Here is a 144179-nt window from a genome sequence, read left to right on the forward strand (position 1 = left end):
TGAATATAATTTGATAAGCGTTGACTTGTGAAACCATCACTGCAATCAAGGGAGTGAACAATACCTGTCACCCCCAGAAGTTCTTTGGTGTCCCCTCCTTTGTAATCCTTCCCTCATTACTACCTCCCTTCTCTCAGCACTCCCCCCCTCTTTTTGGTATGAAATGTAATTAATGAGCAAAATTCTTATGGTAATGGGTTTAAAATAGTATTTCAAAAATTGTATCTTATTTGCTTTATATTAAGGATTAGAATTATTTATATTTCCATAAATCTATTTCTATTAAAGTTGAAATAAATGTAGAAGTGTTAACCTAAAAATAAATCAGATTGAATCAATCAGATTTATATTAACTATTAAAAATTAGTGTCTTGAAGGGCCTGGTTCCTATAAACAAATACTTTAAATTCCTTTTGCTAATGTTTATTATGTACTGTTAGAATATGGTTATATGAACATACTTTAAACTTAGGAATATGTCATAAACGACTTGTTTTTGACTCAAAAAAAACTGTCGTTAACTTGACATCACATTCTACTTGGATACTCCATAATCTCCTACTCATAACTTTATAAAAGATGTTTTATTAAGTGCTTTTATTTGAATCTAAGTACCTGGATTTGGAAAAGGCACACCCTTTCGAAGTTTCAAGTGGGATTTTAATTTTTATTTTTCAGTTACATGATAAACTTAGGGATACATTGCTAGGGCTTTTAAGTAATAGGATATCACTAATTGAGAGCTAGATATTATGACTGTCTTTTGAACAGTTATGTTTCTGGAGGTTATAATGGCCACCTGGCCATGGTGGGGTTAGGGGGGCAGAAATAGAAAAATCCCCCAGAGCCTTCCAAAGTACTGCTTTGCTACTTAATGTTATTTCCTTGCTAAGGGCTGCATGCTAGAACTTAAAAAGGTTTGGTGCTCCAACAAAAGATATAGAATATGGACACTTTGGGACACATGGACCTGAAAAGTTTGTAGTTAAGAGTTTGGAAATGTGTAAATCAGTAATTACCTACTTTAAAAGGTTTTGTAATTGAGTTTTTCTTGTTGAGACAAATTGTGCAGTTAATCCTGTAAGTTCACTCCACCTACCCTTAATGTAGTATTTGTTTTGTAGAAACTTAATCTGGGACAGTGATTGAAGTTTATAGTATGTTAAATCACAAGGTCTTCTGGAAGAACACTTCTGCTTCATGTTCAGTGCAACAGTGTCCTAACTCTTGGTGTGCGTAAGAACCCATAGAGTAGTGGTTCCCAAACTTGTCTGCACATTGGTGTCACCGGAAAGCTTCAAAAAATCCAAAAAAAAAAAAAAAGTGATTTGAGAACTGGCTTTGCCTCTTATGAGCTGTGACCTTAATCCGGATACTTAACACTGCTAGATGTTCATATCCTAAAGAGTTTGAGGATGAAAATCATTAAGAGCACCTGGTGTAAATCTTGGGCACACAGTAGCAGCTGCTGCATAAATTTTAGCTGTTTTTTCACTGCTTAACACCATGTTACTCAAGAAAGCTTCAAGGAGCATGTAGTGCTGTTTTTATTTTTATTTTTTTTTTTAAGTATTTATTTGAGAGAGCGCATGAGAGGGAGGAGGGTGAGAGGGAGAAGCAGACTCTGCTGAGCAGGGAGCCCGATGTGGGACTCGATCCCGGGACTCCAGGATCATGACCTGAGCCGAAGGCAGTCGCTTAACCAACTGAGCCACCCAGGTGCCCCTGTAGTGCTGTTTTTAAAATTACATGTTAGATTAAACAGGTGGATCCTATTGCAAATGGTTGTATATGATGAGAAGCATCTGGTTGAGTTCTCCATGAATTAAGACTAAGCTGTTTGCTTCATTTTTTTGGTGTTATGTTGAGCTATGAACTAAGCTTGATAATTTGATTTAATCTTTAGAGGTTTACCAGTTTTCTGAAATGTAATCATTGCACTTTAATGGTAAATCATGTCCTTGTGAACTAATTACAAAGATGGCCTTCAGTGCTTTCAAATCTTTAGAGTTGCCTCCAACAGTTCCATCATTTCATGCTATTCAACAGTCCTAAGCTGGAGTTTGACTCCATTGCTTTCAATGTGTTTTTCATTTTTCTGGGATGCTAAAGATGACCAGATAATGGGCTGCTGAATTGTGATGAGAGGGAAATAACCTTTCTTTGGCTTCTTACCCTTAAATGGGCACTATCATGAGAACAAGCTCAGTGAGTCTAGAGGACATTGATTTGAGGCTTATAGGTGTCAGCTTTAGCATAAGAAGTTTATGATCCTGTAATGGCATTTTTATTTAGATATGAGTGCTTTTTTCAGTAGGGAATATACTTTGCTGTCATAGCCTTAATTCCATTTTAATATGGCTTTCTTTAACGACTGAGAGAAGGGCAAACTAGCAATTGATTAACTCAGTGAAATTTCCCTTCAGTTAGTCTGAATACTGTTAAGTAGATGTTGCTTTACAAGGAGTTCATTTGGTTAGGTGAAATTTTTAATTTTAATTAGAACATGGTTAACATACAGTGTTACATTAGTTTAAGGTGTACAATATAGTGATTCAACAATTCTGTACATTACTCAGTGCTCCTCACAACAATGCACTCCTTAATCCCCAGAGGTGAAAAATTTATTTGGAGTTTTTTCCCCTTAAATCTGGATGTAATGTCCTGACATTGCTAAGCAATTTTTACTATTTTGGTGAAATGAGTTGTAGAGTTAGTCATTTTGCAGAATAGATAAAACCTATGTGTTGAGAAGTAAGGAGAATAGAGACCATGTCTCATGCCCAAATAGAGGCATAGAAGTTTCATGGCACCTATTAAGATGTGTGGCGTTTCATTTTGGGAGGTTTTTTCTGAGTTGGGTGTTGGCAAGGGTAAAGGGTAGATACTAAATATTTTAGTAAAGGGTATCTGTAAATCTGTAAAGGGTAGATAAATATTTTAGACCATATAATCTCATGCAACCACTCTGTAGCATGAAACCTGCTATAGACAATACATAAATGGATGGATTATGTCTTCTGCAATAAACTGGCCAGCTCGGGGCGGTAGTTTGCTAATGATTCTAAATATTATGGACCGATTCTTTCTTTGTAAACTTTTTAAAGTGAAAGAGCTGTGGTATTTAATCTTTACACCATTACCAGGATGATCTTTCAGTCTTAGAAATTGCCTAGCTTTTAAAAGATTAATTTTGCCCCTTTTGGTAAACATGGTTGTAGTATTGTGTCCACACAGGATCATATATATTGCATCCTGAATCACACTGGAAAGTGCACATTTATCGGTGCAATACAATAGTATTTTAGGGAGAAAATGGGAAAACCTTAGTAAATCATGGGGACGCTTTTGAAAGGGCAGCCCTGGTTTCCCTTTCTCCTCTAAAAGTAATTTCTTTCCTGACTTGTTACTCTGCCAGCGTTCTCTACTTTGCATTTTTATAAAGTTAGAAGTTTTGACTTTTTCTCATTTGGCTTGTGCCAACAAGAATAGGGGCCATTTATTCTAAAGAAAGAGACTGTGGTCAAAAGTAGAGCTTTTCTCTGAAGTGATGGAGAGGTATTTGGAAAGAGTATGTCATCTCTGCTCTGAACATGAATTCAGTGAGAACCAAAAGCATCTCTTAATAGGACATAAAATGGAACAAAAGCTTTGAAATAAGTGCGGGTCCAAGGTTTGGTATTGCAAGTTGCTATTCCAAGGCATCAGGTTCCCGTCCGAGTTTTGGTCCTTGCATTTGAAGTCCGGCGGGTGCCAGTGAGACAATACCCAGATGATAGCTCAGGTGACCGAAAGTGACAAGTGGTGAAGTTAAGTCTCTCAGTAGTGCGTGCATCAGGCTAACAACTAGGCACAGAGAAGAGGCCAGTGCTGAAATTCTGGAGTGGAGGTGAGGGAAAGGTCGCATGTCTGAATAGGGGAAAGAGGTAGAATCAGTGTATTGAATCTGAACCCAGGAGCTAGATCTCAGAAACCCCTTCCTCAGCTAGTGAGGCTGCAAGGTGATAATGCAGTTAAGCCATGCCAGAGGTGCCACATAGGCTGCAAATCCACAGAATAAGGAACAAGTTGCTGCAGTTTAAGGACTGAACGTGACCATAACTAATGAGGGCTAAACAGCTGCTAACTGGATCTGAAGTTCAAATCGCCTGCTTTAGCCAACCTGGGTAAGAAGGCATCTGATTGAAGATGGAGAGTAAGTATACATATGAAGCCTACACTAGTTGACATTTTAAATATGATCAATGACTAATAGTGAATATTTCTTGAATCTGCAAATTCTCAAGTTAAATCATAAATTGACTAAAATGAGGGCCTGCTAGGCCAGGCTCTCTGCTGAAAGTACAAAGAATAAAGATAACCCCTGTGCTGCAGATCTGTACTTCTGAAACAAATAACACAACATATGTTAAGAAAAAAGAAAAAGAAGAAGATAGCAGGAGAGGAAGAATGAAGGGGAGTAAGTCAGAGGGGGAGACGAACCAGGAGAGATGATGGACTCTGAAAAACAAACAGGTTTCTGGAGGGGAGGAGGGTGGGGGGATGGGTTAGCCTGGTGATGGGTATTGAGGAGGGCACGTTCTGCATGGAGCACTGGGTGTTATGAACAAACAATGAATCATGGAACAGTATACCAAAACAAATTATGTAATATATGGTGATTAACATAACAATAAAAAAATTAAAAAAAAAAAGATAACCCCTGTGCTGAAATTGATCACAGCCTGGTAGGAAAAACATTGCAAATGAGTTTTCAAGTATGTGTAGTGTATAGGGTTAGCATAGGGCAGGGTCAGAGGGTTCAGGGAAGGCTTTCCAGAGGATATCATAGCTTGGTTTTAATGAATAACAATTTACTAAGGCACAGAGGGCAGAAGGAAATTTTAGGCGAAGGAATTGGCCTGTGCAAGGGCATGCTACAGCCATAGAGGTTCAGGAAAGCTTACGGAGTTCAGTATAAGTATAGGAGCAGGAGATGGAGGTGAGGCTGCAGGGACCAGATCACCAGGTCAACCATGTTGACCAAACTTTGATTTTACTCTGCAAGCAGTGGGGAACTATCAAAGACATTAAAATTGGACCGCCAGACTCAGTGTTCCTTCTGTTTAGCTTTAAAAATCCATTAACATAATTGCTTAAAACTGCAGGGACATGGGGGCATCTGGCTGGCTCAGTTGGAGGAGCATGCAACTCTTGATCTTGGGGTCATGAGTTTGAGCTCCACACTGGGTATAGAGATTACTAAAAAAAGAAAAAAAAAAAACCCAACAAAACAAAAAACAAAGCCAAAAAACCCCTGCAGGGACAGGTGGAAGGGTTAACTTAATGCCTCATTCCAGGTGTGACTTTAGGTGAAGAATTGTCTGTGTAGAGGCGTGTGTGTTAGCAATGAAAGAGGCAAACGATTCCTGGCATGTTGGGGGAAAGTTGAACAAGGATCTGGCCTGCATTAGAGATTCCCCAAGGCAGTCCATCAGTAATACCTTCTATAATGACTTAAGAAAAATGAGGTTCTAAGATACTTCTTAGAAGATACTTTTTCTCTCTTAATAAGTAAGCCTTTTCTCTCTTCTTTGTCCAAAGTAAATCTGAAAGTTTACTAAAAAACAATAATTGAATAATTTTGGGGAATTACCATAAATATAATGTAGTGTTAGTGAATGAGGAAACCCTAAAATAAAAAGGTGTGGCCCTGCCTCAAGAAACATGATTATTTAACCCATATATGTGTATCCATACAACTAAGTCTAGGGAAGCTAAGTCTTGGATTCTTTGTATAGATAGCTAGGCACATTTCAGAATACCTGAAAAACATTTATTTTTCAAAAACTTCTCTTTGAATAGGTACTTCTAAAATACACTGAATTTACATTTAAAATGTATTCAAATTCTTCATGGTTTATGCACTTTTCTATGGTTTATCTCACAATTGAGAGGACGAAGGAATTCTACAATTTGTCAAACAGTGACCTCTAAGGCTAAGAAGAGCTACTGTCAAAGATAATTAAATTAAACATATGTCTTGACTTTGGAGAACTTAACCAAAAGTATTCTAAAAATGCTTTAAGCAATGGCAGCATCACCAAAATCATTCACACATTGAGCGCCTGCCTTCTCAGTGCCTAGCACTGTCCCGTATGTTTGTGAGTGCAGAGCCTACCAATGTCACTGCTCTGAAGGGAACATTAGTTTTTTGGATGGTCCAGTTTAAATGTGTCTGTCTGCTAAAAAATAAAAATCACATTTATTTATTTTCTAAGATGTGACTTTAGTGAAAAAATTTGAGAGTAATATTGGTTGTTTGCCTTGAGTTCTAGCTGTTGATTTGGTTAGACAAGAGTTCTACTGAAATTGCAGTTGCTAACAAATTTTCAAGCTGTTCTTTTTGACTTGGAGGTAATTATGAAGAGAGGTTAGATTCTTCTGGAATGTCTCTCATTGCTGGCTGGGTGGCTGCTCAGGGGTATTTGTCTTGCTGTACCTGATTAGCATAGGCATTCTTGGGTCTCAGAAGGTCCACTGATCAATTGCTTTGACTCCAGGATTCTGGGCCAGCTTTCTGGCCAGGCTGTTCTGAGCAAGAGATTTTTTTTTTTTTTTTTTTTTTTGCAAGAGGTAAGTAGAGAGCAGGTAAGAAAGCTGTCTTCAAGTATTTAAAGTGTTAGGAAAAGAGATTAATTGGGTAGTTTTTGTGTGATGTTGGTTGAATTACCTAACTTGTATGTGCTTCAATTTCCTTAAGTGTAAAATGGGATAGTATTTGGAGCGATCTCAAAAAAAATACATGTAAAGCCTTTATGGGAGTTTGGCACACAGTCCACTCAGCAATATTAGCTTTTGTTATTTTTATTTTTTTTCTGTGTATCTCAATGGAAAGAACTCTAGCAAGATAATTTTCTAAATGTGTATTTCATGGATAAACATGTGTTTACCAAGAAGTTTTAAACATGTTTTTATAGAACCTTAGACCATTTGCTGGAGTGAAGTGGAAAGCATGAGTACTCCCATTTGTACAAGCTGAAACTCAAGAAGGTTAGTAATCTGCCCAAAGTCTTCCTGTGAGTATGTGAATGCACTGGTACTTGAATGAGGTCTTCTAACTTCCTAAGTCAATGTGCTTTATACTCTATCAGGCTACCTTAATAAAGAAACTAGGGCCAATCCAAGGATGTTGGAGGATGCAGAGTCCAGTCACTGAATGAAAAATCTTTTACTAGAGTTCTTACAAAATTGTTTGTAAGTGGGAGTGAGCAGTAGCAGTATTCAAACAAGAGCTTGGTGACCAGTTTTCATAGATACTCTGAAGGACTTCTTGCATTTGGGAAAATCTTGCCCTAGATGACTGTAATGGTCCTTTTTGACTTAGAATGTGTGGTCTTAAATTTGTTAGGTTGTACTTTTAAAATTTTCATTATTTTTCGTTGTGACTCATCTCAAAGTCATAAATAATGTAAGCTGCTCTTAGATGTTTTGTGTAATTTATTTGCCTTATACTTTCTTTTTCTTTCTTTTTTTATTAGATTTTTTTATTGTTATGTTAATCACCATATATTACATAATTTGTTTTGGTGTACTGTTCCATGATTCATTGTTTGTTCATAACACCCAGTGCTCCATGCAGAACGTGCCCTCCTCAATACCCATCACCAGGCTAACCCATCCCCCCACCCTCCTCCCCTCCAGAAACCTCAGTTTGTTTTTCAGAGTCCATCATCTCTCCTGGTTCGTCTCCCCCTCTGACTTACTCCCCTTCATTCTTCCTCTCCTGCTATCTTCTTCTTTTACTTTTTTCTTAAAATATGTTGTGTTATTTGTTTCAGAAGTACAGATCTGTGATTCAACAGTCTTACACAATTCACAGCGCTCACCGTAGCACATATCTTCCCCAATGTCCATCACCCAGCCACCCCATCCCTCCCACCCCCGACCACTCCAGCAACCCTCAGTTTGTTCCTGAGATTAAGAATTCCTCATATCAGTGAGGTCATATGATACATGTCTTTCTCTGATTGACTTATTTCACTCAGCATAACACCCTCCAGTTCCATCCACGTCGTTGCAAATGGCAAGATCTCATTCCTTTTGATGGCTGCATAATATTCCATTGTGTATATATACCACCTCTTCTTTATCCATTCATCTGTCGATGGACATCTTGGCTCTTTCCACAGTTTGGCTATTGTGGACATTGCTGCTATAAACATTGGGGTGCACGTACCCCTTCGGGTCCCTACATTTGTATCTTTGGGGTAAATACCCAGAAGTGCAATTGCTGGATCGAATGGTAGCTCTAATTTCAACTGTTTGAGGAACCTCCATACTGTTTTCCAGAGGGGTTGCACCAGCTTGCATTCCCACCAACAGTGTAGGAGGGTTCCCCTTTCTCCACATCCCCGCCAACATCTGTCGTTCCCTGACTTGTTAATTTTAGCCATTCTGACGGGTGTGAGGTGGTATCTCATTGAGGTTTTGATTTGGATTTCCCTGATGCCGAGCGATGTTGAGCACTTTTTCATGTGCCTGTTGGCCATTTGGATGTCTTCTTTGGAAAAATGTCTGTTCATGTCTTCTGCCCATTTCTTGATTGGATTATTTGTTCTTTGGGTGTTGAGTTTGATAAGTTCTTTATAGATTTTGGATACTAGCCCTTTATCTGATATGTCATTTGCAAATATTTTCTCCCATTCTGTCGGTTGTCTTTTGGTTTTGTGGACTGTTTCTTTTGCTGTGCAAAAGCTTTTTATCTTGATGAAATCTCAATAGTTCATTTTTGCCCTGGCTTCCTGTGCCTTTGGCAATGTTTCTAGGAAGAAGTTGCTGCGGCTGAGGTCGAAGAGGTTGCTACCTGTGTTCTCCTTTAGGATTTGGATGGACTCCTGTCTCACGTTTAGGTCTTTCAACCATTTGGAGTCTATTTTTGTGTGTGGTGTAAGGAAATGGTCCAGTTTCATTCTTCTGCATGTGGCTGTCCAATTTTCCCAACACCATTTGTTGAAGAGACTGTCTTTTTTCCACTGGACATTCTTTCCTGCTTTGTCAAAGATAAGTTGACCATAGAGTTGAGGGTCCATTTCTGGGCTCTCGATTCTGTTCCATTGATCTATGTGTCTGTTTTTGTGCCAGTACCATACTGTCTTGATGATGACAGCTTTGTAATAGAGCTGGAAGTCCAGAATTGTGATGCCGCCAGCTTTGCTTTTCTTTTTCAATATTCCTCTGGCTATTCGGGGTCTCTTCTGGTTCCATACAAATTTTAGGATTATTTGTTCCATTTCTTTGAAAAAGGTAGATGGTATTTTGATGGGGATTGCATTGCATGTGTAGATTGCTCTAGGTAGCATTGACATCTTCACAATGTTGGTTCTTCCAATCCATGAGCATGGAACGTTTTTCCATTTCTTTGTGTCTTCTTCAATTTCTTTTCTGAGTATTTTATAGTTTTCTGAGTATGGATCCTTTGCCTCTTTGGATAAATTTATTCCTAGGTATCTTATGGTTTTGGGTGCAATTGTGAATGGGATCGACTCCTTGATTTGTCTCTCTTCTGTCTTGTTGTTGGTGTATAGGAATGCCACTGATTTCTGTGCATTGATTTTATAGCCTGCTACTTGACTGAATTCCTGTATGAGCTCTAGCAGTTTTGGGGTGGAGTCTTTTGGGTTTTCCACATAAAGTATCATATCGTCTGCAAAGAGTGAGAGTTTGACTTCCTCTTTGCCGATTTGGATGCCTTTGATTTCTTTTTGTTGTCTGATTGCTGTGGCTAGGACTTCTAATACTATGTTGAATAGCAGTGGTGAGAGTGGACATCCCTGCCTCGTTCCTGACCTTAGGGGAAAAGCTCTCAGCTTTTCCCCATTGAGAATGATATTCGCTGTAGGTTTTTCATAGATGGCTTTTATGATATTGAGGTATGTACCCTCTATCCCTATACTCTGAAGAGTTTTGATCAAGAAAGGATGCTGTACTTTGTCAAATGCTTTTTCTGCATCTATTGAGAGGATCATATGATTCTTGTTCTTTCTTTTGTTAATGTATTATATCACGTTGATTGATTTGCGGATGTTGAACCAGCCTTGCAGCCCAGGGATAAATCCCACTTGGTCGTGGTGAATAATCCTTTTAATGTACTGTTGGATCCTATTGGCTAGTATTTTAGTGAGAATTTTTGCATCCATGTTCATCAAGGATATTGGTCTGTAATTCTCCTTTTTGATGGGATCTTTGTCTGGTTTTGGGATCAAGGTAATGGTGGCCTCATAAAATGAATTTGGAAGTTTTCCTTCCATTTCTATTTTTTGGAACAGTTTCAGGAGAATAGGTACTAATTCTTCTTTAAATGTCTGATAGAATTCCCCTGGGAAGCCATCTTGCCCTGGGCTTTTGTTTGTTGGGAGATTTTTGATGACTGCTTCAATTTCCTTCGTGGTTATAGGTCTGTTCAGGTTTTCTATTTCTTCCTGGTTCAGTTTTGGTAGTTGATACATCTCTAGGAATGCACCCATTTCTTCCAGGTTATCTAATTTGCTGGCATAGAGTTGCTCATAATATGTTCTTATAATTGTTTGTATCTCTTTGGTGTTGGTTGTGATCTCTCCTCTTTCATTCATGATTTTGTTGATTTGGGTCATTTCTCTTTTCTTTTTGATCAGTCTGGCCAGGGGTTTATCAATCTTGTTAATTCTTTCAAAGAACCAGCTCCTAGTTTCGTTGATCTGTTCTACTGTTCTTTTGGTTTCTATTTCATTGATTTCTGCTCTGATCTTTATTATTTCTCTTCTCCTGCTGGGTTTAGGCTTTATTTGCTGTTCTTTCTCCAGCTCCTTTAGGTGTAGGGTTAGATTGTGTATTTGAGACCTTTCTTGTTTCTTGAGAAAGGCTTGTGTTGCTATATACTTTCCTCTCAGGACTGCCTTTGCTGTATCCCAAAGATTTTGGACAGTTGTGTTTTCATTTTCATTTGTTTCCATGAATTTTTTTAATTCTTCTTTAATTTCCTGGTTGACCCATTCATTCTTTAGTAGGATGCTCTTTAGCCTCCATGTATTTGAGTTCTTTCCGACTTTCCTCTTGTGATTGAGTTCTAGTTTCAAAGCATTGTGGTCTGAAAATATGCAGGGAATGATCCCAATCTTTTGGTACTGGTTGAGACCTGATTTGTGACCTAGGATGTGATCAATTCTGGAGAATGTTCCATGGGCACTAGAGAAGAATGTGTATTCCGTTGCTTTGGGATGGAATGTTCTGAATATGTCTGTGAAGTCCATTTGGTCCAGTGTGTCATTTAAAGTCTTTATTTCCTTGTTGATCTTTTGCTTAGATGATCCGTCCATTTCAGTCAGGGGGGTGTTAAAGTCCCCCACTATTATTGTATTGTTGTCAATGTGTTTCTTTGCTTTTGTTATTAATTGCCTTATATAATTGGCTGCTCCCATGTTTGGGGCATAGATATTTACAATTGTTAGATCTTCTTGTTGGATAGAACCTTTAAGTAGGATATAGTGTCCTTCCTCATCTCTTATTACAGTCTTTGTTTTAAAATCTAGTTTGTCTGATATAAGGATTGCCACCCCAGCTTTCTTTTGGTGTCCATTAGCATGATAAATGGTTTTCCACCCCCTCACTTTCAATCTGGGGGTGTCTTTGGGTCTAAAATGAGTCTCTTGCAGACAGCATATGGATGGGTCTTGTTTTTTAATCCAATCTGATAGCCTGTGTCTTTTGATTGGGGCATTGAGCCCATTTACATTCAGGGTAACTATTGAAAGTTATGAATTTAGTGCCATTGTATTGCCTGTAAGGTGACTGTTACTGTATGTTGTCTGTGTTCCTTTCTGATCTTTTCTGCTTTTAGGCTCTCTCTTTGCTTAGAGGACCCCTTTCAATATTTCTTGGAGGGCTGGTTTCATGTTTGCAAATTCCTTTAGTTTTTGTTTGTTCTGGAAGCTTTTTATCTCTCCTTCTATTTTCAATGACAGCCTAGCTGGATATAGTATTCTTGGCTGCATATTTTTCTCGTTTAGTGCTCTGAAGATATCTTGGCAGTCCTTTCTGGCCTGCCAGGTCTCTGTGGATAGGTCTGTTGCCAATCTAATATTTTTACCATTGTAGGTTACATATCTCTTCTCCCGAGCTGCTTTCAGGATTTTCTCTTTGTCTCTGAGACTCGTAAGTTTTACTATTAGATGTCGGGGTGTTGACCTATTTTTATTGATTTTGAGAGGGGTTCTCTGTGCCTCCTGGATTTTGATGCCTGTTTCCTTCCTCACATTAGGGAAGTTCTCTGCTATTATTTGCTCCAATATACCTTCTGCCCCTCTCTCTCTTTCTTCTTCTTCTGGGATCCCAATTATTCTAATGTTGTTTCGTCTTATCGAATCACTTATCTCTCGAATTCTGCCCTCGTGATCCTGTAGTTGTTTCTCCCTCTTTTTCTCAGCCTCTTTACTTTCCATCATTTGGTCTTCTATATCACTGATTCTCTCTTCTGCCTCATTTATCCTAGCAGTTAGTGCCCCCATTTTTGATTGCACCTCATCAATAGCCTTTTTGATTTTGACTTGGTTAGATTTTAGTTCTTTTATTTCTCCAGAAAGGGTTTCTCTAATAACTTCCACGCTTTTTTCAAGCCCAGCTAGTATCTTTAAAGTCATGATTCTGAACTCTAGGTCCGACATCGTACTAATGTCCGTATTGAGTAGGTCCCTGGCTGATGGTACTACCTCTTGTTCTTTTTGCTGAGGTGATTTTTTTCGTCTTGTCATTTTGTCCAGAGGAGAATAGATGAATGAGAGAACAAAATGCTAACAGGTTTACAACGTCCCCAGCAAATATACTGTATACCAATCCGAAAAGACCTGAAACCAGGGGAAAAGAGAGGGAAAGAAAGAAACAAGAAAGAGAAAAGAAAAAAAAAAAGAAATAAAAAGATAAAAACAAAAACAGAACAATACAAAAAAAGCAGAATGTGATCAAATATGATCAGGCTAGTGCATAGATCAGTGCCACACACTAGATTTTGGGCGTATTTTGGTCTGTTAGAAAAAAGTGCCTCCTAAAATTTTAAAGGAAGAAAGACATATATGTACAAAATAAGGGTTGATACAATGAAGGGATAGAAGATGACTGTAAAGATGAAAATTATAAAAGATTTTATAAAAGGACTTGATAAGATAAGAAGTTGTTTGAAAAAAGAAAGAAGATTTAAAAAAAAAAAAGAAAGAAAAAAGGGAGAGAATGTGATCAGGCAGGAGACTAGAACAGAGCCATACACTAGTGATTTAGGGTATATTTTTAACTGTTAGAAGAAACTGTATCTCAAAATTTTAAAGAGAGAACAACTTATATATATATGCCAAAAATAAGGGTAACTACTATGAAGGGATAAAATATGACTCTAAAAATGAAAAAAAAAATGTTTTTTTTTTTTAAAAAGAGATTGATAAGATGTTGGTTGTAAAAGGGAAAAAGAAAAAGAAAAAAAAACAGTTAACAAAAATTAACTTTGATGAACTAATGAATCATGGTAAAAAAAAGCCATGAATTCTATGTGCAGTATTCCCCTAGCGCTGGAGTTCTCCCGTTCTCCTTGATCGGTAAACTTGGTCTTGGCTTGCTGGCTGTTCGTGCTGATCTTCTGGGGGAGGGGCCTGTTGCTGTGGTTTCCAAATGTCTTTGCTGGAGGCTGAATTGCCCCGCCCTTGTCGGTCCGGGCTAAGCAAGTTGCTCCGGCTTGATCTCAGGAGCTTTTGTTCCCTGCAAGCTCTCCGTACAGCCTTGGAGTACCAGGGCAAAAATGGTGTCCTCCCATTCTCCACCCGGAGGAGCTGAGAACTCGGGGCCCTGCTCCTCAGTGCGCCCCCAGAGAAAAGCAGTCACTCCCTTGTCCCTGGTCTCCGGCCGCACTCCGTGCTCACCCGGGCTGTGACCGAGTGTTTGTATCTGTGGCACCCGACCCCGTGTGGAGTCTCCAAACCCAGCAGATCCCTGCGGTGCGCTCCCGCGCCGCTCCTCCCCGGGAAGGAAGGGGAGTCTCCCCGGATCTGCCGCTTGTTGGGTCCCTGCTGGAGGAGCAGTGGCCCGACTGGGCCGTGGATCACAGTTTATGGCAACCCCAAGCTGAGATCCCGCGCCTCAGCTCCATCTCTGCAGCTGGCTTCCCTGCTCCGATACCTGGGAGCTCTGGCGCACTCAGGCTCCCCCGGTCTTTCTGTGACCCCGAGGGTCCTGAGACCCCACTGTCCAGCGAGGGTTCCACCCCCGCTTAGCCACTGGAGCGACGTCCCTCAGCGGAGCCGACTTCTAAAAGGTCCGATTTTGTGCTCCGCGGCTCTAGCACTTGCCAGAAGCGGCCGGCGGAGGCCCCTCCCCCGCCGTCTATCCTCCCGAATATCGCCTCGGATTCACTTCTCCGCACGTCCTACCTTCCAGAACGTGGTCGCTTCTCTGTTCAGATAGTTGTTGCTACTCTCCTCTTTGATCTCCTGTTGAGTTCGTAGGTGTTCAGAATAGTTTGATCCCTATTCAGCTGAATTCCTGAGACCAGACGAAATCTAGGTCTCCTACTCCTCCGCCATCTTGCTCCGCCCCCCTGCCTTATACTTTCTGATGGCAAAATGTGAGTAACATGACCTGGTATATTTAGCCTTAGATATGTGCATCACAGACATTGCATATCTATTAAAAAGACATGTACTCAAGGGTTGAAATCTAGTAGAATCAGTAACTTTTACTGTTTTAGCAGAACATTCTTTTTTTTTCCAAGATTTTATTTATTTATTTGACAGAGAGAGAGAGAGCACAAGTAGGCAGAGAGGCAGGCAGAGGGAGAGGGAGAAGCAGGCTCCCCACTGAGCAGGGAGCCCAACGTGGGGCTCGATCCCAGGACCCTGGGATCATGACTTGAGCCGAAGGCAGCCACTTAACCAACTGAGCCACCCAGGCACCCCTTTAGTGGAACATTCTTTTTTTTTTTAAAGATTTTATTTATTTATTTGAGAGAAAGAATGAGAGAGAGAGAGCACATGAGAGGGGAGAGGGTCAGAGGGAGAAGCAGACTCCCTGCCGAGCAGGGAGCCCGATGCGGGACTCGATCCCGGGACTCCAGGATCATGACCTGAGCCGAAGGCAGTGGCTTAACCAACTGAGCCACCCAGGCGCCCTTAGTGGAACATTCTTAAGTGAATCTTATACCCCCCCCTTACTGTTACGTACCTGGGAGTTAAAAAATAGAATAATTACTAATACTGTTTGGTGTCACCACCTTGGTTCATAGTGAAGTACCAGCAGTTTACCCACTTCTTTTGTACCATCAGTGCAAATGTTCAACAAATTGTTGCCGTATAAACTCTGTGATTCAAAAAGTTATTCAGTACTTTGCTTCAGCATCACTTGTGTTTGTTGGCAAGTATTCACATAAAAGAAGATATTCTTTGATAATTAATTGGTGCTAGTTACCAGATGAATATAAGCAAAACAGTAAGTTCAGCACATCTATAGATTCATCCATTTGTAAGGCAAGTACAGTTTTTTTTTTCTAAAGATTTTATTTATGAGAGAGAGAGAGCAGGAGCAGGGGGAGGGTCAGAGGGAGAAGCAGACTCCCCACTGAGCAGGGAGCTTGATGCAGGGCTCCATCCCAGGATCCTGGGATCATGGGATCATGACCTGAGCCGAAGGCAGACGCTTAACCAACTGAGCCACCCAGGCGCCCCAGGCAAGTACAGTTTGGAAGATGAGCTATTAACTCAGTCTTCATGTTACAATTAAATTTTTAACTTGAGGGGAGTCTTTAACTTGAGCAGGCTCAGCAGGGAGCCTGCTTCTTCCTCTCCCTCTGCCTGCCTCTGTCAAATGAATAAATAAAATCTTAAAAATTTTTTTTAACTTGATGAATTACTATATCATTGGAAAATGGCACTCCTGTGACTTCTATACTGAATTTTCAGGTATTCGGCAATGTCCATTGTACCAGGGCTTTAAGTTAGCCTCTCAGCCAGTCAGTGGTATTCTCCAGGCAGTGCAATATGAAAGATCTGTATGATGCTTCAGTGGCTTCTATATTTCTGGTTTGGGAAAGCCGGGTACAAACAAATTTTGGCTTTTAAAGAGCTCATGACTTCTATGTTTAAAATATGTGTATGAGTTTCATAGGGCTGCCTAACAAAATACCACAAACTATGCTTTAAACAACAGAAATTTTGTTATCTCACAGTTCTGGAGCCTACTAGGAGTGTGAAATCAATGGGATGGCAGGGCCATGCCCTCTCTGAAGTCTCTAGGGGAGGATCCTTCCTTCATTTTTCCTATATTTGGGTGGTTTCTAACAATCCTTAGCATCCCTTGGTTTGTGGCAACAAAACTCTAATTCCTGCCTCAATCTTCACATGGCTCCTTTCCCTGTGTGTGTCTGTATGTCTTTGCTTTCTCTTCTGAGGATACTAGTCATTGGGTTAGGACCAGATCTGGTATGACCCATTTTAGCTGATTGCGTTTGCAAAGACTCTGTTTCCATAAAGTGACATCCTCAGGTTCAGGATGATCATAAATTCTTTTTTTTTTTTTTAAAGATTTTTATTTATTTGACAGAGAGACACAGCGAGAAAGGGAACACAAGCAGGGGGAGCGGGAGAGGGAGAAGCAGGTTTCCCAGTGAGCAGGGAGCCCAATGCGGGGCTCAATCCCAGGACCGTGGGAATCATGACCTGAGCTGAAGGCAGATGCTTAACAACTGAGCCACCCAGGCACCCCTGGTCATGAATTCTTGGGCATACAATTCAACCCAGTACAGTATTCCATTCCTTTTTCTTTAAACTCTTTCTTTAAACTTGGGTCTCAAACTGATGCTGCCATTTAAGTAACACCATAAAACTATTTGAAAGTGTTCTGCTGCATAAGGCACAATAAGTTAAAAATATCCTTAAAGCAAAGGTGAGGATGTTTTCATCATACTTTCAACATCTTTATGTGTAGATGGTGCAGCTGTGGACTGTGAAAACCAGTCTTTTAATCTCCCTATATTAAGCCAATTATCCTTAAACATAAGAAAAATACACAGTTAATTTTAGGATGAAATATTAAGTTACAAAATGATATTTTAGATATAAAAAGTCTAGGAAAAGTCTTCAAGAATTTAAAAATATTGTGAAATAAGGGGCGCCTGGGTGTCTCAGTTGGCTAGGTGACTGCCTTCGGCTCGGGTCATGATCCTGGAGTCCCTGGATTGAGTCCTGCGTCGGGCTCCCTGCTCAGCGGGGAGTCTGCTTCTCCCTCTGACCCTCCCCCCTCTCATGCTCCCATTCTCTCTCTCAAATAAATAAATAAAATCTTTAAAAAAATATTGTGAAATAAGATATCAGAGTATATTTAGTAGTGTTGTTTCCACAGAGGTGTAAGAAAACCTTGTGGGCTCCAAAATCGTGATTTACTGCATACTGAGCAGAGACCATAGCAAGTATAACTGAAGATAGCCAGAAAGAGCCCAGTAAGAGTACAGAGAACAGAGTTAATCTCTGAAAATGCACAAACATAGTCTAAAGCAGCTACCTTAGAGTTTTTTTTTTGACCAAAGGACTAATTTGTTCATTATCATATATGTTCTAACAATCTATTTATTTATCCCTCCACAGAACCACAACCTGGGGCCTAGAATCTGAAATCTGAGGCTCCCTCCTCCGTAATTTTGTGGCTTAACTGGGTTCCTAGTCCAGGCAGAACAGGTGTCTCCTTTTGGATACTGAAGAAGGAAGGTGGGGAAGGGGACATAGGCACACCCATACATAAAGATGGCCACAGCAGGAGGCAGATCGGAAGACAGAGTCTCACAATAAAGGCACTTTTACTTCAATAAGGGGCTGGGAGTTGACTGGGAGTGTTGTAGGGGCGGGAAGGAGTTTTTTGCAGGCTACAGAGAGAAATGAAGGGAGCTCACCTACACTGGGCCATCTGCGGCATCAGTGGGGGCTGCTGTACACCTTTACTGCCTCTAGGGGAAGGTGATGTATGGGCATCATAGCCAAAGAGGCACGCAGCAATGAAGCCCAGTACCCCTGCGATTTTGGAGTGGTTTCCTCTCTCAGCAAGGACAACAGAGGAAGTGATCAGATGAGGATGGCCACTATGAGGGTTCAGAAGAAATCACTCCAAGGCCAGTTGGTGAGCTGTATCTTGGTATGCAGGTCACACATGTAGATGGCAAAAAAGATAGCAGCAAGGATCATCTCAACCACTGGCAGGGAGGAAGATCCTGGTGTGGAGGTACGGGAGCAGATCAGAATCACCAGCCAAGATGTAATCTTAGCAAACAGGAGAATTCCCTTTCGGGTGCATGAAAAGCTGGTGCAGGAGGAGGGGGTAGCTGGGGGGTAGCTGTGGGAGCCGAGAGGCACTCAGAAGGCACCATGGGGTGAGCAGAGGTCCCTAGGGATGCAGAGAATCTTCTCGCTTGCACATGGGTTCAGGGATGCTGCAGATCCTAAGTTCGAATCACCTCGCTACCTTAGAAATTTCTTAAAAAACAAGATCTACAAATACATTTCATTAGTCAGCAGAGCAATAACATTATCACGTCATGAAGTCTGGAAAACACTACAGATGCATGAGAAAATGAAAGCGACAAAAGCAAAAACATGTTGGTATTATAATGAAAATAGTGTGAACTGAACAAACCCTGAAAGAGTCTCAGAGACTCTCAGGAATCTGGGCCCTAGTTAGAGAAGCAATGTCAAGGATAGACTGAATACGCTTATACCAAATGACAATAATTATGGGCCCAGCACGCCAAATGACAGTAATTAATGTGAAACATGACATTCTCCTCTGCAGCCAGCTCTAAGGCCACTCCCACTCATTCACCAAGGCTACTGATCATATTTGATTTGTATTTGGGTCCTTCTTACGTCTCTTCTTAAAAAATGAACAATGCTCAATGAATGTTCATTGAAAAAATTTGAGGAACTTTTTATTTCAGCAAACAACATGGTGAAAATATTTTTAAGTCTTTGGTGCCCTCAGGTGGTACAATATTGCAAAGCAATTTAGAAAAATAACTGCATGTATTATTATTATTAGCAGTGGTAGTAGTATTTTTTAATCTTGAGCCCAGTTTGAGTTTAGGTTGCTACTTCTATGTATTAATAAGTCTTTTCTTGCATTCCAAATTATCTTGCATAAGTCAAATAATTATTTGGATATATTCCATCCACACCTCCCATTTCATGTTGATACAGTTTGAAATGTCAATATTCATTACTGAATAGTTTCTCACTAGCTATCCAGCTGACAAATCTACCATACCCCATCACTTTTTACTCTCCTGTGGCCAAGAAAAATTGAGTGGTTCACATTGTTGCAGTTAGTTGTTTGATGAGGGGTGAGTTGCATATTTATTTATTTATATATTTATTTAAATGTTATTGTTATGTTAATCACCACACATTACATCATTAGTTTTTGATGTAGTGTTCCATGATTCATTGTTTGTGTATAACACCCAGTGCTCCATGCAGAACATGGCCTCTTTAATACCCATCACCAGGCTAACCCATCCTCCCAACCCCCTCCCCTCTAGAACCCTCAGTTTGTTTTTCAGAGTCCATCGTCTCTCATGGTTTGTCTCCCCCTCCGATTTCCCCCCCTTCCTTCTTCCCCTCCTATCTTCTTTTTTTTTATTTAACATATATTGTATTATTTGTTTCGGAGGTACAGATCTGTGATTCAACAGTCTTGCACAATTCACAGCACTCACCATAGCACATACCCTCCCCAATGTCTATCACCCAGCCACCCCATCCCTCCCACCCCCCCACCACTCCAGCAACCCTCAGTTTGTTTCCTGAGATTAGGAATTCCTCATATCAGTGAGGTCATATGATACATGTCTTTCTCTGACTGATTTATTTCGCTCAGCATAATACCCTCCAGTTCCATTCACGTTGTTGCAGATGGCAAGATCTCATTCCTTTTGATGGCTGCATAATATTCCATAGTGTGTGTGTGTGTGTGTGTGTGTGTGTGTGTGTGTGTGTGTGTGTGTGTGTGTGTGTGTATACCACCTCTTCTTTATCCATTCATCTGTCAATGGACATCTTAGCTCTTTCCACAGTTTAGCTATTGTGGACATTGCTGCTATAAACATTGGGGTGCATGTACCCCTTTGGATCCCTACATTTGTATTGTTGAGGTAAATAGTAGTGCAATTACTGGATCGTATGGTAGCTCTATTTTCAGCTGTTTGAGGAACCTCCATACTGTTTTCCAGAGTGGCTGCACCAGCTTGCATTCCCACCCACAGTGTAAGAGGGTTCCCCTTTCTCCGCATGCCCGCCAACATCTGTCGTTTCCCGACTTGTTAATTTTAGCCATTCTGACTGGTGTGAGGTGATATCTCATTGAGGTTTTGATTTGGATTTCCCTAATGCTGAGCGATCTTGAACACTTTTTCATGCGTCTGTTGGCCATTTGGATGTCCTCTTTGGAAAAATGTCTGCTCATGTCTTCTGCCCATTTCTTGATTGGATCATTTGTTCTTTGGGTGTTGAGTTAAAGAAGTTCTTTATAGATTTTGGATACTAGCCCTTTATCTGATATGTCATTTGCAAATATCTTCTCCCATTCTGTCGGTTGTCTTTTGGTTTTGTGGACTGTTTCTTTTGCTGTGCAAAAGCTTTTTATCTTGATGAAGTCCCAAAAGTTCATTTTTGCCCTTGCTTCCCTTGCCTTTGGCGATGTTTCTAGGAAGAAATTGCTGCGGCTGAGGTCGAAGAGGTTGCTGCCTGTGTTCTCCTTTAGGATTTTGATGGACTCCTGTCTCACATTTAGGTCTTTCAACCATTTGGAGTCTATTTTTGTGTGTGGTGTAAAGAAATGGTCCAGTTTCATTCTTCTGCATGTGGCTATCCAATTTTCCCAACACCATTTGTTGAAGAGACTTTTTCCATTGGACATTCTTTCCTGCTTTGTTGAAGATTAGTTGACCAAAGAGTTGAGGGTCCATTTCTGGGCTCTCTATTCAGTCCCATTGATCTATGTGTCTGTTTTTGTGCCAGTACCATACTGTCTTGATGATGACAGCTTTGTAATAGAGCTTGAAGTCTGGCATTGTGATGTGGCCAGCTTTGCTTTTCTTTTTCAACATTCCTCTGGCTATTCGAGGTCTCCTCTGGTTCCATACAAATTTTAGGATTATTTGTTCCATTTCTTTGAAAAAAGCGGATGGTATTTTGATGGGGATTGCATTGAATGTGTAGACTGCCCTAGGTAGCATTGACATCTTCACAATATTTGTTCTTGCAATCCATGAGCATGGAACATTTTTCCATTTCTTTGTGTCTTCCTCAATTTCTTTCATGAATATTTTATAGTTTTCTGAGTACAGATCCTTTGCCTCTTTGGTTAGATTCATTCCTAGGTATCTTATGGTTTGGGGTGCAATTGTAAATGGAATTGACTCCTTAATTTCTCTCTCTTCTGTCTTATTGTTGGTGTATAGGAATGCCACTGATTTCTGTGCATTGATTTTATATCCTGCCAATTTACTGAATTCCTGTATGAATTCTAGCAGATTTGGGGTGGAGTCTTTTGGGTTTTCCACATAAAGTATCATATCATCTGCAAAGAGTGAGAGTTTCACTTCTTCTTTGCCAATTTGGATGCCTTTTATTTCTTTTTGTTGTCTGATTGCTATGGCTAGGACTTCTAACACTGTGTTGAATAGCAGTGGTGATAGTGGACATTCCTGCCGCATTCCTGACCTTAGGGCGAAAGCTCTCAGTTTTTCTCCATTGAGAATGATATTCGCTGTGGGTTTTTCATAGATGGCTTTTATGATATTGAGGTATGTACCCTCTATCCCTACACTCTGAAGAGTTTTGATCAAGAAAGGATGCTGTACTTTGTCAAATGCTTTTTCTGCATCTATTGAGAGGATCATATGATTCTTGTTCTTTCTTTTGTTAATGTATTGTATCACATTGATTGATTTGTGGATGTTGAACCAACCTTGCAACCCAAGGATAAATCCCACTTGGTCGTGGTGAATAATCCTTTGAATGTACTCTGGGATCCTATTGCCTAGTATTTTGGTGACAATTTTTACATCCATGTTCATCAAGGATATTGGTCTGTAATTCTCCTTTTTGATGGGGTCTTTGGTTTTGGGATCAAGGTAATGGTGTCCTCATAAAACGAGTTTGGAAGTTTTCCTTCCATTTCTACTTTTTGGAACAGTTTCAGAAGAATAGGTACTAATTCTTCTTTAAATGTTGGTAGACTTCCCCTGGGAAGCCATCCGGCCCTGGGTTTTTTTTTGTTGGGAGATTTTTGATGACTGTTTCAATTTCTTTAGTAGTTATAGGTCTGTTCAGGTTTTCTATTTCTTCCTTGTTCAGTTTTGGTAGTTGATACATCTCTAGGAATGCATCCATTTCTTCCACATTATCTAATTTGCTGGCATACAGTTGCTTATAATATGTTCTTATAATTGTTTGTATCTCTTTGGTGTTGGTTGTGATCTCTCCTCTTTCATTCATGATTTTGTTGATTTGGGTCATTTCTCTTTTCTTTTTGATAAGTCTGGCCAGGGGTTTATTAATCTTGTTAATTCTTTCAAAGAAACAGCTCCTAGTTTCGTTGATCTGTTCTACTGGTCTTTTGGTTTCTGTTTCATTGATTTCTGCTCTGATCTTTATTATTTCTCTTCTCCTGCTGGGTTTAGGCTTTATTTGCTGTTCTTTCTCCAGCTCCATTAGGTGTAGGGTTAAGTTGTGTATCTCTTGTTTCTTGAGAAAGGCTTGTGTTGCTATATACTTTCCTCTTAGGACTGCCTTTGCTGTATCCCAAAGACTTTGAACAGTTGTGTTTTCATTTTCATTTGTTTCCATGAATTTTTTAAATTCTTCTTTAATTTCCTGGTTGACCGATTCATTCTTTAGTAGGATGCTCTTTAGCCTCCATGTATTTGAGTTCTTTCTGACTCTCCTCTTGTGATTGAGTTCTAGTTTCAAAGCATTGTGGTCTGAAAATATGCAGGGAATGTTCCCTATCTTTTGGTACCGGTTGAGACCTCGGATGTGATCTATTCTGGAGAATGTTCCATGGGCACTAGAGAAGAATGTGTATTCTGTTGCTTTGGGATGGAATGTTCTGAATATTTCTGTGAAGCCCATTTGGTCCAGTGTGTCATTTAAAGTCTTTATTTCCTTGTTGATCGTTTGCTTAGATGATCTGTCCGTTTCAGTGAGGGGGGGTGTTAAAGTTCCCCACTATTATTGTATTGTTGTCGATGTGTTTCTTTGCTTTTGTTATTAATTGGCTTATATAATTGGCTGCTCCCATGTTAGGGGCATAGATATTTACAATTTTTAGATCTTGTTGGATATACTCCTTAAGTAGGATATAGTGTCCTTCCTCATCTCTTATTATAGTCTTTGGTTAAAATCTAATTTATCTGATATAAGGATTGCCACCCCAGCTTTCTTTTGGTGTCCATTAGCATGGTAAATGGTTTTCCACCCCCTCACTTTCAATCTGGGAGTGTCTAAAATGAGTCTTTTACAGACAACATATTGATGGGTCTTGTTTTTTTACCCAGTCTGATAGCCTGTGTCTTTTGATTGGGGCATTTAGCCCATTTACATTCAGGATAACTATTGAAAAATATGAATTTAATGCCATTGTATTGCCTGTAAGATTACTCTTACTGTATATTGTCTGTGTTCCTTTCTGGGCTATGTTGCTTTTATGCTCTCTCATTGCTTAACCCCTTTCAATATTTCTCATAGGGCTGGTTTCGTGTTTGCAAAGTCCTTTAGTTTTTGTTTGTCCTGGAAGCTTTTTATCTCTCCTTTTATTTTCAGTGACAGCCTAGCTGGATATAGTATTCTTGGCTGCATATTTTTCTCGTTTAGTGCTCTGAATATATCATGCCAGTCCTTTCTGGCTTGCCAGGTCTCTGTGGAGAGGTCTGTTGCCAGTCTAATGTTTCTACCATTATAGGTTACATATCTCTTTTCCGAGCTGCTTTCAGGATTTTCTCTTTGTCTCTGAGGCTCGTAAGTTTTACTATTAGATGTCGGGGTGTTGGCCTATTTTTACTGATTTTGAGAGGGATTCTCTGTGCGTCCTGGAATTTGATGCCTGTTTCCTTCCCCAAATTAGGGAATTTCTCTGCTATAGTTTGCTCCAATATACCTTCTGTCCCTCTCTCTCTTTCTTCTTCTTCTGGGATCCCAATTATTCTAATGTTGTTTCGTCTCATGGTGTCACTTATCTCTCAAATTCTGCCCTTGTGATCCACTAGTTGTTTATCTCTCTTTTTCTCTGCTTCTTTATTTTATATCATTTGGTCTTCTATATCACTCATTCTCTCTTCTGCCTCATTTATCCTAGCAGTTAGAGCCTCCATTTTTGATTGCACCTCATTAATAGCCTTTTTGATTTCAACTTGGTTAGATTTTAGTTCTTTTATTTCTCCAGAAAGGGTTTCTCTAATAACTTCCATGCTTTTTTCAAGCCCAGCTAGTATCTTTAAAATCATCCTTCTGAACTCTAGGTCCGACATCGTACTAATGTCTGTATTGATTAGGTCCCTGGCAGTTGGTACTGCCTCTTGTTCTTTTTTTTTAGGTGATTTTTTCCATCTTGTCATTTTGTCCAGAAGAGAATAGATGAATGAGAGAACAGAATGCTAACAGGGTAACAATATCCGAAGAAAATATACTCTAAACAAATCAGAAAAGACCTGAAACTGGGGGAAGAAAAAGGGAAAGAAAAAAGAAAAAAAAAAAAAGATAAAAACAAACAAAAACAAAACAAAACAAAAAAACAGAATATGATCAAATATGATCAAGCTGGTGCATAGATTGGTGCCACACATTAGATTTTGGGTGTATTTCTGTCTGTTAGAAGAAAGTGCCTCCCAAAATTCTAAAGAAAGGAAGCTTACATATTTACAAAAATAAGGGTTAATACGATGAAGGGATGGAATATGATTGTAAAGATGAAAGTTATTAAAAATTTTATAAAAGGAATTCATAAGAAGTTGGTTGGAAAAAGAAAGAAGAGGAGTTAAAAAAAAAGAAAAAAAAGAGAGAGAATGTGATCAGGCAGGAGACTAGAACAAAGCCATACAGGAGAGATTTAGGGTATATTTTGGTCTGTTAGAAGAAACTGTATCTCAAAATTTTAAAGAGATAACAACTTATATATATATATACCAAAAATAAGGGTAACTACTATGAAGGGATAGAATATGACTCTAAAAATGAAAAATAAAAATGTTTTTTTTAAAAAAGGGATTGATAAGATGTTGGTTGAAAAAGGGAAAAAGAAAAATTAAAAAAAAAGACAGCTAAAAAAATTAACTTTGAATGACTAAAGAATCATGGTAAAAAAAAGCCATGAATTCTATGTGCAGTATTCTCCTAGCTCTGGAGTTCTCCTGTTCTCATTGATCGGTAAACTTGGTGTTGGATGGCTGCAATTGCTGATCTTCTGGGGGAGGGGCCTGTTGCCGTGGTTCCCAAATGTCTTTGCCGGAGGCGGAATTGCCCCGCCCTTGCCGGGTCCAGGCTAAATAATCTGCTCGGGTTTGCTTTTGGGAGTTTTTGTTCCCTGCAAGCTTTCTGTACAGCGTTGGAGGACGACAGTGAAAATCGTGGCCTCCCAATCTCTGCCCGGGAGGATCCAAGAACTCGGGGCCCCGCTCCTCAGTGCGCCCCCAGAGAAAAGCAGTCAGTCACTCCCGTCTCCCAGGTCTCCGGCGGCACTCCGTGCTCACCCGGCCTGTGACTAAGTGTTTCTATCTCTGGCACACGACCCCGGGTGGCATCTGCAAAGGAAGGGGAGTCTCCCCAGATCTGCCGCTTGTTGGGTCCCTGCTGGGGGATCAGTGGCCTGACTGTGCTGCGGATCACGGTCTATGGCAACCCCGAGCTGAGAGCCCGCGCCTCGGCTCCGTCTCTGCAGTCGGCTTCCCGCTCCGATACCTGGGAGCTCTGCCGCACTCAGGCACCCCCGGTCTTTCTGTGACCCCGAGGGTCCTGAGACCATACTGTCCCGCGAGGGTTCCACCCCCCCGCTTAGCCACTGGAGCGACGTCCCTATGTGGAGCCGGCTTCTAAAAGTTCTGATTTTGTGCTCCGCGGCTCTATCACTTGCCAGAAGCGGCTGACGGAGGCCCCCTCCCCCGCCGTCTATCTTCCTGAATATCGCCTCGGATTCACTTCTCCTCACGTCCTACCTTCCAGAAAGTGGTGGGAAAGCCCCCGAGTGGGGGCTTGATCCCAGGACCCTGAGAGCACAACCTGAGCCAAAACCAAGAGTAGGAAGCTTAGCCAAATGAGCCACCCAGGCTCTTCATTTTTAAAATGCAAAAACTAATATTTTGCAGCATTGTTATGAGGAATAGAAAAATGCAAGTGTTTCACACGGTGCCTTGCCATACAGTAGACTCTCAATAAATGGTTGTTTCATTAATCAGGATTCTGCTAGTGGCAAGTGACAGAAACTGAACTCAAGCTTGTCAAGCAGAAAAGGAATGTGATCAGTAGGAAGAACCGGAGTAGTCAGTAGTAACTCATTGTCATCAGGACAATGACATCTCTCTCTTCCCCTACCTCCCCTCCTTCCCTTTCTCTCCCATACACACGCTGCCTTATCTACTGAGGTTTACCCTTATTGTCCTGTTTGTTTATAACTTCCTCCTTTGGAAGTGGGTGTGGGTACGGATGTGGTGAAGCCTGGTGCAGGCTGGTCCAGGCTTACACCCTCTGTGGTAGCAGCAGAAGAGCTTCCAAAGATGTCCACGTCCTAATCCCACTAAGCTGTGACTGTGTTACCTCACATAGCAAAACAGAATTAAGACTGCAATTGGGGGGCATTTGAATTGCACTTTTCTTTTTTAAAGATTTTATTTATTTGTCAGAGAGAGAGAGAGAGAGAGAGATCACAAGCAGGGGGAGGGGCAGGCAGAGGGAGAAGCAAGGAGCCCGATGCGGGGCTCCATCCCAGGACTCTGTGATCATGACCTGAGCTGAAGTCAGACGCTTAACCAACTGAGCCACCCAGGCGCCCCTTATCTTTGAAATATTATTAAGTGAAAAAAGGAAATTATAGAATATTATGTGTAGCCTGATCCTATTTTGGAAAATTAAAAAAAGAAGATGCATGTGTCTGCCTATTTGTATATTTCTGTATGAACACAGGGAACGTTATGGAAGGATTCTTAAGGTTGATTACTTCTGAGGAGGTGGGATTGGATGCAGAGAAGATTACCTTTGCATCAATTTTTAATTACTCAAGTAATTAACGAATCCTTATGTTTGTAAACTGGTGCCTTTGAATTCCACTCTTGGTTCTCACCCCTTCCCTCTCCCTTGTTATCTGTTTAGTATGTGGCCTTCCCGGTACTTTCTGTGTATTTACATGGTTATATATGTACATGGAGAGAATTTATAGTATTTGAAAAAACACGTGACACCATGCCCTTTGGATCATTCTGCAATATACTTTTTTCCCTTCACTATTTTTGGATATATATACCCACACGTTAGCACGTGTAAACTACCTTATTCTTTTAAAATGCTGAGTAGCTTAAGGAATCAACCATAGTGCAGATAATCAACCATCTACTTAGCTATTCCCCTGCTGATGGGTAGTTAGATTGTTCTCCTTTTTTAGATATTACAGACAGTGCCACAGTCCCCACTCTTGTGGCCTTGTATACACGTTCCTGTTTTTCTGGGAGAGTCACTAAGTAGTGAAATTGCTGGGTCACAGGGTATGCAATTAAAAAAAAGTTTCAAAATAGATTTGTGGAATTTCCTTTAAAAGATGCTGTGACAATTAAAAAAAAGGCCTAATTTTTAAAGCCAGCATATATTACTTAGGTAATCAAAAATAAAGAAAATCCATAAAAGTATTTGCTAACTCTCTCTTGATATACGGATGAGGTTAGGTGGACTTTTACATGTCTGGGCTCTCTCCAGGGATTCCTCCCATCTGAGGCAGGAGGAGGAGGAAGTCCCCTCAGACAGCAAAGACTAATGAGTCTTTAGAGAACTTGTTTCTGTCCATATGGCATCTGGAACTTAGCTGCAAGGATGAAAAAAATCTTTAAATTTATGATTTGGTCTTCTCTTGCAGATCTAGCATGAGAAAAAAGCATCTTTGAGCACGAGAAAAGATTTTATTTATTTTAAATTTTTTTAAGTAAATTCTACCCCTAACGTGGGACTCAAACTCATGATCCTGAGATCAAGAGTCATATGCTCTACTAACTGAGCAGCCAGGCACCCCGAGATTTTATGTGAGTATGTGAAAATAATGGCTGAGGGAAAAAAGTTCTTTGGAATTCACAGAAAAGTGTGAAATGGGAATGTTTCCTTCTGTGACATCACCAGTGAATGTAGAACATACTTGGATAATTTAATGGGATTTTTAATAGAAATGAAACTACTCAGCTAATGAATTCGTTAGCTTATAGGAGGTTCTCAGAAAAGACATGCAAGTACTTTCATACTCGTTGACAAGGGTATCACTTACCAGCAGAGGGGGCCAAAGAACTTTCCATGATTGGGAAACTCCCTGGCTACAGAATGCCGGTCAGGATCACCTTCGCCTGCCTAATGGAGCAGCCTATATAGTGTTTTTAAACTTTGGTGTCCAAGAAGCAACACCACAGCTTTCATTAACGTTATTAAAAATTTATACATAGAATAACATATGCATATTGTTAAAAATGTAACACTAAAACATTAACACAAGAAATCTTTTTGTATATAAAAATAGAAAATGATACAAAATATCCCTGCTCTCTCCACCCCTTCATTGTTGCCAATTCTACTGCCCAGGGACAACCATTTTCAATTCCTGTTTCTTTTGCCTTGGAAAAAAATCATGTATCTTTTTAATAATACAACCTCAAAGTAAAAAAGTACAGAAGGGTGCTTAGTGAAAAATATTTTTATTTCCCTCTTGCTTCCCCAGATCCCAATTTCCCTTCACTAGTGGCAACCACCGTGAGCAGTTCATTGACTATCCTTCCAGAAGAAATCCATTTGATGCGTCTTTAACAGATAGAATAATTCCAGAGAAGCAATATATCCATATGGCTCAAAATTTAAAAGCTTCTAACAGGAATTCAGAGAACAGTCTCCCTCTCACCTCTGTCTCTCAGAGGCAATAAATTAAGTCATATTTCTGAATTCATCAATCTGAGACATTAGCTACTGGCTTTATATTACAGTAGATGGTTTGTTGCTTGTACTCCCTATTTCCATCTTCAACCTCCCGATGTGAACAAAACAATGGGCATTTTGTAGACCATATCCTTCATTGCTGAGCTTAATATTGGAGTAATTTTTCCTTTCTTATGTAATATTTGGCCAATTAGCCTGGCTTTAATTGTCTTACTTTTTCATTGGTTTAGCTTTTTTATGCTTTTGGTACTGATTTTGCATGCATGTCATCAGATTTGTCAAATGCCAATGATATTTTCCCAATTACCAAACATTATCTTTTCTCCATTCTCTGTCTTCTTGCTCTTCTGAGCTGAACTGCTTGTGCTCTGAGCCTGTGCAGAACTCCCGTCCTCCAACTTGCCTTTACCCCTTAACTCTGTTGGAGCTCCTTTTGCCTGGGTCCCATGTGTTAAATTCATTAAACAGGAAGTCCTCTAGACTGATGAGGTTCTAATGCTGTGGTGGCCTATGCAAGCAAACCGAAATCTAAGCCTGGAAATGCCTCAAGCTTAAAAATGGAAACACTAGAGACAACCACTCATGGATAGCCAACTAGCCTTTAAGCTATAGCTGGTTATATAATTTCCTTTCTTTGCTTCCACACCATCTCTAAGTCTTTCTCTTGCTCCTGTTGGGTGAGCACTTCTAACCACCTCTGGTTTGACGCTGACTGATCAGATTAATTTTGGCTCTAGCTCTCAAAAATTTTCATGTGCCTCAGTTTATCGTTTAACACATTCCCCTTTTCTGGGTTTATTCCCTCATTTTCTGGAACACATCTTCCAGAACCTTCTTCCCAAGAGAGGGTACACATTTAATATTTTGAATTCCTGGGGCGCCTGGGTGGCTCAGTCGGTTAAGCGACTGCCTTCAGCTCAGGTCATGATCCTGGAGTCCCGGGATTGAGTCACACATCGGGCTCCCTGCTCAGAGGGGAGTCTGCTTCTCCCTCTGACCCTTCCCCCTCTCATGTGCTCTCTCTCTCTTTCTCATTCTCGCTCTCTCAAATAAGTAAGTAAATAAATAAAATCTTTAAAAAAATATTTTGAATTCCTTGCAAGTCTGAACATATCTTACTTCTTGATCTATACTTTGGCCCAATATGTATTTCCAGGTTAGTGATCTTTTCCTTGCAGAATTTCTCCATTGCTTTTCAGTGTCTCTGGTTGAGAAGTCTGAAGTCATTCCGATTCCTGATTCTTTGTATGTGATCTGCTTTTATCTTTGTTTATTTCTAGGTTCATGGCATTTTGTGAAGATACTAGTTTGTGTAGGTCTTCCTTCATTTATTCTTCTAGGCATTGAGGAGGCCTTTTCAATTCTTGGAACTTTTCCTATATCTCTTTACTTTCTTCCTTCCAACAGGCCATCTGCTGTTGTATCTACCCCTGTAAATTTGTTCCTGTGGTCTTACAGGTCTCATATGCATTTCCTATTAGTTTAGTGAAGTTCCGAAAAGATTGAGGAGATAACACGGGTGCTAAGTTGGTCACAGTAAACCAAGTGTTTCTGTCCCTTTACTTTTTAGAGGATTCCTGAAAGAGGGGCCTGGTGTGAGGGGTCCGGTGTGAATCTGTGGAAAGCATCCCAGGAAACACGAAACACAGAACCAGCAGGATATCTTTAAGTAAATGGTTTTATAAGGGGAATGTTTTAGAAAAGGCCCCCTTCTCTTTTGCCCTTGCCCCTTCCTTGTTACCAGAATTAAAGTGGGAACTGTAGACAGGGAAGGGTGCATTTTGGAGAGCTTAGCAAGGAAGAAGGAGCGGGACGTGCAGCCTGCCTGACCGTGGAGCAGAAGAACACAGAGGGAATGGGGTGGACGAGTAATGGGGCTCCTTTCACCTCGGGTGCCCGTTCCCAGATCCCAGTATCACCCTGGTGGGGCCCCTTCTTGGCCCCAGACAAACTCCTAAACTCCCGTGTGTGTCCTTGCACACACCTTCTCTGCTAGCGAAGAAAACCTTTTTTTTTTTTTTTTTTAAAAAACCCTGTCCTTTAGGTCTTTATACACGTCGGTCCTCGCTCATGTAGCAGTTCAGTGGTTCTCAAATCTGAAAGCATAGTGGAATTAGTTGGGGGAGCTTTCAAAAAACCCAACGTCCCATCTCTACTTACTCAGAAGTCCGGGGGATGAGGCCCAAGAGTCTAAACACTGCTCCGCAGACGCTCGGCCTGATTTGGGAAGTGCTGGGGTAGCTCATGGCTTTTCTCAGGCAGAGAATTAACCTCTCCTTAAAGAGACGATGTGGATGGAACATGGTGGTGACTTTTGTGGCTCTAGCTTTGGCATGTGGTCCTTTGGAGTCCTTCCTAACCTGTTGACGGCACTGGTTGGTGAGTGACAACGGGAGGAGAAGCAGAAATCAGGTTTCTGTTCTAAGCAACTGTCATGTATGTGGTAAGAATACCCTTTTCTTTAATTTAACTTAGTTTTGATTTAATTTGGCTATTTCAGTGACATTCAAGGGATAATTTTCTTTGGAAAGACTGGGAAGGAAAGGAAAATGAAAAGTTAATAAGGATTATTATAAGGATTTGTTCAACATTTTTAATAAAAGAAAATGAACACGAGGGGGCAGCAAACCACCGTTCGGAGGAGGGTCTGCAAAAAAGATTGTTTTCTTAGAAATGTGATGTGTTTGTTAAATATCTTCTAAAAAAGGTGGCCCTGATGTCAGAACCACTCTTCCCTGAATGATAGTTTCAATCTTTTCAATGTTTCCCTCCGCATTATCCCACTAACCCCATATGCTTTCCACAAGCACGGTCCCACATGATAGTTGACACCTGTAGTGTTTCCACACACTGGGGCCCTCCCAGGGAACCCGCCTAGTTCCTTTCCCAGAGGCTCCTCACACTGACCCTCCAAGGACACACCACTTCTCCCAGAGAGAAGCTGTTGGAGTCGTTCATTGCCTGCCTCGTGAGGAATGAGGAAGTGGAGGCCTCTCAGTACAGAGTCAACTTAGGCCCTCACACAGGACTCGGGGAGATCAGGTCAGGTGTGCCCATGCTCAGGGATGACCCTGACAGCTTGCACCATGCTGAGGGACATTCTGTAGAGCCAAAAGCTAAATGGTATATGGCTAGGTATTTTATTCTGTATCATCTAAGTCTGTTTCCTCTGCTAACTCTGGGAGTTGTTACCCAGGTTATCTTCTTAACTAGAACTCTCCATAGTCCATCCAAGCAGGAGAAAAAAAGATGTGCTACATTTTGATTGTTTAAGTGGCCTTAATTTGGTTATTTTTGGTGAAAGGGTGGAGGTTTTCTGTTAGCACTCATAGGGGCCTGGGTACCATATGATGTTTTCTGATAAGTACTCCTAGTGGAGGCTCCACCAGAGCCAGGAGTGTTGGGTTATGATGTTCTGTTCCATGAGCTGTGTGACCTTGAACAGGTCACATAACCTCGATTTCCTCATTTGTAAAGGAAGGAGTTAGCCTAGAAGGTGTTTCTTCATCAGGAGCGTGCACTTCTGGGTCTGGTTTGAAGCATGTAGATCCTCAGGCCACATCCTCTCCCACAGAATCACAGTCTCCAGAGGTAGGCCCCTGGCATGTGTGTGGCTGGCAGGGACAGGGAGAGCGGGAATTCAATCTACTCCAAGTGGTTCTGGTTAGCTCCCCAGGGGAGAAACATTGGCTAGAACGTTGCAAGTATTCCTTCTAACTGACTGTCATTCATTCACTCATTCATTTATTCACCAAAACTTCAGCACAAATATGCTGATGTAAAGGTCTTCATGAGTCTATCTGGAATTCAGATCCACTAAAAAATTGCCAGGAAGATTATATGCCACACACACACACGCACACGCACTGTTCCAGTAAGTATAGTAATGGGCACTTGGTTAGGTAACATTAATATCATTATTTGTTGTCTAAATCTCCGTGACCTGATAGTAGCTGATAAAATGAAACCCCCTAGGACATATGAACCAAGAAATGAGTGGCACGGTATTAAGTAGCTGATGCATGGTGGTGTGATCTGGGCAAAATATCTTGAATTGCTTCATCTTTATTAATTATTACTTTCCAAAGGGGATTATAAAAACTACTGTTTAATACCTGGGATAAGGACCAGGATTAAATGAAATCACATGTGCGAACATACTTTGTAAACCATAAAAGCCCTAAGCCTTAATGATAATATTGCCATCGCCTCTTCTATCAAGCAGGAGTGGTGGGAATTTTCCTCTCAACCCACATCTCTTAAAGACAGCAGTAGACTCAGTGAGTTTTTAGTTTGTACATGGTGAGCGACCTCCCTGGGTTTTCTCTCTTTTGCTTTCCGTGAACCACAACAACCCACTTCTTCACGTACTCGGCCTCAGGCAACTCCTCCCCAAAACTCCCTTCACACAGCATCCATCTCCTCCACCAGAAAGATGTGCCCTGTGGTCCAGAGTAGTTCAGCTGAAGCCTCCTCCACTGTATCATTTAGTTTCTTTGTAAATGTTAGGTTTTGTGGTCAACTGTGGCTTCGGAGATACAAAAGCTCCATTTTAGTTTGTTTGGGATAGGCTTTCCAAGAAATCGGAGCTTTCTTTTCTTTTCTTTTTTTTTTTTTAAGATTTTATTTATTTGACAGAGAGAGACACAGCGAGAGCGGGAACACAAGCAGGGGGAGTGGGGGAGGGAAAGCAGGCTTCCCGCCGAGCAGGGAGCCTGATGCGGGGCTCGATCCCAGGACCCTGGGATCATGACCTAAGCCGAAGGCAGACGCTTAACAACTGAGCCACTCAGGCGCCCCAAAGAAATCGGAGCGGAGTGACCTGTGAAGAGCTGACCAGCATGTCCTGCCCTGTCTTCTTCATCCCTCCCTTGAGGGGCATGGGCCTTTCCCACCCCCATCTTGGGCTTCAAGTTAAGCCTGTCTTGCTTCAGATATTGAGGGTCCTTTCCCATGCTTCTTCTTTATTTCTAGAGTGAGGAGAGGGGTTGGTGCATTTGTGTCCTGTTTTACAAGGGGGAAGGAGTACACAGTTTACTGGGAGAGGGGTTTTGGGATCAGATGGACCAAAGAAACGGGTGTGGAGGTGCCACAGCGTTATTGTTCCTAGGGAACATGGTACCCTGTCCCCTTATAGTTCTTTCCCCAAGAGAAAGGGGAGGCATTAGATGACTTTATTCAGGATCACTCGTAATGCTACATTTCTAATGAAGTCTCTGCAAGGTCCTGAAGGCAGCACAGTTTCTTGCTAATTTTACACGCTGCAGGGGGAAAGGTCTGGGCTCACCAAAGAGAACTCCGGAGATGGCCAGCTCGGTACCCATGCACTCCCAGCTCCCCTGGCCCTGTCTTCTCTGTGGTCACTCTCAGCGGGCAGGTGGCTCCTTCCCAGGACACCTGCTGTGTCACTAACAGTGATGATTCCCAGAGGAAGACAGATGGGGAGTTGGGCTCCTTCTCATCAGCACTGGACTTGGGGTGCCTTCTGAGCTACAGATCAGTATTCCTCATACCCTCTGGAGTGGGGGGAGGACCAGCTTTTAAAAAAATTCCTAGTCCCTCACAATTTTAACAGATATGACATTACTCTGTCAAATTTCTCTACACATTTCAGAAGACTTACTTTCTCTTGCTACCTGAATGGGTTCTGCAGCAGTTCGCCCCCCTCCCCTCCCGGGGACAGCTGTATGGCGGGTACCTTGGGAAGCACCGCTCTGGAGGACTTTGAAAGCCGGCACTCTCCAGTCCTGGGCCCACCACTGCGTGGCTGTGGCAGGGTGCAATCTCCGTGCCTCAGTCCCCTCCCCTGCAGATGGAATAGGCCAGTGACAGTGCCTACTTCATAGAATCATCGGGAAGATGAAATGCATTAGTACACATTGACCTCTTAGAACAAAACTTCGCTCTTATTAAAGTGCGAGCCAAAGGCCATCAGTCCCAATTGACGGTCAGCTCTTTCTGTCGAAGGTTGTTTATGTCCCTGGTATGGTAGCCAAGCCGGAAATAAGGGCAGGACTTTGAGCCACCATGCCCCTGCTCATCTCAGTAGATGGCAAGACTTTCCTTCTCTCACCAGTACTTATTTAGGCGAGTTGGAACTGCAAACATTGCATGCTTTTTGCTTTTTCTGCCTTTTTACAGTTTACCTGTAGTTTTGCTTAGAAAATGAGAATCTACTGGGTCAATGTGTTTATCTTCTTTATTTCTGGTTAGTTTCTCTTTCTAGTTAAAATATACAGAAAATTTTAAGCTCACAGTACGTCAGGGGTATATTTAGATCTAAAATAAACTCTTTTGTCAAGACTAAGAAACAAAAAGGATGCATTCAGTACATGCACCTTTTCCTTTAGAGATCCTAAATTTTCTCTCAGACCAAGGACACCATTCCTTTTAATTTATGTAGATCATCTTATTTCTGGTGACATTTTAGGTTGTGACATGTTCTCCAAGAGGAACATATTAGTATAGTAAGATGTTGTAAACAACTGAATCATTCTTATCGAGTCATGAGCCGAAAGCTGACATCTTTAGCGTTAACACTCTGAAAATGGCCATTTTACTATATTTCATCAGAACTTGGCCTCGTGTTTACATTGTATTTTCTCTAAGATACAATGAAAAACTGGGGTGAGAAATTTGTTTACATTGCGAATCCTGTTTCTCCACTGGATTCTGTTTTGTTTAGGAGTTGCTTTTTCACAGCAAGTGTTTTGATTTGAGCACAAAACAAAGGCTGTGTGGTATTTCTGTGTTGAAAGATCCCACTCAATCCTCGGGGGAAAATCGGTCAGACGAACAACCGATGTTTGGCTCCCTGTACACCTACAGAGTAGGAAACCACAGTGAATAAACGACACTGAGATAATTCACTCGGATCTCCTTTTTTTTTTTTTGGTGGTGATTCCAAAGTACTTCACCTGCGTACTGTAGCCTCACCAGCTCTCGAGTTCTAAAGGAACAAAGGGAATGGCGCTAATGCAGTTCTCAGGGTTGCATGACGGAGGCAGATGCAGGAGGGCACTTATTCACATCAGTCACCACCCTGCTGCCCCTGGACGGCTGTGTCTGGGGCTCTTTGTTTGCTGTTCCCGAGTTACCAGCTGCTCTCTATGCCCTGAAGACCTGACTGAGCAAATGCCAAGTTATGTTCCCTGCTCAGCTTGAGCTTGCACGCTGACAGTTCTGAGCTATCCGCCATCCCAGGTGCACCAGAGCACCTGCTGTTCCCTTCCTGAAAGCAGTTCTTTCAGATTCTGCTGCAGGGCCCTCCCTGACCGGGTCCAGCAGTGAGTCCTGGGTGTCTCGCTCAGGGCACAGTAGATGGGCTGTGTTGTTGGCTTCTTTCCCCTCAGGCACGCCTGCCTAACTACCTCGGATATACCCCCTCAGCTGCCAACCTTCATTCTCATCAACACCTCAGAACCTTTCTCCCAAACTAGAGTGTTTCTTTTTGGACGATGTAACTCACCACCAACAAAACTGAATTTGTTCTTTGAAGTAAGCATGCGTGAGGGAATGATTTAAATATTTGAAGTGTTTCGATTGTATTGGTTGAAAAGCATTTCTTTTTTTTTAAATTTTTAAAAAATATTTTATTTATTCATTCGAGACACACACAGGGGGAGAGAGAGAGAGAGAGAGAGAGAGAGAGAGCACGAGCAGGGGGAGAGGCAGAGGGAGAAGCAGGCTCCCCGCTGAGCCAGGAGCCAGACATGGGGCTCAATCCCAGAACCCTGGGATCATGGCCCGAGCCAAAGGCAGATGCTTAACCATCTGAGCCACTGATTGGCTCAGAATTGGAAAGCATTTCAATTGTATTTGTTGAAAAGCATTTATTTGAAATGGATAAATGTGATGATCCCTCTATAAACACTCTGCCCCCACAAAGGCACCCTGTCTGTCCCTAAGTGGTAGACTAGAAGATCACTTCCAGGAGCCCATGATAGGGACCTCTCTGTCTGAAGAATAGCAGTCACCCGCATCATATCTGTTTCTGGGCCATTCTCTCTCTTCTTCTGTGTCTCCAACTAAACAAGTTTGATCTTCTCGCTGTGGCTTTTATATCTTTTCTCCACTCTTTTCTATATTCCATTCCTTTAATTTGTTTCATGGTTTCTTCTGACATAACTTCCAGCTCATTAATTCCTTATTCAGCTTTCTCTAATCTGCTGGTAAACCAGTACATTAGTTTAAGTTTCAGTTACTGTATTTTTAAGTTTTGAATTTCAGCTGATGTCCTTTTCAAATCTGCAATGTTACATTTTCTCTTCTCCAATTTCCTGCCAAAATTGTTCGGTTTTGTTTTTTTCTCTTTGGTCACGTTGATCATAGTAGTTTTATAGTTTTTATCTGGTAATTTATTATTTGGACTACCTGTGTGTTCATTCCTATTGTTATTGTGCTGTTATTGTTCATATTGCCCTGTCTCCTTGATGCCTGGTTATATTTGATTGTGTGTTAGACTTTATATTTGAAAACATTACTTACAGAAATAATTTGAGTCCTAGAATGATATCTTTCCCCAGAGAGGATTTTCTTTTGCTTCTGTTAGGTGGTAACTGCAAGTGCAGTCCAGGATTATGGTAATTGCAGGGTTTGAGACTTTTGGGCCACTCAAACAACTTTCAATCTGGCTGCAACTGAGCGCAAGTTGTTTTTTTTTCTTTAATGTTTATTTATTTATTTTAGAGAGAGAGAGCATGCACGTGTTCAAGTGGGGGGAAGGACAGAGGGAGAGGGAGAGAATCTCAAGCGGACTCCCTGCTGAGTGCAGACCCTGACACGGGACTTGATCTCATGACCCTGAGATCATGACCTGAGCTGAAATCAAGGGTTGGATGCTCAACGGAGTGAGCCACCCAGGCACCCCCAGCCCCCAGAGCAAGTTTAATTGCAGTTTGCCCTTATTCTAGAGTGCCGCTCTCCGAATACCAACCCCAGCACTGAGTGGCTCACTGGAGCTCCCTTGTGGCAGGGTCTGGACTCTGTCTTTCGCTCTTCTATCCTCATGAGCTGTTGAGAGTAACTGCTTTGCTCTTTATCTCTTCAGGACAAAGGCAGGGCCAGAGGTGGGGCCCATTTCTCTGAATTTCCATTTTTTAACTAGACTCTGGCCATGTAATTCTTCACTCTCTTGTTAGCTATTTGATTCTTTTATGAAAATATTCTTGTATAATTCATCTAGCTTTTTAAAAGTTGTCCTTAGCAGAAGAGTTGGTTTGAATGGTCCAGTCTGTCATTAATGGAAATAGAAGTTGGGAACAGTTTTGTAAAGGCTGGCTAGTGTCTGTCACCAAGGAGAGAACTTCCAGCTGCTTATTCTCTGCTCCTGTGCTGTCAGAAGTCAGGTGTGTGGTCATGGGCACCCTCCACAACAATAAAGGAAGAACCTTGCCTGGGGACCTCTGGTCCTGCCATCCTGTGTCATATACCCAGGGCTGGCTTGAGGACGTAGCAGGTGGCAAAAATAAAACTTGCACAAATACCAAACACCCTGAGTAGTACTCTTAAGCTTAAGTAGTACTCTTAAGGTGGCAAAATCCTGAGCCTGTGAAATGTGAGGGAAGGGCCCGGTGGCTGAGGGAAGGCCAGAGAACTGCCTCTTGAGACCTGAGCTAGAGTGCACATAAGGCAAGTACCGACCCCGACCCTGGCTTCTACTAGGGACTGTGCACTTGTAGGATTATTTTTAACTTCTTGCATGGCTTTCAAACTTTAACATGCATGAGAATTATCAGAGAGCTTATTACCATACAGGTTGCTGCCACCACCTGCCCTCCCAGAGTTTCTGATTCAGTAGGGCTGGAGCATGGGAATTTGTCTTCTCACAGGTTTCCATCTGGTGCTGCTGGTTTTGGAACGGCACTTTGAGAATCCCCAGTTTACTCTATTCTTTAACTAGATTATAAATCTCTTAGTGATGCAGGCTGTAACTCCTCCTTGGTCTCTCTCCACCTGGCTCAGTGCTAGGACCCGTAGAACCTGCTAATGTAATACTCATTGACTAAATACATTCAGGTGTTGTTGTGTATGTTGGAGTTTTCTAAAGTGTACTGAGGGTTTCATGGTAGCTCTGCTGTCTATGGTGACAGTCACTAGGATGGTTGATCTGTACGTTTCCCCAGCTCTGGTTATAGAGACAAAAGTCTTCTGGGCCAGTAGCTGTTGTTAAAGCACTTTCCTCTTGAGGGTATTTCTTTCTTTTCTTTTTTTTTTTTAATTTGATTTGATTTGATTTTGTTATTTAGTCACCATACAGTACATCATTAGTTTTTGATGTAGTGTTCCATGATTCATTGTTTGCATATAACACCTAGTGCTCCATGCAGTACGTGCCCTCTTTAATACCCATCACCGGGCTAACCCATCCCCCCTCCCCCCTCCCCTCTAGAACCCTCAGTTTGTTTCTCAGAGTCCATAGTTTCTCATGGTTCGTCTCCCCCTCCGATATCCCCCTTCATTTTCCCCTTCCTACTATCTTCTTTTTTTTTTTTTAACATATATTGCATTATTTGTTTCAGAGGTACAGATCTGTGATTCAACAGTCTTACACAATTCACAGAGCTCACCATAGCACATACCTCCCCAATGTCTATCACCCAGCCACCCCATCCCTCCCACCCCCCACCACTCCAGCAACCCTCAGTTTGTTTCCTGAGATTAAGAATTCTTCATATCAGTGAGGTCATATGATACATGTCTTTCTCTGACTGACTTATTTCACTCAGCATAATACCCTCCAGTTCCAACCATGTTCTTGCAAATGGCAAGATTTCATTCCTTTTGATGGCTGCATAATATTCCATTATATATACATATGTATATATATATGTGTATATACATATATATATATATATATATATATATACCACATCTTCTTTATCCATTCCTCTGTCAATGGACATCTTGGTACTTTCCATAGTTTGACTATTGTGGACATTGCTGCTATAAACATCGGAGTGCACATACCCCTTCAGATCTCTACATTTGTATCTTTGAGGTAAATACCCAGCAGTGCAATTGCTGGGTCGTATGGTAGCTCTATTTTCAACTGTTTGAGGAACCTCCATACTGTTCTCCAGAGTGGTTGCACCAGCTTGCATTCCCACCAACAGTGTAGGAGGGTTCCCCTTTCTCTGCATCCCCGCCTACATCTGTCGTTTCCTGACTTGTTAATTTTAGCCATTCTGACGGGTGTGAGGTGGTATCTCATTGAGGTTTTGATTTGGATTTCCCTGATGCCAAGCGATGTTGAGCACTTTTTCATGTGTCTGTTGGCCATTTGGATATCTTCTTTGGAAAAATGTCTGCTCGTGTCTTCTGCCCATTTCTTGATTGGATCACTTGTTATTTGGGTGTTGAGTTTAAGAAGTTCTTTATAGATTTTGGATACTAGCCCTTTATCTGATATGTCATTTGCAAATATCTTCTCCCATTCTGTCGGTTGTCTTTTGGTTTTGTGGACTGTTTCTTTTGCTGTGCAAAAGCTTTTTATCTTGATGAAGTCCCAAAAGTTCATTTTTGCCCTTGCTTCTCTTGTCTTGGTGATGTTTCTAGGAAGAAGTTGCTGCAGTTGAGGTCGAAGAGGTTGCTACCTGTGTTCTCCTTAAGGATTTTGATGGACTTCTGTCTCACATTTAGGTCTTTCAGCCATTTGGAGTCTATTTTTGTGTGTGGTGTAAAGAAATGGTCCAGTTTCATTCTTCTGCATGTGGCTATCCAATTTTCCCAACACCATTTGTTGAAGAGACTGTCATTTTTCCATTGGACATTCGTTCCTGCTTTGTCAAAGATTAATTGACCATAGAGTTGAGGGTCCATTTCTGGGCTCTCTATTCTGTTCCATTGATCTGTGTGTCTGTTTTTCTGCCAGTACCATACTGTCTTAGCTTTGTAATAGAGCTTGAAGTCTGGAATTGTGATGCCACTTCTTTTTCAGCATTCTTCTGGCTATTTGAGGTCTTTTCTGGTTCCATGCAAATTTTAGGATTATTTGTTCCATTTCTTTGAAAAAAGTGGATGGTATTTTGATGGGGATTGCATTGAATGTGTAGATTGCTCTAGGTGGCATTGACATCTTCACAATATTTGTTCTTCCAATCCAGGACCATGGAACGTTTTTCCATTTCTTTATGTCTTCCTCAATTTCTTTCATGAGTACTTTATAGTTTTCTGAGTACAGATTCTTTGCCTCTTTGGTTAGATTTATTTCTAGGTATCTTATGGTTTTGGGTGCAATTGTAAATGGGACTGACTCCTTAATTTCTCTTTCTTCTGTTTTGTTGGTGTATAGGAATGCCACTGATTTCTGTGCATTGATTTTATATCCTGCCAATTTACTGAATTCCTGTATGAATTCTAGCAGTTTGGGGTGGAGTCTTTTGGGTTTTCCACATAAAGTATCATATCATCTGCAAAAGAGGGTTTGACTTGTTTGCCAATTTGGATGGCTTTTATTTCTTTTTGTTGTCTGATTGCTGTGGCTAGGACTTCTAGTACTATGTTGAATAGCAGTGGTGAGAGTGGACATTCCTGCCGTGTTCTTGACCTTAGGGTGAAAGCTCTCAGTTTTTCCCCACTGAGAATGATAGTCGCTGTGGGTTTTTCATAGATGACTTTTATGATATTGAGGTATGTACCCTCCATCCCTATACTCTGAAGAGTTTTGATCAAGAAAGGATGCTGTACTTTGTCAAATGCTTTTTCTGCATCTATTGAGAGGATCATATGATTCTTGTTCTTTCTTTTATTGATGTATTGTAACACATTGATTGATTTGCAAATGTTGAACCAACCTTGCAACCCAGGGATAAATCCCACTTGTTCGTGGTGAATAATCCTTTGAATGTACTCTGGGATCCTATTGCCTAGTATTTTGGTGAGAATTTTTGCATCCATGTTCATCAAGGATATTGGTCTGTAATTCTCCTTTTTGTTGCAGTCTTTGTCTGGTTTGGGGATCAAGGTAATGGTGGCCTCATAAAATGAGTTTGGGGTTTTCATTCTATTTCTATTTTTTGGAACAGTTTCAGAAGAATAGGTACTAATTCTTCTTTAAATGTTGGTAGACTTCCCCTGGGAAGCCATCTGGCCCTGGGCTTTTTTTTGTTGGGAGATTTTTGATGACTGCTTCAATTTCCTTAGTGGTTATAGGTCTGCTCAAGTTTTCTATTTCTTCCTGGTTCAGTTTTGGTAGTTGATACATCTCTAGGAATGCATCCATTTCTTCCATGTTATCCTATTTGCTAGCATATAGTTGCTCATAATATGTTCTTATAATTGTTTGTATTTCTTTGGTGTTGGTTGTGATCTCTCCTCTTTCATTCATGATTTTGTTGATTTGGGTCATTTCTCTTTTCTTTTTGATCAGTCTGGCCAGGGGTTTATCAATCTTGTTAATTCTTTCAAAAAAACAGCTCTTAGTTTCGTTGATCTGTTCTACTGTTCTTTTGGTTTCCATTTCATTGATTTCTGCTCTGATCTTTATTATTTCTCTTCTCCTGCTGGGTTTAGGCTTTAGTTGCTGTTCTTTCTCCAGCTCCATTAGGTGTAGGGTTAGGTTGTGTATTTGAGACCTCTCTTGTTTCTGGAGAAAGGCTTGTATTGCTATATACTTTCCTCTCAGGACTGCCTTTGCTGTATCCCAAAGACTTTGAATTGTTTTCATTTTCATTTGTTTCCATGAATTTTTTAAATTCTTCATTAATTTCCTGGTTGACCCATTCATTCTTTAGTAGGATGCTCTTTAGCCTCCATGTATTTGAGTTCTTTCTGACTCTCCTCTTGTGACTGAGTTCTAGTTTCAAAGCATTGTGGTCTGAAAATATGCAGGGAATGATCCCTATCTTTTGGTACCGGTTGAGACCTGATTTGTGACCTAGGATATGATCTATTCTGGAGAATGTTCCATGGGCACTAGAGAAGAATGTGTATTCTGTTGCTTTGGGATGGAATGTTCTGAATATATCTGTGAAGTCCATTTGGTCCAGTGTGTCATTTAAAGTCTTTATTTCCTTGTTGATCTTTTGCTTAGATGATCTGTCCATTTCAGTGAGGGGGGTGTTAAAGTCCCCCACTACTATTGTATTGTTGTTGATGTGTTTCTTTGCTTTTGTTATTAATTGGCTTATATAATTGGCTGCTCCCATGTTAGGGGCATAGATATTTACAATGTTAGATCTTCTTGTTGGATAGACCCTTTAAGTAGGATATAGTGTCCTTCCTCATCTCTTATTATAGTCTTTGATTTAAAATCCAATTTGATTGATATGAGGATTGCCACCCCAGCTTTCTTTTGGTGTCCATTAGCATGGTAAATGGTTTTCCACACCCTCACTTTCAATCTGGGGGTGTCTTTGGGTCTAAAATTAGTCTCTTGCAGACAGCATATCGATGGGTCTTGTTTTTTTATTCAATCTGATAGCCTGTGTCTTTTGATTGGGGCATTTAGCGCATTTACATTCAAGGTAACTATGGAAAGATATGAATTTAGTGTCATTGTATTGCCTGTAAGGTGACTGTTACTGTATATTGTCTGTATTCCTTTCTGGTCTATGTTACTTTTAGGCTCTCTCATTGCTTAGAGGACCCCTTTCAATATTTCTCATAGGGCTGGTTTTGTGTATGCAAATTCCTTTAGTTTTTGTTTGTCCTGAAAGCTTTTTATCTCTCCTTCAATTTTCAATGACAGCCTAACTGGATATAGTATTCTTGCCTGCATATTTTTCTCGTTTAGTGTTCTGAATATATCATGCCAGTCCTTTCTGGCCTGCCAGGTCTCTGTGGATAGGTCTGTTCCCAGTCTCATGTTTCTACCACCGTAGGTTACAAATTTCTTTTCCCGAGCTGCGATCAGGATTTTCTCTTTGTCTCTGAGACTTGTATGTTTTACTATTAGATGTTGGGGTGTTGACCTATTTTTACTGATTTTGTGGGGGGTTCTCTGTGCCTCCTGGATTTTGATGCCTGTTTCCTTCCCCAAATTAGGGAAGTTCTGTGGTATAATTTGCTCCAATATACCTTCTGCCCCTCTCTCTCTTTCTTCTTCTTCTGGGATCCCAATTATTCTAATGTTGTTTCATCTCATGGTATCACTTATCTCTCAAATTCTGCCCTCGTGATCGAGTACTTGTTTATCTCTCTTTTTCTCAGCTTCTTTATTTTACATCATTTGGTCTTCTATATCACTAAATCTCTCTTCTGCCTCATTTATCCTAGCAGAGCGTCCATTTTTTATTACACCTCATTAATAGTCTTTTGATTTTGACTTGGTTAGATTTTAATTCTTTTATTTTTCTAGAAAAGGTTTCTCTAATAACTTCCATGCTTTTTTCAAGCCCAGCTAGTATCTTTATAATCGGCATTTTGAACCCTAGGTCCAACATGTTACTAATGTCCATATTGATTAGGTCCCTGGCAGACGGTACTGCCTCTTGTTCTTTTTTTTGAGGTGATTTTTTCCATCTTGTCATTTTGTCCAGAGGAGAATAAATGAATGAGAGAACAAAATGCTAGAGGGTAACAATGTCCCCAGAAAATATACACTAAACAAATCAGAAAAGACCTGAAACGGGGAAAAGAAAGGGAAAGAAAGAAAAAAGAAAAAGAAAAAAAAAAGAAAAAGAAAAAGATAAAAACAAATAAAAACAAAACAAAACAAAACAACAGAATATGATCAAATATGATCAGGCTGGTGCATAGTTCGGTGCCACACCCTAGATTTTGGGCGTATTTTGGTCTGTTAGAAGAAAGTGCCTCCCAAAATTTTAAAGAAAGGAAAACTTACATATTTACAAAAATAAGGGTTAATATGACGAAGGCATGGAATGTGACTGTAAAGATGAAAATTATAAAAGATTTTGTAAAAGGAATTGATAAGATAAGAAGTTGGTTGGAAAAAGAAAGAAGAGAAATTAAAAAATAAAATGGAGAAGATGTGATCAGGGAGACTAGAACAAAGCCATACACTAGAGATTTAGGGTATATTTTGGTCTGTTAGAAGAAACTGTATCCCAAAATTTTAAAGAGAGAACAACATATGTGTGTATATATATATATATATATATATATATATATATATATACACACACACACACACACACACACACACACCAAAAATAAGGTTAACTACTATGAAGGGATAGAATATGACTCTAAAAATGAAAAATAAAAAATATTTAAAAAAAGGGATTGATAAGACGTTGGTTGAAAAAGGGAACAAGGAAAATTCAAAAAAAAAAAAGAAAAAGAAAAAAAAGAAAATTAAAAAAATTAACTCTGAAAGACTAAAGAATCAGGGTGAAAAAAGCCATGAATTCTATGTGCAGTATTCCCCTACCGCTGGAGTTCTGCCATTCTCATTGATTGGTAAACTTGGTCTTGGCTGACTGTTCTTGCTGATCTGGGGGAGGGGCCTGTTGCCATGTTTCCCAAATGTCTTTGCCGGAGGCGGAATTGCCCCACCCTTGCCGGGTCCGGGCTATGTCATCTGCTCGGGTTTGCTCTCAGGAGCTTTTGTTCCTTGAAAGCTTTCTGTACAGCTTTGGGGGACGAGAGTGAAAATGGCGGCCTCCGAATTTCCACCCTGGAGGAGCCGAGAACTCAGGGTCCTGCTCCTCAGTGCTCCCCCAGAGAAAAGCAGTCAATCACTCCCATCTCCCCGGTCTCTGGCTGCACTCTGTGTTCACCTGGCCTGTGACCGAGCATTTCTATCTCTGGCACATGACCCCGTGTGGAGTCTCCAAACCCAGCAGATCCCTACAGTGGGCTCCCGCACTGCCCCTCCTGGGGGAGGAAGGGGAGTCTCCCCGGATCTGCCACTTTTTGGGTCCCTGCTGGAGGAGCAGTGGCCTGACTGTGCCACTGATCATGGTTTATGGCAACCCTGAGCTGAGAGCCCGCGCCTCGGCTCTGTCTCTGCAGCCGGCTTCCCTGCTCCGATACCTGGTTGCTCTGCCACACTCAGGCACCCCTGGTCTTTCTGTGACCCCGAGGGTCCTGAGACCACACTGTCCCGTGAGCATTCCACACCCAGCTTAGCCACTGGAGCGACGTCCCTCTTCGGAGCCGACTTCTAAAAGTTCCAATTTTGTGCTCCACTGCTCTATCACTTGCCAGAAGCAGCTGATGGAGGCCCCCTCCCCTGCCGTCTATTTTCCCGAATATCGCCTCGGATTCACTTCTCCGCACATCCTACCTTCCAGAAAGTGGTCACTTTTCTGTTCAGAGAGTTGCTGATATTCTTTTCTTCGATCTCCTGGTGAGCTCCTAGGTGTTCAGAATGGTTTGATCCCTATCTAGCTGAATTCCTGGGACCAGATGAAATTTAGGTCTCCTACTCCTCTGCCATCTTGCTACATGCTATTCGTTATGTTCCACAAATAAGTGAAACCATATGATAATTGACTGTCTCTGCTTGACTTATTTCACTTAGCATAATCTCCTCCAGTCCCATCCATGTTACAATGAAGGGATGGAAGATGACTGTAAAGATGAAAATTATAAAAGATTTTATAAAAGGAATTGATAAGATAAGTTGTTTGAAAAAAGAAAGAAGAAGATTAAAAAAAAAGAAGAAAGAAAAGAAAAGAAAAAAAAAGGGAGAGAATGTGATCATGCAGGAGACTAGAACAAAGCCATACACTAGTGATTTAGGATATATTTTGATCTGTTAGAAGAAACTGTATCTCAAAATTTTAAAGAGAGAACAACTTATATATATATATATATATATATATATATATATATATATGCCAAAAATAAGGGTAACTACTATGAAGGGATAAAATATGACTCTAAAAATGAAAAATACAAAATGTTTTTTTTTAAAAAGGGATTGATAAGATGTTGGTTGAAAAAGGGAAAAAGAAAAATTCAAAAAAAGCAGTTAAAAAAATTAACTTTGAAAAACTAATGAATCATGGTAAAAAAGCCATGAATTCTATGTGCAGTATTCCCCTAGCGCTGGAGTTCTGCCGTTCTCCTTGATCGGTAAACTTGATCTTGTCTTGCTGGCTGTTCGTGCTGATCTTCTGGGGGAGGGGCCTGTTGCCGTGGTTCCCAAATGTCTTTGCCGGAGGCTGAATTGCCCCGCCCTTGTCGGTCGGGGCTAAGCAAGCTGCTCGGGTTTGCTCTCAGGAGCTTTTGTTCCCTGCAAGCTCTCGGTACAGCTTTGGAGGATCAGGGTGAAAATGGAGGCCTCCCAATCTCTGCCCATAGGAGCTGAGAACTCGGGGCCCTGCTCCTCAGTGCGCCCCCAGAGAAAAGCAGTCACTCCCATCTCCCCAGTCTCGGCTGCACTCCATGCTCACCCAGCCTGTGACCAAGCATTTCTATCTCTGGCACCCAACCCCGTGTGGAGTCTCCAAACCCAGCAGATCCCTGCGGTGCGCTCCTACACCTCTCCTTCTGGGGGAGGAAGGGGAGTCTCCCTGGATTTGCCACTTTTTGGGTCCCTGCTGGAGGAGCAGTGGCCCGAGTGGGCCGCGGATCACAGTTTATGGCAACCCTGAGCTGAGAGCCTGTGCCTCGGCTCTGTCTCTGCAGCCGGCTTCCCCGCTCTGATACCTGGGAGCTCTGCCGCACTCAGGCACCCCTGGTCTTTCTGTGACCCTGAGGGTCCTGAGACCACACTGTCCCTCGAGGGTTCCACCCCCCGCTTAGCCACTGGAGCGACGTCCCTCTGTGGAACCGACTTCTTTTTTTCTTTTTTTTTTTTTAATTTTTTATTGTTATGTTAATCACCATATATTACATCATTAGTTTTTGGTGCAGTGTTCCATGATTCATTGTTTGTTCATAACACCCAGTGCTCCATGCAGAACGTGCCCTCCTCAATGCCCATCACCAGGCTAACCCATCCCCCTACCCCCCTCCCCTCTAGAACCCTCAGTTTGTTTTTCAGAGTCCATCATCTCTCATGGTTCGTCTCCCCCTCTGACATACTCCCCTTTTGTTCCTCTCCTGTTATCTTCTTCTTTTTCTTTTTTCTCAAAATATGTTGCATTATTTGTTTCAGAAGTACAGATCTGTGATTCAACAGTCTTGCACAATTCACAGCGCTCACCGTAGCACATACCCTCCCCAATGTCTATCACCCAGCCACCCCATCCCTCCCACCCCCAACCACTCCAGTAACACTCAGTTTCTTTCCTGAGATTAAGAATTCCTCATATCAGTGAGGTCATGTGATACATGTCTTTCTCTGATTGACTTATTTCACTCAGCATAACACCCTCCAGTTCCATCCACGTCGTTGCAAATGGCAAGATCTCATTCCTTTTCATGGCTGCATCATATTCCATTGTGTATATATACCACATCTTCTTTATCCATTCGTCTGTCGATGGGCATCTTGGCTCTTTCCACAGTTTGGCTATGGTGGACATTGCTGCTATAAACATTGGGGTACACGTACCCCTTTGGGTCCCTACATTTGTATCTTTGGGGTAAATACCCAGTAGTGCAATTGCTGGATTGAACGGTAGCTCTAATTTCAACTGTTTGAGGAACCTCCATACTGTTTTCCAGACTGGTTGCACCAGCTTGCATTCCCACCAACAGTGTAGGAGGGTTCCCCTTTCTCCACATCCCCGCCAACATCTGTCGTTCCCTGACTTGTTAATTTTAGCCATTCTGACGGGTGTGAGGTGGTATCTCATTGAGGTTTTGATTTGGATTTCCCTGATGCCAAGCGATGTTGAGCACTTTTTCATGTGCCTGTTGGCCATTTGGATGTCTTCTTTGGAGAAATGTCTGTTCATGTCTTCTGCCCATTTCTTGATTGGATTATTTGTTCTTTGGGTGTTGAGTTTGATAAGTTCTTTATAGATTTTGGATACTAGCCCTTTATCTGATATGTCATTTGCAAATATTTTCTCCCATTCTGTCGGTTGTCTTTTGGTTTTGTGGACTGTTTCTTTTGCTGTGCAGAAGCTTTTTATCTTGATGAAATCCCAATAGTTCATTTTTGCCCTGGCTTCCCGTGCCTTTGGCGATGTTTCTAGGAAGAAGTTGCTGCGGCTAAGGTCGAAAAGGTTGCTACCTGTGTTCTCCTTTAGGATTTGGATGGACTCCTGTCTCACGTTTAGGTCTTTCAACCATTTGGAGTCTATTTTTGTGTGTGGTGTAAGGAAATGGTCCAGTTTCATTCTTCTGCATGTGGCTGTCCAATTTTCCCAACACCATTTGTTGAAGAGACTGTCTTTTTGCCATTGGACATTCTTTCCTGCTTTGTCAAAAATAAGTTGACCATAGAGTTGAGGGTCCATTTCTGGGCTCTCGATTCTGTTCCATTGATCTATGTGTCTGTTTTTGTGCCAGTACCATACTGTCTTCATGATGACAGCTTTGTAATAGAGCTGGAAGTCCGGAATTGTGATGCCGCCAGCTTTGCTTTTCTTTTTCAGTATTCCTCTGACTATTCTGGGTCTCTTCTGGTTCCATACAAATTTTAGGATTATTTGTTCCATTTCTTTGAAAAAAGTGGATGGTATTTTGATGGGGATTGCATTGAATGTGTAGATTGCTCTAGGTAGCATTGACATCTTCACAATGTTGATTCTCCCAATCCATGAGCATGGAACGTTTTTCCATTTCTTTGTGTCTTCTTCAATTTCTTTCCTGAGTATTTTATAGTTTTCTGAGTACAGATCCTTTGCCTCTTTGGTTAGATTTATTCCTAGGTATCTAATGGTTTTGGGTGCAATTGTAAATGGGATAGACTCCTTGATTTGTCTCTCTTCTGTCTTGTTGTTGGTGTATAGGAATGTCACTGATTTCTGTGCATTGATTTTATATCCTGCTACTTTACTGAATTCCTGTATGAGTTCTAGCAGTTTTGGGGTGGAGTCTTTTGGGTTTTCCACATACAGTATCATATCATCTGCAAAGAGTGAGAGTTTGACTTCCTCTTTGCCGATTTGGATGCCTTTGATTTCTTTTTGTTGTCTGATTGCTGTGGCTAGGACTTCTAATACTATGTTGAATAGCAGTGGTGAGAGTGGACATCCCTGCCGCGTTCCTGACCTTAGGGGAAAAGCTCTCAGCCTTTCCCCATTGAGAATGATATTCGCTGTAGGTTTTTCGTAGATGGCTTTTATGATATTGAGGTATGTACCCTCTATCCCTATACTCTGAAGAGTTTTGATCAAGAAAGGATGTTGTACTTTGTCAAATGCTTTTTCTGCATCTATTGAGAGGATCATATGATTCTGGTTCTTTCTTTTGTTAATGTATTGTATCACGTTGATTGATTTGCGGATGTTGAACCAGCCTTGCAGCCCAGGGATAAATCCCACTTGGTCGTGGTGAATAATCCTTTTAATGTACTGTTGGATCCTATTGGCTAGTATTTTGGTGAGAATTTTTGCATCCATGTTCATCAAGGATATTGGTCTGTAATTCTCTTTTTTGATGGGGTCTTTGTCTGGTTTTGGGATCAAGGTAATGCTGGCCTCATAAAATGAGTTTGGAAGTTTCCCTTCCATTTCTATTTTTTGGAACAGTTTCAGTAGAATAGGTATTAATTCTTCTTGAAATGTCTGATAGAATTCCCCTGGGAAGCCATCTGGCCCTGAGCTTTTGTTTCTTGGGAGATTTTTGATGACTGTTTCAATTTCCTTAGTGGTTATAGGTCTGTTCAGGTTTTCTATTTCTTCCTGGTTCAATTTTGGTAGTTGATACATCTCTAGGAATGCACCCATTTCTTCCAGGTTATCTAATTTGCTGGCATAGAGTTGCTCATAATATGTTCTTATAATTGTTTGTATTTCTTTGGTGTTGGTTGTGATCTCTCCTCTTTCATTCATGATTTTGTTGATTTGGGTCATTTCTCTTTTCTTTTTGATCAGTCTGGCCAGGGGTTTATCAATCTTGTTAATTCTTTCAAAGAACCAGCTCCTAGTTTCGTTGATCTGTTCTACTGTTCTTTTGGTTTCTAGTTCATTGATTTCTGCTCTGATCTTTATGATTTCTCTTCTCCTGCTGGGTTTAGGCTTTCTTTGCTGTTCTTTCTCCAGCTCCTTTAGGTCTAGGGTTAGGTTGTGTATTTGAGACCTTTCTTGTTTCTTGAGAAAGGCTTGTATTGCTATATACTTTCCTCTCAGGACTGCCTTTGCTGTATCCCAAAGATTTTGGACAGTTGTGTTTTCATTTTCATTGGTTTCCATGTATTTTTTTAATTCTTCTTTAATTTCTTGGTTGACCCATTCATTCTTTAGTAGGATGCTCTTTAGCCTCCATGTATTTGAGTTCTTTCCGACTTTCCTCTTGTGGTTGAGTTCTAGTTTCAAAGCATTGTGGTCTGAAAATATGCAGGGAATGATCCCAATCTTTTGGTACCGATTGAGACCTGATTTGTGACCTAGGATGTGATCAATTCTGGAGAATGTTCCATGGGCACTAGAGAAGAATGTGTATTCCGTTGCTTTGGGATGGAATGTTCTGAATATGTCTGTGAAGTCCATTTGGTCCAGTGTGTCATTTAAAGTCTTTATTTCCTTGTTGATCTTTTGCTTAGATGATCTGTCCATTTCAGTCAGGGGGGTGTTAAAGTCCCCCACTATTATTGTATTGTTGTCAATGTGTTTCTTTGCTTTTGTTATTAATTGCCTTATATAATTGGCTGCTCCCATGTTCGGGGCATAGATATTTACAATGTTAGATCTTCTTGTTGGATAGACCCTTTAAGTAGGATATAGTGTCCTTCCTCATCTCTTATTACAGTCTTTGTTTTAAAATCTAGTTTGTCTGATATAAGGATTGCCACCCCAGCTTTCTTTTGGTGTCCATTAGCATGGTAAATGGTTTTCCACCCCCTCACTTTCAATCTGGGGGTGTCTTTGGGTGTAAAATGAGTCTCTTGCAGACAGCATATTGATGGGTCTTGTTTTTTAATCCAATCTGATAGCCTGTGTCTTTTGATTGGGGCATTTAGCCCATTTACATTCAGGGTAACTATTGAAAGGTATGAATTTAGTGCCATTGTATTACCTGTAAGGTGACTGTTAACTGTCTGTTGTGTGTGTTCATTTCTGCTCTTTGCTGCTTTTAGGTTCTCTCTTTGCTTAGAGGACCCCTCTCAATATTTCTTGGAGGGCTGGTTTGGTGTTTGCAAATTCCTTTAGTTTTTGTTTGTTCTGGAAGCTTTTGATCTCTCCTTCTATTTTCAATGATAGCCTAGCTGGATATAGTATTCTTGGCTGCATATTTTTCTCCTTTAGTGCTCTGAAGATATCTTGCCAGTCCTTTCTGGCCTGCCAGGTCTCTGTGGATAGGTCTGTTGCCAATCTAATGTTTCTACCGTTGTAGGTTACATATCTCTTCTCCCGAGCTGCTTTCAGGATTTTCTCTTTGTCTCTGAGACTCGTAAGTTTTACTATTAGATGTCGGGGTGTTGACCTATTTTTATTGATTTTGAGAGGGGTTCTCTGTGCCTCCTGGATTTTGATGCCTGTTTCCTTCCTCACATTAGGGAAGTTCTCTGCTATAATTTGCTCCAATATACCTTCTGCCCCTCTCTCTCTCTCTTCTTCTGGGATCCCAATTATTCTAATGTTGTTTCGTCTTATCGTATCACTTATCTCTCGAATTCTGCCCTCGTGATCCTGTAGTTGTTTCTCTCTCTTTTTCTCAGCCTCTTTATTTTCTATCATTTAGTCTTCTATATCGCTGATTCTCTCTTCTGCCTCATTTATCCTAGCATTTAGTGCCCCCATTTTTGATTGCACCTCATCAATAGCCTTTTTGATTTCGATTTGGTTAGATTTTAGTTCTTTTATTTCTCCAGAAAGGGTTTCTCTAATAACTTCCATGCTTTTTTCAAGCCCAGCTAGTATCTTTAAAGTCATGATTCTGAACTCTAGGTCCGACGTCGTACTAATGTCCGTATTGAGTAGGTCCCTGGCTGACGGTACTACCTCTTGTTCTTTTTGCTGAGGTGATTTCTTTCGTCTTGTCATTTTGTCCAGAGGAGAATAGATGAATGAGAGAACAAAAGGCTAACAGGTTTACAACGTCCCCAGCAAATATACTGTATACAAATCAGAAAAGACCTGAAACCAGGGGAAAAGAAAGGGAAAGAAAGAAAAAAGAAAGAGAAAAAGAAAAAAAAAAAAGAAAAAAAAGATAAAAACAAAAACAAAACAATTCAAAAAAGGCAGAATATGATCAAATATGATCAGGCTAGTGCATAGATCAGTGCCACACACTAGATTTTGGGCGTATTTTGGTCTGTTAGAAAAAAGTGCCTCCTAAAATTTTAAAGGAAGAAAGACATATATGTACAAAATAAGGGTTGATACAATGAAGGGATAGAAGATGACTGTAAAGATGAAAATTATAAAAGATTTTATAAAAGGACTTGGTAAGATAAGTTGTTTGAAAAAAGAAAGGAGATTTAAGGAAAAAAAAAAAAGGAAAAAGGGAGAGAATGTGATCAGGCAGGAGACTAGAACAAAGCCATACACTAGTGGTTTAGGGTATATTTTGATCTGTTAGAAGAAACTGTACCTCAAAATTTTAAAGAGAGAACAACTTATATATATATGCCAAAAACAAGGATAACTACTATGAAGGGATAAAATATGACTCTAAAAATGAAAAAAAAATAAAAAATGTTTTTTTTTTTTTTAAAAAAAGGGATTTATAAGATGTTGGTTGAAAAAGGGAAAAATAAAAATAAAAAAAAGTCAACAAAAATTAACTTTGATGAAATAATGAATCATGGTAAAAAAAAAAAAAAAAAAAAAAGAAGCCATGAATCTATGTGCAGTATTCCCCTAGCGCTGGAGTTCTCCTATTCTCCTTGATCGATCAACTTGGTCTTGGCTTGCTGGCTGTTTGTGTTGATCTTCTGGGGGAGGGGCCTGTTGCTGTGGTTTCCAAATGTCTTTGCCGGAGGCAGAATTGCCCCGCCCTTGTCGGTCCGGGCTAAGGAAGCTGCTCCAGTTTGCTCTCAGGAGCTTTTGTTCCCTGCAAGCTCTCGGTACAGCTTTGGAGGAGCAGGGCGAAAATGGCGGCCTCCCAGTCTCCGCCCGGAGGAGCCGAGAACTCGGGGCCCCACTCCTCTGTGCGCCCCCAGAGAAAAGCAGTCACTCCCGTGTCCTCGGTCTCTGGCCGCACTCCGTGCTCACCCGGCCTGTGATCGAGCGTTGCTATCTCTGGCACCCGACCCCGCTCGGAGTCTCCAAACCCAGCAGATCCCTGCAGTGCGTTCCCGCACCGCTCCTCCCCGGGAAGGAAGGGGAGTCTCCCCGGATCTGCTGCTTGTTGGGTCCTTGCTGGGGGAGCCGTGCCCCGACTGGGCCGCAGATCACAGTTTATGGCAACCCCGAGCTGAGAGCCCGCGACTCTGCTCCGTATCTGCAGCCGGCTTCCCCGCCCCGACACCTGGGAGCTTTGCCGCACTCAGGCACCCCCGGTCTCTCTGTGACCCCAAGGGTCCTGAGACCACACTGTCCCGGGAGGATTCCACCCCCCGCTTAGCCACTGCAGCGACGTCCCTCCGCCGAGCCAACTTTTAAAAGGTCCGATTTTGTGCTCCGCGGCTCTAGCACTTGCCAGAAGCGGCCGGCGGAGGCCCCTCCCCCGCCGTCTATCCTCCCGAATATCGCCTCGGATTCACTTCTCCGCACGTCCTACCTTCCAGTAAGTGGTCGCTTCTCTGTTCAGAGAGTTGTTGCTACTCTCCTGTTCGATCTCCTGTTGAGTTCGTAGGTGTTCAGAATGGTTTGATCCCTATTCAGCTGAATTCCTGAGACCAGACGAAATCCAGGTTTCCTACTCCTCCGCCATCTTGCTCCGCCCCCCCCAGTCCCATCCATGTTGATGTAAAAGTTGGGTATTCATCCTTTCTGATGGCTGAATAATATTTCATTGTATACATGGACTACATCTTTTTTTATCCATTCATCTGTTGAAGGGCATCTCGGTTCTTTCCACAGTTTGGCTATTGCAGACATTGCTGCTATGAACATTGGGGTGCATATGGCACTTCTTTTCACTACATCTGTGTCTTTGGGGTAAATACCCACGAGTGCATTTGCTGGGTCATAGGGTAGCTCTATTTTTAATTTTTTGAGGCACCTCCACACTCTTTTCCAAAGTGGCTGTACCAACTTGCATTCCCACCAACAGTGTAAGAGGGTTCCCCTTCCTCCACAACCTCTCCAACATTTGTTGTTTCTTGTCTTGTCAATTTTTGCCATTCTAACTGGTGTAAGGTGGTATCTCAATGTGGTTTTGATTTGAATTTCCCTGATGGCTAATGATGATGAACATTTTTCATGTGTCTGTTAGCCATTTGTATGTCTTCTTTGGAGAAGTGTCTGTTAATGTCTTTTGCCCATTTTTTGACTTGATTATTTGTTTCTTGGGTATTAAGTTTGAGAAGTTCTTTATAGATCTTGGATAGCAGCCCTTTATCTGTAGTGTCATTTGCAAATATCTTCTCCCATTCTGTGGGTTGCTTCTTTGTTTTGTTGACTGTTTCCTTTGCTGTGGAGAAGCTTTTAATCTTGATGAAGTCCCAAAAGTTCATTTTTGCTTTTGTTTCACTAGCCTTTGGAGATGTATCTTGAAAGAAGTTGTTGTGGCCGATGTCAAAGAGGTTACTGCCTGTGTTCTCCTCTAGGATTTTGATGGATTCCTGTCCCACATTGAGGTCTTTCATCCATTTTGAGTTTATTTTTGTGTATGGTGTTAGAGAATGGTTGAGTTTAATTCTTCTGTATATAGTTGCCCAAATTTCCCAGCACCATTTATTGAAGAGACTGCCTTTTTTCCATTGCATATTTTTTCCTGCTTTGTCAAAGATTATTTGGCCATAGAGTTGAGGTCCACATCTGGGCTCTCTATTCTGTTCCATTGGTCTATATGTCTGTTTTTGTGCCAGTGCCATGCTGTCTTGGTGATCACTGCTTTGTAATATAGCTTGTAATCAGGCAACATGATGCCTCCAGCTTTTTTTCTTTTTCAACATTTCCTTGTCAATTCAGGGTCTTTTCTGATTCCATACAAATTTTAGGGTTGTTTGTTCCAGCACTTTGAACAATGTCACTGGAATTTTGATCAGGATGGTGTTGAAGGTATAGATTGCTCTGGGCAGCATAGATATTTTAACAATATTTATTCTTCTGATCCATGATCATGAAATGTTTTCCCCTCTTTTTCTGTCCTCTTCAATTTCTTTCATGAGTGTTCTGTAGTTCCTGGAGTATAGATCCTTTACCTCTTTGGTTAGGTTTATTCCACGGTATCTTATGGTTTTTGGTGCTATAAATGGAATCATTTCTCTTTCTAGGTTGCATTGTTAGTATATAAGAAAGCAACTAATTTCTGTGCATTGATTTTATATCCTGCCACATTACTGAATTGCTGTATGAGTTCTAGTAATTTGGGGGTGGAGTCTTTTGGGTTTTCCACATAAAGTATCATGTCATCTCTGAAGAGAGAGAATTTGAGTTCTTCTCTGCCAATTTGAATATGTTTTATTTCTTTTTGTTGTCTGATTGCTGTCGCTAGGACTTCTAGTACTATGTTGAACAATAGTGGTGAGAGTGGGCATCCTTGTCGTGTTCCTGATCTTAAGGGAAAGGCTCTCAGCTTTTCCCGTTGAGGATGATATTTGCTGTGGGTTTTTCATAGACGGATTTTATGAAATTGAGGAATGTTCCCTCTATCCCTATATTCTGAAGAGTTTTAATCAGGAAAGGAGGCTGTATTTTGTCAAATGCTTTTTCTGCATCAATTAAGAGGACCATATGGTTCTTCTCCCTCCTCTTATTAATGTGTTCTATCACATTGATTGATTTGAACCACCCTTGCATCCCGGGATAAATCCAACTTGGTCGTGGTGGATGATCTTTTTAATGTATTGTTGGATCCTATTAGCTAGGGTTTTGTTGAGAATTTTGGAATCCATATTCATCAGGGATATCGGACTGAAATTCTCTTTGATGGGGTCTTTGCTTGGTTTGGGGATTAAGGTAATGCTGGCCTCATAGAACGAGTCCGGAAGCTTTCCTCTGTTTCTATTTGTTGAAACAGCTTCAGGAGACTAGGTATTATTTCTTCTTTGAATGTTCGGTAGAATTCCCCAGGGAACCCATCAGGCCCTGGACTCTGTTTTTTGCTCACTGCTTCAATCTCATTACTGGTTATTGGCCTGTTCAGGTTGTCAATTTCTTCCTGTTTCAGTCTTGGGAGTTTATAGGTTTCCAGGAAGGCATCCATTTCTTCCAGGTTGCTTAATTTATTGGCATATTGTTGTTGATAATAATTTCTAGTAATTGTTTCTATTTCCTTGGTGTTAGTCGTGATCTCTCCCCTTTCATTGATAATTTTGTTAATTTGTGTCCTTTGTCTTTTCTTTTGGGTAAGTCTGGCCAGTGGTTTATCGATTTTATTAATTCTTTCAAAGAACAAGCTTCTAGTTTTGTTGATCAGATCTACCGTGTTTCTGGTTTCTAATTCATTGATCTCTGCTCTAATCTTAATTATTTCTCTTCTAATGCATGGCCTAGGCATCGTTTGTTTTTTTTCCCTCTAGTTCTTTAAGGTGTAGAGTTAGTTGGTTAATTTGGGATTTTTCTATTTTTTTGAGTGAGGCTTGGATGGCTATGTATTTCCCCCTTAGGACCAACTTTGCTGTATCCCATAGGTTTTGGACTGATGTGTTTTCTTTCTCTTTGGTTTTCATGAATTGTTTAAGTTCTTCTTTGATTTCCTGGTTGACCCAAACATTCTTGAGCAGAGTGGTCTTTAGTTTCCAAGTGTTTGAATTTCTTCCAGATTTTTTCTTGTGATTGAGTTCCAGTTTTAAAGCATTATGGTCTGAGAACCTGCAGGGAATAGTCTCAATCTTTTGGTATCAGTTGAGACCTGATTTGTGACCCACTATGTGGTCTATTCTGGAGAAAGTTCCATGTGTGCTCGAGAAGAATGAGTATTCTGTTCTTTTAGGGTGGAATGTTCTGTATATATATCTATGAGGTCCATCTGATCCAGTGTGTCATTCAAAGCTCTTGTTTCTTTGTTGATTTTCTGCTTAGATGATCTGTCTATTGCTGAGAGTGGAGTATTGAGGTCTCCTACAATTAACATATTATTATCAATATGACTCTTTATTTTGGATAACAATTGGCTTATGTAGTTGGCTGCTTCCATGTTGGGGGCATAGATATTTACAATTTTTGGATCTTCTTGTTGGATAGACCCTTTAAGAATGATATAGTGTCCTTCTTTGTCTCTAACTACAGTCTTTTTTAAAAAAGATTTTATTTATTTATTTTTTTGAGAGAGAGAGAGAGAGAGCATGAGGGGGGGAGGGTCAGAGGGAGAAGCAGACTCCCTGCTGAGCAGGGAGCCCGACGTGGGACTTGATCCCGGGACTCCAGGATCATGACCTGAGCCGAAGGCAGTCGCTTAACCAACTGAGCCACCCAGGCGTCCTCTAACTACAGTCTTTAGCTTAAAATCTGATTTGTCTGATATAAGAATTGCTACCCCAACTTTCTTTTGAGGTCTGTTGGCATGGAAGATGGATTTCCATCACTTCACTTTCAGTCTGGATGTATCTTTAGGTTTGAAATTAGTTTCTTGTAGACAGCATATGGATGGGTCCTGTCTTTTTATCTAATCTGCAACCCTCTTCCATTTTATGGGAGCATTTAGGCCGTTCACCTTGAAAGTGATTATTGAAAGATATGAATTTATTGTCATCATGTTGCCTGTGAAGTCCTTGTTTCTATAGATTGTCTCTGTAAATTTCTGTTCTATATCACTTTTGGGTTCTTTCTCCTTTTATAGAACCCCCCTGAATATTTCTTGCAGGGCCGGCTTAGTGGTCACATATTCTTTCAGTTTCTGCCGGTCTTGGAAGCTCTGCATCTCTCCATCCATTTTAAATGAGAGCCTTGCCAGATAAAGTATTCTTGGCTGCATGTTCTTCTCATTTAGTATCCTGCATATGTCTTGCCAGCCCTTTCTGGCTTGCCAGGTCTCTGTGGATAGGTCTGATGTTATTCTGATGTTCCTACCTCTGTATGTAAGGAATCTCTTCCCCTTAACTGCCCTTAAGATGGTTTCCTTGGTTCTAAGATTTTCGAGTTTTACTATTACATGCCAGGGCATTGGCCTGCTTTCCTTGATCTTGGAAGGGGTCCTCTCTCCCTCTAGGACATGAATGTTTGTTTCTTTCCCCAGATTAGGGAAGTTCTCAGCTATGATTTGTTCAAATATATCTTCTAGTCCTTTCTTTCTCTCCACTCCCTCAGGGATCCCAATAGTCTGACATTGGAACATTTCATGGCATCACTTATTTCTCTAATTCTGTTTTCATGGATTTTGAGCTGTTTCTCCCAGGCCTGCTCTTTTTCCTTCTTTTTTATCAGTTGGTCTTCTAGATCACTAATTCGTTCTTCTACCTCGTTTACCCTAGCTGTTAGAGTATCTAGATTAGATTGGATCTCATTGATAGCATTTTTAAGTTCTGCCAGTTCAGCTTTCATTTCTGCCCTTAGAGACTCTATTTTGCCATTAACCGATTTCTCCATTCTAGCTATTGTCTTCATAACTGCTACCCTGAAGTCCATTTCTGACATCTTGATTATATCTGTATCCATTTGTAAATCTGGGGCAGAAGTTACAGTCTCTGAGTCTTTCCTATTTTGGGGGTTCCTCCTCCTCCTAGTCATTCTGTTGAGGGGTGGTTGAGGGAGTGTACAGAGTCTGAATTATTGACCACAACCCAAACAAGATGCACCTGTTTTATGGGGACCTTAGGGTTGTCGGCCTCTTGTTCTCCCAGCGTTGTCCTCGGGGGGGGGACCTGCCGAGCTGTTACTCAGGCAACCCTATTTGGGCAGAGTTGCCCTGCCCCCTGTGGGGGGGGGATGGGCTCAGTGAAAACCATTTTTTGGGGGGTTTTTGTTCTTTGGCGGCTTTCCCTGGCAGTTTTCCGCATCTCTTCTGAGAGTCAGAGCAGAAGAGACCATTTCCAACCCTCTGCCTCAGCGCAGAGAGATGGCAGTCTGTTCTTCAGTGAGCTCTCCAGGCCACACTATCTCCGTTTCTGTCTGTGCTGCTATAAACTGCAGTCCTGAGTTGTGTGCCCCTCAGCAGTGCTCCCAGTCCTCGCCTCCAGGTCGGGGCTCATCTCTGCCCTTTGTGCTTCTAAAACTGCCAGCCGCCCCCAGTTCACATGCGTGGCCCTGCCGCCCTGGGTTTCCATAGGGGGTGCTGCCCTAAAGTCCTTTCCCTGTTGCTACTGGTCTGTGAGTCTCTGCCCTGTCCCCAGCGGGGGAGGCTGTTGCTCACCGGCGGTGTAGGATCCCGTGGGTTCCCTCCCACTGCCGTTTATCCTCTGATATCTGCCCATGGAATCATGGCTCCCCACTTCATACCTTGAAACCAACCGCCTGTGATATTCTGTTTGTAGAGATCCAGATCTGTCTTCTTACATCTCAGGCTCATTTCGTGGGTGTTCAGAGTGTTCTGGTAGATATACAGCTCAATTCTGGGGACCAGTTGGAATAGGGTCCCCTACTCCTCCGCCATCTTTTCCTTTCCCCCTCTCTACAGGGCATTTCTTCACTTGTTGCTTTGAGAGATGAGCATACTCTCTCTCACAAGCAAATACTGGTAGTGACAGATGATCAATGCTAGAAATCAGGGTGGCTAAATTTAATCTAATCACAGAGACAGAAGAACGTGAAGCCAGAAAGAGAAGCAAAATAAATGTGAAGACAAAAAGTCCAGAAGAGAGAGAAAGAAAGAACCTTCAGAGTCTGAAGCAGGAGGCTCACATACATCTTTGGCCGCCATCTGACTGCATCTGGAGAAGGATCCTGGAAGGTAGGGTTTGGTGTTTACTGTCCCCTGCTGGTGGGTAGGGAAGGACTGCCCAGTAGGTAGGTGCTGAGAGAGGCTAAGTTTTCTCAGGCACTTGCTTGTCTTCTCTGAGGGATCTTCTACCCTCTGTGGCCCAGTGTTCTCATGATGTTAGGGGTCCCTCCCATCTGGTGAGCTGGTTTGTGGCTGGACATTAGAGTATTAATGAGTGAAGGGCGTTTTCATTTAGTTAATAAGTTCCACAAATTATTGATTGTCTGCCAGATGCCAGGTATGTCTAGCCACTGGAAGTAAAGAAGGAAATGTCACACGACCTCTCCTTTCATTCTAGTGGGAGATGCACGGCCCTGTGGCAGGGGTGGATAGAAAGCAAGAATGACTCAGTTGACTGGGCACTTCTTCATCTAGATTGGGGCACTTTAGAGACTGAAAGGAGATACTAAAAAAATCACAGTGGAACGGTGTGAAGGAGATCACCTTATCTTATCAGGGGCTCAGGGAGCAAGGAGAAGGGTCTCTTTAGTCCAACCTAGCCAGTGGGTTGTGGGGTGGGGGCTTGGACTGGAATTCCAAAAAGTTACTTTGTGGAGATTGTACTGGTTTGGTGTCTTAAAGCCTGAGCTTTTGCATTTTGAAGCAGGACCCTGAGGAACAGGAGCAGCTGTTTCCCCCAAATGCCTCTGTTAGTGGAATTTAAGGTGGTCGCCCCTGAGGGTGCACAGGAGGAAAGCTTCCAAGTTATACTATTCAGGGTGACCATCAATAGACCTTCTTTACTTAACAAGCATTTATCATTTGTAGGGGCAGCAAAAATCCTTTGATAGTTCACTGTTCCTCATTTCAGAAAAATGAAAGACCAATTGATGGACTCAGAGCTCTTAAAAAGAGGGAGAAGTCCTTTCTCCACCTTCCCCTACTTCTCTCTGTCTCTCTCTTGCAGTAAAAAGTAAGTAAAGCCACGTAAGAAGGTCAATTCCAGGCGAGGAGATAATCTCTCCTCTAGCTCTTAACATTTAGACAAAGCGAATTTCTTGGCAGCACAGCTAAATGCCATCTACTGGGCATGTGCTCTCCCTCACCTGGTCTCTGCCCTGCATCTTGTCTTCATTGCCAGGTCTCTTTTCTAATCACCTGGCCTGGTCTTGCAGTCTCACCTGTTGATAACACATTCTCATGGTAGCATAAATGCATAGCTGTGGCTTATATTTTGCTACTGCCTTGGGTACAGTTTGCTGCAAGTAAGGACATTTACCATCCCTGGGAGATGTTGAAACAATCCCAAAATAGACATGCAAATGCTTTGCCTGATTAGCTGCTACTTATTAAAACATGGTTTAAGGACTGAGTACCAATTTTATGTTTCCATAAAGTACTGTATGGTCTTGTATAATGAGGAAAATGGCAGAATACTGATGTTTATGGAGCAGTCAGATCTGTGCATTTTGTAGGCACAGACCAGGAATTCTAACTTGGAGTTTCATGTTAATGTAGGCTTTTTGCATTATGGCACTGTGTATTTTTAACATTTTTTACTCCAGTGAGGATTGAATTCTGTTTCCCTTGTTGGATTATACTTCCATCTACTGTCTTTGACCTTGAGATATTTCTGGGTGTACCAAGAGTAGGAAAGGCTTAAGGATTTTCTTTCAGAAAAAGCACTAAAAGCCCAGTGTCTGGTTAGGTAGATGGTTGTTATGGGTTGAATTGTGTTCTCTGAAAAAGATACATTGAAGTCTTGGCCTGCAGTACTTCAGAATTTGAGCTTATTTGAAAATAGAGTTATTGCAGATGTAATTACTTAGGATGCAGTCATGCTGGAGTAGGGTGGGCTCCAAATCCAATATGACTGGTGTCCTTATATGAAGATGGCCATTTGAAGACACAGACACCCAGGGAGAACGCCACATGGAAACAGGATTGGAGTGATGAATCTACAAGCCGAGCAGTGCCAGAGATTGCTGGCCAAACACCAGGAGCTAGGGAGGGGCAAGGAAGGGTTCCCCCAAGGGTTCAGAGGGAGCATGGCCCTGTGGACACCTTGATCTTGGTCTTTGGCCTCCCAAATGGTGACAACAGATTTCCATTATTTAAAGCTGCCCAGTTTGTGGTACAGTAGTTAACTCCCCTTCATCTGCACTTTTGCTCTCCAAGGTTTCATTTATCTGTGGTTAACTGTAGTTAGAAGCAGACAATTGTCCTTCTGACCAATTGGCAGGCTGGTAGTAGCTTAACCCTTGCTCACAATGCCTGCATCATTCCCCTCACTTCATCTCACCACAGAGGCACTTTATCATCTCACGTCACCACCAGAAGGGTGAGCACAGTACAATAGGGTATTTTGAGAGGGAGAGGCCACAGTCACATAACCTTTATTATGGTATATTGTTACAATTGTTCTATTTTATCATTAGGTTATTGTTGTTAATCTCTTACTGTGCCTAATTTATAAATTAAACTTCATCATAGGTATGTATAGAAAAAAATTAGCATATATAGAGTTCAGTACTATTTGCATCCAGTGGGATCTTGGAATACTCACTGGAGTCCTGGAATGTATCCCCATGGACAAAGGGGGAGACTACTGCACTTTGTTATGGTAGCTTTAAGAAACTAATGGCTAATGATGTCTGGGGCTTCCTGTGGATGCATCACTCCCCAAAATGGCTCGAGGTGACCTGGATGGAGTAATATGGTGTGTAGAAAGATGTCTGGGCCAGAAGGTGAGATAGTCATCCTTCACACTGGTGGGGTTCCTCTGCCTGGACTGTTTTAAGCCACCTGTTCTTCTCAGTGGCTTTCCCATTCCCTTTCTTCTTGGTTTCAGCCCCTTTGATAATGGGTGGGGGAATGGGTAGGGTGCTCATGGTCTTGAAAAGACCAATCATTGTGCTGTATCTCTTGGTAACTGTGGCACATAACTCAGAACCAGGAAGGGTCCTTTCCTGTAATGGATAGAGAAGCACTGAGGGTAAGTGCTTTCTCTCCATCGGAATGCTAACTGGGACTGCAGGCAGCCATATATTCTCAAGTAGAGAGGGCCTGTATACTTCCAGAGAGAGGAAGCCCCATGTTTTTGAGTCCCTGGGTCTCATCCCCAGGCCACCAGTCCTTCATTTCTGACCTCCATCTTGTGAGCTGCTCTTGGATTCTCCCTAGCTACAAGATCTAACAGTCCAGCCCCCTGCAAATCTTTCCTGAATCTTCCTTTTCTCCCTTTTTCCAGATAAAGAATTACTTTCTTTTACTTCCTTTTTACCTTATAAATCCTCTTATTAGAGTACCAGACAGTAACTTTTCTTGTTTTGTATGTTGCTGGATCCCATTAGACCATGAATTTCTTGAAAACAGGGACTGTATCTTATTCATTTTTATTTCATCGTGCTGTGCCTGGATTATAGCTGTGCCCAATTTTTAGGGAGATTGACTGGCTAAATGATCAAACAAATAATGAACCAGCTTTAATGGGATCACAAAGTGTTTAAGCAGTAAAGGAACTTAGAGTTGTTCCTACTGTAATGTTTTTCAAATTCTAGAAGCAGTATCCTTTCTTTATGGGAAATCTTAGGTGTAAGCCTGTATGTAAAGCATATGGGAGTGGAATTATTCTGGTTGGAGTGGAGGTGGTTGGCCCAGGATGCTGCCCCCACATTCTTTTCTCTGACCCTCCCTCCCTGCAAGGTGGCCTCTGTGGAACTTCTAGGGTTTTGTGGGTCACTGTTTGGTAATCATTTTTTCTTAGACTCATTGAGCTTGAGTTTCTCCATCTGGATTCCCTTCCTTATAAAGAGATTTTGAGAAATTGTAAGGTGATGCTATTGTACTACAGATACATACCTCACGTGTGTGTGTGTGCTCAGGTGCACATACACATCCCTTTCTCAGGTCCTGATGAAAATACTGCAAAGGATGATGTACACAGCTCAGAGTCTCACAGGACAATCTGTGGAGTTCACAGTGGCTCTATTGGCATTCTGGGAATAGGACCAGCTTAAAGGATTAAAGTCTGACCGAAATTTATATGGGTGAATCTACTTTCCAAATTATAACACCTTTCCCAAACCCTTTTCCAATTATACTGTTCAACCTACTACTCAACATCATCAGAACACTTCATATCCTTTCATAAACCACTGACCAGTTATGAGAGATTGAAAACCAACATGGTAATATGATCTTCCTATTCTGTTAAAAAATGTTATTGTTAGGGGTTCAACTTACCTTCCATTTTCAGGGTTTTGGTATCTGGCATCATATAGCTTCTAGTTGTTTGCAACAGAAAAGTCCTCAAATAGATGTGGGTGCTACCAACATCTTGCTGCCAGGATGACCATATCCTATGCTCAGTATTAGGAATAAACATAAATATTGTTTTCAAAAGGAGACTGCACAACTATATGGTCAATTAATCTTCAACAAAGCAGGAAAGAATATCCAATGGAAAAAAAACAGTCTCTTCAACAAATGGTGCTGGGAAAACTGGACAGCAACATGCGGGAGAATGAAACTGGACCACTTTCTTATACCACACACAAAAATAAATTCAAAATGGACCAAAGACCTAAATGTGAGACAGGAAACAATCAAAATCTTAGAGGAGAACACAGGCAGAAACCTCTTTGACCTCAGCTGTAGCAACTTCTTACTAGATATATCATGGGAGGCAAGGGAAACAAAAGCAAAAATGAATTACTGGGACTTCATCAGGATAAAAAAGGAAATAATCGACAGCACTGAAAGCCAACCTACAGAATAGGAGAAGATATTTGCAAATGGCATATCTAATAAAGGGTTAGTGTCCAAAATCTGTAAAGAAGTTATCAAACTCAATCCCCCCAAAACAAATAACCCAGTTAAGAATTGGGCAGAAGGCATGAATAGACACTTTTCCAAAGAAGACATCCGGAAGGCTAACTGACACATGAAAAGATGCTCAACGTCACTCATCATCAGGGAAATACAAATCAAAACCATAAGGTGATATCACCTCACACCTGTCTACAGGCTACAATTGGTAATATAAGAAAGAACAGGTGTTGGCAAGGATTCAGAGAAAGGGGAACACACTTGCACTATTCGTGGGAATGCTTTCTGGTGCAGCCACTCTGGAAAACAGTGTGGAAGTTCCTCAAATAGTTAAAAATAGAACTACCCTGTGATCCAGCAATTGCACTACTAGGTATTTACCCACAGGATATAAAAATACAGATTCTAAGGGGGTACATACACCCTGATGTTTATAGCAGCATTATCAACAATACCCAAACTATGGACAGAGCCCAAATGTACATCAACTGATGAATGGTTAAAAAAGATATAGTATATATACACAATGGAATATTACTCAGCCATCAAAAAATGAAATCTTGCCATTTGAAATGATGTGGATGGAGCTAGAGTGTGTTATGCTAAATGAAATAGGGCGGTCAGAGAAAGAGAAATACCATATGATCTCACTCATATGTGGAATTTAAGAAGGAAAGCAGATGAAGGGGGAAAAGAGAGAGGGAAACAAACCATAAAACACTCTTTTTTTTTAAGATTGTATTTATTTATTTGACAGAGAGAGAGAGAGAGAGCTAGAGAGGGAACACAAGCAGGGGGAGTAGAAGGGGGAGAAGCAGACTCCCCGCCGAGCAGGGAGCCCGATGTGAGGCTCAATCCCAGGATGCTGGGATCATGACCTGAGCTGAAGGCAGACGCTTAACAACTGAGCCACCCAGGCGCCCCCATAAAACACTCTTAACAATAGAGAACAAACAGGGTTTGTTGGAAACAAACAACAAACAGGGTTGATGGAAAGAGATGGGAGGGGGATGGGCTAGATGGGTGATGAGTATTAAAGAGGGCACTTGTTGTGATGAGCACTGGGTGTTGTATGTAAGTGATGAATCACTAAATCCTAGTCCAGAAATATTATACTGTATGTTAACTAACTAAAATTTAAATAAAAAAAAGAAAAGAAAAAAACAAACCCAGGAGACTTTCACATTAAGTGAATTCACATTAACGCAGGGTGTCTGAAATGATTTGAACAAAGGATACTCTTCAAATTATAGTGAATTGAAAAAGCACCATAAGAACTTATGAAATAAAATTTGCATGTAAATTATAGTAGATGGCAAATATGGAATCAATATGAATTAATTGCTATAAGAAATGAATTTTGTTTAAAATTTTTTATAATATAATGGCACAAAATTAGATAAATGAAAATTTTGTTAAGAATAAAAAAATACACTGCAGATTGAGCAAAAATTTATTTTACATTCTTTACCCAGAGCAATATTTTTGTTGCTGTTGTTGAGGTGTAATTGACATAACATATTAGTTTCAGGTGTACAACATAATGATTTGATATTTGTATATATTGCACAATGATCCCACAATAAGTCCACTTAACATGTCACCATACATAGTTCCAATTTTTTTCCTTGTGGTGAGGACTTTCAAGATCCACTCTCCTAGCAACGTTCAAATATGCAAGACAGTATTATTAACTGCAGTCATATTACATCCTTATGACTTATACACTTAATAACTGGAAAATTTTTAAAAACATTTTATTTATTTATTTGAGAGAGAGAGAGTGCAAGTGAGGGGAGGGGCAGAGACAGAATCTCAAGGAGACTCTATGCTGAGTGCAGGCCCAATGCAGGGCTCAGTCTCATGACCCTGAGATCATGACCTGAGCTGAAACCAAGACTTGGATGTCCAACCAGCTGAGCCACCCAGGCACCCCTTAATAACTGGAAATTTTTATTTTTTGACTTCCTTCATCTATTTTCGCCACCCTCCATTCCCTGCCTTAGGCAACCACCAGTCATATCCATGAGCTCCATTTTTGTTGTTGTTTTGTTTTAGATTCCACATATAAGTGAAATCATACAGTATGTTTTTTTCTGTCTGACTTATTTCACTTAACATAATGCCTTCAAGGTCCATCTACACTGTCATAAGTGGCAAGATCACATTCTTTTTTGGCTGAATAATATTCCATTGAATATGTAAGTCATATTTTTTATCTACTCACTCATCAGTGGACATTTAGGTTGTTTCCATGTCTTAGCTGTTGTAAACAGTTCTGCAGTGAACATGGGTGTGCAAATATCTTTTTGAATTAGCGTTTTGAGTTAGTGTTTTCATTTTGTTTGGATAAATACTCAGAAGTGGAATTGTTGGATCATATGGTAGTTCTATTTTTAATTTTTTGAGGAACCTCCATACTGACCTTTTCCACAGTGGCCACCCCCATTTACATTCCCACCAACAGTGCACAAGGGTTCTCTTTTCTCAATAGCCTTGGCAACACTTGTTATTTTTTGATAAGAGCCATTCTAACAGGAGTGTGGTGATAAGTCATTGTGGTGTTGATTTGCATTTCCCTGATGATTAATGCTGTTGAGCATCTATTCATGCACCTGTTGGCCATCTGTATGTCTTCTTGGAAAAAAATGCCTATTCGGATCATCATTGTTGTTTTTTTGCTATTAAGTCATATGATTTCTCTATATATTCTGAATATTCTGAATACTCCTTACCAAATAAATGATTTGCGAATATTTTCCTCCAGTAGGTTGAATTTTTCATTTTGTTGATGATTTCCTTTGCTGTGCAAAAGTGATTAGTTTGATGCAGTTTCTTGTTTATTTTTGCTTTTGTTCCTTTGCTTTTGGTATCAAATCCAAAAAATAATTGCCAAGACCTATGTCAAGGAACTTACCTTTTATATTTTCTTATAGGAATTTTATGGTTTTAGGTTTTACATTCCAGTCTTTAATCCATTTTGAGTTAATTTTTGTGTATGGTGTAAGAAAGTGGCCCAGTTTCATTCTTTTGCATGTGGTTGTCCAGTTTTCCCAACACCATTTATTGAAAAGACTGTCCTTTCTCCATTGTATATTCTTGGCTTCTTTGTTGTAAATTAATTGATCATATAAGTGTGAATTTATTTCTGGGTTCTCTATTCTGTTCTATAGATCTGTAGCTGTGCCAATACCATACAGTTTTGATGATTATAGCTTTGTAGTATAGTTTGAAAACCAGGGGGCATGATGCCTTCAGCTTAGTTTTTCTTTGTCAAGATTGATTTGGTTATTTAGGGCCCTTTGTGGTTCTGTATGAATTTTAGGATTATTTGTTCTATCTCTGTGAAAAATTCATTTGGAATTTTGATAGGGATTGCACTGAATCTGTGTGAGAGCGATGTTTTTTTTTATCATTTTTCTATGTCTGCTAAATTTTATAATGCTATTGCTGGGTCAGTTTCTCATATCAAAAGCCATGTAGAGGCCATTCTTATATATTTAAAAATTACAGTCTAATTTGGAAATTCCATTTTACATAAGAGTGTTGTAGTAGAAGGAAGATTAAGATCATCTATACGTTTTATAATAGGTCAATATGAATTAGACTGCTTTAAAATTCATGAATTGTTTTGTCTTAGAAAACCTCTTTCTTGGTTTCTTAGAAATCCAAGACAGAGATTTTTCAGTTTAACTTTGGAGAGTTCTAAATTTGTGTATGTTTGATTTAGACACACCTTGGAGGCTACAAACCTCTCTACTTTTTATGAAAAGTATCTTTCTTTCAGAAGTAGCACTGTGGGAATTATGTGTGGAGGTATAGATGTTCAGTACTCAATAAAATAAAAAATACCAAATCTATACCCCAGACCAGGTTGGTGTACAACCTGCCTTGGAAATATGATGTGCCCTGCCCACAAAGAAGTGCCTGTGAGCTCACCATTTGCAAAAACGCCTGGTGCCTCGTGTGCTAGCTGCCTGTGGGTCAGGTCAGGTGATCTCTCATACAGTTACAAGCTACAGTATTTCATTGCTTTGAGACACCAGTGGTTGGATCCTTGGTTTAATAACAGCTTTTTAGGAAAAAAATGTGCCACACATCAATTACTAAGATCATATTGATTCCAGAAACTTTAAAATGTGAAAAAAATGATTCATTTTAGAATCAGAGAAATAATAAAGCTATACATATATGCCTAACATTTTTCTAATTTTTGTATATTAGAAAATTAGAAATATTAGAAATATTAGAAAATTAGAAAATATTGCCTCCTATATATATCTATATCTATCATATATACATATTATTATTTATTTATTTGGAACATAGTTTGGAAACACTGCTGTAAGATAAAAGGGAATACAGAATGTCATTGAACAGAAAAATAACTCTCATAAAAGTGGTACCAGCCAAAGGAAGCCAAAGTGGTGAGGACGGCAAGCCAAGGCAGGTCTGAAATATTCACTGACAGCAGATCAGGACCTTGCAAACAGGATGTCAGCAAAATGCTCTCTGCTCCCATGGTATGTCCCCACAAAAGGAAATTAGTGTAAAATTTGGGCAATTGTTTTGAAAACCACAAAAGAGCATCTGAATGTTGTGTCATTTTCCACATTTGTTCCTGCTTAGCTGAGAACAGGAAGCTGCAGATGGCCATCAGTCATATGAATTGTGGGGTCTGAGAGCACTTTCTTGGCCATTAGGGCACTTGTGGGAGGGGCCAGACTCCCATGGTCCTGAATTCAGTCATTGCCTTCTTTCCCTGGTCCCATCCCTTCCAACCCAAGGTGCCCATGCTGCCCTGTTACTGTCTGGAATATGCCTGGTGGGTGAGGGGGAGGGTGTTTCAGTATAGCTCCATATTTCTTCAACTTCAGATTCTTTGGGCCAGATTGGCAATTTGAAAGTATCCATTCCTACCTGCTCAACCCCCAGGCTTTTAGGTGTTCCAAGTTTCATTAGAACCTCCCACAGAAATGTGGCCAAAATACAGAAAGGACATGGTTTCAAATGTTCATATTTTAAAGTATCCCAAAAGATTTACTGGAGAAGTAAGTTAAAATTGATGAAGAGAAGTTTTCAGATCCTATGTTAGGATGTTGGCTGACTTGAGCCAAAGATCAGGGTTCAGACTAGGAGTGTGTGAAGGATCCCATGCTTGAGTGTCCACAGGATTCTAGTGTAGCTGTTCTCGCCCCATTAGAAGACAGTGATAATTGGCAACAGAAAGTTTTTCACCACTCGTTTATTGTTATTTTTCATTATTATTATTTTAATTTTTATTGTGGTAAAACCCACATAATACAGAATTTACCATCTTAACCATTTCTAAATGTACAGTTCAGTAGGATTACGTGCATTCACAGTGTCATACAGTCAAGCTCCAGGAATGTTCATCTTGCAAGATTGAAACTCTGTACCCATTAAACAACAATATACCCCAGATCCTCCTTTCCTCAGTCCCGGGCAGCCACCATTTTATTTTCTGTCTCTGTGAATTTGACTACTTTAGATGCTTTATATGAGTGGACTCACACAGTATTTGTCCTTTTATATCTGGCTTATTTAATTTAGCATAATGTCCTCAAGGGTCATCCATGTTGTTATATGTGTCAGCGTTTCCTTCCTTTTTCAGGCTTGAAGGGACAGACATTTTTAAAGAATCTCAAGAATAGACCACATTGGCTGGGCACGTAGAGGGCACTTACTGAATAGTCACAGGATAATTTTTATTTTTCTGGTCATGTTTCTTAAAATCTTTTAAGTATTTGCATGTTTTAAAAAATTTTTTTATTGTTATGTTAATCACCATACATCATTAGTTTTTAATGTAGTGTTCCATGACTCATTGTTTGTGCATAACACCCAGTGCTCCACGCAGAATGTGCCCTCTTTAATACCCATCACCAGGCTAACTCATCCCCCCACCCCCCTCCCCTCTAGAACCCTCAGTTTGTTTCTCAGAGTCCATCATCTCTCATGGTTCGTCTCCCTCTCCGATTTTCCCCCCTTCATCCTTCCCCTCCTGCTATCTTCTTCTTCTTCTTTTTTTTTTTTTTAACATATATTGCATTATTTGTTTCAGAGGTACAGATCTGTGATTCCACAGTCTTGCACAATTCACAGCGCTCACCATAGCACATACCCTCCCCAATGTCTATCACCCAGCCACCCCTTCCCTCCCACCAACCACCCCTCCAGCAACCCTCAGTTTGTTTCCTGAGATTAAGAGTTCCTCATATCAGTGAGGTCATATGATACATGTCTTTCTCTGATTGACTTATTTCACTCAGCATAACACCCTCCAGTTCCATCCACGTCATTGCAAATGGCAAGATCTCATTCCTTTTGATGGCTGCATAATATTCCATTGTATAAATATATCACATCTTCTTTATCCATTCATCTGTCGATGGACATCTTGGCTCTTTCCACATTTCGGCTATTGTGGACATTGCTGCTATAAACATTGGGGTGCACATACCCCTTCGGGTCCCTACATTTGTATCTTTGGGGTAAATACCCAGTAGTGCAATGGCTGGATCATATGGTAGCTCTATTTTCAACTTTTTGAGGAACCTCCATACTGTTTTCCAGAGTGGTTGCACCAGCTTGCCTTCCCACCAACAGTGTAGGAGGGTTCCCCTTTCTCCACATCCCCGCCAACATCTTAAGTATTTGTGTTTTGAAGTCAATAAGCAGAACCAGTAAGAATGCCCTGTGAATGTGGATGATGGATGGAGGAGGTCTATCTGAGGATGCTCTGAGAGTCCCTGAATGTTCTACAAATGGTCTCTGCCCTTGCTGGTTTTCAGAAAAAGACTTTCTTTTTAACTTTGAGTGGTGGTCTCAACTCAGGTGTGTCATGATTCTGCCCTCCCCTAGGGGACATTTGGCATGGTCTGTAGGCATTTTTGATTGTCACAACTTGGGGTGTGGTATCTAGTGGGTAGAGGGCAGGGATGCTGCTAAAACATCCTACAGTGCACTGGATACCCCCTCAAGGAAGAGTATTTAGTCCAAAGGTTCATAGTGCTGAGGTTGAGATCCCTAACACAGAGGCAGAAATTCAAGACGGTCACACTGTGTATGTGAGTTTAGTCAACAGAGAACTTCCAATCATTACACATACTGATGATTCTCCTCTTTGAGAAGGTTTGGCATATACTGAAATAGAACAACGTCCATCTACGTCAAATGCTCAAAGTTGATACAAAAGATCACATCAACAGAAGCTTTCTTACCTAAACACCATTTGTCTAAACACAAAGCCCTTCAAACAACGGACATTCAGGGAACACAGCCTCTGTCCTGTTCTGGGAGCCCCAACCCAGAATATTTCACGCTAATGTAAACAGGATAAGCCTTTTCAGCTGCAGTGCTGTTTACCAGGAACCTGCTAGAATAAACTAGGTTGTTAAGTTTAATTTAGTCAGCAGCAGTAATCACTGGGGTTCTTCCATTTGTTGAGAAGCAACAAATGTGTGGGCACATCTGACAGATGCTGTAATCTGGAATTGCCAAATGCTGAGGAGCACTTTGGAGGTAAATGATGAACTTATCGGTAACAGTCTCCCTCCCTGACAGGAAAGAGCCAATTTAAAAGTGAAAGAATCAGATGAGCACTGGGTGTTATATGCAACTGATGGATTCTTGAACACTACATCTGAAACTAATGATGTACTATATGTTGGCTAATTGAATTTAAATTAAAAAAATGCATTTGAGGTTTACTGGAAAAAGAAATAAAAATAAAAGTGAAAGAATCAAATTTCACAGCTCTCCTCTGAGGGCAGGAATGGAAAGGACCCCTGGAGGTCCCCATTACAGCTGGAAATCAGTGAGTCAGTGACAGAGTTGAAAATGAAATATGGAAGGTTTGTATATTATTTTTCTTCCCATAGGTGGAGAAAATACCATTTGATAAAAATCGTACAAGACTTTTTCATGTTTATCTCATTAGAATTCCCATCTAGAAGAGAGCAGGGAAAAAGCTCTCAGTACTGGGAAGAAATACCATGTAGCTCAGCATCCCTTAGATGTCCAGCTCTATCCTACTTAAGAGCAGAGGCATCTCTTTTTATTGTAACTATAGTTCTGTGCCAAGATGGACAGCCTGTGGTCTGCTTTCTGGCCAGGCCTGGTTGACCTAGAGGGAGATTTTGTTCATGTGTGGTAAATGCCTCACAGGGAAACACAACTGAGTTCGTGTCCAGGGGGCTCATTTCAGCTACACCTTTTCAATTATTTCCTCCAGTCTTTTGCTCCGTTTGACATACTGAAATTATAGTTGTTCCTCAGTGCAGGGGTTAGGAGTCCAGGCTGTGGACTAGAATCTGCAGGTTTGAATCCTGGCTTGGCTACTATTAGCTCAGTGCCCTTTTGTATATCATTTTCCTCACTTGCAAAAATAAGGATGAAAATACCTGTACCTAACTCATACGGTTATGCCAATTTAAATGAGTTAATATTTATAAAGCACACAGAAAAGCTCCGGACAAATGGTGAATAGTCTATTTACTAAATACATAAAATGGCATTTGACATCTTAAACTGGAAGCTGTAAATGCACGCAGTATATTGTAACTTAGCAGACACTCCAGAGTGTGGAGCTAAATTGTTACAGGGTGCAGGTGTCCTAAAAGTTAACCTGCATTTACCAAAGAGCCCACTTCCCCAGGGCTGATTTCAGCCGATGGCAGAGGACTCCAGCATCTCAGGCCTGCCATGCCGAGGGGGCCAGTCGTCCTGGAAAAAGTGTCAGCTGGTTTTTATCAGGTCAGCAAGGGATGGACTGTCTGCCTTTCCATCCGCTGGGTGGGTGTGATGTTGGACTAACTGCAAATGGGGTGAAGCTGGCAGCTGGGTGTCAGAGAACAACGTCTGTGGGACCCCCGGCATGGAGCTGTTCACAGCAATTCAGGCCGCAGCTGACAGGGCCTGGGATGAGGGGGCGGAATGAGGAGCTTGCCTCAGCTGCAGGCCAGGGCTGTCCTCACGGTCAGCTGTGATGAGAGAGACCACACTGTGTGACCTATTCAGGGGAGAAGAGGGAGTCGGGAAGGGGCCTTTGCTGCCCCATGGAGGGGTTCTAATGCCCACTTCTGTCACGTCCTGCTGGACAGTGAGGCTTTAACCTCTTCCTCTTCTGGGGCCCTGGAGCCCTTCATCTGAGGCTCCCATTCTCCAGGAGGAGGGCAGGCGTCCTTTTTGGGGAAACTGGCTGAAGAGAAGCAGTCTACAGATAGTGGCATTTGGGGGTTCCTTAGTGAAACAGTCAAGATCTGCCCGATTACTCTGAGGTGAAGCCCACCAACGGACAAGCCCGAGCTTCTGTCTTAGGGCTTTCTCTTTAGATGTGACTGCGGGGCCACCGCCATGCCTGGGCATGGCCGCGGCAAGGGGCAGGCCAGCACTTGTGTCCCAGCCTGGTTCTCTGACACCTTCTTTCTCTAGAGCGCTCCTCTTTCCCTGTGTGGAAGGGGGAGGACACAAATGATTCGGAGCAAGCAAGCAAACAAAGAAGATGACTTGGAAAACAATTGTACACAAGCAGCTTGCCTACGCCCTCGAGTTCCAAACAAGTTCAACCAAAACACAGCGAGAAAAAAATCCACAGGTCCCAAGTGCCTGGGTGTGGGCCGGCACGGGCGCGGCTGCACGGGCTGTGGAATCACAAAGGGAGAGACTCGTAAAGGTAACGTGCCGCTGTCTGCGAAACTGTTACTTCCCACTTTATCCTTGTGCTTTGACTTTCCAGTGGACGGTATTCTTGGTATTCAAGGTTGAAGAGAGTGGGGAAGGAGGCAGAGGAAATGATGTGGAGGGGAGCGGGCAGAATTAAGACTGGCCACCAAAGGCTGACGATTGCTTCCCATCTGCCTTGAATTCGGGAGGAGAAGCAATGGAAAAGCCTGCTTTGGAGGAGGAGAAGCCTCAGGCCCAGAACACCCACTGCTCTCTCAGATTTAGCCTGATTTTTGTTCATCCGTTTGAGGAGAGAAAAGACTGGCCTTCTGAGAGCAGAGCGCTCAGGCTGTTCCTCATGAATTATCAGCTTCCTCATTCTTTTTTTTTTTTTCAAATATTTTATTGATTTGCTTGAGAAAGAGAGAGAGAGAGACAGAACAAGCAGGGGAGAGGGGCAAAGGGAGACTCCCCGCTGAGCAGGGAGCCCAATGCAGGGCTCGATCCCAGGACCCCGGGATTATGACTTGAGCCGAAGGCAGACACTTAACTGACTGAGCCACCCAGGCGCCCCTCAGCTTCTTCATTCTTAAAGAGAACCATTCAGAGGTTAGCTCTTCCTGAAGGACTTTTGCAGCCCAGAAATGTGCTTTCCATAACCCAGGAAGGCCATGGTTTTTCTGAAAGGCTGACACATAATCGTCCCACTAACTGTTCCCAGGGCTGAGTTTTTAGTTTTGTTGTCAGGACGCTTTATATCAGGCCTTGTTATGGGTTGAATTGTGTCCCCCCCCCCCCCCCAAAATTCATATCAAAGTCCCCAGCACACGTCCTTGTTTGGACATAAGGTCTTAGGTGTCTGGGTGGCTCAGTCGGTTAAGTGTCTGCCTTTGGCTCAGGTCATGACCCGAGGGTCCTGGGAATGAGTCTGGCATCGGGCTCCCTGCTCAGCTGGGAGTGTGCTTCTCCCTCTCCCTCTGCACCTCCCCCTGCTTGTGCTCTCTTGCGTGTGTGCACTTTCTCTCTCATGAATAAATAAAATCTTAAAAAAAATGGACATAAGGTCTTTGTAAATATAATTGAGATGAGATCATTAGGGTGGGTCCTAATTCAGTAACTGATGTGCTTATAAAAAGGGATATTTGGAGACTGACACATGCAGCAGGGAGAATGCCTTGTGAACAAGAAGGCAAAGATTAGGGGGATGCTTCTACAAGCAAGAAGTATGAAAGATTGCCAACAAACCACCAGAAACTAGGTGAGGGGCAGAGAGCTCCCTCATAGTCCTCAGAAGGAACCAGCCCTGCTGACACCTAGATCTCCAACTTCCAGCCTCCAGAACTGTGAGACAGTAACTTTTGGTTGTTAGAGCCACCCAGTCTGTGGTACTTTGTCACGGCAGCCCTGGAAAACTAATACAGGCACCACCTGAAGGTTTGGACTTCCCCAGAAGAAAACACACAAATTCATCACCGCAGGAATAATCGGCCTTGCATTGTCCATACAACCCTCAATTTGGCTTTTGCCAATAACGTTTTGTGCAGTGACTCTGGGTTTCATTCTGTCCTGGATCCCCCTATATCTCTCTGGTGGAAAATTTCCTTGCTGCTTGAGGGTGTGTGTGGGGGACCAAGAATGGAGCTCTTTGTTTAGAATTTGCGTGGTATACATAAATAACGAGCATATGGGGGAACTTTCAAGCCGGAGGCATTTCAGAATTGGGCAAGGGAAGAGAGGCTTCATTTGTTAAAGACATTTCCTGTTCAAGTTCATCAAGAGCTTCCCTACATCCTCCCTTCCCTGTGTCCTGCTTTCCCCACAAACCCCAAATATGTAAGGGCTTTCTTAGCAGCATAGGCCCAACAGGATATTGAGAGAAACGGATAATAAAAAATAGTACATCAAACCAGATGAATGGAAAAAGCCCTGTTTCTTTCTATGCATGTAGCTTCAGAATTGTAAAAAATGAGTAAGAAAATCTCTTTGCAGTGAACATGCCTTAAATGTGTCTAAATTGTTTATACAAAGGCCAGCCTTTAGAAATTAACCCTGGTGGTTTCCTTTCAGATCTGCCTTCAGCCTTCATACAGAGACTTCTTATACTACTGGCTTCTGCCTGCCCCAGGCTTTAAAGTAAGGTGAGCGGGTCAAGTTTAAGGTACACAAGTTGTTCTACCCCAGGCCAGCCACTCCAAAACAGGCTTGGCCCTGGGATGATTTGAACTCCTTGTTCCATGAATACAGGATGCCCCACTTACTGAGTGTTATTTCTTATCATCACGTGAGTGCTCTCTAGCAGCTTCATTATTGGCTCTGGAAAACCCTTTTAAATTAAACGATTTTATTAGCTGCCAGGGAATTAGCTGTGAAAAAGGCAGTGCCTTTGCCTGTGTCTGGGAAGGAGGTTGCCTCCTGGTTAGCACAAGCATCCCAGTTTCACACCCCATTAACAGGGTGTCAGGCTGATTTCTTCCTTTCAACCCAAACCACAGCCTTGGGGAAACCAGCCAGCCTTCCAGTGGCTTCTGCTGCAGATCCTCATGGCTTCCTGGTCCGACTGAGTGGAAGTGCTTTCTTAGAACAGTTTCCGAAGAGGTATGTCCACATTCAAATGCAGCCACAGGAACACATTCCAGTGATAAATATACATGATCTGATTGCTTCATATTTTGAATTATGGTGCCTTCTAGACAACCCTTCTGAAGACCAATGTGTATAATTGGTAATTTGTAATAATATTAGAAACACAGAAGTAACAAAATAGTCATGATTTCTAGTGATACAGATACTTGTTAAATGGTGTGGTGCAAGGGGCAGACTATAGAACATAAAGCATAAAACTGAAGAAGTCAGATTCAGGGAAAATATGTTGAAGACTTGTTTATGTGCTAGGAAGTGCACGTGCTTCTTCACGTATTCTTAGAAAGGAGAGAGAATGGGGCAGGGGGAGGGAGGGAAAGAGCAAGAAAGAGAGACAAGGAGAAGATGCGGACCGTTTGGAGAACTCATCCCTTATCATTGAAGAAGGGTAATTTATATGAGTGTCAGGAAAAGTCATTTAAGAGTCTGAGGGGAAGCATAAAGGAGGTAATTATGTAGCAACCAAACCAAACCAAACCAAACCAAACCATTTTTCTGAATTTCAGAAGGGTCAATTCCTTGAATAACATTTTCAAGGTCAAGGCCCCAGCTTTTCTTTGAAATAATTGGCCTGTTGCCTGGAGTCAGTGGTTTGGCTTTTAGAGACCAATACACTAATTAGAAACAGCTTTCAGGAAGATTTTATTCTGTCCCAAGCCTACTACAGCAACTTGCACATAGTATGTCCTCAAATAAGATTTTGTCTATTGGGTGAATCCAAGATTTTATACTGAGGGGTTGTTTGTAGCAGGCAGTTTCTCTACTTATTTTTTCACTACAAATAAAGAAGAGAGACTTGTCTCAATTGCAGTAAGGGAAATACAGGTTAGAATTCCCAGCTGCAAGCGGAAAGATATACTGGTGAGAGCTTAAGAGGGTTAGTGAAATTCTTTCTAGAGGTGTTTTTGGCAACAGGAAGGTTAAGCATAGTCCCCTAGAGAAGAAAAGGTAGGACCTTGATGCTTTGTTCCTTGTTTCCCCTTCTCCCTCCATTTATTCTCCACTAGGAGACACAGCCATGCCCCGCATGGTACTAAATCCCCCTGGGCAATGGGGTTTTTCTTTTTTTTTTTCTTACAGTCAAGACACTCCACCTTTTTGATGACACAGGGGTTACTCAGCTCATGTTGCCGGAACCATGTTATAGTACAAAGGGAGTTCATATCACTTAGGATTTGGTTCATCTGAGAGTGAAACAAAAACTCCAAATAAAATGGCAGATACTAAATAGAAATTTAAGAATTTCAGTTCGTGGCATTGTCAGGAACCACTGTTCTCATTATGTAACTTCTACCTCGTGGTCCAAAATGACTGCTTGAGCTCTAGCCATCATGTCTACATTCTACCCAGGAGGAAAGAAAGGATGAATAAGGGCATGTCCCTTTCCTATAAGGACACTTCCTAGAAGTTGCAAGACACTTTTGCTTACATCTCACTGGTCAAGACTTACATGCACACACCCTAGCTTTAGAGTGGCTGAGTAATGTAGGCATGAAAGCGTTATCTTTTGCTCTAACTGTCCACAGTGAGATTCCCACTGCTAGTAAGCTACTCTCAACTGGCAATCACTTGACACTCTCCTTGATTCTTCTCTGGCTTTTTCAAGTAGCTGAATTTGATTTTGGAGTCTTGACAGCAGGAATATTATGGCACATCCTGAAGGTGTTTACAAGGCCTTAAGGTCAGCCTGGGTTCAATGGAGCATAGTACCGTGTCTAAACTCTCACGGAAAAACATACTCTTGAGGCAGTAGGTCTGGCTGGGGCCTGAAATTCTGCATTTCCAACAAGCTCCCAAGTGAGGCCATGCCACTGGCGTGTAGATCATGTTTTGAGTGCAAGGATTTAACGAAGGTTCTCTATGGCTGTCCAAGTCTTAATTTGTTGTAGAGTACTTAGGTAGAGAAGAGGTGGTGGCAGTCAGAGTGTACCTGTCCGTGGCTCTTACATGCGACTGTTCATAAGAATGCCCCCTGGAGCTTGTTAAAATATAGATTTCTAGGATCGTTTTCGATGTAACAGGTGGCAGGCATCTGATTTTTTTACAAAAGGCACTCTGGGTATTTTCTGATAAAGGTTGTCTAGGAGCTGCGTCGTGAGAAATATTGGCACCAGGCAACTGTCTTGACCTCTGGATCATAAGCCTGTAAGATCCCGGCAGTCTGAGATTTCTTTAAATAGTGTAGCTTAGTTCCTTAAAGGAGAGACATTTTCTTAATCGTTATGACCCAGGAGAATTTCATCAAAGGCCCATGCATCTCCCTTTCCTGTTTTGGAGCTAAGGGTTTTGTTCTTCCAGGAGGTTTGCAGGCACCTTCGTCAGCTAGGGCTGCAATAACAAAATGCCACAGACTAGGTGGCTTAAACCACAGACATTTATTTCTCACAGTTCTGGAGGCCAGATGTCCAAGATCAGGGTGCCAGCCTGCTGAGTTCTGGCAAGAACACTCTTCCTGGCTTGCGGATAGCCTCTCTCTATGGCTGCCTTCTGCCTGTAACCTCATAGGTAGGGCCCCACCCTCACGACCTCATCTAAACCTAATCACCCCCAACACCATCACATTGGAGGTTAGGGCTTCAACATGGGAATTTTAGGGGCATACAAACGGATCATAACAGGGGGATTTTGCGTCACTGAGAGTGGTGCTGGCCGATTAGCTAGAGGTATGGTGGGGAAGAGGCAGATGCGGGGCAGGAGTGAGGAGGATTCAGAAGGAAGGAGGGGGGGGGAAGAAGCCAACCTCTCCTGTCATCTTCTATATGCAAGCACTGTGCTAGCCATTGGGTTAGTAGTCCTGTAGTCCTCACTATTGCCCTGTGAGGTGTAGGGGCAATCCTCATTCACCTCAGCTATGTTTTAATATTCTTTTGCACATATTAAATCTTTAATTTAATCGAGTTGGAGGAAAGGGATAGCTTTTATGACCACAGGATGCTAGAGGCCTTTTGCCGCTTCACCTTCGTACCATTTTCATTGCCTGGAAGGTATTCTTCCCTCCCTCCCTCTATTGCCTCCTTCCTGTCCCAGCTCCTCTTTATCTCTTTCATCTTCTAATCATCGTTACTTATAAAGGCCTAGTTCAGGACTAGATTTCTCTGTCACCCTTTCCAGGAGTCCTAGATCATAGCAACTTTCCATGGATTCAATCTTCCATTCACATGTCAGAGGTTTCCCTAGGCTTCTGCAATCAGCCTGGGGACTCATTATATTGACCACGTCTTTTTATTTTCTGTATTTTTCATGCTTTGCCATCTGGGGCCTTGCAGACCCTGTAAGGACTGCCTCTCTCAGGTTACCCAATTCCTAGAGATAGTGAGGGACAAGCTGCTGGTGTGTCTTTCATCCGCAAACCAGCTGATGCAGAGCCTACTCCCTCAGCCGCCTCCATTATGGAGCTTTGCTATCCCATGCCACTATCTGCCTGCCAAGATATCCTCAGAGCCACGTATCAGGCAAGTAAGGGCTGCCCCATGCCACACACCCTCCTGAAATCCTTCAAGCTAGACAGCCTTAAGCCCATTCACCCAGCCTGCAGCTCTCATTCCTTCCTGTGGAAACCACAATAAAGGCGCTTACCCACATCTCCCCCTCTCCATCTACCTCCTGACTGACTGGTGCTTCCCCAGATGACGCCCCATGGCCAGGCATGCCCAGTCTTTTGGGATCTGAGTATAACAACAAACTATCTTTTCACCGGTGGTCATGTCCTGATCTGTTGGTCTTATAAACCCCACATTTTATTAGTTTATTTTTTATTGAGGCATAATTGACATACCATATTATATTAGTTTCCAGTCTACCACGTAATGATCTAATATTTGTATGTATTGCAAATGAGCACCACAATGAGTCTAGTTAACCTTCATCACCATATATAGCTATAGGATTTTTTTCTTGGGATGAGAACTTTTAAGATCTCTTTTAGCTTTCAAATATACACTATAGTATTGTCAACTGTAGTCACTGTGCCCTACATTATATCCCCATGAGTTTGTATCCCTTGACCCCCTTCATCCCTTTGGCTCACCCCCGACTGACCCCCTGCCTCAGGAAACCACCGATTTGTTCTCTGTATCTATGAGCTTAATAAAACCTCCATTTTAAAATGCTCATGTCAAATTCCATATACCATGAATCCCAACCATTTGACTATTGTGTTCTCCTGAGATTGGAGAGCTGATGAATGAAGAGCTCATTTGGTTGCTTCTCCAGCAGACCCAATAGCTCCAGGTTCTGTGTACTGGGAAATGAACCCATTTAGCCTCTTAGAGGAGAACCCTAGTTTTGTTTTTTTTGACCTTTCATTGTATTGGCAGAGAGCTGGCTCAGCTGGTCTGTGTTAGCTCCACTGAAGAGCAGGCTGATTGTAGCCCAGAGCTCCAAAGTTTCCCTTTCTAACAAGGCCACTTCCTTGACAAGAGAACATCCACTGTTATAGTCACATGGATATTCCCCATCCTTTGTCCCTGCAAATGTTTGGAGCTTAATGGTGGTGGGCTCTGTTCTACTGGAACACTGATGTATATATTTTTACATTTTCTTGATATTATGATGTTTTGACATCTTCAAAATCTTTCTGGCTGGGGAGAGACTGCCCCTCTGGAAACTAGCACATACTCACAGACTCGGCAGACTCCTAGGTAGTAAGGGCTTAGCACGAGCCTGCTTTTGATATGCAAACTAACCAATCCAGAAGCAACCTCCTCTGTTTGGCTCTGCATCCCAGGAAGCAGCATGCCTCTGCCTTAATCATCCCTGGTCTATGTACCAGGCAACTAGGGACCACCCCTATAGCCCAAAGCCCACCAAAATTATTCAAACTGGCTGATCCCAAACTGTTTACCTTGCCCTGGGAGGAATCCCAATAAAGGCTGTGGGCTAGTTGCTCCTTTTGTTCCTGTCTTCTGCTTCCTGGCCATGCTGGTGCTTTTCCATGTGGTCCTGCCTGGCGTGGCATGCCACCTATCTCTAGGACCCGGGAGCGTAATAAGTTTTGCCTTCCTGAGCCTCTCTTGTATCTCCTCTTGTGGCTGCACCTGACTGATCATCTCATAAAAGAGGATAAAGCAGCTGACAGTGGGATTTGAGGTTCATATATGCCTGGCTGAAGCCCGTGGGAGGAGAGCTCAGGGGACTGTGCCCTCTGCTACCCTTCTGCTTGCCATCCTCCCCCTCCCATAAACCCACTGATGTGTGTCCATGACCCCTTTGTGAAACAGTTTCCAAACTGGTCATTAGCCACTCCTGCATTTAAGGCTAAAGTGACTTCCGTGATGACAGGAAGTTAATTTACCCCTCTGATAGATTGTGGGCTAATAACAAGCGGTGGGATCATTGCTTTCTCCCCACCTAATAAATATCCCATGAATAATTGAAGCTTATTGAATGAGTTGGGCCACAAAGGCTTCTTCCTCCTTTGCTGGGAAGGCAGCCAGTGTTGTGTTTAAAAGACACGCGCACACGTGCTGATGCTGAGTGAATTCTCTGGGAGAGAGAAAGCAGGGCATTCAGAAAGATGGAGAAACGCAGAAAGCAGCACCAGAGGAAAGAAATATATCAAAGCTTCAGCAGATGATACAAAAAGGAATGGCGATGTGTTCCCCAAGAGAAGGAGATGATGCTATTTGTGGCTTTGTATATCCTGTTTCTTTTTGTGATTCAACTGAAAGAAATGAGTAATGTGGGGAGGGTGGGCAAGCTGATGAAAATCCAGAGCCTGATACCTTGGTGTCATAGTGCTGCCTTTGTCCTTGTTTTCTGAAACCCAGCAGGAGTGGCTTCTCCCGCCTAGAGGAGAAACAGAACCTGTTTCCATGCAACCTAAACAGCTGGGATCAGAGATAAGGTGCAGAGTTTTCTTTTACTGACTCAGCGGCCTGTGCCTTTTCAATTAGTGCAGCCAACTCGGTGGGGGGCATGGGAGATAGAGAGTGTGCATCTGCTCTGTTCCCAACCATGGGGCCATGAGCGGACTGCATGGAGTTTTGTGTTCTGCTTCCTCCCTGGGAAGGGAGGACCCTCTTAGAGGCAGCCCTCTAGGTGGAAAAGAGGGAGGACTCTGGACGAAGATGACCTGAGTGCAAATCCTGCCCAATCGGTGACCCCCAAGTCCTTGGGCAAATTGCACCTTCTACTTGCTAGGTAGAGTTTTGGGTGCTGAAGATAGAGTGCTGAACAGAGGAACTTTGATTCTAATGGGGAAGAGAGCCGAAGAACAGGTAAAGAGAAAACAGAAGAATAGCAATAGTAAACATTGCAAAGGGGCTGAGACACTGATGGTGGGGAAGGTGGGAAAGAGGCCCGAGTCGGACATGATTCCTACAGTCAGGGGACTCAGGTCCTAGTGGCAGTCTCCCTCTCTCTCTCTCTCTCTCTCTCTCTCTCTCTCTCACACACACACACACACACACACACACACACACACCATGAAAAGCTACGAAAGAAATAAAGAAGGGCCTGAGAGAAAGAAAGGAGAAAGGCAATGGCATGTGGGTGGATGAATCTACTTTGGGTGGGTTTCAGTGAGGTCAGGGGTGGCCTCTAAGGAGGTGACACTTGGGCCAATAAAAGATGACACAGCACTTGCCCTACAACAGTGGGAGGTCATTCTGATTCCGAGGGCAGCAAGAGCAGCTTGTCCAAAGGCCCTGAGGAGAGAAAGGTTGGAGCCCTCGAGGCAGTGGCAGAAGCCTGTGTGGCTGGAGTGCCTGAGACAGGCTGAAGCCAGGGAGCCGGCCAGAGGCCTCTTCACACACGGCCGTGTAGGCTCTGATGAGGATTTTGGATTCTCTTCTAAGTGCAGAAGAAAGCATTTCAGGCAGGGAAATGACATCTGCCAGTTTATTTTTTAAAGAGGTCCATGCCAGTTCTTCCTTAAACTCTGTAAAATGGAAATATTAATAGTATTGACTTGGGAGGGCTGTGTGAGGATTAAATAAGATGGAGCTATAAAGCAGTTAGTCCAGTGTCTAGCACACAACAAGTTCAAGGCACATTCTCTGTTCTCTATTGTTACTACTCTCCATGGAAGGCTGGGTTTTGGATCCACTAAACCTGGATCATTCTAACCTTGGTTGTTTTCACCCCAACCCCTTGGAGCTGCCTTGTGGGGACAAGGCGAGGATAGACTGTCTGTGTGTCTGTCTGCCTACCTTTCATCTTTGTATGTAAAGATGGGGTAGCCAGAGATGGAAGTAAAATTTTTCTCAGAACACAAATTTGGACCTGCTCTGACATTCAGACACATGGGCAGTGAGGTTCCAAATTCCCTGACTGTAATAATTTTCATCTAGGAGCTATGGAAGGTCTACCTTGGGCCTAAGGCAACCACAGAATATCTCACTTATGCTAATACCTTTTGGCTTTCTGGTGAACCCTTAATGTTGGATGCTCTCTTTCACCCCCATTCCAATGTCCACCCTGCTGTCCCCCTGGGAGGCTGGCCTCTGTGTACCACATCCCCCCTGACTGGTTGACAGTGTGGGCAAAGGTGGGAGATAGAGGGCAGACAGACAGAGGGGTCTGGAGATTCATTCCTCCTGTTCTCTCCCTGTCCAGCTGCCTAGAAGCAGCCCCCTTTCTCTACCAAAGGCCCCACTACTGCTGGGGTGGCCCCAACTACACTGCGGGTTTCTCTGAATTCAGGTAATCCCTCTTTCCTCTGACGTCTTCAGGCCAGAGGTTGTAGCAATTTCCTCTTGTTGCTATCCAGAGATGCCTGTTGGCTTTTCTTAATGCTGCCCACATCTTGATAAATAGTCACTTCATTGAATTCTCTTTAATCACCCCTTTTTGTATGCACCATCTGTTTCCTCCTGGGACCATACCCATATACCCTCTAAGAGAAAATGTTTTCAAAATGTACCCTTATTGTAAAGTTCAAGCCAGTTAAATGTAGGTGTATTTAAATATATATCATATTTCAAAGATTGTAAGATGTACCACCCCCTGCACATACATGTCAGCATCTCCAAAGTTAGGATGATTTGCAAATGTAGGTTTTAACTCTTGCAACCGGTGATGCATCTGTTGGTGTTTTCCAGTGCATGTGTGAACTTGGTCATTGCTGGTCACCGAATCCTCATTTTAATTGAGTTATGTTCACCATTGGTACTATTCAGTGCTGTTGAAAATATTTACATTATGATTCAGCTCTGGGATGACATAATTGTGTACATAAAGGCACAAAATAGAGCAGTGAGGCATAATTCTGATATCAGTGAAGCAAATATCCATCTTGGCAGAATGGAGACATTTCTGTGTTTTGTTTTTTTAAAATCTTACTTATTTATTTGAGAGAGAGAGAGAACGAGCACAGAGGGAGAGGGAGAGCGAGAAGCAGGCTCCCCGCTGAACAGAGAGCCCAACGCAGGGCTTGATCCCAGGACCCGGAGATCATGACCTGAAGTGAAGGCAGATGCTTAACTGACTGAGCCACCCAGGTACCCTGACAATTCCATATTTTTAAAGGACTTTATGGGACTTAAGAAAAGCAGTTACCCACGAATAGTTGGAGCGCTGTTAAAGTTGGTACTGAGATATGTGCAAAAAGACTGCCTATGATAGATAAGTAACCAACCGAAGGCAGTAGGAATTCCCAGGTCCCTTAGAATAAATCCAGTAAATTCAAAGAAGCAAGGAGTTGGTGTCACTGATCGGCAGTCCTTTTTCTTTCTTAGTGGTACATGAAAGAATGGTGTGCCCTACAGACTGTTAACATCTTCGATTCATTGAAATATGGTATTTCCCAGAGTGACATTTTCTGATTTCTAGCCCATGTATTGACTGCAGTCCTGTCTTTCTGGCAGATTTACAGAGAAACAAATAAAGAATAGCAATCTACCTCAGGCTGGTGGACGATGTGTTTCTCAATTCCCCCTCCCACCCTCTGATCCCTCATAGCATAAAGGTTTTGATATTGAGGCTTGATGAGTTTTTCTTTTAAGATTTTATTTATTTATTTGGGAGAGAGAGTGCATGCTTGCGCTAGCACACAAGGAGGGTGAGGGGCAGAGGGAGAGGGAGAAGCAGGTTCCCTGCTGAAGAGGGAGCCCAACGTGGGGCTTGATCCCAGGACCCTGGGACCATGACCTGAGCTGAAGGCAAACGCTTAACTGACTGCGCCACCCAGGTGCCCCAAGACTTGCTGAGTTATCAAACCTCTGGAGAGGTCCAAATGTGGTCTCTTTCCCTTCCTCCCTCTAGGCCTAGTCAATAACAGTGCGGCTAAGAGCACGTGGCAAGTCCCTTCCTTGTCCCTGTGGCTCTCCCATACCACAGCTTTGTAAGTAAGTCCTCCTTACACTGTCTTACTTCGGGTGTGCCATCTGCTTTCCTCCAGAACCCTGAGGGCTAGAGGTCCAGATACTTTCATGTCCATGGGTGATATTGTCCTATACAACACTTGAAAGTGAGAAATTGGAATTATTCTGGTCCATTTCGTTAGCCCCGAATTTCAGGAGATAAACGCAAAGACCTGACCCTGATGATCTAAATCGCTAACCTTTTCGGGGTGTCCAGAAGTTTGAATGAGTTCAGAGCATTGAATTTTGGGGGTTTGAAACTCTGGGTCTGGGACAAGGAGGGTGATTTATTTGGAAAGTGATGTGTTGGCTTTAGTGTTCATCTGAATAAAATAGTTTAGTGATGACCATTTCCACATCTCTTATTCTTTAGCTCCTCCATCCCTTCTCAGAATAGCAAAATCATAGACAATTTCCTGCCTGAAAATTAGTGTGGAAAGCTAAATATCTTTTTGTTTCTCCACAAAAGACCTTGAAAATAGCACAAACTCGCTGGATATGGAGTTTGGTGAGTTTGTCTTTCTAAAGAGATTTAGACTTTAACATTTTCTAGTCACAATTGCAAGGGATACCCAAGGGGACGTAGGGCTTCTGTGGACACTTGTTGAGCATGTGTACTGATACCTGTAGGGGGCACCATTCATATGTACTATTATGCAGTGCACAACCTGCACATCTCTGTGCAATAGCCCACGGATGGGCCACAATTACCTTCAGTGTTGATGTGGCAGAATTCAGGTGGAATTTACCTATTGTCCACATTGCCTGTGGCCCCTCTGCAATTTAAGTTTATGCCTTAACTTCAAATATCTGATTTATGGTATGAATTTTGCTTTTACTTTTAGCCCTTCATATAGTATAGCTAAACGTTTCACTTAAAATGTTTCAGGATTTGAGAGTACTCTATGGTAAATTCAATTTGGGGAGCACCAGGATGCAGAGAAAGAGCACTGGACCAAGTATCTGGAGACCTGGATTCAAAACCTGGCTGGACATTTGTGAACAGGTTCCTTTAGGATTCTCAGAACGTCAGTTTCTTGACTGTAAAACATGATTAATAGTAGTTTTTTTGTGGATTTCAATGGATAAACAAGACCACGTATTTGAAAGAGCCTGACACACAATAAGTGCTTGGTAAATATTTGTTTACTCTTACAAGGTAAATCCCATAAAAGTGAAATGGTTTCTTATAATGCTGTTATATGTGAATTTTTAGAAAGGTGAGCCTCTCAGGTGCCAGTATAGAAATGTCTTCATGCAAGAAGAACTGTCTGAGAGGCTTAAGAGGGCTGTCCAGTTGGAATTGAGGCTGGCTGCAGAGAGAATCCAGCTCCAGGGGTGCAAGTCTGAAGTCCTTGGGTCTATCAAAAACTGTTCCTGCCTTGTGCTTTTCTCTCTGACATCTTGAGTTTTCCTATCTATCGACAGGGCCATCTGGTGAAGGGGCATTTTTCTTTGCATTCAGATGTGTGCACAACCTCCTTTTGTGATTGGAGAAGTCACATAGTTAGAGCTGGGATCTTTCACCCTTCTCTTGATTTGGAATTCATGTCATCTATTCATGCTGGATGCTGGGGAGGTGATTTTTAGATCAAAGTGTGGTCCTTCTTGCCAAGATGTTGGGGTATCCCCAGTGGATAGATGCTCTCAAACACAATGTGTGTGAGGTCCAAAAAAATCTAAGCTAAAACCATTACATGAGGTCTGCATGGATGGTCACCTCTGTGATGGATTCTCATTTGCTGGCTTGCTGCTCTCAGCTCTTCCGGTCAGGTCTCTTGAATATTGTTTTCTATGGTGATGGGATTGGGGAGTGGGAAGTGAAGGATGTTCAATGAGTAGAGTAGAGAAGGGTTTGAATTGAAAAGGGTCACCATCTATTCTGCTAATAATGACTCCTGATTCTTGAAGCCAAACTTTTCCATCTTCTGAGATTCTAAGAGCCAGAACAACCAAGGAAGACGGGTTCCGGTAACAATAAAGTTATCTTACATTTGTATAATGCTTTGTACTCTGGAAAGCAGCTTTGCCTGTATAATCTTATTTGACCCTCTTATAAGCCCAAAGAGGTGGTTTGGAAGGCATTATTTTCTTTATTTTACAGCTATGGAATCCAAGAAGGTATTAAGTGTCTCGCCATGATCTCATAGCATGTAAATGATAGAGTCCAGGTCTCATAGGTCCTAGTCTAGTATTTTTTTTATATTATACTGAATCATCTTGAGCATTCATATTCTTAAAATTTTTAAATGAATCTTTAATGCTTATGTAATATGTCTCCATGATTTAAAATTAAAGAAGTTATAGTAGATATGGAATGAAAAGGAAGCCTTCTTCCCCCTTTCCCACTCCCTCAGCAATGTATTGACCCTTTCTGGATGAAATCACCATTCCCTGTTTCTTGTGTGTTCCTTTGGTGATAGACTATGCATTTATAAGTGTAAATGTATATCTTCCCCCTTTCTCCATGGACTTAAAAAATAGGCAGTGAGGAACGCCCTAGAGAAATTTGCCTGGAAAAGTTAGGAAATGATCTCACTTGGGGTTTATGAGAAATACAGCTGATCTTTGTAGCTTACCTTTTGGGGGGTCTTAAGTGGTATGTTTTAGCTTTATGAAAATAACAGGCAATAGTTTTGCACTATAGATCTTGAAAGTGATTGAGGCACATTTTAAAGAAGTTCTTACTATGAAACTTTTTTCTCAAATGATGATGATGATGATGATAATAATAGAAGTAGTAATTGAGAGATTTACTAAATGCCAGTTGCTATTCTAAGTACTTCTTGTGTAATATTTCCTCTAATCCTCACAACAATTTTATGGTAAAGGTACTATATTATCCATTTTTACAGCTGAGAAAATGGAGTCTCAGAAGGGTTAATTAATTTGCTCAAGGGCACACATATATTAAATGTTGGAACTGGGATTCAAAGCCTGACCCCAATGCTCACATTCTTAACCCTTTTCTCAGTGTGAAGAAAATAATTCTAGCAAGTTGAAGAGCTCCTGGGAAATATTCCATTTAGGAAGCAGCAATATTTGGAGAGTTTGCCCTTTTCACTCCGGCTTACTTCTGGGGTTAAAGTTGTCACTTAGTCTTGGTCTGCTTTTGCTTTCTATCTGAAGTCTTTCCCTTCTCCTGCTTAAAGATTATACTTGAGGATCAGGAATTTGCTTTCTGGTTCATAAGGTAATTTCCTATCTTCCTTCATAACCTCTAAACCAGGGCTATAAGAGCTTTCTTGTAAGTGTTTGACAATGTTTTCTAGAACTTGAAGTCATCTAGGTGTGACTTGAGAAATGGCAGTTGGAGAAAGCCACCAAGTGTGAAACTCACCAGACTAGTTCCATGCCTGAACCAGTCTGCACCTTATTCAATGAAATGAGTCCATGGATGGTGCACTTGGATGTCATGTCATCGTCAAACTGCTACAGAAATTTCTAGGTGCTCACTCTCTGCAAATCAACAATTTGGGAACCAGCAGTAGTGTGAGTACCACACTTTGAATAGGCCTTTGTATAGGATGCTGTGAACTGATTAATCACGCAAATGTGTGCTAGCACCCAGCTGCTTCACTGGGAGAATTAAAACCAGTGCTTTCATTTTCTCATTTATAGCTTAAAAAAAAGATTTATTTATTTATTTGAGAGAGAGAGAGAGAGAGGAGGGGCTGAGGGAGAGGGAGAGAGTCCCAAGCCAACTCCATGCTGAGCACAGAGCCAGACGTGGGACTGGATCCCATGACTCTGAGATCATGACCTGAGCCAAAACCAAGAGTCGGACTCTTAACTGGTTGTGTCACCCAGGCGCCCCTTATTTACAGCTCTTGATGAGAGGATGCTCTCCTTAGTGTGGTCCTACTTTTTACCTTTTCTTTTTCTGGGGGGGGGGGGATGTGGTTGGCTGGTAGATGTAACTTGTAATTGAACTTACCAGAATCTGTTCTGAAGATAAAATAAAGTTGACAGCATTATCTGAGCACACAGTTTTCACCCTTATGATGCTATGCCAGGAAAAAAAATCAGTATTGCCAGCTGGGGAAAAACAGACAAATAGCAAAAGAGAAAGCTGGAGTCAACATACAGAAGAGAGACACCCAGTCATCCATTCACCTGAGATCTATGGAAGGCTCAGCCTGCTGTGTCCTTGTCATCCATCCCAAATTTCCTTGTTGCTACCCACCAGGAAGAGAACCTGTCATTTAATTGACATTGTGAAATCTGGTTTGAGGAAAACTGGTTATTTCTTTGAAAAACTGAAATCCTCAATTGAAGTTTCTTTCTCTTAAGTCAATGAAAAAATTTCCCCAAATACTATCAGTCATTTCTGAGCATTATTAACCCATCATTGGATGCCATAGACCTCTTTGCTCTGTAGAGAAGAAAGTCTTTGTGATACTTTATTGTAGGCCTGGATCACTTAGACAATGCAAAAGATTCTGAGAGCTAACTGCCTACTCCTGTGAGTATTGTTGTACATCTCCTTCTTACTCACTGGTAGGTAACTCAAAGTTGAAACTTCATGAGAATTAGCTGGAGCTGCTTTTGATGAGAAGCCAAGAAGAGAAAACTCTTCAGGCAGGGTTCTATGATCTGAGTATCATCCAGACAAGATTACCTGGTGCTTATAAAAATGCAGATGCCAGAGATACTGACTCAGAACCTCTAGAGGTGAGATTATAGCATCTGAATTTTTAACAACCTCCCCATGGAGTCTTAAACTTATAAAAGTTTAATAACCACTGGTTTAGGGGGTGACACTCTTTTTAATGTAATCCTTAGGCTCCTCCTACATATCTCCAGGTGTTTTCTCCAGACTCCATTATCCCAAGTATGCTAAAACGAAAGAATTTGTGTCAAAATAACACTAGCAGCAATGAAAAACCCTAATTTTTCCAAATGCTCCAAACGTCCCCCTGAGGCTGTCACTGTTGCTAGGCTCCCAGCTCTGGCTTTTCCCTCACCGTTGGCTTCCTCAGTCATATGGTGCTGCCCCCCACCCTGTGCTGGGCTGTGCTTTACTCCTAGCCCAGACTACCAGCATTTTCTTTTGAGTCCGTCACTACCAGCTTGCTGTCAGTCTATAAAAGCTCAGCTCTGGAGGTTGGACCGACTAGGGTTGGGTTCTGACTCTGTTGCTTACCATCTGTGACCCTAGGCTGGTTAAATTCTCAGAGTCCGGTTCCTCATTTCCAAAATGGAGAGAATAATGGTTCATACCTCATAAGATTGTGTCAGGATTAAATGAGATAATTCATGTGCCTGACACATATTAGTACTCAGTAAATTTTAGCTGTCAGGTTTTTTTTTTTTTTTTAGCTGTCATGATTTTAACACTAAGTACAGAACCACAGCATTTATCATTAACATTACCAGAATCCCTGGATATAGGGCCATATCCTTGGCCTTGAGCTGCAGTCTAGGTGGTGGCCCCTCCACCCAGTCCCAGGGCAGGGCAATTCTTGCCCCATGGGCATTGCCTCATTTGGTCAGAGCTCTGTTCATGGGCACACAAATCCACCACTTGTCCAGCTGCCTACTCTCCATCTTTGTCTGAATCTCCCACAGGGCCTGCATACTGACATGTCTGAAGGTGAGCTTCCATCTTCCCTCCCAAGCTGACCTCTTCCAGGTTTCCTTTCTTAGCAAAAGTCACCATGATCTTTCCAATTGCACAAAACAAGAAACCTGAAAGTCATCCTTCATCCCAACACCATCCTACCCTTTAGCCCTCATAATGAATCTGTCACCAAGGCCAGTAAACTTAGCTTTATAAATTTCTCCAGCCCATCTATTTCTCTCATCTTTACTACCACCACCCTAATTCAGGCTATATTATTCATTTTTTTATAACGTGGGCCACCTCAGTAGTCCCCCTAACTGGTTTTCTTATCCCACACATGCCCTCTCCAATATATTCTCTCCATGTCAAACAGAATAATTAAAACACACATTTGGTTAGAGCACCATCCACTCCTCTCCATTTATTCCAGTGTATTCTTCTTGACATTTTTTTTTTTACTTGATATTCTTGACAAGTATGTTACTTGACATTATATTACACATTTTTTGTTAGATTTCTGGCTGCTCCCTGGAATGTAAGCTCCATGAAGACAGGAACTTTGTGTTTACTGTAAATGAGTGCCTGCCTCATGGGAGGCATTCAACTGTTTGTTCAGTGAATGGTCTCTCCCTGTCAAGGCTTTCCCATTGCTCTCAGGATAAGGAGCAGATCCACAGCATGGCCCACCAGGTCCTGTGTATTCTGGCCCTCACAATCTCTCTGGCTTTAGCTCCCATTCCTCCTCTCACCCTTGAGCATTGGGGAAAAGCCAATATTACCTTTCTTGAACAGGTCATGCTACTGTCTGCTTCAGGGCCTTTGCACATGCTGCTCATTCTGCCTGGAGCCTCTTTCTTCACCCAGCTGACAGTTTCTCCTCTGTCACATCTTCTCTCTGCAGGGATATCTATACTAGCCTCCTCAGACTAGACTAGGTTTCCTTGTTATGCTCTTAACCCTGCAATTTTCTTTGTAGCATTTAGCACAGTATGCAATTCTATACCTGTTAAAAGGATTATTTGATTAATATCTCTATTCCTGTAGACCAAAGATCCACAAGATATGGCCACAGACCATATTTGGACAACCTGTTTTGTCCAACCAGCAAATATTGCCACAGCTGTTCATTTATGTATTGTCTGTGGTTGCTTTCATGCTAGAATGGCAGAGTATGTGGCCTCATTGACTGTAAACCTAAAATATTTACTATCTGGCTCTTGACAGAGAAGTTTTGGCAACCCTTCTCTAGACTATGAACCTCATGAGGGCAGGGGCCATATTTGTCTTATTCATCAGAGCCTATTATAAGTATTCAATAATCATTAATTGAATGAACAAATGACTTCAAGAAGACTAATATTCTTTTCCTACTACTTCTCTGGAAGTTAATAATTCTATTCCACTCTCCATTCCTAGACTTTTGATAATTGACTTAAACTAGTAGTTGCAAAAAGGAAAATTACAACTTGCAGACATTCATTCATTAGTATTAGTATTTGTTAAATGTGATGAATTGGGGGTTAGTTGTGTGCATATTGTACAGTGGTGAGTGGTATGAATATATGAGCAGAGCTGTGAACATCATTTATTTCTGGAGATCAATCAAAGGCAATAGAATTATTACCCATTGTCCTTTATTTATAATGGAAGCATCATATAAGTTTAATAAAAATGCTTCAGGTGAAGTAGAAGTGCATGTTTGAATGAAAAGAAAAGGAAAGAAATAAACTCATTGTCTGAATACTTAAAATTCTATTCCATTAGCTCTTCCTTCCTCACCTTGCTTTGGGACTCTGAACTGGTCAAGAATAGCCCCAGGCTATAGAATATACTACTTATTGGAAAATAAAGTATCCATTGGCCAAATTTTTGATAGACCTTTGGGTCAATTTAATGCTTTTCTTTTCTCCTTCCTTCCTTCCTTTCTTCTTTCCTTCCTTCCTTCTAAAGAACAATGATATCTAGTGAATTATACTGGGCTGATTTTCTGGGATTAGATAGAATAGTATATTTTACCAATTAGGAGTTGCTTGGCTACAAATAACATGATATCCTTATGCATGCTGGGTTCCATCAATGAAGAAATGTATTATCTCACAAAAAGCAAGTTCAAAACTGAGGCAGTTCTAGGTATGGGTCATTTGTTTGTTCAACAAATATATCTTCTATGATCCAGGCATTGTTTGAGGTGTCAGGAATATGGCACTAAAAAAAACTGACAAAAATCCCTACCCTCTCAGAGATTACATTCTAGTGGGATAAGGGAAGATCTTTGTAGGGCCACAGTAGGCCGTTGTGAGACTTCGGATTTTACTCTGAGCAGTATTGGGAGTCATGGAAGGGTTCTGAGCAGATGAGTGACTTAAACAGACTTAGCTTTTTAAGAGGATCCCACTGGCTGTTGTGTCAAGGATAATTTGTAGGGACAAATACACAAGGATAGAAGCAGGGAGATCAGTTAGGTGGCTGCCACAATAATTCAGGGGACAGCTGATGATGGCTTGGACCAGGGTGGTAGTGGTGTAAGTGTTCGGAAGTGATTGGAATCCACATTCCTCAGGATGAAACACAGTGACATTTCAAGGGCTAGAGATGATGCTTTTATTTTGGGGTTTGTGAAATTGTGCCTCAAAAACATGTTTGGCAACCAAAAATCTTTGTAGGCATAGAGTGATTTTCATTAAACCAATAACATCAGCAGCAACAACAACACAAAGATAAAAACGAGACTCAAATTCTACAAACCTGTAAAGAGCATTGGTGTCAGTTGTTAATTTATTACCTCTCAGTTCCATCTCCATCCTTCATTGCTTGCTCTGAGATAATGGGCCTGGACCCTTTAAGCATTTCTTCTGTGCAGCAAGAACTATGATGTTGATAGAACGCACTGGAGGGACATTGCAGGAGGAAGGGGGCTATTCTTACTGGTTCCAGTCTGTTCAGCTCATCAGTCTTCCACTCTGACACTGGCCAATGAATACTAATAGTGTTTTTCCAAGTTTACCTGATGTAGGTTGTAGGCAGCATAGTGAATGATAAGTCAGTATGCATTCTACTTCGTGATCAAAAAAGCCACATAACAACAGTACCACCATTGCATTCAGCTCAGTCATGAAGGTGGTTTGGATACCGTGATCCACTAGCCCACATCAGATGGTCTTAGCTTTTTCCTGTTGCTCAGGATGAATGCTGTCTGTATTTGCCCTGTTCTTCTCTCAGAACCAACAAAGGGCAAATGAGCAGGACTAAAAATAGCTCTGATTGTCCCATACCTGGAATTGCAAGGGCCACGCACTTCACACTTCCCCTCAATATAAGTGACCCCCGTGTTTCTTTTTTGTCTGGGTCTGTTGTTAATGTTTCTCTGAGCAACTCTCACTCTACTCCATTCCCGGTTTTGCTGGGCAGGTCCCTCTGCTTTGTGGTTCAGAAGGTTGAGAACAGTTCACTTCATGCCTTGGTTCTACCATGTCTCAGGGCTAGATTCCATTCTGTTATTCATTTCTGCTTGTCATATGGAATTCCTGAAGTGATCCATGTCTCTATCTGATAGTACCTCTGTGTCTGTAACATACTTCCAAAGCCATACTTCTGCCCTATCCTGGATCAGATGTCACTGGTTTTCTGTGTACAAATGGGATTGGCCCTGCCTGGTCTGAGTCTGGTCTCTGATTATGGATCCTTGCCTGGAATTCAGTACCTTTATTCTTTTTTGCTCCTATTATCTTCCTGCTTACTCTCTGCCCCAGTTCAATACCTCCTTTGCTCCCCCAGGCTGAGTATCCAGTGCCACTGCCTGGAAACAAAGAACTAACTCTGATGTGGTCTAATTACATCAGTTGTCAATCTAGAGCCTAATAAGAAACCATCTGGGGTTTATCATATCCCATTTATGTATGGGAATATAGCATATATCAAGAAATCAACAGTGGTTACCTATGAATGGTGTGATTGTGGGTTTTTAAAGTTCTCTTCTCTCTTATTTTTTTGGGGTTAAATTTTCTACAATGAATATATATTACTTTTGTTATGAGAAAAAGAAAAAAGTTATTTGTAATTTGAAAATGTATATAACCCTTCATCTTCAACACTTGAAAACAATAGCATGCATTCCTGCTTTTTAATACTAAAATTTCCTGAATCAGGCAGCAGGCGTGCATTCCTGCTTTTTAATACTAAAATTTCCATGAAAGAAATAATTCAGAGATAACCTCACTTAGCTGCAATCTGGGGAGGGAAAACTTTTCAGACTCTCTGAAGGAGGTAAATCTTATTTTTGTCATTTTTCCTTGTTTATTTTCATTGCCATATGCACAGCTCCAAGAAAAAGTTATCTTGAATGTTTGAACTTCCTGAACACATCCTAGTGAGAATAAATAGGCTTAGCTGATAGAGGAACTTCAGGGGCTCAGTGTTTTTGAGAATTTGAATATATCCTCCATTTTGGAAGACAGGCCTATAATAACGACATGCCTACTGTTGTCTTGGGACCTCATCTGCAAGACTTTCCTATCAGAGCTGTAGTTTGGACAGGGATTATGTGCCAAGGTGGCACATAATAAACTGGGCAATAAGACAGACCCAAAATAAACTGGGCAATAGGACAAGTTTTGAATTTTAATGCATATTAATAATGTTCACCCCATCCTGGGGCTGTATTTCAAAGAGAGATTGAAAGATAAAGGTAGATATTTGGGGGTGTATTTTACTGGGTGACACTGTCATGGTGCAGTAAAAGCTGACAACAGCTGTGTTGGACAGTAGCTACTGAGGGGCTCACTTACCATTAGTTTATTTTTGAATCCATGGAGTGTAGGGGTTAAGAGCATAAACTCTGAAACCGAACTGTTTGTCACTTACCAGATGAGTGACTTTGGGTAAGCTACTTACCCTATCTGTGCCTCAGTTTCTTCATCTATAAAATAGGGTTAATAGAATCTCAGAGTTGTTGTGAGGATTAAATAAAGTAATAGGTGCAAAGCATTTAGACTGGCACGTAGTAGGTGCTGTAGGTTGGTGAGCTGCTATTGTTATTTTTATTCTTTGGGGAACCGGGTAGAGTAGGAACTGTTGAGATTGCGGTATGGCAGACATTCTTGTTTGGTTGAATCAACCATCATTCTCAATCCTTCTTCTCTTACCCATTTCACCAGAGAGGCAAGAAGAGCTAACATTTGCTCTTGCCGTTGTCCTTTCAGCGAGGGATGGGCATACACACAGCTCGATGCAGGAGACATCAGTGAAAGTCTATGGCACAATTTCTTGGAATGCTTTTGCTTTTCCTATAAAAGGGACAGTTGCACATGTCACAGCCCACCCTTTGTACTCTTGCTTAGAACATGGATATAATGTCCACACTACAGCAGGCATCTATCACCCATGAGGTCAAAAATGAGTGAGAAACTAAGAGAATCTCAGAGATACTAGCTCTAACATTCGGAAGCCTGATGTACATTAAATTTGAGAAACCCAGTCCTCAGGTGTTGACTTACTGAATTCATTTTGTTAGACACTCATTGAGCATTCATTATAAGGCACTATAATCAGGCACTGTGGTTGCAAAGATGGGTAGAACAACAACTGTTCCCTTCAGGGGCTTACATTCTGGTGGGAATTTTACTACAAGTTTGCTTACAAAAGTGTTAACAAAGCAGAAGCCTGGTCTGGGAGATGAAGAAACTCTCTCTAGATGGGAAGGATATTTCAGTCCTGCAGTTCCAATCAAATAGATGTTTTTACCCTGCTAGCTTGACTCTGTGGATGTTCCCTCTCTCTATTTGTGAATGTAACATTTAAAATAGTGTTATCCCCACTTGATAAGATTTCATGACAGCACATTTTATGGAGCTAATTCCATAAAGCCAACTCAATTCCTTAATCAATTTTATATTCAGGATAGCTAAAGTAATCCATTATTTTCCATTTTCATTATTTACCAAAATTATTTTCCTTCAGAGCAATTCTTTTTCATGAAAAATTCACAAGGACAGTTTGCCAGCTTATAGTTGTTATATTGTATTTTGTGGTAATCATGTCAACCAAGCCTAATTTACCCAGTCAAATGTTACAGATTCAAATTTAGTCGAGAAGGATAGATTTGCCTGTCAAATTTAATTTTTACCATGTGAAATTTTAGTTGTGGCTAGTTTCATACGCTTTTGATTATTTTTCCTAGGATAATTATTAGTTTATAACAAAATATAATTATTCCATCAGATTTAAAAAAATCTGTTCAGGCTTCCAGTTATGGAATGAATAAGTCACAGGAATAAAAGGTAAAGCATAGGGGATATGGTCAATGATATTGTAATAGCATAAGGTGACAGATGGTAGCTACACTTGTGGTCAGAGCATAGCATATAGAGAAGCTGAATCACCATGTTGTACATCTAAAGCTAATTTAACATTGTGTGTCAACTATGCTCAAATCAAAAAATTAAAAAAATCTGTTAGAAGTTTTCCATGTATGTTTTACTTTGTCATTATTTTAGTTGATTATTTCTACCAGTAATATTTACTATAAAATTAAAATAATTAAGCGTTTCTATTTACTATTTCTAAGCTAATTCTTGAGCTAATTAGGCCAATATTTCTCAGCTATTCCAGGCTGAACTTTTAGGCAGTCCCTCAGAGGGAACGGGCAGTAGGGGACAGAAACCAGGTTGCTGAGACATTCAGGGGACAGTGAGAAGTAAGTACAAAGAGTAAATTGTACCTCTAAGAAGCTTGACTAAAAGGAGGAGAAATATAGGCAGGAGCTAGAACTTTTTTAGGACGGTACAGATTTGACATGTTTCTAGGCTAATGGGAAGACACCAGCTGGGAGAAAAAGGCTGAAGTGCAGGGAAAAAGGGTTATCAATAGAGCACCACCAATGAGGAAAACTGAAGGAACAGGACCAAGGGCGCAGGTGGAGAGCTCACTTTGAACTAGAAGAAAGGAGTAAAGATTGATGCATACCTTAATGTTCCCAGTAAGGCAGGAGGCAAAGTCCTCTGCTGAGTAGCAAGGGTAGTGAAGGGCTGGGGTAGGCAGTGGGCTGTGGAAATAATTAATTTGGCTTGGCCTGCAGGCTTTTCCACATCCTTTCTGGTAATAATGCCCTCCTTCACTTGGGATTTGGCATGTGACCCAAACTGAGTCATTAACTGAAATGAAAGAAGCCTGGGTCAGTTTAAGTGAATACAACCAGAAGGTCAGTTTGAGTCATATTAAATTTAAGCATGTCTATTACACATCCAAAAGGAGATGTTCAATAGAGAACTGGATTATAAGTTGGTAGTTGGATGTATAAGTTCAGAGCTTCGGGGAGAGGGTAGATGCCGTCTGAGTAGATGGCATGTAATGACCTAGAACTGGATGAGATCACAGTGGTAATGACTCTCCATAAGTTGGAGAGATGGCCAAACAAGGAGTTCTGGGACATTATTTAGCTCTCCAAGATGGGGTTGGGGAAGAGAAAAAGGTCTGAGCTAGGAAGAATCCTGGCGAGGATGGATTTGATGAAAGTCATGTTAAGAAAGTGAAGAAGATGGGAGGGATTTGCTGTGCAAATGATGCTTGAAGTCATGTAAATTGAGAGCTGCACTGACATTGGATCTGTCAAGGTGAAGGCCATCGGCTTTGACAAGAGTAGTTTTATTTTTTTTAATCTTAAACCATTTATTTTATTTTTTTTACATTTTTTATTAACATACAATGTATTATTTGTTTCAGGGGTACAGGTCTGTGATTTATCAGTCTTACAAAATTCACAGTGCTCACCACAGCACATACCCTCCCCAGTGTCCATCACCCAGCCACCCCATCCCTCCCACCTCCCACCACTCCAGCAACCCTCAGTTTGTTTCCTGAGATTAAGAGTCTCTTATGGTTTGTCTCCCTCTCTGGTTTCATCTTGTTTCATTTTTCCCTCCCTTCCCCTATGATCCCCTGTCTTGTTTCTCAAATTCCACATATCCGTGAGATCATATGATAATTTTCTTTCTCTGATTGATGACAAGAGTACTTTCATTGGGGAGGTAGAGATTAAAAGTCACATTAGAATTGGTTGAAAGACACATAGGGTGGATTGAAAAAGAGGAGAGGAAGCATAAGTAATATTTTGAGGGGAGCAGAGAAAAGGAGTAGAAGTTGGAGAATGGATGTGGGATTAGGGGAGGGTTTTTGTTTTGTTGTCTTTTTTTATTGTTTTGCTTTTTAATAGGGAAATATTACATCATGATGGTGGAATGATCCTATAGCAAAGGGAAAATTGAAGAGGTGGGACAGAGAGGGAAGAACTGTAATAGCCAAGACCTTCAGAAAGTAAGAGGCAGTGGGAATGGTATCAAGTGGAGGGTTTTGATATAGGGTCAGGGACAGTTCAATTTTTGTCATTGAGATGAGGCAGAGCATATGTTACAGATGAGGCTAGGTTGGTAAAGTTACTGATAGGGAAACAAGGCAATTTTCCATTGATTGCTTTTAGTTTCTTAGTGAAGTAAGGAGCAAGATTATTAACTTGGGGATTAATTGTGGTGGTTTCTTAAGGTAAGGTAGACAGTCAGTTTGGATAATGTGAGGATTGTAAAGAAATTGACCACTAGTGTTGGAAAAGTTCATTGTTGACCTTGACCAGAGCCTTGACCAGGCATTTTGTAGGGATAAAGTAGGTAGTGCTGAGGCTGGGGAGGGAATTGGCTCATGAGGAGCAGGAGCTCTGTGCTTCTTTTATCCTGCTGAGAACAGGATTCAGACTGGAGGGGGGACAGGTGGCAGCAATGAGAGTGGTGGTTGAGGATATTACCAGTGAGAAAAGTTGAGAGAGGAAAAGTTCTTTTTCTGTTCTGGTTCCTAAGTGGTACCATGTAAGCCTGGTACTTTGTCTACCTGTGCAAAAGAAGCCTGACTCCAGCAGGGTAGAAGATACCCCAAGAAAGGCTAAGGCAGGCAACAGAGAAAGAGAGAGATAGAGAGAGTTAGGGACACATCATGTGCACTTCAGCACCCAGCTCTGCCATCCATTTGTCCTCCCACGGTTTTGAAGCTATGAAAATAAACAAAGACCACCCAAATGAGAACAAGAAAGACTTATTTATTCAGAGCTTGCTATGGCAAAGGAGTCAGCCATCACCACTTTTGTTTGGCAGAGACTCAAGGGCTGAGTCACAGGAGTGGGAGGGCTTAAATTGGAAAAATGGAAAGGCTTTAGGTATGCCCTAATTGGAATTTGTTGGCATGGGACATCCTGTGTGATTGGTTGGGGAACATACTTCATTTTGTCTGGTTGGTCTTAAGTTGGAAGTGGGTCAAAAAATTAGGGAAGTAGAAAACTACTGACCAAGTCTTGAAAGTTTTGGGCCAATTGTCATGGAGGTTGTTGTTTGACTTCCTAGGATGGTTGCTACAGAGATTGTGGATCAGAGCTCTCTTTTTATATATGATCTGGCAATTGTCTCTTTCTATATTCAGTTTCTCAAAGCCTATATATTCTCTTTCTCCTTAAGCTAGTTTGCATTGGGTATCTGTTGTTGACTGAAAGAGTCCTGATGACTATGGTGAAGGAGTTTGGGGGCAATTTGAAAATGACATGGGAGGTTGGAGGGCTGGATGGGTGAGCACAACAAACCCCAAAGATAAAATCGCTACTTGGAACGTCTGCCTTCTACCAGGACTTTACATATCTCATTTCATTTAATCCCCAATAACCCTGTGATATAGATAGGGTTATTTTCTCCATTTTTCAGATGGGGAAATGGCCTCACAGTAGGCAAGTAAGTTGCTTCAAGTTAGGCAATGCAGAGCCAAGGATTCACTCTTGGGTTCTCTGTTCTGAGGTCCAATATTTCTGCTCTCAGGTTGTGCTACTTAGGATCAAATAGGAAAGGGATTTTCCTCTGTCCAGGTCCCCAGCTGGTGATCCCATACCATGAGACTCAGAAAGACACCTATGGATTGTCTGCATGTTTCCTGCATCATATTTATAGGATTCCTATGAACATGTGTTAACACATCTTTTGTGGCTGATTCTTTGGGTGAATGTCTATTTTGTGATCCTGACTTTATAAAGAGCAGTTGTGATACGGCTGAAAGCTTAATTTTGAATCCTTGGTCAGAGTTTTTTCTCTTCCCCATAATATGTTTTTGAAACTTATACAGAGTTCAAAATGATTTATTGATGTTAACAATTCTGCCATGCAAATTGATCTATAAAGTTCACATTGTATGGTCCAGGAGACATCATTTGATGGTAGTGGGTATGTGTTAAAATAAATGCACAAACAGAAAAAAATTATGGGTGTATTATTGAAGGAGCATTTAGTGAGAAAGTTATTTTCAAATGTGAGGAAGAAAGTCTGTCTCTTGGGAGGGCTGTGGGGTAGGGAGGGAAACAGTCTTTATATGAGTGTGGAGGAGTTTGTTAGAACCAATTAGAAACTGACTGGCACAGTTTGAAGGCTCTGCTTTCCATTCAGACTAGATCACATTGCTTTAGCCAAGAAAGAACCTGTATTTGTTTTGTGTTGTTTTGTACATCCAAGTAATCTCCATGGATGATTAGGAAAGTTCATTGTTTCCTGGATCTTGTTGGAATCATGAAAGCAAACCCACTTTTCCTCTTCTGTAAGATCCTTGTTCTGAAATTCTTGATGTTCTGTTATTCCCCCCTTCCTCCTTTAAAAATCATTCTCCCTTAGAAACTTGTGGTAAAGATGACATGTTTATGATGTGCAGGTGATAAAATTATTGATGTCCCTAATGAGGCACTCTTCATCTCCAAGACATAGAGAAATTTTCTTTTAGCATTTGTATGCTTTGAAAGACTTTCCCTAGTTTTGCACATCAATACATTCCAGGAGAGGGAGGAAAGCTGCACCTGGAGAGATTACAATGATCGGCAGGGCTGTCCAGATCCTCAGTCCTGTGCATTTGTTGTAGCCTATCACATGTGAATTTGGTTAACACTTAATTAATTTATTAAAGCCAGGGAACAAAAAGCTGAATAAAATAATGGCTGTGTTCCCAGAATAATTTTCTACAGATGGCTGACTGAATCTAGTAAACAAAATAAAACAAAACAAAAATCAAGGGATCATTTGGTCTGTTGTTGATGGTAGCCTCTAAAATTTCATATTCCCCTTTTAATGCCTTGGAAATGGGCTGAATAACCAGCCAAACTTCCTGCAGTAATTAGTATTGGTTTCAGTAGTTGTCAATACAGCTATTTTGTGATAATGGACAACCAGTGTTAGATCCAGGAAATTTCACTGGATTTTATCTACTCAAAGTCACAACAGCTTCTAATTCTTCTTTTTTTTTAAGGTTTATTTTATTTTTTAGGGATTTATTTATCAGAGAGAGAGAGAGAGAGAGAGAGAGAACGAGTAGGGGGAAGGGCAGAGGAAGAGGGAGAGAGAGAGAATCTCAAGCCTACTCCACACGGAGTGCAGAGCCCATAGTGGGGCTTGATCTCACGACGTTGAGGCCACCACCTGAGCAGAAACTGAGAGTCAGAGGCCCAACCAACTGTACGAGCCAGGTACCCCTAGATTTATTTATTTATTTGAGAGAGAGAGAGAGAGAGAGAGTACATGCACATGAGCATGGGGAGGGGAAGAAGGAGAGGGAGAAGAAGAGAAGCAGACTCTCTGCTGAGTGGAGAGCCCATCATGGGGCTTGATCTAAGGACCCTGAGATCATGACTTGAGCCGAAATCACGAGTTGGCTGCTTAACGGACTGAGCCACCCAGGCGACCCCAGAGTGGCTTCTTTTGGGGGAGATTTTGGTGTCCTGGTGTCCATATGGGTAGATGTCCCTTCAAGATGATGACATGTAAGCTTTAATGTGCAAACATCCTTTGATATAAAGCAAGAATATTGATATTTTTTTTGAAGTGAGCAACTGTGGGTTTGCTTTAAAAATGATGAAAATTTTTCATACATCTAAACTAATATTGATAATATCAAAAGCAGCTAAAAACACCCATATACTCATCATTCAGCTTAAAAACTAGAACATTCCCTTTAAGTTTTAACACCTGCCATATAAATCTCTCTCTGAGTCTCATTTACTTTCCATGTCAAGCGTCCTCCTTCCCCATGAAACCATTGTCTTAAATTGGATATTTATCATTCCACTGATTTTTAAAGTATTTTTCCACATATGTATTATCTATAAACAATATATTATTTAGTTTTGCATTTAAAAAGTTTCACAAAACAACAATTGCTCTTATATAATTTGCTTTCTCACCTCAGTGTAAAGTTTGGCAGTTGGTATTTGTTTGTTTAATAATTCTGCAATGTATAAATCAAGGGTTATGTGTCCAGTGGAGGGAGAGATACAGGTAGACACAAACTGAGTGAAATCTTGAGAAATAAACTCTGAAAAGAAACTTAAGGTATTGGGATATTGTATAAGCAAATTAACAGCTGGTTGGGTTGTTATAGAAACAATGCTTTTATGATGGATTTTTTTTTTATGAAAGACTGTGGATTTAAACAGACCTAGATTCAAATCCTAGCTTCATTACTTACAGGAATTCCAAAGGACTATTGTTATTATTTCACCTTTGGAAAAAGTAGGGTGAGAGTCATTCTGAAGAAGTGTAGGTTAAGATGTTGAATGTGTCATATGGATTTGAATGTTTTCTTTTGAATAAATGAAACATTACCAACCTCCTAGACATTTGTCCTGGAAAAGTTATACTGAAAATATTCTGCCCTGAGTTCCCTGGAGGGTTGAGTTAATGTGGGGAAGGGTGGTGCTAATGAGGCATTTTCTTTCCTTTTCTCTTTCACCTCCTTCCTTTTCATAAGTGGGTAGTGATACGAACTCAGTTCACTCTGGCTTGGTGGATGAATTAGGGAAAATCTGAATGTGTCCCAGTTCTTGCTTCTCTGGCCAGGTCATTGAAATCATGTGGAACAACCATATACTGGCTATGTAATCTTGCCCTTTTAAAGTCTTTGTTTCCTTGTCTGTGACATAGAGATCCTATCTGGATTGTGCTAAAGACAAATGAGGTGCCTCTGTGGCTCAGATGGTTGAGCATCTGACTCTTGGTTTTGGCTCAGGTCATGATCTCAGGGTCATGATCTCTGTGACATGAAATCAAACTCCTTGTCAGGCTGCACGCTTAGTGCAGAGTCTACTTGTGATTCTGTCCTCCCCCACCTCGCGTGTGCTCTCTCTCAAATAAATAAATAAATCTTAAAGAAAAAAAAGACAAATGAGATGGTGCTTGTAAAAATGCTAGGTGCAATGCCTTACTCATGGTTGTGCTACTATTATTATTATTACTAATATTATTATTGCAATTATTTCTTTTAAAGGCTCCACTCAGGAGTCACTGAACTATGGAAGTCTTCTCTGACCTTCCTTTGTCCTCTGTACCTCTTCTCAAATCTCTTATGTAGTTTTTTTTTTTTTGAACACTCAGTGTTTTTTAGCATTTACTGCTTATGTCAGTTATAGCTTTTATCATTACAGTACAAAGTTTGCTTATGTTTTTGTCTAACTAGCCTGTGAGTTTTTACTTCATGATTAGATAAAAATATCCCTTAAGATATGAATATTATATTTACTAAATATGATTATAAATGACTCATTTTCACATAACTTATTAGCAACATTTATTTATGTTTTTACCACACTACATTTATTTAATTTTTAAAATTATTATTATTAAAATTTTTTTATTAACATATAATGTGTTATTTGTTTCATGGTACAGGTCTGTGATTCATCAGTCTTACACAATTCACAGCACTCACCATAACACATACCCTCCCCAGTGTCCATCATCCAGCCACCCCATCCCTCCCACCCCCCTCCACTCCAGCAACCCTCAGTTTGTTTCCTGAGATTAAGAGTTTCTTATGGTTTGTCTCCCTCTCTGGTTTCGTCTTGTTTCATTTTTCCCTCCCTTCCTCTATGATCCTTTGTCTTATTTCTCAAATTCTTCATATCAGTGAGATTATGTGATATTTGTCTTTCTCTGATTGATTTATTTTGCTTAGCATAATACCCTCCAGTTCCATCCACATCATAGCAAATGGCAAGATTTCATTTTTTGATGGTTGCATAATATTCCATTGTATATATATATATACCACATTTTCTTTATCCATTCATCTGTTGATGGACATCTAGGCTCTTTCCATAGTTTGGCTATTGTGGACATTGCTGCTATAAACATTGGGGTGCAGGTGCCCCTTCGGATCCCTACATTTGTATCTTTGTGGTAAATACCCAGTAGTGCAATTGCTGGGTCGTAGGGTAAGCAACATTTATTAATGTTAATTTAGTGTCAATAAGGTGTTAACTCCCTTTTTAAAAAATAAATAACAGATTTATGAGTTTTTTTTAAAGATTTTATTTATTTATTTGAGAGACAGCATGAGGATGGGGGTGGGGGTAGGGGCAGAGGGAGAAGCAGACTCCTCACTGAGCAGGGAGCCTGATTCAGGGCTCAATCCCAGGACTCCAGGACCACGACCTGAGCCAAAGGCAGATGCTTAACTGACTGAGCCACCCAGGCACCCCAGGTGTTAACTCTCTTAAACACTTGAACCAGAGAGCAGTGTGGGAAATAGTGGCCTTGTATCACCATGAATGGAGAACCAAAATAAGACATGGACACAACACCTGGAAAACTAAAACAAACAATGAAAACAACCAATTAGAACTCAGAATGCATACCTCTAGTGAAAACATCTCTCTGGATTCTTTTTTTATTATGTTATGTTAATCACCATACATTACATCATTAGTTTTTGATGTAGTGTTCCATGATTCATTATTTGCATATAACACCCAGTGTTCCATGCAGAACGCGCCCTCTTTAATACCCATCACCAGGCTAACCCAGCCTCCCACCCTGCTCCCCTCTAGAACCCTCAGTTTGTTTTTCAGAGTCCATCGTCTCTCGTGGTTCATCTCCCCGTCCAATTTCCCCCCCTTCATTCTTCCCCTCCTCCTATCTTCTTCTTCTTCTTCTTTTTTTTTAACATATAATGTATTATTTGTTTCAGAGGTACAGAACTGTGATTCAACAGTCTTGCACAATTCACAGCGCTCACCATAGCACATACCCTCCCCAATGCCTATCACCCAGCCACCCCATCCCTCCCACCCCCCACCACTCCAGCAACCCTCAGTTTGTTTCCTGAGATTAAGAATTCCTCATATCAGTGAGGTCATGTGATACATGTCTTTCTCTGATTGACTTATTTCGCTCAGGATAACACTCTCCAGTTCTATCCATGTCATTGCAAATGGCAAGATTTCATTCCTTTTGATGGCTGCATAATATTCCATTATATATATATATATATATATATATATATATATATATATATATATATATATATGTATACCCCACATCTTCTTTATCCATTCATCTGTCGATGGACATCTTGGCTCTTTCCACAGTTTGGCTATTGTGGACATTGCTGCTATAAACATCAGAGTGCATGTACCCCTTCAGAGCCCTACATTTTTATCTTTGAGGTAAATACCCAACAGTGCAATTGCTGGATTGTATGGTAGCTCTATTTTCAACTTTCTGAAGAACCTCCATACTGTTTTCCAGAGTGGTTGCACCAGCTTGCATTCCCACCAACAGTGTAGGAGGGTTCCCCTTTCTCTGCATCCCCGCCAACATCTGTCCTTTCCTGACTTGTTAATTTTAGCCATTCTGACTGGTGTGAGGTGGTATTCACTGAGGTTTTTTTTTTTTTAAGATTTTTATTTATTTATTGAGAGAGAGAGAATGGTAGAGAGAGAGCATGAGAGGGAGGAAGGTCAGAGGGAGAAGCAGACTCCCTACCGAGCAGGGAGCCCGATGTGGGACTCGATCCTGGGACTCCAGGATCATGACCTGAGCCGAAGGCAGTTGCTTAACCAACTGAGCCACCCAGGCATGCTCACTGAGGTTTTGATTTGGATTTCCCTGATGCCAAGCGATGTTGAGCACTTTTTCATGTGTCTGTTGTCCATTTGGATGTCTTCTTTGTAGAAATGTCTGTTCATGTCTTCTGCCCATTTCTTGATTGGATCATTTGTTCTTTGGGTGTTGAGTTTAAGAAGTTCTTTATAGATTTTGGATACTAGCCCTTTATCTGATACGTCATTTGCAAATATCTTCTCCCATTCTGTCGGTTGTCTTTGGTTTTGTTGACTGTTTCTTTTACTGTGCAAAAGCTTTTTATCTCGATGACGTCCCAATAGTTCATTTTTGCCCTCGCTTCCCTTGCCTTTGGCAATGTTTCTAGGAAGAAGTTGCTGCCGCTGAGGTCGAAGAGGTTGCTGCCTGTGTTCTCCTTTAGGATGTTGATGAACTCCTGTCTCACATTTAGGTCTTTCAACCATTTTGAGTCTATTTTTGTGTGCAGTGTAAAGAAATGGTCCAGTTTCATTCTTTGGCATGTGGCTGTCCAATTTTCCCAACACCATTTGTTGAAGAGACTGTCTTTTTTCCATTGGGCATTCGTTCCTGCTTTGTCAAAGATGAGTTGACCATAGAGTTGAGGGTCCATTTCTGGGCTCTCTGTTCTGTTCCATTGATCTATGTGTCTGTTTTGGTGCCAGTACCATACTGTCTTGATGATGACAGCTTTGTAATAGAGCTGGAAGTCTGGAATTGTGATGCCGCCAGGTTTGTTTTACTTTTTCAACATTCCTCTGGCTATTCGGGGTCTTTTCTGGTTCCATACAAATTTTAGGATTATTTGTTCCATTTCTTTGAAAAAAGTGGATGGAATTTTGATGGAGATTGCATTGAATGTGTAGATTGCTCTAGGTAGCATAGACATCTTTACAATGTTTGTTCTTCCAATCCATAAGCATGGAACATTTTTCCATTTCTTTGTGTCTTCCTCAATTTCTTTCATGAGTATTTTATAGTTTTCTGAGTACACATTCTTTGCCTCTTTGGCTAGATTTATTCCTAGGTATCTTATGGTTTTTGGTGCAGTTGTAACTGGGATTGACTCCTTAATTTCTCTTTCTTCTGTCTTATTGTTGGTGTATAGGAATGCCATTGCTTTCTGTGCATTGATTTTATATCCTGCTACTTTACTGAATTCCTGTATGAGTTCTAGCAGTTTTGGGGTGGAGTCTTTTGGGTTTTCCACATAAAGTATCATATCATCTGCAAAGAGTGAGAGTTTGACTTCTTCTTTGCCAATTTGGATGCCTTTTATTTCTTTTTGTTGTCTGATCGCTGTGGCTAGGACTTTTAATACTATGTTGAATAGCAGTGGTGAGAGTGGACAGCCCTGCCGCGTTCCTGACCTTGGGGGGAAAGCTCTCAGTTTTTCCCCATTGAGAATGATATTCGCTGTGGGTTTTTAATAGATGGCTTTTATGATATTGAGGTATCTCTGAAGTTTTTAGAAGTCTCAAAATTAAAAAATTTACATTACTAGTTTAGTTGAAAATCCATTAAATAAATTTGGGGAAAATCATTCTCATGCCTGATGAACTGCTTTCATAATTAGCAATCCAATGGCTATAGCTGTAAATGGGAGGAAAAATTGTTGAAGTTCTTAACAAGAGAAGGTATTTTAAAACCATTTTTGGCTATCATTTTCATGAGAGATTGGGCTCTTCATTTTTTTAAACAAAAAATTGAAGCTCAGGGTGGTTAAGAAATTTATCTAAGAAAATTTTAAGGGGGCAAAGCACAGTTCCAAATTTTATGTACCTTTCTTAATCTGTTTAAAAATTTCCAGTCTGCTCTAGTGGGTACAGGTCCTCAGAAACTACAACATTTGGAATGTCTTAGAGGGTCCACATCTGGTATCTTCGGTGAGTAAGATGCTCTAGGACATGAATTATAGTTAGAATGTTCTTTACAATGAGAGTTGCCTTTATGTGAAAATTTTAGGTGTAACTTAATGGCCCCTTTACATAGGCCCACCCTCCCTTTTGGGTTAGCTCTCCCTACTCCTTCCTGAGAACCCTCTCCAGCAGGAAGAGGAGGAGAGTGGAGCAGTCATGTCTAGGGATGAGTAGGTTCTATTTGCATAGCTGGTCAAGGGCAAGGAGCCCAAGAAGGGTCAAGAACTCAAGAAGGGTCAGGGAGTTATATAGAAAATCAAGGCAATCTGTTTGTTTTTCCACAAAACATGCCAGGAGTGAGACAACATCCACTGAAGAATAACATCAATAAGTGGCATCTGTCATCAGAGCAGCTCAAAGTATTTGTGAATACTTGCTCGCTGAGCTGTGAGCCATGCCTATGTAGAATCTATGGCTCATTTCAAGAGTAAGAAACTGAATTTTAGCAGGTTTGACCCTGTGACTCAACAGGGAGTTGAAGACAAGAACAGAGCCCAGGTTCTAAGTTTTCTCACTCAAAATAACCATGGTGGAGAATGGATGTTGGAAATGACAGTAAGCATCATTGTTATCTTTATGACATTCATTGGCCATTATTTTGAACTAAGGGGGTTATAGAGAGAGGAGAGGTACTTTCTATCCTAGAGGGGCTACCAGTTAAGTTTGGGAGCTTTGGCTCATGTGTGTGTGTGGGGCTGTGTGGTGTCTTTTGGGGGTGCTCTTGTGGGCATAATGACTGAGAGGGAAGTGCCCCCTGAAGTGAGTTTTTAGAACCCCTTTGGAGTCTTGCTGATTAGGTAACAAGCTATCTTTTCTCTGAATTCTTTGAAGTGTAATTTCTTTTGGTCTGAGCTAACTGTCTGACCCTGTCCAACAATCCCGTCTTTGACTGTTATGACGACTGGCCCGAGGTTCTACTTGGCTCGTTGAATTTCTTATTGGGCACTATTCTGCTGAGAGGAGCAGTCCCTCTTACTGCTTCCTCTTCCCGAGGGGAGAAATTGTCCATACCTCTAGGAAGGAGACTGAAGCAAACTGAGGTGGTGCAGTTTTGTGAAAATCAAAAGAAGGATTTTAAGGCGAGAATGGTCAACAATGTTGACAGATGCAGAGAAGTCACAGAAAATGAGGTTCTATGTGTCTGATTGTCTATGGTCAATAAAGTACGATTACATATTAGTTTATTCTTGAATTAGGGGGATGCAGGTAATATGAGTCAGCCATTGCCAGCTGTCCTGCACAAGCTTAAATAAACGTGTGAGTTTTACAAATGTTAGAAAATGTTGTTAAAAAAATTCCACCATTATCTTAGTGTAAAATAATTTAAAATTTAAATTCTGCTTTAAAGAAAAATTTTACCTCAATCTACCCTCCTTCAAGATGCATATATCTGGTGCATGTGTTCTGTAGGCTTTTGTTATGTTGAAGAGTTATGATAGTCTGTTATCAAATTAAGTGGCTTATTTTGGCACTAGGCAGAAGAGTATGATTGACGTTAATGTTCTTCTTTTTTTTTTATTATGTTCAGTTAGTACGTAGCTAGTTTTTGATGTAGTGTTCAATGACTCATTAGTTGCATACAACACCCAGTGCTCATGTTAACATTCTGAGAGAAGTTTATGGAAAACAGTTTTTAAGTTGAAAAATCAATGCAACTGATGCTAATTGCTAACTGCCCAGTAAAGCTGATACTTTTTTTTTTTTTTTTTGTAGGGAAATTAAAGGAGGACTATCAGTGGAAGAAAAGACCCAGAGGCGGAGCAAGATGGCGGAGGAGTAGGAGACCTAGATTTCGTCTGGTCTCAGGAATTCAGCTGAATAGGGATCAAACCATTCTGAACACCTACGAACTCAACAGGAGATCGAACAGGAGAGTAGCAACAACTCTCTGAACAGAGAAGCGACCACTTACTGGAAGGTAGGGCATGCGGAGAAGTGAATCCGAGGCGATATTCGGGAGGATAGACGGCGGGGGAGGGGCCTCCGCTGGCCGCTTCTGGCAAGTGATAGAGCCGCGGAGCACAAAATCGGACCTTTTAGAAGTTGGCTCGGCGGAGGGACGTCGCTGCAGTGGCTAAGCGGGGGTGGAATCCTCCCGGGACAGTGTGGTCTCAGGACCCTTGGGGTCACAGAGAGACCGGGGGTGCCTGAGTGCGCCAGAGCTCCCAGGTATCAGAGCAGGGAAGCCGGCTGCAGATACGGAACAGAGTCGCGGGCTCTCAGCTTGGGGTTGCCATAAACTGTGATCTGCGGCCCAGTCGGGGCACGGCTCCCCCAGCAGGGACCCAACAAGCAGCAGATCCGGGGAGACTCCCCTTCCTTCCCGGGGAGGAGCGGTGCGGGAACGCACTGCAGGGATCTGCTGGGTTTGGAGACTCCGCGCGGGGTCGGGTGCCAGAGATAGCAACGCTCGATCACAGGCCGGGGGAGCACGGAGTGCGGCCGGAGACCGGGGACACGGAAGTGACTGCTTTTCTCTGGGGGCACACTGAGGAGCGGGGCCCCGAGTTCTCGGCTCCTCCGGGTGGAGATTGGGAGGCCACCATTCCTGCCCTGGTCCTCCAAGGCTGTGCCGAGAGCTTGCGGGGAACAAAAGCTCCTGAGAGCAAACGGGAGCAGCTTCCTTAGCCCGGACCGACAAGGGCGGGGCAATTCCGCCTCCGGCAAAGACATTTGGAAACCACAGCAAAAGGCCCCTCCCCCAGAAGATCAACACAAACAGCCAGCAAAGCCAAGACCAAGTTGATCGATCAAGGAGAATAGGAGAACTCCAGCGCTAGGGGAATACTGCACATAGATTCATGGCTTTCTTTCTTTTTTTTTTTTTTTTTTACCATGATTCATTATTTCATCAAAGTTCATTTTTGTTGACTGTTTTTTTTTTATTTTTCTTTTTCCCCTTTCAACCAACATCTTATAAATCCCTTTTTAAAAAAAAAAAAAACATTTTTTATTTTTCATTTTCAGAGTCATATTTTATCCCTTCATAGTAGTTACCCTTATTTTTGGCATATATATATAAGTTGGTCTCTCTTTAAAATTTTGAGGTACAGTTTCTTCTAACAGATCAAAATATACCCTAAATCACTAGTGTATGGCTTTGTTCTAGTCTCCTGCCTGATCACATTCTCTCCCTTTTTCCTTTTTTTTTTTTCTTAAATCTTCTTTCTTTTTTCAAACAACTTATCTTACCAAGTCCTTTTATAAAATCTTTTATAATTTACATCTTCACAGTTATCTTCCATCCCTTCATTGTATCAACCCTTATTTTGTACATATATGTCTTTCTTCCTTTAAAATTTTAGGAGGCACTTTTTTCTAACAGACCAAAATACGCCCAAAATATAGTGTGTGGCACTGATCTATGCACTAGCCTGATCATATTTGATCATATTCTGCCTTTTTTGTATTGTTTTGTTTTTGTTTTTATCTTTTTTTTTCTCTTTTTCTCTTTCTTTTTTCTTTCTTTCCCTTTCTTTTCCCCTGGTTTCAGGTCTTTTCTGATTTGTATACAGTATATTTGCTGGGGACGTTGCAAACCTGTTAGCATTTTGTTCTCTCATTCATCTATTCTCCTCTGGACAAAATGACAAGACGAAAGAAATCACCTCATCAAAAAGAACAAGAGGTAGTACCGTCAGCCAGGGACCTACTCAATACGGACATTAGTACGATGTTGGACCTAGAGTTCAGAATCATGACTTTAAAGATACTAGCTGGGCTTGAAAAAAACGTGGAAGTTATTAGAGAAACCCTTTCTGGAGAAATAAAAGAACTAAAATCTAACCAAATCGAAATCAAAAAGGCTATTGATGAAGTGCAATCAAAAATGGGGGCACTAAATGCTAGGATAAATGAGGCAGAAGAGAGAATCAGCGATATAGAAGACCAAATGATGGAAAATAAAGAGGCTGAGAAAAAGAGAGAGAAACAACTACAGGATCACGAGGGCAGAATTCGAGAGATAAGTGATATGATAAGACAAAACAACATTAGAATAATTGGGATCCCAGAAGAAGAAGAGAGAGAGAGAGGGGCAGAAGGTATATTGGAGCAAATTATAGCAGAGAACTTCCCTAATGTGAGGAAGGAAACAGGCATTAAAATCCAGGAGGCACAGAGAACCCCTCTCAAAATCAATAAAAATAGGTCAACACCCCAACATCTAATAGTAAAACTTACGAGTCTCAGAGACAAAGAGAAAATCCTGAAAGCAGCTCGGGAGAAGAGATATGTAACCTACAATGGTAGAAACATTAGATTGGCAACAGACCTATCCACAGAGACCTGGCAGGCCAGAAAGGACTGGCAAGATATCTTCAGAGCACTAAACGAGAAAAATATGCAGCCAAGAATACTATATCCAGCTAGGCTATCATTGAAAATAGAAGGAGAGATAAAAAGCTTCCAGAACAAACAAAAACTAAAGGAATTTGCAAACACGAAACCAGCCCTCCAAGAAATATTGAGAGGGGTCCTCTAAGCAAAGAGAGAACCTAAAAGCAGCAAAGAGCAGAAAGGAACACAGACAACAGACAGTTAACAGTCACCTTACAGGTAATACAATGGCACTAAATTCATACCTTTCAATAGTTACCCTGAATGTAAATGGGCTAAATGCCCCAATCAAAAGACACAGGCTATCAGATTGGATTAAAAAACAAGACCCATCAATATGCTGTCTGCAAGAGACTCATTTTACACCCAAAGACACCCCCAGATTGAAAGTGAGGGGGTGGAAAACCATTTACCATGCTAATGGACACCAAAAGAAAGCTGGGGTGGCAATCCTTATATCAGACAAACTAGATTTTAAAACAAAGACTGTAATAAGAGATGAGGAAGGACACTATATCCTACTTAAAGGGTCTATCCAACAAGAAGATCTAACAATTGTAAATATCTATGCCCCGAACATGGGAGCAGCCAATTATATAAGGCAATTAATAACAAGAGCAAAGAAACACATTGACAACAATACAATAATAGTGGGGGACTTTAACACCCCTCTGACTGAAATGGACAGATCATCTAAGCAAAAGATCAACAAGGAAATAAAGACTTTAAATGACACACTGGACTAAATGGACTTCACAGACATATTCAGAACATTCCATCCCAAAGCAAAGGAATACACATTCTTCTCTAGTGCCCATGGAACATTCTCCAGAATTGATCACATCCTAGGTCACAAATCAGGTCTCAATCGGTACCAAAAGATTGGGATCATTCCCTGCATATTTTCAGACCACAATGCTTTGAAACTAGAACTCAACCACAAGAGGAAAGTCGGAAGGAACTCAAATACATGGAGGCTAAAGAGCATCCTACTAAAGAATGAATGGGTCAACCAAGAAATTAAAGAAGAATTAAAAAAATTCATGGAAACCAATGAAAATGAAAACACAACTGTTCAAAATCTTTGGGATACGGCAAAGGCAGTCCTGAGAGGAAAGTATATAGCAATACAAGCCTTTCTCAAGAAACAAGAAAGGTCTCAAATACACAACCTAACCCTAGACCTAAAGGAGCTGGAGAAAGAACAGCAAATAAAGCCTAAACCCAGCAGGAGAAGAGAAATCATAAAGATCAGAGCAGAAATCAATGAAATAGAAACCAAAAGAACAGTAGAACAGATCAACGAAACTAGGAGCTGGTTCTTTGAAAGAATTAACAAGATTGATAAACCCCTGGCCAGACTGATCAAAAAGAAAAGAGAAATGACCCAAATCAACAAAATCATGAATGAAAGAGGAGAGATCACAACCAACACCAAAGAAATACAAACAATTATAAGAACATATTATGAGCAACTCTATGCCAGCAAATTAGATAACCTGGAAGAAATGGGTGCATTCCTAGAGATGTATCAACTACCAAAGTTGAACCAGGAAGAAATAGAAAACCTGAACAGACCTATAACCACTAAGGAAATTGAAACAGTTATCAAAAATCTCCCAAGAAACAAAAGCCCAGGGCCAGATGGCTTCCCAGGGGAATTCTATCAGACATTTCAAGAAGAATTAATACCTATTCTCCTGAAACTGTTCCAAAAAATAGAAATGGAAGGGAAACTTCCAAACTCATTTTATGAGGCCAGCATTACCTTGATCCCAAAACCAGACAAAGACCCCATCAAAAAAGAGAATTACAGACCAATATCCTTGATGAACATGGATGCAAAAATTCTCACCAAAATACTAGCCAATAGGATCCAACAGTACATTAAAAGGATTATTCACCACGACCAAGTGGGATTTATCCCTGGGCTGCAAGGCTGGTTCAACATCCGCAAATCAATCAACGTGATACAATACATTAACAAAAGAAAGAACAAGAATCATATGATCCTCTCAATAGATGCAGAAAAAGCATTTGACAAAGTACAGCATCCTTTCTTGATCAAAACTCTTCAGAGTTTAGGGATAGAGGGTACATACCTCAATATCATAAAAGCCATCTATGAAAAACCTACAGCGAATATCATTCTCAATGGGGAAAGGCTGAGAGCTTTTCCCCTAAGGTCAGGAACGCGGCAGGGATGTCCACTCTCACCACTGCTATTCAACATAGTATTAGAAGTCCTAGCCACAGCAATTAGACAACAAAAAGAAATCAAAGGCATCCAAATCGGCAAAGAGGAAGTCAAACTCTCACTCTTTGCAGATGATATGATACTGTATGTGGAAAACCCAAAAGACTCCACCCCAAAACTGCTAGAACTCATACAGGAATTCAGTAAAGTAGCAGGATATAAAATCAATGCACAGAAATCAGTGGCATTCCTATACACCAACAACAAGACAGAAGAGAGACAAATCAAGGAGTCTATCCCATTTACAATTGCACCCAAAACCATTAGATACCTAGGAATAAATCTAACCAAAGAGGCAAAGGATCTGTACTCAGAAAACTATAAAATACTCATGAAAGAAATTGAAGAAGACACAAAGAAATGGAAAAACGTTCCATGCTCATGGATTGGGAGAATCAACATTGTGAAGATGTCAATGCTACCTAGAGCAATCTACACATTCAATGCAATCCCCATCAAAATACCATCCACCTTTTTCAAAGAAATGGAACAAATAATCCTAAAATTTGTATGGAACCAGAAGAGACCCAGAATAGCCAGAGGAATACTGAAAAAGAAAAGCAAAGCTGGCGGCATCACAATTCCAGACTTCCAGCTCTATTACAAAGCTGTCATCATCAAGACAGTATGGTACTGGCACAAAAACAGACACATCGATCAATGGAACAGAATCGAGAGCCCAGAAATGGACCCTCAACTCTATGGTCAACTTATCTTTGACAAAGCAGGAAAGAATATCCAATGGAAAAGAGACAGTCTCTTCAACAAATGGTGTTGGGAAAATTGGACAGACACATGCAGAAGAATGAAACTGGACCATTTCCTTACACCACACACAAAAATAGACTCCAAATGGTTGAAAGACCTAAACGTGAGACAGGAGTCCATCAAAATCCTAAAGGAGAACACAGGTAGCAACCTTTTCGACCTTAGCCGCAGCAACTTCTTCCTAGAAACATCGCCAAAGGCACGGGAAGCCAGGGCAAAAATGAACTATTGGGATTTCATCAAGATAAAAAGCTTTTGCACAGCAAAAGAAACAGTCCACAAAACCAAAAGACAACCAACAGAATGGGAGAAAATATTTGCAAATGATATATCAGATAAAGGGCTAGTATCCAAAATCTATAAAGAACTTATCAAACTCAACACCCAAAGAACAAATAATCCAATCAAGAAATGGGCAGAAGACATGAACAGAGATTTCTCCAAAGAAGACATCCAAATGGCCAACAGGCACATGAAAAAGTGCTCAACATCGCTCGGCATCAGGGAAATCCAAATCAAAACCTCAATGAGATACCACCTCACACCCGTCAGAATGGCTAAAATTAACAAGTCAGGGAACGACAGATGTTGGCGGGGATGTGGAGAAAGGGGAACCCTCCTACACTGTTGGTGGGAATGCAAGCTGGTGCAACCCCTCTGGAAAACAGTATGGAGGTTCCTCAAACAGTTGAAATTAGAGCTACCGTTCGATCCAGCAATTGCACTACTGGGTATTTACCACAAAGATACAAATGTAGGGACCCGAAGGGGTACGTGTACCCCAATGTTTATAGCAGCAATGTCCACCATAGCCAAACTGTGGAAAGAGCCAAGATGCCCATCGACAGATGAATGGATAAAGAAGAAGTGGTATATATACACAATGGAATATTATGCAGCCATCAAAAGGAATGAGATCTTGCCATTTGCAACGACGTGGATGGAACTGGAGGGTGTTATGCTGAGTGAAATAAGTCAATCAGAGAAAGACATGTATCACATGACCTCACTGATATGAGGAATTCTTAATCTCAGGAAAGAAACTGAGTGTTACTGGAGTGGTTGGGGGTGGGAGGGATGGGGTGGCTGGGTGATAGACATTGGGGAGGGTATGTGCTACGGTGAGCGCTGTGAATTGTGCAAGACTGTTGAATCACAGTTCTGTACTTCTGAAACAAATAACGCAACATATTTTAAGAAAAAAGAAAAAGAAGAAGATAACAGGAGAGGAAGAAAAGGGGAGTATGTTAGAGGGGGAGACGAACCATGAGACATGATGGACTCTTAAAAACAAACTGAGGGTTCTAGAGGGGAGGGGGGTAGGGGGATGGGTTAGCCTGGTGATGGGTATTGAGGAGGGCACGTTCTGCATGGAGCACTGGGTGTTATGAACAAACAATGAATCATGGAACACTGCACCAAAAACTAATGATGTAATATATGGTGATTAACATAACAATAAAAAAATTAAAAAAAAAAAAAGACCCAATTGATTTCCCAGTTAGGAAAAATCCAGGAATAAATCAATGGTAAGGAGAGATACTTTGCGTAGGGAAGTAGAGGAAAAGTGAAATGAACAGATTTTTGGGGGGGGCAAATACTTAATTGTAATGGAAAGTATTATTATTATTATTTTTAAGATTTTATTTATTTATTTGAGAGAGAGAATGAGAGAGAGAGCATGAGGCGGGGGAAGGTCAGAGGGAGAAGCAGACTCCCCACGGAGCAGGGAGCCCGATGTGGGACTGGATCCCAGGACCCTGGGATCATGACCTGAGCCGAAGGCAGATGCTTAACGACTGAGTCACCCAGGCACCTGTAATGGAAATTATTAAAGAAAAAATTGCTAAATTCAATTCAATACCAATATCACAGCAACTAATTTTTAGTTTTTGAAATATCCTGCCCCTACCATGTTAAGTCACCATCCATAATCATGCATTTTTAAAAACATTGTTATAATATAGGGAACATAAAATGAAATATCCTGCCTTTGACTTAAGATGCGCCTGACATACGTGGTTATTTCTACTTAAGTATCTGTACTTGACTTTCAGAGTTACACTGTAATATTCCGGCTGCCGTTTCCTTTCCGTTCCTGCGTCTGTCCAGTGACCCGTTTTTCTCTCTGACGGTTGTCATTTCACAACCCAGGGGCAGAGCCAATGGGAAGTTTGAGTTTAGGATCTTGAAAATAATTGCTTGTGGTTGATCTGGCCAGGGTTTATCCTGTCAGTGGGGAAGACCATGAAACAAGAGAAACAGGATTTTAGAGCATAAGAGAGAGGAGCTCTCAGGAAGCAGGAGAGGCGCCAAGGCAGGGTGACGGCAGCGGTGGTGGTGGTGGGTGTGGTGGGGTGATGGGGGGTTTTGAGGGTGTGGGGGGTGCTGGGGAAGATGGCTTCATTTCTCATCCTTGCCCTTTCTCTCTCTTTTTGACTTTCTCTTTCTGCCTACATTCAAGCTCTCTGCATCCCTCATAGCTTCTCCTCTCATTTGCTCTGTTTCCATCTTTATCTGTCTCTCTAGGGTCCTCCCCCTGCGCTTCCTGTAGTTCAGAGATTCTCAACTCCATCCATGTCTACTTTTTAAATACATATTTTGTAACATCCCCTTTATTTTCTAGAAATGAAATTTATAGATCATAGCAGCTCAAAACATGTAATTTAAGAAATCAATATGATGTTTTAACTGTAAAATAAAGAGTAAAAGGAAATCAGTTTAAAATAAAATGATGCCCACGTGCAAATCCTCAGGCACAGCCATACTAGAAGTCTTATTGCAAGAGACAGATGCTTGCATCTACTGGTGATGAGTGTGCTTGGTTTTAAAGGAAACAGACATCATTCATCTGGATATTGTTGACACTAAGAATATTTGACAGTGTGCAGTAAGGGTTAGAGAAATGCAGCGTCTTCTTTTCAAGGCATCTCTGGCTTCTTTCCATCCAATGCCAGTTGCACTCCATGGTCATTGTGACGGTCCAAATTGCCCCAATCAAGTTTTAAACACCTTTAGGGTGTGTTTCCACTTCCATTGAAAATTAGCCCTGTGTTGAAAGGAAGGCTGAATTCTGAGCTTAGGAACTTGTACACAAATCCCATCTTTCTCCAGCTTGGTGAAAAGGACCAGTGGGGTTTTTGTGGTTGCTGGCACTTTTTGATTGGTGTCTGGGAAGGGCTGCTCGAGTGAGAGCCAGTTCTCTAGGGAGATCCTTCTCCCTGATTTCTGAGACACAGTCACACAGTGTGCTTGTCCTGGTGTGCATGCATCACCCCTTCTTTTAGAAAGCAAGCCTCTGGGGTGCCTCTGTTAAGCATCTGCCTTCGGCTCAGGTCATGGTCCTGGAGTCCTGGGATCCAGCCCCACATTGGACTCCTTGCACCGTGGGGAGTCTGCTTCTCCCTCTGTCTCTCCCCCCTGGCTTGTGCTTTCTCTCTCATTCACTATCTCTTTCTCTCAAATAAATAAATCTTAAAAAAACAAAATAGAAAGCAAGCCTCCTCTCTCCTTCAGCCATGAGGTTCTGGACTCCACACTAGAATCCTCGGGTACATAGTGCATAGTACATAGTACAGTGAGGGATTCCGAACACAGTCCCCTGCCCTCTGAGCCACAGAAGGGGACTTACTACCCAGTCTGGGCCGATCAGAATGCTTCTCTGGGACTTTTCACATCAAAATTGATGGAGAAGAATTCTCTCTGTTCTGGACATGTTGCTAGATGGTACGAGTTCAGATGCTTCTAGAAGTTGTAGTTCTAGCTTGTGCAGATAGCTGACACGTGGAAGCAGAAGTAAGAGAGATACTGATATCTAGTAGCCGTCTTTGAAGTGAGCTGTATCCCTGTCCCATCCCCTCCTTGCCCATGCCAATTTGATTTATATTTCTGAGATGGGAAACCCATAGAATCCGGACTAACACAGCTGCATTTCCACATAGTCCTGCCCTTATCCAGGGCTGTAGTGGGATGCAGTTCCTCCAGAGCTGTGCTGTACCATAGGATAACTACTAGTGACCTGTAACTTTTTTGTAAATACACTTCATTTTTTTGGGAGCAGTTTTAGGTCCATAGCAAACTTGAGTAGAAGGTGCAGAGATTTCTCACCTACCCCTGCCCCCACACATGCACAGCCTCCCCCACTATCAGTATTCCCCACCAGAATGGTACAGTTGTGACAATTAATGAACCTACACTGACACATCGTCATCATCCAGAGCCCATGGTTTATAGTTCAGTCTCAGTACAGTTCAGTCTGTGGGTTTGGACAAATGTGTAACAACATGTCTCTATCATTATAGGATCATACAGAGTAGTTTCACTGCCCTAAAGATCCTCTGCGCTCCACCTGTTCATTTCTCCCTCCACCATAACTCCTGGCAACCAATGACCTTTTTACATTCTCCATACACATGTAGTTTTGGCCCCTTGAAGTGTGACTAGTCCAACTTGAGATGAAAGTGTAAAATAACACTCTGGATATCAGAGACTTAGTACTAAAAAAGTATAAGATGTTTCAATAATTTTTATATTGATTGTATGTTACAGTGATATTCTTTTGGATCTATTGGCTTAAATAAAATATATCATTAAAATTGATTTCATTTGTTTCTTTTTCCCTTTTAAGTGTGGCTAGAAGAAAATTAAAAACCACATATGTGGCTCCCATCTGTGGCTTGCATTATAGTTCTTTTGGACAGCTCTGCTCTAGAATACCTACCCCTAATCCTTACCATGCCCCCATCAACTTTCCTTGTGATTGAGTCAACAGGTGAGTTTTATAGACTTGTTTACAGAAGGATTTCTGTATGCAGATCTCAACTTAAAGGTATTATCCTACTATTTACGTGTGAACTTTGGCCAAGAGACTGGAGGGCTTTCAAAGAGCGTGCACAGGCTCAGCTGCTAGGCCCTACCAACACCTCTGTTTACAGTAATCAGCAGTGCTATGGCTTAACACTCCCCGCTAATGACACACTGCTGGTTTCCAGCCAGTACATAGTGATTTTTTTCTATGAGAAGAAAGAAGCCTATAATCTTGTCCCTTCACTCCATTGACATTTATTAGTGCTCTTCAAAAAGGCAGCGACATAGTTTAAGGAATTCAGTTGCAGGCACAGTTTCTACCATATTTTAGAGAAATGTTGATGGAATGAGAGATTTTATGTGGCTGTCAGCACCTCCAGTTTCGTCACTGACTGTAATTGTGGGGTATATGAACATCAGAGATCCCTAAATTATTGTTTGACACCTCATACAAATTAGGTCCTGCTCAGCCCCTGGCGAGGTTTGGTAGTAATTGATAGAGGTGGACTCTCATACACACATATGTGCGTGCTTCTACACACATCGATCCACGATGTGTGTGTATGTATGTCTACACACTCTAAAGTGTTCCTCATTCCTAGAGAGTGATCAAGGCCCCATAAGTGAACAGGTAGGGTCTAGATTCTGATGAATTCCCTTGTTCAGAGAATATCTGTTGGGGTTACAAGTCTTTATTAAAGGCCTCAGAGCTAAGCAGAGTGTGCTACTCAGTATATTCTTGGTTGTTTGGGGGTTAGCGAGAATAATAGCCACTACCAGAAAACTTACTGCAGGAGTCCACGGGACCCTCACCCTAGCAGAGAATGGGAAAATGCTGGAAGATTTTGCTGAAGAGTCCTGGTGAAGTGAGAAGAACATGGAATATTGAGTTACAGGATAAGACTTGGATTTGAGTCCTGGAAACCATCATTTACTAGCTGCTATGACTTTAGGGATGTTGATTAGCATAGTTTCCAAACCTATAAAATAATAATGATGTTAATAATAATGAAAATAATAATCTCCAGGGGCGCCTGGGTGGCTCAGTTAGTTAAGCATCAGACTCTTGATCTCAGCTCAGGTCTTGATCCTGGGGTCGTGAGTTCAAGCCCTCTCCCCTCTCCGTTCAAGCCCTCCACACCTAGCATGAAGCCTACTTAAAAATAAATAAATAAGTAGATAAAAATTTTAAAAATTAATAATCTACTTGTAAGGTTGCTGAGAGGATTTGCGATGACATAGCTAAAAGCAATTTTATTAATAGAAAAATATCTTTATAAATATTACTTAACTTCCTGATTAATAAATATTTTGGCTCTAGAGAATTGTTACTTATAATGTATACATAGAGGGTAGCAATTTACAAAAAATTGGACATAAAATACATTAGTAGTAAAATTCCACTGAACATTTAATATTTTTGGATTATTCTGAAGGCATGTTAGGTTTTTGACATGGTTTGTAACTCTTAATTGCCACACCTGTTACCCTAAAAGATATAGGAGACTAGCATAATCAGTTAAACCTGGGTTAAACAAAAAAAGACTTTTCTATGCAGTGATTTATTTATTTATTTTTAAAAAGATTTATTCATTTATTTGAGAGAGGGAGAAAGAGAGCGCCTGAGTGAGCGTGGATGGGAGCGGCAGAGGGAGAGAGAGAGAGAATCTTTTAAGCAGACTTGGGGCTGAGTGGGGAGCCTGACATGGGGCTCAATCAGGACCTGAACCAAAACCAAGAGTTGGAGGCTTAACTAACTGAACCACCCAGGCATCCCTCTATACAGTGTTTTAAATGGGCGCTGTCCTTCCAGTGATCTTCATAGATGCTCTAATGATAATCAGTGACTAAAACCTAACATCCGTTGCAATTTGCTTAGCAAATTCCAGTAACTGCTAGGTTAGGCTAGACCATAGAGCCTAGTCTGTGTTCAAGGATGGGTGAGAACGCTGCCTGGGATTTGGTTCAATGTTGCTTTTACTTGATTTTCTCCTATGGTGGGTTATCTATAGTAAAAAGGATAGACATAATATATGACCTGGGTGGATGTAGGTCCCATTGCTTCTGTTGTATCTCATGGAGATGCCCTCAGAGTTTGTTGGCCTTGGCCAACCTTGGTAAGCTGAAAGTCTGCCAGCTTGAAGAGCACAGAATCAATTGCCTTTTATACCTGGCATCCATAAATATTTTATTTGGGCATATAATGCAACAATTTGCCCTCTCAGCAAGCAGACTCTCTGAGGTCCAGGTTCTGGGACTTGAAATTCTTACTGGGCCAGTGCTGGGACACTGGAACACACATATTCTAGGCCAGGTTATGGGCTCCCTTGTCCTTATAGGGACAGTTCTTTCATTGGGCCGCCTGTGTGGACGTAGAGTATCTAAAACACATGCCTGGATTCATGGCCTGCTTTCAACTCCATTGTTCAGTTGAGATAGATAGAAACAGCATTAAACTTTCAAGAATTAGGGAGTCAGTTCTTTGGATTTACACTGTCCTTTCTCAGTGATTCTGTTTTAAAATATAATTCCCCTTGAGAGGGCACCAGCTTGTCATTGTGAATTAGTTTTTATCTGCTTTATTAGATTTCTTCCACAATGGGAACAAGGCTGCATAAACACCTTGGATCCCTGTGGAATGAAATGAGGTTTAGAAAGGTGGGTGACTAGACAGAAAGGGTAAGTAGAGGTCACTGAAAACATGTTTACCTCCTTTATGATTTTGTTTAGGGCCTGCCTGGCCAAGGTGACTGCTCCTTTGGCTTTCTCTGCAGTCGGTCCTGCATTTATCCTCTAAAAGCAAACCTAGTGGAATTGTTCACAGTGGAACACTAGAGGCTGCTCCGAACAATGGCTGAGCAGGTGGCCCCTGCTGCTACCTTTCAGTCAGGTGCAGAGCTGCATTCACGTTGCTGAGAGGATATCCCTTCCCAAACAGCTTGTTGGTTTTTAAGAAAGGAGGTTTGGGTTTCTTTGTCTGCCCAGTTTGTCAAAGGTGGGTCAGGAATTCCCTCCATGCCCTGTTTTTAATCAGTGGACAAAGCTGAGTATCACTTCTTTCCAAATGAGTTGGCAGTTGAGCCCATGATTAAAAGAATTAATAGCCAAAGAACTTGGGAGAAATGTATAAATTCTCTCCATCCATTCATCCATCCATCTATCCACTCATATATCCAGTCTCCCACCTTACTCATTTCACAAGGGTTTATTGAATACTCGTTACTGTGCAGAGCACTGGTTAAATGCTATGAAGGAGGTAGCAGTAAGTTACATATCGGTTCCACCATCAAGGATTTTTTTTTAAAAGATTTTATTTATTTATTTATTTATTTATTTGAGAGAGAGAATGAGAGAGAGAGAGAACATGAGAGGGGGGAGGGTCAGAGGGAGAGGCAGACTCCCTGCTGAGCAGGGAGCCCGATGTGGAACTCAATCCCGGGACTCCAGGATCATGACCTGAGCCAAAGGCAGTCGCTTAACCAACTGAGCCACCCAGGCGCCCCACCATCAAGGATTTAATATGAGAGCTAAAACATATGCATGCTAAGCCCAAATAATCAGTGAGCATTCATTTATAATCCATTGCCCATGCAACACATCTTTTCTGTATTAAAAAGTTGAGAAGACACAGTCTCTATCTTCAACAAGCTTGTCTTGTGTGACTAGATTAGCATATACCAAAATAATTCCTAATAAAGTCATATTATGATACAAGACATGAAGGAGACACAAAGATAGTGCCTTAGGAATGAGAGGGTAGGTCATACATCTAGTTGAGTGGGACTGAGGGGAAGGGGGGAGCAAAAATCTTGAAGAAAGGGAATTTGAGCTGGGGGATAGAAGATGAACTGGATTAGGAGAGATGGAGGTACCGGGCGAGTAAAGACAGAAGCAGGGAATCATGGGGCATGTTTAAGGAAGAATGAGATGTATGGAGAGGGGAGAAGCAGGAGAGTGGAACATTTGGAATCAGTGGGGAGCCATTGAAGGTTGTTGCGTGGGTGAGTGACATGAGAGGAGCTGAGCACTGGGAACTGGGAACTGGCATCAATGCACAAAAATGGAGTAGAGGAGGCAGCGATGGTAGGTGGAAAGTTCCATTCAGGAAGCAATCAAAGTGGTGAAGAATGTTTAAAGTGGAGTAGAAAGTTTCAGGTTTAGGGACCTTCTAGTGGTAGAATCTATGTTATTTGGCAACTAATTAGTCAATACATTTCCATTATAATATTTAAAAAGAAGAATAGGAAATAGTTATTGAACTTTCTTTATGTGACACACATTGTACTAAGTGGATTTTCTCATTTAATTTTCATGACAACCCTTCATGGTAGGGACTTTTATTATCTGAACATTACTGATGAGGAAATGGCATTTTCTAGAGGTTAAGTTACTGGCTTAGGTCACTTAGCTTTACATGGCAGTGTCTGGATCAGGGTCACCATCAGTCAGCCAGCAGAGCTCCAGTCAGCAGGCCACTCCTGCCCCTCCAGGCTACAGCCCAATAGAAGAGCCTCTGCAAAGCCTTTATGCATATGGTTTTCTGCTCTAAAACAGAACAACAGTGGCTTGATACTAAATGAAGATAAGATCAATGCTATTTTCCATATTTAAACGAATAATTTAAAATACTGGATGCTGTATTGTTAATTTCCTTTCTGTCCCTTGGAGCCAGACTGCCTAGGCTTGCTTTCCATCCAGCTCTGTCAGTTACTAGCTGTGTGCCCTTGGGCAAGTCACTCAACTTCTCTGTGCGCCTCAGTCTTCTCAACACAGCGAAGATAGTACCCTCTTACAGGGTGGTGGAACAGATTACATGAGGTATCAGCTAAACCCTTTGAACGGTGTCTGCCACAAAGTATATGCTATGTATAGTAGTTATCATTATTGGATTACTTGGGAATTGCTAATTTCTACCTCCTCAGATTTTTCTTTTAGGGCCTGCTTCTGGTATCCTACGCCCCCCATCTCTGCCACCTACCTCCTCCATCAGCTCTTACAGGGTCCCAGTAACTTTTCTGTTGTCGAACGTCACAAAGGCCCAGTTCTAAGCCATCTTGCTTTACCTTCCCCAAGGTTTTGCAGTTAATGTGGGAGGCAGTCTGTTTTAGTTGGCAATTATCTGGACACTGGAGTTAGACAGATGTAGTTTCAAATCCTACTTTTATTATTTAATCACTATTTGACCTTGGGCAAATTAGTCATCCTCCCTTTATTAATTAAAGCAACGCTGGTTGCTGTAACCAATAAACCTTCAAAGCACAGGCTTGATCCAGTAGAGGCTTATTTTTAGTGGAGGAGAACAACGACAACATCAACAAGTGCTCCTGAGCAGAGAAGGGAGGCAGGCACCTCTTCAGGCTATGGTCTCCTGTGGGAGAGAAAGGAGCAGGTAGCATGATGTGCGGGGATTTTCAGAGCTATGACTTGGATCTGTCTCATCACTTCGACTCACTTCGTAAAGACAGTAAACACTTATTGTCACACTTGTGAGTCTGAAGGTTGGCTGCAGCCTGGCCGATCGTGGCTGGGCGGCTTGGGCTCAGATCCACTCCCCATGTGTTGATCCTGGGGTCCAGGCTCAAGGTGCAGCAGCCACCTGAAGGAAGCTCTTCTCAACGTGGTAGCAGGAGCATAGGAGGTGTATTCAGATCCTAGGGCTGCCATGGCAAAATCCTACACACTGGGTGGCTCGAAATAAAGGAAATTGATTCACTCACAGTTCTGGAGGCTGGAAGTCCAAAAATTGAGATATCAGCAGGGCCATCCTCCCTCTGAAGTCTCTAGGGAAGAATCCTTCCTTGCTTTCCCTAGCTTCTGGTTGCTCCAAGTGTTCCTTGGCTTGTGGCAACATAACTCCAAACACCGCCTCCATCTTCTGTGGCCTTTTTCTCTGTAGGGCTGTGTCCTCTTCTGTCTCTCATTGGATTTAGGGCCCATCCTACTTCAGTATGATCTCATCTGAATCTTTACCATAATTACATCTGCAAAGCCCCTGTTTCCAAATAAGGTCACATTCTGAGGTTCTAGATAGACATGAGTTTTTGGGGGAACACTATTCCACCCACTAGAGGAGGAGAAGACCAACCAGGCAAGGACATCATATCTGCTTATGATGGCCCACCCAGGTCACATGGCTAAACCCAAAGTCAAGGGGCAGGGAAGTAGACCCCACCCCTGGTGGGAGGAATTGCAGTCACTTGGAAGAGGGTATGGACATAGGGGGAGTTAAAGAAATGGGCCGATAATGAAACCCATTACAAGAGCATAGTTTGTTGTGAGCCCGGAAGTAGAGGAGACTGGTTGGTGGTTCTATAATAGTTCCTGGACCTCCATATCCTCCTCTGTGTATTGGGTTTCTTGGGAAGTACATGCTTCATGGGGATTATGGTGATTAAGTAACAATATATGTGATTGGCTTAGCATAGTATATGGCACATAGTAAGCACCAAATGAATGTTAACGATTTATTGTCTTCATACGACTTCCACTCCTCTACCATCTGCTTCACTTCTGTTTATTAGCCCTTACGTTTTTTCCCCCTTTTGCGAATTTTCATCAATACAAGTCATTTTCATTTTGCGTAATTCACATAAACCAGAAAAGAAATTTTCCTGGTGATGAATCCTGTTACATTAGAATATAGAATAAGGGAGTCTCAATTAGAGGGAGAGAGAGCTATTTAGGACATTAACTCTGAAGACAGTGCAGAACAGTGGGCAATAAACAAGGCAGACAAGTGCTTTGACCTCCTGCAAGGGAAGTCGCTTTGAGTGGAAGTATTCGGTGAGGCTTTCACAAAAGCAGTGTGAATCAAGCTGAACCACTACCTTTGCAGAGCAGAAATGGTCCAGCTCAGTTTTGAAGCACCAGTTGATCAGATAAGGACAACATGGCAAAGGAGGCTGTGTCATCACCCAGGCTGGCCTCTTGGCTGAGAGGGAAGTACGGTTACCCCAGGAGTAATTACACTCCGTTTGGAATATGAGTTTTTCTATGCTGATGAGTCATATTTCATCATTTCCGGGAATTGATGCTAGGGAAGGGACTGTTGTCGCATAAAACCTTTTTGTAAAAACTGTTTATTTGGTGGAGTCTTTATGCTGAACTTTTGTACCAAAATAATTTCTGCATGATGACTCACTACCCACTTACATGGCAGGCACAGATGCAGCCTATGTGAAATGATGTTAATGTTCATTGTTTTCATTTTAAAGAGCCAGCATGCAGCTTTGGCTAAGGTCTCAGGATTTCTGGAGATTTCTATGAATGCAAGATTGCACAACTGCAACCCAGGCAGAGTGTGATGGGAAAGGATGTGGCTCTTTAAGGACTGCATGCTTAGCTGGAGTGCACAGGAAGCCCCAACGCTGCACGTGGACCCGGGGACTCTTGTTTATCTTTTGACTGTGGATGATGTTTGTCATTCTGAAAACAGAGAGCAATTGTTTCTACTAGATGCATGGGTTCAAATTTCTGATGGTTTATATGTAAACTTCTATGTTAAAATAGTAAAATGTGTTCCCCTGCACAGCATGGAGCAGGCTTCACTATGTTTAACACGCTACTGTGCAAAGCAACACAGTGTTCTGGCCAAGAGAAGTGGGGGTTGGTTACAAACATGAAGCCTATGGCTGAAGATGGAGAAGGGGCTCTTGGACTTTGGGGCAGGAAGCGGCCCCACCCATCTGAGGGCAGAGCTGGAAGAGGCCCTCAAGAGAGGTTTTGCACATAGGTCACCTGGAGAGCGAGAAATCACCCTTCTCCCACTGATTTCTGGGTCCAGGAGATGATCATATGCTTCTTGGTCCCTTGTCCACCATCCATGAGCCTGTGTGTGTGTGTGTGTGTGTGTGTGTGTGTGTGTGTGTGTGTGTAGCAGGGGGTGGAGAGGGGGCTGGAATACCAAGAAAGAAAGGTGTCGATGATCTGCTCTCCTTCCCGCTCTGCCACTATGTCAGTCGTACCCAAATGCATACAATTGGCTTCTGATTTTCTGATATTTGCAGCTAAAGCCTTTGGCTTAGTTTCACTGTTAGCTATTTTCCTAAGCTCTGCAAAATGTGAGACTGCCCAAGTGCAGGGAACTGGTGTCAGTGTTGGGGAAGAGAAGAAGGTGGTCTAACCGTGTAGTGCTGTCCTCCAACTCACCAAAATTTTGAGGTGCCGTTCTCCAATAATAACAGGTGCATGTCACAAACGTGACACTAAGTATGTGTAAGCGCACTGTGTTAGTGGAGTGGGGCTTGATGTGGTTGACAAGCGAGGACTTCTGAGGGAGCCTGGAAGTGGCTCTCTCATTGGCAAAATGGGATTGGGGGGGTGATAAGAATCAGAGGGAACAGAGGAGAATATGGAGTGGTAAAGGAGATGAAGAAGATCTTCATCCTCGAGTTGCCTTTCCATCATCCTGTAGGCTTCAGAAGGAGGCCAGCTGTTGACAGTGGCAGTGAGCCCAGGCAGCCAGGGGCAGCCCAGAGCAGAGAGCCCTCAGTCCCTAGGGCTGAACACAAGTGTCAGGGGAGATGCTTTGGCAGCAGGGCAGCAGGACTCCCCACATTTAGTGATGAAATGAATAAGATCTGGAACATGGTGGCACGAGAGAAGGGCTTCCTGACAGTCGTATACACCAACCACAGAATTAGTGTTGTTACATATTTTATGGATAGGGGAACCTGCATAACACTAAGAATGATGTTGTTGACCAGGGATTGGGCCCAAATGCCTCCAGTGGCTATGTGGTTTATGGAAATGATAGAAACACATGCCTGGGGGTGGGGGATGGGCAAATGGGTGAAGGGGCGTGGGAGGTACAGGCTTTCAGTTATGGAATGAATAAGTCACGGGAATAAAAGACACAGCATAGGGAATATAGTCGATGATACTGTAATAGCAATGTAGAGTGGCGTATGGTAGGTACACTTGGGAGCACAGCATAATGAATAAAGTTGTCAAATCACTCTGTTGTACACTTGAAACTAATATAAGAAATGTATGAAACAGATATCTCATTTAAGGGGAACAGTTATTACTATCCTCTAAATCAGTTTTGCCAGGACTTCAGTTTTCTGAGGGACCTGAAAAAAATACTGATTTTCATGTGAATTCTAATTTTCAAGTTTGGCAATGAAGCCTATCTATCTATCTATCTATCTATCTATCTATCTATCTATCTATCTATCATCTATCTTAAGATTTTATTTTTAAGTAATCTCTACACCCAACATGGGGCTCGAACTTGTGACCCCGAGATCAAGAGTTGCATGCTCCACTGACTGAGCCAGCCAGGTGCCCTGAAGTTCACCTTTTTAAAATGCTGTGTGGCCAAAGATACAAATGTAGGGACCCGAAGGGGTACGTGCACCCCGATGTTTATAGCAGCAATGTCCACAATAGCCAAACTGTGGAAAGAGCCAAGATGTCCATCAACAGATGAATGGATAAAGAAGATGTGGTATATATACACAATGGGATATTATGCAGCCATCAAAAGGAATGAGTTCTTGCCATTTGCAACGACGTGGATGGAACTGGAGGGGGTTATGCTGAGTGAAATAAGTCAATCAGAGAAAGACATGTATCATATGACCTCACTGATATGAGGAACTCTTAATCTCAGGAAACAAACAGGTTTGCTGGAGTGGTGGGGGGCGGGAGGGATGGGGTGGCTGGGTGATAGACAGTGGGGAGGGTATGTGCTATGGTGAGCGCTGTGAATTGTGCAAGACTGTTGAATCACAGATCTGTACCTCTGAAACAAATAATGCAACATGTGTTAAGAAAAAAGAAAAAGAAGATAGCAGGAGGGGAAAAATGAAGGGGAGTAAGTCAGAGGGGGAGATGAACCATGAGAGATGATGGACTCTGAAAAACAAACTGAGGGTTCTAGAGGGGAGGGGGGTGGGGGAATGGGTTAGCCTGGTGATGGGTATTAAAGAGGGCACATTCTGCGTGGAGCACTGGGTGTTATGCACAAACAATGAATCATGGAACACTACATCAAAAACTAATGATGTAATGTATGGTGATTAACATAACAATAAAAATACAAAAAAATCCTTAAAAAAATAAAATAAAATGCTGTGTGGCCAAACCAAGCATGGCTGATGGCACCCCTGGCTAGTGGGGCTCCAGCTAACAGCCTTGCTGCCACAGAGTAATTCTCCAAGGTACTATTGACGGGGAGGTGCCCACAGGTACTGGAAGCATGGGATACAGACCCAGAGAGGACAGGTGAGAGAGAGGCGGAACTGCTGCATAACCAGAGTGTTTTCATTAAGAAATGAAAACTGGAAGCTAGCAATTTACATACTGAGAATAAACAAGGCCTTCTTTAAATATCCATCGATGGAGGATTTGGTACTGAGAGACTGTACTTGGACAGGTTCATAAAAGAGTCATAAAATAAATGTGATTATTGGTAGCAAGGGACCTGACATAAAAGGGAGACATTGTTGCACAGAAGATGCAGAACAGGGGAAGCAGAACAAAGGGAAGGGGACCAGACAGGATGGGGAATGTTCCGTTAGCCCTGGATTTAAGAGTTCTCACCAGTCCTGTAGGAAGAATTAAAAGTTAGTATCAGAATTCCTTTAGACATTTACATGAAGTCCTGAGTTAAGGTTAATTTGCCGATATTTTGGGTGTCTGATAGACAGATGGGTAGATAGATGCCTGTGTAAGTGGGTTGACGGGTAGGTCCCTGGACTGGATGGACCTTATAAAACTAAATCAGAATTAAGACTCTAGTGACCCTATGCGGCAAAACCAAGTGGGCTGCGCCTTGTATGGATTTCTGCTTTCATTTCCCTGTGGATGTGATACATGCTATATTTATAAGACGCACAGGGAAAGAAATTTACCTGGCTTTAACAGTCCTACTTGTAACATACCAAACAAAGTGCAGTACTGTTAAAGTTCTTACTTGAGCTCTCTCTTGGTAGTAATATTCCAACAAACAATGAGTAATACTGCACCAGACTCCTACATCTTCTACTGTATCATACAGCAGAAACCATGGGCCCCTTCTACCAAAACCAAGGCAACACAGATGGGTCTAGGCCTGGCTCTTGGCAACAGTGTTCTCCCCTCTGCAACAGTTATGTGACTGTTTTCCTAATACTTATGATCTTAGTTTTATTGGTCATGTTCTTTTTAACCAGGTTTCCCCTATAAAGATGCTTTAAGGGAGAAAATAATTATGACAATGGCCTTCAGTGCGCTATACCTTTTGGAAATGACCATGTTTCTAAAGACCATTAACCCACTTGTTCTTGTTGGTGGTGGTTGTACTAGGTTGAATAGTGTCCCCCCAAATTGATGTCCTCCTAGGACCAGAGGATGTGACCTTATTTGGAATTAGGGTTATGCCAATGTAATTAGTAAACTTAAGGTCCGACTGGATTAAATCCAATGACTGGTGTCCTTATAAGAAAGTTATGTGAACACACACACACATAGAGGGAAGATGTCGTGTGATGATGGAGGCAGAAATTGGAGTCCTATGATGACAAGCCAAGGAACACCAAGGATTGCTGGCAGCTACCAGAAGCTACGAACAGACAGGGAAGTGTTCTTCCTTAGCACCTTTAGAGGAACATGGCTCTGCTGACACCTTGATTTGGATGTCTAGCCTCCAGACCCGTGAGAGAATAGTTCTGTGTTGTTTTAAGCTACCCGGTTTGTGGTAATTTGTTATGGCAGCCCCAGGACACTAATACAGTGGTGGTCGGGCAGTTTTCTTTACTCATGTTTTCTGTCATGTGGTTTGAGTTCCACTAGTAACACACCTGGCTCCTTACTCACCCGGAAGGAAGAGTGACCTAATCTGATTGTTGACTTTGGAAGGATCACCTGGGCATGCGTGCTCAGCCCTTTCCCCTCTTTTTGTCTCTAGGGAAGAGGCTGTGCACAGAGAGCACTGTTCTGTGTGGGGAGGCGGGTGGCGGGCCAGCATCAGCAAGCCCACCTGGTAGCAATGTGAGCTGAGTCGTCCAACAGCAGCCTTACTGCTAACGAATTTGATATTTTAATTCTTCCCGTGTATTTTTTTTTCGGTCTTATTTCTCAATTTGTGTAGTACTCAGCATGTGTATGGATTAAAGTAGGGGAAAGAAAGCCCCTTCACACCCTAGTACTAACCAAGTTCTTTCTGTTCCCTGTAAAAGTGTGCTTAGTTTCCACTGGTAGGAACGTTGTAAGGAGAAGGATATCCTGAGAGTTGAAAGAGTCCTGTTCTCTACTCCAGCGAGGGTCATAATACCCCAGTCAGGCCCAAACACAGAAAATACAGCCACTTTTTGTATCTTCGGGGAAAATGACTTCAGCAGCTTCTGAAAGATTCCCTGAATGTTTCATTTACTTTTTGTCAGGGACTTCTCTTCCTGGAATTACTTAATTGACAGAATAAAAATAGTCTGGGATAGGTTAAAAATCTTAAAAAATAAAATATTTTCTCTTTAAAATTTTATTGATTATTATGATGATTATGTTTTGGTTTTACATTTTTATTTTGAAATAATTATAGGTTTCTAGGAAGCTGCAGAGAAATGCAAGGGAGGTCCTGTGTACCCTGAACCTTGTTGTCTCTAAAGGTGACACCTGGGCATAACTAAGAAAACATTATCTAAACCAGGCAGTTGACATTGATACAGTCCACAGAGTGTCTTCAGATCTCAAAGGTGCTACCAGAGTTTTCCCCATGCCCTAGCTGGGCAGGAGTTAGTCCCTTCCTTCCTCCGTCCACTCAGGAGCTTTCCCAAGCCTGTTCCCAGGCTCCTCTGGGGACAAATGAAGAAAGTGGGGGAAAGGGAACCAATGAGAAGTTTAGAGAAGTTTCTCAGACTATTTTGAGGAGAGTGGGTCTGGTGTATAAGAGAAATGGTGTATAAAAGAAATAAATGGGGGGGTACTGAAATATTGCTGTAGTCTTTGGATGCACCCCACTGTCCATGGTGTTAGAGAATTTCAGATAGTGGTCTTTATTTTGCAACCTCTTTCAGTTGTTGTAATATGATCTTTTAAATGTTGTCTTGACCCAGTTTTGAGACCCTGGCTAGAGGGCAGTCAGTTTCCCTTCTTAGACAGGAGATTAAATCCACACCCCAAACACCTCCCTTACTGGCTCTCTACCTGTCCTAGTCACAGCTGGCCAGTCCACTGCCTATGCCAGGGACATAGGGAGACAACCAGGGACACTCCCTGGCCCCAGCCACACAGGCGCCCCATTAATGTATTTTCTCTCTCTCTCTTTCTCTATACACACACACACACACACACACACATTTGAACTATCATTTCATATAACATTAGAACCTAAATATGTCATAAGGAATTCATCATTGCAATTTATCCATGTTAATAATTTTAAATACTTTATGACATATTTTATGGGTGGACCGTTATTTACTCAACTACTGTTCTATTTCTGACATTTTGAGGTTTTTCCCTGCTAAAATAATGTGTTAATGAGCATCTTTGTGCCAAAGTTTATTTATTCTTGGGATTATTTTCTTGGAATAGATTCTTTGAATTAAAATTATTGAATTAGGGCACCTGGGTGACTCAGTCAGTTAAGTGTCTGCCTTCGGCTCAGGTCATGATCCCAGGGTCCTGGGATGGAGTCCCAAGTTGGGCTCCCTGCTCAGTGGGGTGTCTGCTTCTCCTTCTCCCTTTGCCCCTGCTCATGATCTCTCTCTCTCTCATGGTCTCTCTCTCAAATAAATAAATAAGATCTTAAAAAAATTATTGAATTAAAGGATGTTAATATTTTTCTCTGTGTGCATTGCCCAAATTTGCATCTATTTCATACTTTGTCAACAGAAAATAGACATTTTATGTTCCATAATATTGAAGAATTAAAGAAGAATTAGAGAGCTATAATTTTAAAAATTAAAAGAAAAACCATGTGTACGTATTGTGTTGTAGAATGAAATTTGGGAACTCTATGTCTACAAAATAAGATTCCTGAGGAACATTTATGGAATCAAAATCTCTTGGAATGAGACATGGTAACTTACATTAAAAAAAAAAACTCCTTAAGCTGTTCTTATGTGTGCTGAGGTTCATTTTATTTTACAGGGGATGAATAGGGACTCAGAGAAATTGTATGTTTTGGGTAGGGACACAAGCCCTTGGTTTATAATGCAGATGGTTTTGAGCACACTGTGAAAAGGTTAAACCAGAAGCCATTTGAGGGAGTCATTAATTCCTGCAATCTCCTGCTCATTAGAGCTGTCTCCTGATCTAACCTGTTGTAATTAAGGGTCAGGAGATAGTTCTATTACCATCTCTTTTTAACTTGGGATTGTCATTCAACTTATTTTTGCCTCATTCAATAGAGGAAGCCTATTTATTAAGCCATTAGTCAATTTGCTCTTTTAAAAGACAGCTCATATCCTTTGTCCTTTTCTAGTACCCAAGTCTTATTGTCTCACTTCAAAACTTACTGTCATGACCTGGCATTTAGTCCAGTAGTCTGGAGGAAACTGAAAGCGAGTTGGAGAGGGAGGAGAGACACCAGGTCTCAGACTGTCCTCTGAGGGCTGGGTATCATCATCTCAGCTGTTTTGACTCTATTTCTTTTTTTTTTAAATTAAAGATATTTATTTATTGAGAGAGAGAGAGAACACATGTGTGCATGTGCGTGAGGAGTGGGAAGGGGAGAGGGAGAGGGAGAGGGAGAGGGAGAGAGAGAATCTCCAGCTGAGCGTGTTCTTACATGGGGCTCGATCTCAAGACCCTGAGATCATGACCTGAGCTGAAAGCAAGAGTTGGACACTCAACTGAGCCACCCAGCCACCCTAATAACTCTATTTCTGAAGCCCCATCTCTGGGCTCTATTCAGAGAATTTTCTGGAAAATTGATGACACAAGAGGGCATGCTTCTTAGGTGCTAATCTACAAAAATGTCAAATGTTCTGAGAACATTTAGCTGTAGAAAATCTTGTGGAAATAACCTCCATTATGATGACATTTTATTTTATTTATTTATTTCTTTATTTTTTATGCTTTTACAGCCTTTATTTTTTATTTTTTTAATTTTATTATGTTATGTTAGTCACCATACAATACATCATTAGTTTTTGATGTGGTGATCCACGATCCATTGTTTTTGTATAACACCCAGTGGTCCATGCAGTATGTGCCCTCCTTAATACCCATCACCAGGCTAACCTGTCTTCCCACCCCCTCCCCTCTAGAACCCTGTTTCTCAGAGTCCTTAGTCTCTCATGGTTCATCTCTCCCTCCAATTTCCCCCCCCTTCATTTTTCCCTTCCTTCTCCTAATGGCCTCCATGTTATTCCTTATGTTCCACAAATAAGTGAAACCATATGATAATTGACTTTCTCTGCTTGACTTATTTCACTTAGCATAATCTCCTCCAGTCCCATCCATGTTGATGTAAAAGTTGGGTATTCATTCTTTCTGATGGCTGAGTAACATTCCATTGTATATAAGGACCACATCTTCTTTATCCATTCATCTGTTGAAGGGCATCTCAGCTCTTTCCACATTTTGGCTATTGCGGACATTGCTGCTATGAACATTAGGGTGTATATGGCCCTTCTTTTCACTACATCTGGGTCTTTGGGGTGCAATTGCTGGGTCATAGGGTAGCTCTATTTTTAATTTTTTGAGGCATCTCGCAATGTTTTCCAGAGTGGCTGTACCAACTTGCATTCCCACCAATAGTGTAAGAGGGTTCCCCTTTCTCCACAACCTCTCCAACATTTGTTGTTGCTTTCTCTGTCCATTTTTGCCATTCTAACTGGTGTAAGATGGTATCTCACTGTGGTTTTGATTTGAATTTTCCTGATGGCTAATGATGATGAACATTTTTCATGTGTCTGTTAGCCATTTGTATGTCTTCTTTGGAGAAATGTCTGTTCATGTCTTTTGCCCATTTTTTGACTTGATTGTTTGTTTCTTGGGTGTTAAGTTTGAGAAGTTCTTTATAGATCTTGGATAGCAGCCCTTTATCTGTAGTGTCATTTGCAAATATCTTCTCCCATTCTGTGGGTTGCCTCTTTGTTTTGTTGACTGTTTCCTTTGCTGTGCAGAATGTTTTTATCTTGATGAAGTCCCAAAAGTTCATTTTTGCTTTTGTTCCACTAGCCTTTGGAGATGTATCTTGAAAGAAGTTGCTGTGGCCGATGTCAAAGAGGTTATTGCCTGTGTTCTCCTCTAGGATTTTGATGGATTCCTGTCCCACATTGAGGTCTTTCATCCATTTTGAGTTTATCTTTGTGTATGGTGTTAGAGAATGGTCAAGTTTCATTCCTCTGCATGTGGCTGTCCAATTTTCCCAGCACCATTTATTGAAGAGACTGTCTTTTTTCCATTGCATATTTTTTCCTGCTTTGTCGAAGATTATTTGACCATAGAGTTGAGGGTCCATATCTGGGTTCTCTATTCTGTTCCATTGGTCTATATGTCTGTTTTTGTGCCAGTACCATGCCGTTTTGGTGATCACAGCTCTGTAATATAGCTTGAAATTGGGCAATGTGATGCTCCCAGCTTTGTTTTTCTTTTTCAACATTTCCTTGGCGATTCGGGGTCTTTTCTGATTCCATACAAATTTTAGGGTTGTTTGTTCCAGCACTTTGAAAAATGTCATTGGAATTTTGATCGGGATGGCATTGAAGGTATAGATTGCTCTGGGTAGCATAGACATTTTCTTTTAAAACACACACATCAGGATTCCCTACCGCCTCTCACTAGAATTTTTGGGACTGGGGGTCAGGGAGAAACTAGCTACTAAATATTTATGAGATGGTGACAAAAACCTTTTATGAAGAATGCAGAAGGCTGTATGGCCAGGTGTCAGATTCCCAACCTCAGTGTTGCCCTTTGTTAGACCTGCCATCCAGATCAGATGAGGCAGGATGAGCAGGAGAAACGTGACTGCATCATTTTGCTATGGAATTGGTGCTCAAATCTTTTTTCTTGGTTCCACTTTCAATCCTTTGGGCACTTAACCCACTTGCTGTACATGCTTGTTTGTGTTTTACTCCTGAGATTCCTCCACATATGGAAGTAAAAGAAATACTGTTGAATACTAGTTCCATGAATCTCCTCTTACAACTGAAATTCTTCTTTTTTTTAAAGATTTTATTTATTTATTTGACGCAGAGAGAAGAGAGTGAGAGAGGGCGCTCAGAGAGGGGAAGAAGCAGGCAGAGGGAGAGAGAGAAGAAGACTCCCCACTGAGCAGGGAGCCCAATGCAGGACTCAATCCCAGGACCCTGGGATCATGACCTGAGCAGAAGGCAGATGCCTAATGACTAAGCCACCAAGGCACCTCTACAACTGAAATTCTTAATGGGAATACAAATATTTAGAATTTCCAGTGATTATTTTGAAAAGGACAGTCACTACTTTTATTTTTATGTTTTACTTTTTTAAAGATTTTATTTATTCATTTGAGAGAGAGAGAGAGAGAGAGAGCATGAGCTGGAGCGGGGGGAAAGAGGCAGAGGGATAAGCAGACTCCCCACTGAGCAGGGAGCCAGACACGGGGCTTGATTCAAGGACCCTGAGATCATGACCTGAGCCGAAGGCAGATGCTTAACCAACTGAGCCATCCAGGCGCCCCACATTTTACTTTTCTTTTTTTTTTGCTTTTCCTCCTTATTTATTTTTTTTCTTTAAATTTTTTATTGTTATGTTAATCACCATACATTACATCATTAGTTTCTGATGTAGTGTTCCATGATTCATTGTTTATACATAACACCCAGTACTCCACGCAGAATGTGCCCTCTTTAGTACCCATCACCAGGCTAACCCATCCCCCTACCCCCCTCCCCTCTAGAACCCTCAGTTTGTTTTTCAGAGTCCATCTTCTCTCATGGTTCGTCTCCCCCTCTGATTCCCCCCCCTTCATTCTTCCCCTCCTGCTATCTTCTTTTTTTTTTTCAACATATATTGCATTATTTGTTTCAGAGGTACAGATCTGTGATTCAACAGTCTTGCACAATTCACAGCGCTCACCATAGCACATACCCTCCCCAATGTCTATCACCCAGCCACCCCCTCCCTCCCACCCCCCACCACTCCAGCAACCCTCAGTTTGTTTCCTGAGATTATGATTTCCTCATATCAGTGAGGTCATATGATACATGTCTTCCTCTGATTGAGTCACTACTTGTAATACATTTGTAATGTCAATGGATAAAATTTAATCTCTCTGCCTACACACACACACAAGAAATGGGCATTTGTGTAAACATCTCCAGAAAGTTTTTTAAACTACATGCACTATACAAATCATGCATGATGAATTCCTCTAAATTATAAAGAAAAAGGTAAGCAAAATGATTGTCAGTAAATGTTTCGTTACTGTAACTTCTCAGCTAAATGATTAGTTTAGGCCAATTTGGTGATCCTCCAAGTTATTTTTTCTATAATCTGCATACCCATTAGCACTTTGGGATCACTTATGTTATTAATTAGATAACATGTGTACCAAGTCTGCTAGTGAACCCAATCTTAAATTATAATGTTCCAATGGGGACATGAAAGCTGCTTTCCAAATAGGTGCTTTGAAGTGTTCTACCTTATGCTAAATTCCTTTCTAATGATCTACTCTGCTGTACTTTTTAAAAGACATTCATAGCAGAACACTAAAAAAGCTCATAGGGTTTGAAAAAGTTCACCTGTTGTTCATTGCACTCCCTACCTCTGGTCTCTTTCTTTGCACATCAGTTGCTGCAATTTCTTTCAAGGTATAATTATATATCCATGTTATTTCACCTTCCATTTTCTTTACTCATTTTGGGACAAGAAATTTTTCACAAAATGACATTTAGAACAACCGAGGTTATCTAAGTTTTGGGGAAAGACATTAGGGAACTGCATACTAAGGGAAAATAATCTTTTCAACTTAATTCAGTCCATGTGTATTGACAAAAGATAAAAGAATTTCATATCATGGAGGAAAATAAACAGAACTCTAAGAATAGTGCATTTATTTCCCCTCAGACTGCTGGATATTTTTAGCATGTTTTTGATCTTTGGTGTTTTTCCAAAGTCTGGGCCAAGGTGAATATTGTCAAAGACCATCCTCCTAAATCAGTGTATGGCTCCTCGTAGGCCTTCAATTTAGTACAAGAAACATTTGTTAATCACCTCTGCCTGTAGGGTGGTGATACAGATAAAAGACATACAGTCAGTGCTTTCTTTCTGAAGGAAAAGTCCACGAGAAGAATATAAGCAATAATAGGACAATACAAAGTTAAATGCTGTGTTCAGCTACAAGGGAGAATGAGAAGACATGGTCCCACTCCCCGCTCCCCGCCCACCTGCCACAATGGCCTTACAGTGTAATGGGGAGTGGGGAGGAGGAGAAAGAGAGCCAGATAGACAGTGAAAGAAATTAAATATGGAAATCAAAATAAATACAAACCATGGTAAGTTCTATAAATTAATAGTTAGGGTACCATGTTATACAGGGCAACCTAGTCTCTTGGCTGTAGCTAAGGGGAAGCCAGTGGGCAAGGGAGGTAGGCCTGAGTAGACCAGCTTCTTAGGGCAGAGAGCAGAGTGAGGAATGGTGTAGAATAGATCTGGAAGGAAAGAGGAAATATCTACAGAGATGAGTAGGAATTTATCAATTTTTAGGGAAAGAGGTGAGGTATAGGCAGGCAGAGGGAAAATATGCACCAAGGCCCAGTGTTGAAGCAGGATCATGGTGAAATCCTGGAGCAGGAAGATCAGTGGTGAGCAAGCTTAGACCTGGAGTTGCATTCTGGTCTGTATCCATAGAGCAGTGGGAAGAAGTGGTACCAGGGGGTGTGGTGGGGGAGAGAAGATGCACCTGACAAGGGACGTGCTTTAAAAAGGTCATGCTGTTCAGGAGGGACAAGAAGAGGCCAGAGTTTAAAGGCTATTACTGTTGCTTTTCAATGTTTGTATATTTTATATTCCAATATTCTGTATATATGGCTCTGGAAATTGCTCTTGTTAAATTAATATATAGTAAATATCTTTCTAGGTTAATACCTTCCTTTTAATAGCTGCATAATATTTTTTATGTATGTAAATGTCTTCTTTAATTTTACTGAAGGACATTTAGGGGTGGCCAGTTTTTCTCTTCTGTGCAGTAAACATTCTCATCTGAAGAACAGATTCCTAGAGCTGGGATTGCTGTGCATGTGCATATGACGTTTTTGTAGGTACTGCCAAAGTGACCTTGCAAAAAGGCCGTACTGATTTTCACTTGGGAGGAATATTTCTAACTGAATGAATATTTTTTCATAATCTTATAAAAATGTGTTTTTACTTTTTCTAAAAACAAATCCAAAAACTTTACCTTAAATGTGAGTCCCTCTACCCATATGTCAAGTTCATTTCTTTTTTATTTTTTTAAAGATTTTATTTATTTGACAGAGAGAGAGACAGCAAGAGCAGGAACCCAAGCAGGGGGAGTGGGAGAGGGAGAAGCAGGCTTCCTGGCGAGCAGGGAGCCCGATGTGGGGCTCGATCCTAGGACCCTGTGATCACGACCTGAGCCGAAGTCAGACGCTTAATGACTGAGCCACCCAGGTGCCCCCTTTTTTTTCTTTTTTAAAGATTTTATTTGTTTGTCAGAGAGAACACAAGCAGTGGGAGTGGCAGGCCGAGGGAGAAGCTGGCCCCGGGCTGAGAAGGGAGCCCAATTCGGGACTTGATCCCAGGACGCTGGGATCATGACTTGAGCCAAAGGCAGATGCTTAACCGACTGAGCCACCCAGAAGCCCTGTCAAGTTCATTTATAAGTGGCCATTTATGTATGTATCATTTTGGGGTTTTATTCTTCCTTTTTTTTTTTAAAGAAAACACTCCTTTTTTAATAAAATGACTTGAAAAATAGTAAACAATTTATAATATTTAATTTTTGTTAAAATCTCCATAAATCCAATTTCAGAATTTCAATGTGATTATATTATAGAATTAAAATTCTTGAGGGGAAACATAACACAAAAACATTTAGAAAATATCATAGATTGGAGTAAATTCTAAGGGGAGCATTTATTTTATTTATTTTATTTATTTTATTTATTTTTCTTTTTAAAGGACCCGATTTTTCTGTTGATTAGCTAATAAAACTTGGGGCAGCTTAACTCACAAAACAATGACCAACCAACCAAAGAAACCTGTG

General features: G+C 41.5%; 1 pseudogene; it reads right to left on the reverse strand.

The window, feature by feature from the left end:
* Positions 1-17929: 17929 nt before the first annotated feature.
* LOC148164346 (proteolipid protein 2 pseudogene) lies at positions 17930-90892 on the reverse strand (annotated as a pseudogene).
* Between the last annotated feature and the right edge of the window lie 53287 nt (positions 90893-144179).

Source organism: Eumetopias jubatus, unplaced genomic scaffold (genome assembly GCF_037043125.1).
Source record: "Eumetopias jubatus isolate StellerSeaLion01/CBP00866 unplaced genomic scaffold, mEumJub1_p1.0 scaffold_5, whole genome shotgun sequence".
NCBI classification, from domain to species: Eukaryota; Metazoa; Chordata; class Mammalia; order Carnivora; family Otariidae; genus Eumetopias; species Eumetopias jubatus.